At 39.5% G+C, this 144,179-nt stretch overlaps 2 protein-coding genes and 1 non-coding gene across 5 annotated transcripts; 2 read left to right on the forward strand and 1 right to left on the reverse strand.

Annotated features, from left to right (window-relative positions):
* Window positions 1–10,305: 10,305 nt before the first annotated feature.
* Window positions 10,306–29,421, reverse strand: DCLRE1A (DNA cross-link repair 1A). Of its 3 annotated transcripts, none has more exons than XM_049854668.1 (10): window positions 29,353–29,421; window positions 27,729–28,825; window positions 23,625–25,304; window positions 22,052–22,185; window positions 20,875–20,993; window positions 18,510–18,650; window positions 16,865–17,010; window positions 15,725–15,879; window positions 11,607–11,748; window positions 10,306–10,799 (listed from the first exon to the last, which is right to left on the reverse strand). In XM_049854668.1, the coding sequence occupies exons 2-10, from the start codon at window positions 28,195–28,197 to the stop codon at window positions 10,639–10,641; spliced, it is 3,147 nt and encodes a 1,048-aa protein (XP_049710625.1). In that variant the 5' UTR covers window positions 28,198–28,825; window positions 29,353–29,421; the 3' UTR covers window positions 10,306–10,638. The 3 variants fall into 3 exon arrangements, with proteins under 3 accessions (XP_049710625.1, XP_049710627.1, XP_049710626.1); XM_049854670.1 differs by having other exon boundaries at window positions 27,729–28,282; window positions 29,358–29,396; XM_049854669.1 differs by having other exon boundaries at window positions 27,729–28,282; window positions 29,353–29,395.
* Window positions 29,422–29,640: 219 nt separating this feature from the next.
* Window positions 29,641–72,554, forward strand: NHLRC2 (NHL repeat containing 2). The gene is made up of 12 exons (XM_049854671.1): window positions 29,641–29,711; window positions 29,834–30,057; window positions 32,088–32,240; window positions 44,508–44,963; window positions 50,588–50,709; window positions 53,064–53,193; window positions 58,772–58,871; window positions 61,863–62,094; window positions 62,671–62,793; window positions 63,706–63,915; window positions 64,926–65,145; window positions 71,292–72,554. Exons 2-12 carry the CDS (start codon window positions 29,880–29,882, stop codon window positions 71,546–71,548), a joined length of 2,181 nt encoding a protein of 726 aa, XP_049710628.1. The 5' UTR covers window positions 29,641–29,711; window positions 29,834–29,879; the 3' UTR covers window positions 71,549–72,554.
* Window positions 72,555–109,715: 37,161 nt separating this feature from the next.
* TRNAE-CUC (transfer RNA glutamic acid (anticodon CUC)) lies at window positions 109,716–109,786 on the forward strand. Its single transcript has one exon. It is a non-coding gene; the product is annotated as a tRNA-Glu (tRNA).
* The last annotated feature ends 34,393 nt before the right edge of the window (window positions 109,787–144,179 follow it).

Here is a 144,179-nt window from a genome sequence, read left to right on the forward strand (position 1 = left end):
CTTTATTTGTTTATCTTTTAATTTATTTTTTCCAAAGTGATATATGCACGAGTTAAAAAATTAAATAGTACCAAAAGGTTTATAAACCAAAAAAAAAAAAAAAAACCAAACCCAGTGCCGTCGAGTCGATTCCAACTTATAGCGACCTTATAGGACAGAGTAGAACTGCCCCATAGAGTTTCCAAGGAGTGCCTGGCAGATTCAAACTGCTAACCCTTTGGTTTGCAGCCATAGCACTTAAGCACTACGCCATCAGGGTTTCCAAAAAGGTTTATAATAATAATAAAATAGTAACCGCTCACATCGGCCTTGCTCCCCAGGAACAGCCTTTTGGAAATATATTAGCTGTTGCTTCTCCTAATTTATCTCTATATTTCCAAATAATATGCATATACCATTATTTATTTATTTATCTATTTAGGACATCTATTAACTTCCCAGTACAATGTAGTCAATCATTCAACAAATAGATATTGCTCACCTGCTATGTGCCAGGCACTGTTCAAGGCATTAGGGATGCAGCAATGAGAAAGAGGGCAGGATCACTGCATTCAACTCATATCCTGGGGGAAAGACACTTAAAAGCAAATAACTAAACAAGACAATTTGATATACTGCTACATGTTATAAAGAAAATAAAGCAGGGTAATAGAGATCTAAAAGACTGACTTCAGGTAGGGTGGTCAGAAAACATTTCTCTGAGGTGACACCTAAGTTGAGCCCTGGATGATGAGAAGAAGCCTGCAATGTGAAGATTTAGGGGAAGAGCTGTATTAATTAGGATATGGATTGGGTGTATGGAACAGAGACTCCATAACAACAGCATAAACAAGTTAAATCTATTTCTTGACTTATATAACAGCCTGAAGGCTCCTTTTATCTTCTTGCTCCTCTAATCCATCTGTAAGGTTTGAATGACTTTCACCACATTCATATTCCAAACAGCAAGATGGCGAAAGGGGAAGAATGGGACACTTCTTCTCTTATAAGGGTACAACTCAGAAATTTCCGATCTTCTCTCCTCATATCCTTTTGGCCAGAACTTAGTTACATAGACACATCTAGCTGCAAGGGAAGCTCAAAATACAGTTTCAATTCTCAGCAGTTATGTGCTGAACTAAAATTCTGCTACTGTGGGAGAAGACGAGAATAGATATCAGGGAGCAACTAGTATCCTCTGCCAAAAGAACATTTCAGGCAGGAGGCAGATGAAGGCAGAAGCCCTGGGGAGGGAAAGACCTTGACTTATTTAAAGAAGATAAAGGCGGCGAATGTCACCGAACTGTAGTTTAAGGGGACAGAGGGAGGAGATGAGCTCAGGGAGCAGAGAGGGACCAGAAAATGTGGGCTTTGAAAGCCATGCTAAGGGACTATACTTTTATTCTAATTGCAACTGGAGGCCATGGGAAAGCTTTCAGCTGCGAACTGGTTTGATCTTCTCTCTCTCACCTTCCCCTTTCCTCATTCCTTAGTAGCATTATGTCATTAATTATCACAATTTACAGCATCATGAGTATGTGAATATCGTTCATTGCAGAACCAAATAGTGTACTAAGGTTACATTTCCTTTCTTGCACAGTCTTTAATTTGCCTCAAGTTAATAATATCCTTTGTTTTTCACTTCAGCAGTTGTGCACACAAACACACGGCTTCAATTCCTTCCAGATTTTCTGTCGTATCGTCTACTAGATCATCTAGTCTATCAAGTATACTTTTTCTGTCTTCTAAAAACTTGCTGAAATATCTCATCCATGAATGCCCCCTCTACTATTTTTTTTATCTTGTCAATCTATTCTTTTTTAATATCTTTACTACCATTCTGATAATTCTTGGGGGTAAAAGGGAGAAAAAGAGGTATGATCTATCCACCAATTTAATTGCAATTCTGTTAACGGAATTGAAAATGAGATTTCCCTTTTGATATTTTTGTGACTGCAGGAAAGATTCAAATGGCTTTCAATATGTCTTTGTCAGATCATTGTTCCTTAGAATATGACTGAATGCCAGGAGGGAATGAAGAGGTAGCTTGACTTATCTAGGGATACAGCTTTCTGCATCTTTCAATACCCAGCTTAGACATCACCTCTGCCTACACCATTCTATTTCCCATATAATGTATTATGATTTCCTGTTGACTTCTTTGCACATTCCATTGATCTGTTAGTTCTGTAAAGGCAGGTATCTGCCCGATTTATTGCCTGAACCACTTTTGTGAAAATTATATACTTCTTGGATGTATGAATGCTTTTATTCATAAGCATCTTTGATTTTTTTTTTAGATATAATTGCCACTCTTAGCTTTTACCTTCTCTGTGAATATCCCAATTGTACTCATGTTTAAAATTCCACCTGAAATGCTACCTCATCCTCAAAGACTTCCCTAAGGAATCCAGCCCCTCTCCTCTGTTCAGCAGTGTATTACCATAATTGTTGTTGTTAGTTGCCATCAAGTTGGCGTGACTCTTGGTGACTCCATGTACAACAGAACAATACATTGCCCGGTCCTGTGCCATCTTCACGATCATTGATATACTTGAGTCCATTATTGCAGCCACTGTGTATCCTGAGTGCCTTCCAAACTAGGGGGCTCACCTTCCAGCACTATATCAGGCAATACTGTATTGTGATTGATAGGGTTTTCACTACTTTTCAGAATTAGATTCCCAGGCCTTCCTTCCTAGTCCGTCTTAGTCTGGAAGCTCTGCTTAAAGCCTGTCCACCATGGGTGGCCCTGCTGGTATTTGAAATACTGGTGGTATAGCATCCAGCATCACAGCCACAAGCAAGTCACCAGAGAAGGACAAACCAACAGATGGTGGGTGGTGGTACCATAATTCATATTCAGTAGGTGTTTCCTGAATGAATAAATAAACAACTATCACTCAATGAGGATTCAAATAAACTTTTTTTAATACTATGTATAAAAATGTTTTCAAACTTCTATCATTAAATCTTGAACAGCTGAAAAGGCTAGCACTGTTAACTTCAAGCACCGTTCCTAACTGTCATCTGGTCCGAGAAGCAGATACGTAGCAAAGGACCTTGAAGGTTTTCCTCCACTGTTTATCTGGCACAGCAAGGGTAATGTAACCAAATCCATCTGTTTCCTCTCATCCAGGGATTTCAAATAGTGACCAACAAAGCTTTGCGCTGAACTTTTAATGACTCCTGAATTATCTCACCTGTTCTTTGTCAGAAACTTGTTAAAATTTTTAATACATATGAATAAATTACCAAGACACCACCTGGAATGAATATAGACTTATACAAAAGTCAACAGCTTTGAAACAAAGATAAGTTTCTTGGCTGATTATCCCTCTCATGAGATGTGAATAGCTGAGTTGTTTAAAACACTATGCTCTTACTACGTCCTTTAAGGAAAAAAAATTTGATATTAACCAGGAGTTATGTGATTATGGGATTTAGGGATAAAAAGGATCAAATAATCTATTTTATCTATTTTATCATCTAGCTTTCAGAGATCTCTAATAACACATGGCAATTAAAAAAATTTTTAAGTGGATATACATTTTATATATTGATACTAACTTTGTGGGCCACTTTTATAAATGACATTGCTACTCAAGGTCATGTCTTAAGTTCTTAATTCCAATTTATAATTATGAAGTTTATCTTGCTTCCCTTCTGCTGAGACAGAAATCTGTCTTACTTGCACTCCATACAAACACTTCACGATACCTGAAATGCCGCTATCCATTTTAAATTCATCCTGTTATTAATTAATTCAAATCATGTTCATTGGACCAAAATTATAGACTTGTCATTATTAAACTTCATTCACTTCTAGCAAATTTTATGTCAAATCGAGGTCAAAGTCTATAAAACTGACCATTTTACTGAGATTAAAATAATATATTTTAGAACATCCATTTAATCGAGCTTTCTGTGTATTGTTCTTTCAAAAGAGTACGTGAAAAGATGCACAACATTGTTAGCCATTCCAAACCCAAAACCAAAGCCGTTGCCGTCGAGTCAATTCCGACTCATAACAACCCTATAGGACAGAGTAGAACTGCCCCATAGGGTTTCCAAGGAGCGCCTGGTGGATTCAAACCACTGACCTTTTGGTTAGTCACTGAGCTCTTAACCACTGCACCACCAGGGCTCCATCTGTCATTTGGGAAATGCAAATAAAAACCACAACAAGCTACTACTTCACACCAACTAGGATGGCTGTAATAAAAAAAAGACAAACAATAACAAGTTTTGGTGAGAACATAGAGAAAAATTCCCATCCATCGCTGGTGCGAATGTTAAATGGTGCAGCTTCTGTGAAAAACAGCTTGGCAGTTCCTCAGAGAGTTAAACATAGAGTTACCATACGTCTTGGCATCTAGAGCTGCTATAACAGAAGAGCCACAAGTGGATACAGAAAGAAGTTTATTCCCTCACAGTCGAGTAGGCTACAAGTCCACATTCAGGGACCGTCAGCTCTGTCAGCTCTGGAGAAAGGTCCTTGTAACGCATCAGTCTTTCCTTGGTCTGGGAGCATCTTAACACAGGAACCTCAGGTCCAAAGGATAAGCTCTGCTCCAGGCCGGGCCGCTGCTTCCTGGGTGGTATGAGACCTCCAACTCTCTGCTTGCTTCCCTTTCCACACCCCAGGGAAACTCCCTGTACATTGGATCAGGGATGCGACCTGGTAAGGGTGTTACAATCCCACCGTAACCCTCCTAACATAAAATTACAATCACAAAAGGGAGGACCACCACAGAATACTGGCAATCATAGCCTAACTAAGTTGATACACACATTTTTGGGAGGACATAATTCAATCCATGACACCATATATGACTTAGCAATTCCCTCCTAGGTATACATCTAAGGGAACTAAAAGCATGTCTACAAAAAATTTTCCACAAATGTTCATAGCAGCATTATTCATAACCAAAAAGTGTAAACAACCCAAATGTCCACCAATGAATGAATAAACACACAAATGTGATATGTTCAGACAACGGAATATTATCCAGCCATAAGAAGGAATTAAGTACCGATTGCATGCTACCACGCGGATGAACTTTGAAAACATTCTGCTAAGTGAAAAAAGCCACTCACAAAGACCACGTATTGTATGACTCCATTTATATAAAATGTCCAGAATAGGCAAATCTATAGAGAACAAAAGTAGATTCATGGTTGCCAGGGATGAGGGAGGATGGGTCATGACAGCCAACGAACATGGGGTTTCTTTTTGGCATGAAAAAAGGTTTTAAAATTGCTTGCAGTGATAGTCTCACTCTGTGAATATACTAAAAATCATTGACTTGTATACTTTAACTGGGTGACTTGTATGGTGTGTGAATTATATCTCAATAAAACTGTAAGAAAAAACCAAAACAAAACAGAGTTCAGTACTCTTTCCATGGATAAAAGACACCAATAAAAGAAAATTTGGCTGATTTAGCAAAACAAGGTTATTTGGCCTTTATTTCCCTTCCAGACACTGTTGCTTTTAGTTCATTTACAATTTATCTGCTTATCCCATGTGATATGTAATCAGAGCTCAGGGCCTCAACGGGAAGTCCATAACAGTTCTTTCAAACAAACTTAAAAAACAGCTTAATAATATTATCTAATACTGTATTAAAGCACTGCTTTGATGCCATTTTATGATCTTAAGCTCCTGCTTACCATTTTGAAATCACAGAAGGGCTTATCCAGATAATGTAATTTTACTTTAGTAAACTAATTTTTTCATTAAAAAAAGTCCCTTGTGTTTGGGGCAAAGCAAACAGCATTCTTACATGTTTTAAAACTGCTATGTAATCTCCTATAGTTCTACAGGGACTTACGCCCAGAAAATGCAGTCCTAAACATAACAGCTGCACTTCTATAAAGCCAAGTTTGATTTAAATTAAATGAGCTTTTAAAAGACCAGCTTAATTGGTCACTCATGAATTGTTTATATACTGTTTTGCTTCTAAATTAGCTTCATGTGTTCTATTTCACCAACTAGCTCACACAACTCCAGCCCACCCCAATCTCTCCTTTTGCAAGATATAAAACCACACAAGTTTCTCTCTGAAGTATTTTACATATATTTTTACCCAGACGCATCAGGAAACTGTAAGTTCCTCAAAGGCAAGAATCTTGCCTTAAACTTCACCACCTCACAGGTGTCCTTATTATTTTATAACGTGTTTCACGAGGCTTGGCCCAGTTCTTCTGTCAATCAAGCTTCTCCTTATATATATTTCCAACACGTAAATACATATATATACACACACACCATATTTTTACACAAACGATGTGTGCCTTGTTTGCCAACCACTCCCTGCCCCGCTCCATGAGGTATTTTCATAAGCGCCACTATGCTAATTTTTTTACATGTTGCTGTAAAAAAAATTAGCACAGCGCATTTACAAAACTATCTCGAGAGGGGAGGGAGTGGTAGGCAAACAAACATAGAAAAAAGGGTACACGTTATTTGTGTAAAACACTGTGTGTGTGTCTATATATGTATTTTTGTGTTGGAAATGAAGTATAAGTGATCCTATGTATGTATGAAAAACCAAACTAGTCACTCCACAGGAGAAAGATGTGGCAGTCGGTTTCATAAAGATTTCAGACTTGGAAACCCTATGGGGCAGTTCTACTCTGTCCAATAGGGTCGCTAATGGCCCCATGGCAACAGATATGTACATATGTGAGCGTGTGTTATATGTTCCTCAGGTGTGAATAGTTTTATTCCAGGAAAACCACTACAAATTAAAATATATTAAAACTACTCAGCTGCTTGTTTTGGCACATTAAAATGTCTGTTACCTAAGTTATATAACACACATTCACATACACATATAGGATCACTTAACCTTCATTGCCATCACATCAATATATGTTGACTGTACCCAAAACTTCAGGAAATCCAATTTTCTTCAGAATAACCTCCAAACTCTTTAGTATGGATACTGAAGCTTGTTGCCATCTTCCCCCACCTCTCATTTCCAGCCTGAGCTTCACATGCCAACGCACCAACCTGCTCAGTTCCTCCTCTGCACATTATGCCTTATGTCATACCTCCATGCTCTTGGATTGCTCTCCAGTCTATGAAAAGTTTGTTCATCTTTAAGTCCACGTCAAAAGTCAACTCCTCTATGGACACTTCCTTAACCTGTCTGAGCAGAATTTCTCTCTCCCTTTTCAGTGCCTCCATGGCACTTTGCTTAGTTTATGCCACTTCTCATGGCTTGAATGATGCAGTTGCTAGGGACTTGTGTTTCTCTCCCAATATTAAGTCTCTGCTATCTCACACTATTTTATTTATGCATGAATACCCTAACAAAGCACATCCTTGCATCTCCTTCACCCTGAACAGAATAATCACTCAATAAAGGCTTGCTAAATTGAATTATTCTCATCTTAATTGTTGTACAACATAAAGAATAGTATGGGGACATAGCAGTTAATCAATCAATAACGCTGATTCATAGAGTATAACTTCTGGGAAGGAGTATTTAAATGCTTATGGCCCGCTTTTAATGACAATTAAACTAAAGTGATGTATCTTGACCAAAAACCAAATGCGGTTTAGTCTCTACATTATTCCTACACTGAATTGGACTTAAGTAACACTTTAATGTACCGAAACAAGCAGCTGCGTATTTAGTTTTAATATATTTTAATTTGTAATTGTTCTCCTGGAATAAAACTATTTACACCTGAGGGACATATGTAAAAAAAAATTTTGGATGTCAATTCTTAGAATATAGATGGATTTTTCCCTGTTTATTTAAGATCCACTGAAGTATTTACCATTTAATACCGTCTCTGGACCAGACACTAAAAAAGGCACTGGATCGTAAAGATAAGGGCCCTGCCCTCAATGTGTTCACAGTACACTGGGGAAGCTAGATCTCAAAGGAATCTGGGTTTTGGTGCTTCACATAAACAGGTACTAATTACATCTATACTAATGAATCCAGAAGTTCTTTAAAATGCACTCAAATTCAGATATTTATGTTTCAATGTATATAAAAACCAAAGTTACACAATTTTTTTTTCCCCCAAAAATCACTTTGGATTTGCCAAAACACCAAAAAAACATAATTAGATGCTATGCATCAGGGTCAGGACTAGGGTGAGGCAAGATATGTGCCTAAGGTGCAAAATTTAGGAGGCACTCACTCTCATGGTCATCAAAGTACTGGGTCAGTCTTAAAAACTGGTACCTCTTCCGGTGTTTCACCATAGGCACCTCTCCTGCCTCACCCTAGTACGGGCCCTCCTATGAACGTTTAAGGAGACAATCACTTTGTGTTATACTTGATGTTGCAAAAACAACTCTACCTCATTGGCATGGATTGAATTGTGTCCCCCCAAAATATGTGTCAACTTGGTTAAGCCATGATTCCCAGTACTGTGTGGTTGTCCTCCATTTTGTGATTTTCCTATGTGTTATAAATCATAATCTCTGTCTGTGGTTAAAGAGGATTAGGGTGGGATGTAATACCCTTGCTCAGGTCTCCACCTTGATCCAGTGTAAAGAGAGTTTCTTGGGGGTTTGGGCCTGCACCACCTTTTATCTTACGAGATAAATGAACTAAATGAATAGTATCAAAACAAACAGTTAAGTTACAAGCCAATAACAATGCTCTTTCCAAACAGATCATTTTGGGAACTAGCACCTGAAAATGACTTTCTTTTTAATTCTTTAGTCTATTACTGATGACTATTCAGGGTTAAATAAGGGAATTCTGAATGCATTTGGCCCACAGGGATGTTAACTCAATAACTGAACTAAGTTTCCATCTAAATTAGTTGCTCTGAAAACCAGTTCCATATTTAGTACATTATTAAATATATATAATAGATAACTTAGATTTAAAAGGACCTGACATTAAGTGAAAAAGGCTTTCCTGTTATATAAAAATCATGAGAACCTGAAATCCGCCTGTTGCATATCACTGCACCTGGTAACACAACGGTTGATGTCAGGTAAGATTGTAAAGAACCTTCTGAAGAGTTCTGAATAAAGTGTAACATTTTCCCCTATGTTGGCTTAAGTCTACTTTCCCTTCTCCATACAGTTTTTCAGATGTTAAAGAGCTATCATTCATCTGTTTTAGCCTGGTGGTAGATTTTGCTTTAAAACAGAAAATTTATACCTACCGAAGTGTTAGGTATTGGAACTAAAAATTTACCATACAGCTCTCCACAGAGGCTCGAACAGTTTGGTTGGAAATGCAGCTTATTTATAAAACTATTTGGTGTAGCCCTTAAACGAGGTTCTGCGTGTTCTGCAGCAACAGAAAAACAGAATCATTCCGAGCTGCCATAAATGGTGATTTTCATGTAGAAAGATGCTTTGCAATGGATAATAAAAAGGCTGAGGCTGCTCTTAAAATAACATGCCTGGATTTTCAAAGTAAAACATTCAAAATCATAAAAAATCTTCTTACTAGTGAAAAATGACAACACTAGGAAAAAACTGATTCCAATAATAAATAAAATGACCTTAAATTACTTGACATCTCCCCCATATTAAAAATACCTAGCTCTGTAATAACTTACAAATAATTTAAAACATCAAAGCAAGTTAAAATATTTTAAACTTGCAATTGAAGTCAACTGAAAATATAGCTAATCTGCATTTACTACCAAGGTGCCTTCCAAAAGCTTTTCTTCCGCTAAATGTGATCCCTGCAACCCATATCTCCATAACAAAGTTAAACCCAAGCTTATGAAAATAAGGTTCCTGGGGAATATTACCCTTCTGGAGATGAAAATAGTAGCTGAAAATAATTTTCCATGAAAATATTTATTAAGAAATCCCCCAATTAATTTCCTTGGGAGAGCTCATGCTAGAATACACACAAACACAAATATATACCGTAATACTGGGCCTTTCCTTATTTAGACCTCCAAAAAACATATTTAACATTCATTGTTCACTTTGGACCAACTACTTAATCTGTGTTGGAGAGACCAACATCCATAATAAATTATAACCATACTTTTAAAAAAAAGCACTGGAATCTAAACTTTTAGTTATCTGACATCTTGAGTAAACTGTTCAGATAAATATCATTTATGTATTCTTTACTGGGTAATTATCTTGCAGGCTCTTTGAGTCATCTTTTTCAGGGTCAAAGGTTGAATAATCTTCTTTTGAGATTTTATAAAAATGCACGAACGTCACAAATTACAAATCCAAAAACCCAAAAGACACTATTGCAAATTGAGGATTAATTTTTTATTTATGTATACATTTCATATAAAAGTTCTAGCTCATTAAATATGCCTCATATTAAATAATTTCAAAGACACATAATAACTTATTGCTTTCAATCTAGTTCATCCAGTATCATGAATCCTTTGGTCCCTGGACCTGCCTTCATTTCCTTCTCTAAAGCCTGACGCAGACTATAAGGTCCTCCCATAGGGAAGGGTGAGACATTAAGGATACTAGGGAGACCAAGTCTCAGTAACACTGACGATGCTGAGAGACATCCTGCACTATGAGCATGTTATTCAAACATCAAGGAAAAAACAAGCTGTGTGCCTTTCATGAGGTTTTCACCTGAAGTAAACAAATCTTTCATATAACTAAAGATTTAACTACTAACACATTACAGCTAAAGTTACTTAACTATTTCTCAGTCCTGTGAGGTATCATCAATACCCAGCTTCCAATCTCCAGTCTCTAAAATACTTCTCCATGGTACTCCTACTCTTCAAGGTGCCAACATTTACAGTAGGTATGATTTTCTGGGGCTTCAGCCACTGGACAAAACGTTTCATTTCTAGGTAGCTGCTGTGTTCACTATAAGGAATTCCTGCAACACACATACACACACAAAGGATAATTAATAATATGTACTCCCAGAGATTTCTACTTAGTAAAATTTTTCTTCTTTTTAGACAGTTCTTTCCTTTAGGTGCTTTGCTCAGGTATGGCTTTTCAGAAAATACTGGGAGAAATATGAGCAAGATTTGAAGGCTGATGAGCAGGACATTCTTGATTCCCAGTGTCAGTAAGCAGATTCCACATAAAATACACATTGCGCACACAAAAATAACAAAAAGGAAAAAAATGCTAAACATCTCTTCTCCACCTTCATTGGGAATCAAGTCCCACTGTGAAAGGGAGGGAGGGCCCTTAAAGGCTAAAAATAAGTCACTGGTTTAGTGACATAGCAAAAACACTTCAGTCCGTCACCACTGTAAAAAGCCTACTGGTAAGCTATCATCTACAGGCAACGGTTAACCTCCCCCAAGAGATGAAAAAACTAAAGTTTGTATCTCTTGCTGTTATCACATCAAATCCTGCTCTCAATCTCACGATCGTCTGGACTTTCAGTGTATAACCACAGTGCCCCTCTTTTCAAGCAGCTCTACCATTTCCTTTAAATATCACTGATCGCACAAAGGAAATGATCTGCATTATCCAATGTTGACTACAGTCAAGGTCCTTTATATCAAGTTATATCTCAAAGACACAGGTATAGAGTTTGTAGAGAGATTTAAACTCTCAAACTGCTAAAGATTCTTCACTGCTAGGTTTTCTTGAATCTTAATTTTACAGCTTTTTTTAAAAAAATTAAATTGAAAACATTAAAAGTCAGAGAATTTAATAATTATACCATATATTGAAATGTTTCCTCTGGTCTGGGGAATAATATCTGCTATACTGGTTAATGTGTTAGAATGTGTCCATCCTGTCGGTTGGAAGGCCAAGACCTGATCATATTTCCCACCGTACTTCTTCAAATGTTTCTGTAAACCCTGTTAAATAAAAACAGCATCTTGATTTCATGGTCTGTAAAGACGGACTATGCTGAATAGAACAGAATGATTAAAGACGTTACATTGGCAAAGCCATGGGGAGTTTTTACCGGTTAAGCAGTGAAACATCCTAGTGCTATGCTTCTAAAAAATATGAAATCACTGAAAAAAAATTTTTTTCCCTTCTATTATTTGAAGTTAAACAAGCTTAAGAACAACCTGAAAAAAGGTGGGAGGAGCAACTTTAAACATAATTATGTGTGAACAAACAGCAACTTCTACAGCTACAAATAAAGCAAATACGTACTCTCTCTCCCTAAATCCCACTACACAGAAGTACCAACATTACATTGGTAAACACCAGTCCAGACATTCTTCATGCATATATACCAACAGAGGATTGACTGACAGATCCAGACAGACATGGTTTTATAAGAACGGCAGTACACTCTTCTCAGGTGTTTACCTCTTTTGATCTTCTGAACACAAACTAGATACAGTAAGTTAAAAACTTTTCAGCTGCTAACCAAAAGGTCAGCAGTTCGAATCTACCAGCTGCTCCTTGGAAACCCTATGGGGCAGTTCTACTCAGTCCTCTAGGATTGCTACAAGTCAGAATTGACTAGACAGCAACAGGTTTGGTTTGGGGTTTTGGTATAAATCCTGAGTACCAATGAACTTTCCCAACTAAAGTCATTATAAATGATGACATTTGATAAAACTCTAGAAAACCATTGACCTAAGTTTAATCTTTGAAAGGTAAGAGAAATTTAGTTAAAGGTAAAAATGGCACAAGGGATACAGAAAATCATACCTTTGGTCTTAAGACTAAAAACCAGAGTTTAGTGCAAATTTATAATAAAATTCTAGTTTTATTTAAAAATAATAAAAAATCTAAACCGTATGCAGTTATCTTCTGGAATTTCCCCAAGTGTCTTTTTATTCCTTAATCTTACATACTTTGAAATATTAAAGTGTTCTAAAAGATGCTGGTATGTAATTCTGAAAAAAATCACAAAGATGCATCCATTCATCCATCTACCTCTTCATTCATTCAATAAATATTTGTTCCAGTATTATGCCAGGTGCTAGCGTCAGAGTGGTGAAGAAGACAGACAGCTTTCCCCCTCCTGAAGCTTATAGCCCAGTAAGGAGACAGTCAAGAGACCCCATCTTCTGTATCTTTTCCGATGGAAACTAATTTGCCCTTTTTTAGCTTTTTCTAACTCTCCTCATCCCTAACACCATCAGCATCTAGAGCCTTACAGTATGACCTTTTTACAAAGTATTAGGCTTTTAGTAGAAAGTCCTAGAAGTGGAGCTGCTGAATTAAAAGGCTTACCCCTAATTTATACTACTTTCAAAGTATACGACATGCCAAATTATCTGAATTCCCATCACAGGGATAGTGCATTTTTAAAAAGCCTGTCACTTTGGAAGAAGACAAATATAGCATCACTGTTTTGTTTGTGATTGATTACTGGTATGAGGCTAAATGTTTTTCCTGTTTATTAGACACTTGTATTTCATTGGTAACAATCCCTTGATTTCTCTTTTGTATCAAACAACGTTTTATTAATTTGAAATCAATATAGGAATTCGTACCTTTAACAGTCACATTTCTTGCCAACTAGTATGTCCATAAAAAAAAAGTTTACATTATGATATATATAACTAAGTCTACATTATAATCTCCCTGAGTCTGCAAATTTTCAAGTCTTGATCTTGGTTAGTTTAGGACCTGTCTAATATAATGTTATTTGCCTAATTACCAATCCTGCTCCTTTTGTCCCCTCATAAAAGGAAATAAGAAACTGAAGTTTAGAGCAATTATACATGTAACACCACATAGGTCATTCCTATCCATTCTAATTAGAGTTAACACAAAAATATCATTAACCTGTGGCCCAAACAAAAACATATAACATTATCATGTAAGCCAAACCTAGAGAAATGATTGCAAATAGCCACTAAACAAAAAAAAAAAAAAAGAAGAACCAAATCCAGTGCCATCGAGTTGATTCCGACTCATGGCGAACCTATAGGACAGAGTAGAACTGCCCCATAGAGTTTCCAAGGAGCACCTGGTGGATTTGAACTGCCAACCCTTTGGTTAGCAGCAGTAGCACTTCACCACTACTCCACCAGGGTTTCCAAATAGCCACTAGTGGTCCTTTAACCACAATTTGAGAACTATTCTCATGAGAAATTTTATTAAGACTAATTTAATCAACATAAAATCCCTGATCAATGACTTGTCTCTGTTACTGATAACCAGGTTGTGAGAAAAATACTTTCAACATGTGCCACTATGATTATTTTTTCAGTACATGAATAATCATCTATAGTATCACTGTTATAATGTTTTACCACATTCCATCCATCAGATTTAAATCAGAGGTGGCAGTCAACTATATTAGAGTATACATATGAACCCAAATGTTGAGCTAGATGGCATGAATGGTATTATTTACAAAATTTCAAAGGCTTTCAAGCATGTCTTGGAAAATCTGAAACTTGTATTAGGTTTACATTTTCACAAAAAGTCATTAACTTTGATGCAACAAAACTATTTTTGGTTGGTAAAAACATGGCTATAATTACCAACTAAAATATAGCCTTACGGTACCCACCAGTTTCTGCTCCATCTGTGTTCTGAAGATAAGAAATCTCCAAATATGTCATTAATACCTGGTCACTTTAATGGAGGAAAGGGAAGGGCAACTGAAGGCAATATCAACAACAGATGACAAACCCAGAAACAACACAGACTTAATGACTCCAGATCATTCCTTTCTCAAGGACACTAGTCTTAAAACTAAACAAAAGGTTCAGAAGGAACGTATCTTGGTGTCATTAAAACCCATTCGAATTCCTGTATTTTTTAAAAAAAAATTGTACTTAAGTTTGTAGTTGTTTGATGATTTAATTCTTATACAAGTCTGGACTTGTAAATACATGATCTTTAAAAGAAGACAATGTATAATACAAAAAAATAAAGTCTGCAACAGGGTTGTAGGTTGGGAGGGTATTGTTAGAGAGGAAGAGATAGCCCTCTTCCTGCTTAATGAATCCCTCTGTGTTCCAGATGCCTTCTCAGAAACCATACTTCACTAATTATTCCTTTTTCCTACACATCTTCTATTTTTCCCTATCCCTTGGCTGCTTTCCCTCACAATATGAAAATTCTCATCACTAAAACAAACAAAACCCCTCCTGTGCGCCTCCCTCTGGCCATCAACACATCTGGCTCCCCTTCATGGCCATGCTCTATGCTTCTCCACTGCCTCACCTCTCAATCTTTCTTTTGGTCTTCAAAAGCTGGTCTCTTTTTTTTTTTAATCTGTACAATTCAGTGGTTTTTAGCATATTCACAAAGTTGGGCAAACATTACCACTAATTCCAGAACATTTTCATCACCCCAAAAAGACATGCTTTGTGCCCATTAGTGGTCCCTCCCCATTCTCTCCTTCTCCAACCACTGGCAGCCACTAATTTATTTCCTGTCTCTATGGATTTACCTATTCTGGACCTTTCATATAAGTGGGATCATACAATAGGTGGCCTTTGTGTCTAGCTTCACTCACTTAGCATGATGTTTTCGAGATTCATCCCTGGTGTAGCTCTATCAGGACTTCATTTCTTTTTAAGGCCAAATAATATTCCACTGTACGGACATCCCACATTTGTTTATCCACCCATGCATTGGTGGGTATTTGGGCTGTTTCTACTTTTTGGGTAACAATGCTGCTATGAACATGTGTGGGTAAGTTTTTATTTTTATTTTTCCTGGGTATGTACCTAGGAGTGGAATGGCTTTAACTTTTTGAGGAACTGCAAAGCTATTTTCCCAAGCAGCTGCACCATTTCACAATCCCATCAGCAAAGAATGAGGGTTCCAATTTCTCCATATCCTCACCAATTCTTGATATTATTGGCCATCTTTTTTATTACAGCCATCCTCTTGGACACTTACCTTAAAATTAATTTGCATCATTGGTAGAAGATGAACCAATGCACTGCACATGTCTGTAGTAATGAGGGAATTGATTTCTGGTATATTGAGACACTGTAATGTTGTATACTTTTCTCGGGACATGCCAACTTTTGAACCCAAAACATCAGCAATGGCTATAGAGAAAGAAAAAGGTTAAAAAACAGTAAAGTTACAGATTATGAAAAAATAAGTTAAAACATGTATTAATACTAGAATTTATCAAATAAGAAGAAATTAAAACATTCACACTTTTTGCCATAACATCTCAGAAAGGCTAAATAATTCTGTTGACAAATTGTATGGAATAAACTGTGAGAAAGCTAGGGTTTATTTTTTAAGGCCCATTGTTTAAAAACTACAAAAAATATATAGAAAGGGAAGGAAGCACATTTGGAGGAGTTAAAACCCTGGCTTTATCACTTCATATCTTAATGTTTGACATATATACCCATACTTAAGAAGGTTTTGTTGTTGCTGTTGTGTGCCATCAAGTCATATGATTCTGACTCATAGCGACCCTATAGGACAGAGTACAACTGCCCCATGGGGCTTCTGAGGCTATAATCTTTACAGGAGCAGATTGCCAGGTCTTTTCTCCTACAGAGTCACTGGTGAGTCCAAACCTCCAACCTTTCAGTTACAACAGAGCACTTAACCATTGCACCACCAGGGTTTCTTAAGAAGGTTTTAGGAGCAAAAGTAAAAAAGAAATGAAAGTACTTTGCAAAACGGTACAACACTACCTATACGAACCACATAGTTACACATCTAGAAATCCATTAGGAACAATTATAAGTGTTCTCTAAAATAACTGATGGCTAACCTCAAAGAACACAGCAATACAACCATGCATTAGTCATCTTTCAGAGCTTATTAAAGTACTACTGTGTGAATGTGTGCTCTGTGGACATCTTGTAGCTATAAAGTCTACCATAAACACCCTGATCAAATGTTTAAATGTATCAAACTCTACCACATTTTCCTTCAACTTTGAAGGTAATATTGAGCCATTTCAGGAAATAAATATCACCTGCAAGGTTAGAGACTGAAAGGGCTCTATGCAAAGAGAACCTGATCTTTATAATATATTAATGTAAATTAGATACGGCTTCCACCCACCTAGGAAGACTTTCTCTTTTCCAATAGAGTAAGTGCCACAGACAACAAGAGCACGTGGGTTTAGGGTTACAGCCTCAAAGGCAGTGTTGATGGCAAACTGGATAACCTCTTGCTGGGATGGAAAGCAGTATTCTGGGCTGCAATATCTGTAATAAGGAAATATAGCACTTATTAAAAGAATAATAATAAAGCCATAGCATTAAGTTGGATGTTGTTTTAGAAAACGTACTTTTAGCAAAATTACACACTACAGCCTTACAGTATATTAATAGCACTGCACTTTACTCGCTGCTTGTGGTTAAAATATTTGTTACCAGCTGTTGATAATTTATGATGGAATTGTAAGTATTCAACATACCTTTCTCATTAAGCCTCTTCTAACACCCTTAAATAATGAAATTGCCTTTTTGAAAACATTTTCTCAAATATTTCTAGCCAGTCAGCCATTTTAATAATGAACTAATTCACTGTCACTATTTTTTTTTAAAAACCCTTATCACTATCAAAGAAAATACTATTGATACGATTACACGTGAACTGAAGAACTGTTCTATTAAAACAATGAAACTAAATGCGAATTTAACGAAGCAGTTTAAAATCAAACAGCTGATACTCGCAAGGTTGATACCCTCTTTCCTTAGGAGATACAAAAAACTTCCTTACATAGTAATGCAGGAATACAACAGACCCAGTTGGATCTATCTCAAGATAATAACACTCAGTGAAAAAATAACCCCATGATTATCTATCTACACATATGTATACATATATAGTGAAAATTATGCATCTTTTCACTAAAAAATCATGAAGTATACTAAGAAAACATACTTTTCTCAATTTAAAATGCTTTTATTGGTTAAAACAATCATAAAAGAAAAAAAAAAGTGGTCCTTTCTCTATAAAAACCCACTGAGAAATTCAGAATTGTATGTAGAGTAAAACTGCTCAGAACAGGTTTCTGCTTATTTTCTTAATTTACCTGGTACTTAGCATACATATAAAAGAACGGAAAAGTGAACTGCAGTGTCAGAAAACTGGAAGTGGGAAGATTATCTTTTATCAAAATATGCTGTACGAATGTCTCCTTGAAACAGGTTGAAATAGTTAATGCACTTTCTAAAAAATTGATGACATGTTTTAAAAAATAATAAAAAGATAATGGCGTATTCCATTGTATCGATAGCACTTAGAAACTCCAAGTTGTCACTTATAAATTACCTTTTTGAGAAAAGGACAAACATAACTTTGATTCTCAGAAACGGAATCACATCTCATCTCTGTTTTCTTTTCATGATTATACTTTAGTTACATGGATATTTTGAAAAGATAACCTAAAAGGGGCTTTTCCTGGAGTTTGTCCCAAATTTTTCTTCTTTGCCTCAGTAACAGGATTCTCACATAAACCATATTTTCAAAAAGAAATTACAAAAAAAATTAGGCTGTAATCAGTTACGACATATAATCCCAAATTGCCCTTAAGTATATTTTTAAATAGCATCCCTCTGATAGCCTTAAAATGATATTGATAATAAATCATCATTTTGATTACCTACGCAAATAATCAAGGAGTGCTCAAATTACTCATGAAGTACAGAGCAAATGCTGTTAGTGGGAAAAGGAAGCACACAAACAAAGCCTCTCTTACGTTGTATCTAAGTAAAGAGTGTGGACTCTCCAGTTCACAAGCAGAGAACGTTCCATGGTGGGGTCTGCTCTGAAGTCTCCAGTGTGTAATATGACAGTCCCATTAGGAAGACAAAAAAGGACCATGACAGCACCTGGGCAGCTGAACATAAACATGTTAAGAAATATTCTTAACACAGGCAAAGCACCTATAGGAAGAAGAGCTATTTCAATATCAACAAATTAACGCAACTTATTAGCTGACCACAAATGTGTAGCACTACACTATAGAGGAAAGACACACTTTAACTGAAGGAAATTTACATCATTAAAAAAATGGGTGTGCAGGGAAAGTCCCAGCAGGCCTGTGTTGCTCAAAGCCTGTGCAGGCCCTAGAAAGGCCTGTCTTCAGGACTGGCTCTTGGGAGATGAGCTCTGAGCCCTTGGAATACTCAGTCTGTTAAAACTGTTTTTATAGGCCTGATGTCTTGGGCCACGTGGTACTAGTTCGGTCTGATAGTTTATGCTACCAATGTGATATATGGTGAACCTTTGTTTTTATTCTGGGGGTCTGGAGTCTGAGAAGCCGAGGTCAGTCACACAGGTGCTCCATGCCTACGGGACTGACCCCCAATAAAAATTCTAGATACTAAGGCTCAGTGAGTGTTCTTGGTTGGCAACACTTTGCACGTGTTGTCACACATCATTGCTGGGAAAAGTAAGCATGTGAATGCCACTCAGAGCCCTGGTGGTGCAGTGGTTAAGAGCTCAGCTGCTAACCAAAAGGTCGACAGTTCAATCTACCAGCTGTTCCTTGGAAACCCTATGGGGCAGTTCTACTCTATCCTATAGGGTTGCTGAGACAGAATCGACTCGACAGCAATAGGTTTGGTTTTAGTATGCCATTCTTAAGGAGCCCTAGTGGTACAACCATTAAGTGCACAGCTGCTAACTGAAAGGTTGTCAGCTCGAACACACCAGCAGCTCTGCAGGAAAGAGACCTGGCAATCTGCTCCCCTAAAGATTGTTGTTGTTGTTAGGTGCCACCAAGTTGGTTCTGATTCATAGTGACGGTATAAGACGGAACGGAACTGCTCCATAGGGTTTCCAAGGAGCAGCTAGTGGATCTGAACTGCCGACCTTTTGGTTAGCAGTCACACTCCTAACCCACTATGCCACCAGGGCTCCCCCGTAAAGATTACAGCCTAGGAAACCCTATGGGGCAGTTTTACTCTGTTACATGGGGTCACTATGAGTCAAAATAAACTCAAAATACCTAACAACATATGACTCTGCTTAGAAAGAACACCTGGAAGCCTGGGCCTGTTTCTCCTGCGCTTCACCCCATGCACCTTTTCCCTTTGCTAACTTTGGTCTGTATCCTTTCACTGTAATAAGCTGTGAGTTTAACAGCTTTTCTGACTTCTTTGAGGCCTTCTAATATAGCATTGCATATGATGGTGGTCTGGGGACCCCAACACAACGGGGTTTGCAAATTACTGCCAAAACATATGGAACTTTTACTTTGAATTTTAAGAAAATATAGGAAATAATTAAATTCGTAATTAAAATGCTTCCATTTAGTCTCTTTTTTACCCCCAAAATTAAAGCCCCGGTGATTCTACTGGGGAATTCTATCAAGCACTTTGAGGAGAAGTAATACCAACGTTTCACAACATCATTCAGAAAATAGAAAAGAGGGAATAGAATACTTTGTGAGGCCAGCCTTACCCTGATACCAAAATCAGACAAAAGCATAACAAAAAAACTACAGATCAATATCCATCATGAAAACAGACACAAAAATCCTTAATATTAGTATACAAAAACTGTCAATATATTTTAAAAGGGTAATACAGTCTAGTTTTCACAGAAGCATATCTGATAGTCACACTTTGGCAATAGAAATGCCAACAGTACTTTACACTAAAAAAAAAAAAAAAGAGCAAAAAATGGAAAGTATTTCCAAGAAAAATCTTTCATGGTTTTGGTATCAAAAGCCTCAGGATTTCTTAGCTTAAACGGAAAAAAAACCCCTTTAATCTCTGTATGAATTACATGCTGTTCATTTATGTAAGTAAAACATAGCGGCAACATGTTACGTATTTTTTTTTTTCTTTTAAATACGATGGAGTCTCATGACAAGCACAGCAGTCTAAACTGGATAGAAAAGATGGCATGAGATAACATTTAGAGGCTCCCTCTGTTTAATTTGACTTGTAACTGGTTACGTTTTTTTTTTTTTTTTCCAAAATGAGAAATGTTTTTACTCAAGTTATCAACAAGATCCAGCACCTTAGTTGTAATAAGCTTTTAAATAAAGATGTGATATTTTTTCTTTTGAATATTTAAAAATAGTCTATGATTATGGTGACTTTAACACTTACTGATTGGCATCAAGCAAAACAACTTTGACCCCGTTCACTATACACTCAGTATCCATTGGCAATGGATGGATATACTGTTCTTGCACATGCAGCTTGTTCTTCAACAAATTGCCAGTTATCTGCAAAACAGGATGTGCTGATACAGCAAAACACTAAAGTATTTTAGGGCATATCTAGTCTGGAGTCAAAGCATCTTCACAGTCTCCTTGTTCTTTCAATGAGATTGAAGTAAACCCTCCACAACGGCAAGAAGGTAATCTTTCTGAAATGACCGCGTCACTACCGTGCTGAAAAACGATCACTGATTCTCCCTCACCTGTGACATGTCCATCAGCCCCAGCATGACAGACAAAACCGTTTGTGATCTGGCCCCTGCCTACCTCTGTTCTAGCCTTTCTGAATTCTCTGAAGTACCTGGAATGGGTATACTCCTCAGGTGCCCCTCCCTCTGCACACTCTCCACCCTCTATCTTGAACACTCTCTGCTCCTTCCTCAGCCAGGCTCTGGAATCAGAACATACGTTCAAATTCTGGCTCTGTCATGACCAGTTCTGTCATCTGGGGCATGTCACTTAACCTCTTCAAGCCTCAGCTGCCTCGTTAATAAAAAGACGATAATTCTAGAACGCTGTGAGGATTAAATCAAATTGTAGCCAAAGCCCTTAGTAAGAGGCATTCAAATGTTCACTTTTTGAAAATTGGTTCAAGGTATCTCCATGAAACTTTCTCTAACCTTAGTCCTGGACAGAAAAGCCCTCCCTTCTCCCTTCCCTGGACACTGTATTTGTTTTTCTCTCACAATTTGATTGCGGTATTCTTTGTGGATCTGTTTCCCTTGGAAGCTGTATGGTCCTTGAAGTTAGGTATTCTTTTTAGTCACTGTATGTCTTTTTAGTCACTCAGTAAAAGTTTGCTGAATGAAACCTAGGTGTTTTAGTACATCACGCAACAGTTAACCTATTGTTTCCATATTTTAAAGCATTATTAAAAAAAAAAATCAACCATCATTGGTGACATTAACTCATTTAATTGTAGGGCCTCAATTTGGAATCTGTTTTCTTGTACCTTTTCTAGTTGAATGACAAATTTTGCAATTTTAATTATTCTCTTTTTTAACCAAGTGGCTTAGAAATCCTCTGCATTCTACAAATTTGGAGTTAAGAATATTAAAACTTACCTCGCTACAATAAACTGGAGAAGTGAAGCTTTTAGACAAGCCAGCATAATGGTCAGAATGAAAATGTGTAAGGAAATAGGCAGTGCAGCCTTCAATCAATCCATACTGAAAGGCGTCAACTGTAAAGCCAGTTCCTGCAACAAAAATCAAACACAGCAGGCTGACCAAAAGCTTCATGAGTAAAAGACGTCTGATTTAATTTTAAATCCTGACCCTTCCATCCCCTCTACGTCTCATTTCCAATTTAACTTTATAATTTATTGAAAAACTGACACTACACAAATTCAGCAAAAGGTGATACTAGAGATGAGAGTAAGTCTTACATAAGTTTCTACTAAATATCTCAGAACAGTTTTCTTTATGAACACCTGCACCAAATTAAAATACTAAATTAAAAACTAATATTTGCTTATTTGTTTTATCTAATACTTCCATTTTTCCATGATACCGAGCCCCTAGAATCCTTACTTCTGCAATGACCAGCAAAAGAAGGCTAACTTTCTTCTCAAACACGAATTCTCAATGCGGTGATATTGATAGGCTTTCAAGGGGGCAAAATGGTTGAGGGTCAAAAAATTTTGGATCTTACAATAATGGTTTGTGGTCCTCCAAAGGGCCACAATATAATAAGAGATAAACAGTGTATCTGTAGTGTTTTAATTTCATTGGGGGGAAGGGGAAGAAAGGAATAAAGTGCTTAAAAAGGCTCATTAGAGAAACAAGAGTAATGAAGAAAAGATCGCGTAGCGCTGCTCTACATGTATTTACAAGTAAATATGCATATTTTCATAATTCTGTCGAGATTTGACAACACGTAGTATGCTAGTTTTAGGCTCAATTAAAGTACAGAGAGTTAATCAAAATAATTACTAAAAACAAAACTGGTTCTTTGATGTATATAAACTATTCTCTAGATAAATATTTTGAACAAATGATAGATCTAGAATATCAATAAAGCACTTTTAAAAATCTTCTGAAACTAAAGATATTTTGCCTAATTCATTTTCCATTTTTTTCAAAAGTTGTTGGTTTCTTCAGAAGTAAAATTCATTTCACCAAGTATCTTTTCTACGAAGCCACTTGTGAAGGCAGGAGAAATTACAAGAATATGAAAAAGCAGAGAAGCCAAGTTCTAATATGGTTTTAAAACGTTTAGCATTTGTGATGGCACGTACAACCTGTGATACTTCCCTCTTTGAAGCTTCTTCGTACTTGCTTTGTATTTCTCACAAGCACTTAGAGTGCCTTTTATTATAGTTACCTGCAGAACTGCATTGCCTCCTTCCATATGAAGCTGGATTCTTACCACTCTCTTGCTAAACCTTGTAGGATCTGTAGCTTCTACCTAACTAGTGCAGTACCCCATATGGAGAATATGTTTAATAAAAGTTTGCTGAACTAAAAATAGCAAAAAGATCAAATGGGCAAAAAATGTTAGAGGCCCATGAAGTACCATGAAAAGCAAACACATGCAAAAAAATGTTTCATCCACACAACATGGGCAATAAGCATCAAAGTAAAAAAAGCTGTGTGTGTTTCTGTAAACATGTTAAGCACTGATATTTCAACTTACCAGGTATTTTCTTATAGAATGGACAACTCCTTTTTCTTAATCCTCCTGCATTAGATAACTGTGGGATTTTTGTCCACCCCCTCTGCAGCCTGCCACCAGCTGATTTTAGGAAGACTTTGTCTTTACTTAAGCTGACTGCTCCAAATTCTGTACTGTTAATGTGATCTGACTTCTGAGATGCTCCTTCCTGTAGTGAATCTGACTTTTTACGTCTCTTTCTTTGACGTTGTGACCTCTCACTAGAAAGTTTCACAGGGATCTTTGCATCGAATTCTAAATCACTTAGTGAGTTTTCTGCTTTCCTCTTGCACCTCTGGGACCTCTTTACATTAGGACTTACAATTGGGTTTAAGTTCGCCCCTTTTGATGCACTTTCCTCCAGCAATTTCTCTTCTTTCTTTTTGGGTGGGAGTCCAAAATACACACCTATATCCATTTGTTTCATTACCTTGTTAGGAGAGTATCTTGCATCACACTTAGGACCAGATGGCAGTATTTTCACAGACTTAGCAGCAATAGATGTACTAGGAAACTTCTCTGGTTTTAAAATGGAAATCTTACTGTCTAGCACACCATCTAATGCCTCTCTGCAGAAATGTACTGAATTAGTATTATACTTAGCATTAAAGTTCTCACTTGATAATTCTATAACTTTACTTTGGTTCAGATGGGAAGAAAGATACTCTTCTCCCTGGCTTTCAAAACGGTTTGGCATTTTACTTTTAAGTAATGGAAGAGAAACTTGACTGTAAACAGCTGATTCTTCAACTGCCTGTTTCTGCTTACTTGTTTGAGATGAGTGAAATTCTGGCTTATCAGATTTTGCTTCAGTGGCTAGGTAATTAGAAGCATCAAGTCCCCCTGCTGATGCAGGTGGCAACAACATAAAATCATCACCTGGATCATCACATGCACTGACACTCTCACTGTTTTGGGAAATAAGTTGAGACAAATCAGTTAGAGTATGGTATTTATACAATTCTTCATTGTACTTATCTTGAGTTAAGAAGTTATTCATCTCCGGGCAGCTATCTTCCTGGCCCTTCAGTAAGGGATTGCGGAGTTTTTTAAACAAAGTAGAGCTGATGTCATCTTCTTCTAGATTTCCATCTTTTGAGTTTTCAGTGAAAAATAGTTCCTGTTGTGAATCATCCAGCTTTTCATCTGTATCGTATACTTCTTCATCACTTTGAAGTGGAGAATAGGAGATTTCACAGTCTCTAGAGTCATTTTCTGGCACTGGCAAATTTGTGTATTCTGAGCTATCTAATTCTTCATCAACAAGAGGCAAACCAAATTCTACCAGCTGGTCATTATTAACAAACTGAGTAAATTTGAGAGCTTGCTGGGACTTTCGGATATTTGTAGAAAAGGAAATCTTTTTGTTGGTTTCAGCTGGAGACTGAGATCTTCTTAGACACTGTGTCATCAAAAAGGGATCACTGGCAACATTTTTTAAGTTCTCAATTTGTTTCTGATTCAGAGGCCATCTTTTCTCAAGGCTACAGAGAAAGCCTGAATTAATCTCACTGGAACAATTCAAACGACCACCTGTTGTATGTGATGGGCTGCTGGAAGAATTAGAACTTGCCCTACTTTGAGCCAACAGGAGGTGAGTGTATCTCTTGTAATGAGAAGGAATTGTTGAGGTACACAGAAGACCATCAGGACATTCTGAAACTTTTAATAAAGAAAAAAGTATTAGAGGATCAAAGCATAGACTCTGCTTTGACAGCATCAGCACTGGAAGTTGACACATAGTAGAAATCGTCAGTCCTACTTTGAGGCCTTAATAGCTCTTGTTAACTGCAGCAATCAAAACATAAACATAAAATGTCAACACTTCATCCAGTATGGTTTTGCGAGGAGCTATTTATCATTTTTAAGATACTCTTTTAAGTTTCTTTTCAAATAATCTTTTCTCAAAAAATACATTTTAAGACTAACACTTTTTTTCCCCCTTTCCTATGTAACTCCACAAACCTGAATGCCTTAAAAAATAAATAAATAACTCCATGGCATGCCTGTATGGAGTATTTTCTGAACAGGTGCTACAGATTGATGACATCAATTTCACTAGTTCAATATTATTCAGGCAATCAAAGTAAGGAGGACACAAAACGAAAGTCCTATTTTTAAGGCTACCGATCTTTATCTTATTAAGCAACCAGATTTATGATAACTGTAGTATTGAATTAGAGTCCATTATTTTAACATATACATTGTATACAAGTGAATGGTAAAATAACAACAATCTTAACAAGATTAATAATAACAATCTTAGTAGCTGCTCATATACTGAACATTTTAGATTCTAAGATTTGAAATTCAATTTAATATACTGGCTAAAAAAACCCACTGCCATCAAGTTGATTCTGACTCACGGTGACCATATGTGTTACAGAGTAGAACTGCTCCATAGGGTTCTCTTGGCTGTAATCTTTAGGGAAGCAGGTCGTTAGGCCTTTCTTCCGGAGTACAGCTGGGTGGGTTCAAACTGCCAACCTTCCAGTTAGTAGTCAAGTGTAAACCATTTGTGTCACCCAGGGGCCTGTGCTGGGTAACAGTAAAGTTTTAATAATTTGGAAACTATGCCCCATCATATTATGATTGTGACCCGTCACACCCATTGTCTTCAAGTTGATCCTGATTCACAGTGAAACATTCTGTAAATCATCTGGGCATATCCCTGCCTATGTTAACAACCAGGTTTATAAAAAATGACCCTCCATCCCAAGAAAAGAAAAGGTGTCATGTTAAATTATTAGACTTCATTGCTTAAAACTGAACTTAAAATTGTCTCATAAAGTATTTGTGGAATACCAAGAAGGGCCCGTTTTAGATTCTATTCAAAGGAGTTTAGTCAGTGAAAAATCAGTAGAACATCTTTTTGAGGTGGCTTCGTGTATAAAGGAAGTGGTTGAGAGCTTGGCTGCCAGCCAAAAGGCGGGCAGTTTGAATCCACCACCCGCTCCTCGGAAGCCCTGTGGGGCCAGTTCTACTCTGTCCTATAGGGTTGCTGTAAGTCGGAATTGACTCGAAGGCAACAGGTTTTCATTTATAGTACATGTCACTCTGAGGTGTTCACCATGGGAGTCCAACTTCCATTTCTGATATTTAAGCAACTTAAATGAAAAATTACTTGCGTGACAGGGTTATCGCTTGCTATACTTTTATAGAAAAGGCTAATTAATGCCAGATGTTAGAAAATATAAAGAGTTCTTTTGCATCTTCATGGAGTACTTTAAAGTGATAACTAGGGGTTAACAATAAAATATTTTCAGAATCATCATTAACATGAAACCACACTGAGAATTATTTTTATTTTACTGAATTCTAATTCTTTAAAATCTAAAAGTCTATGTATGCTATACATAACTTCAAGACAGAAAATTATCACAATAACCCCTTCTCCATATATTCCAGGTAGGATTGTCTACATGTTAAATAGGACACATACATTATATTGTCACAATATCTATTTTAGAAGATAATAAAAGATAGTACTTTAGTTATCATTTGGCACAATTTTATTATTAGCATCTTAATAACCTATTTCTTCCCATTTCCTCTTGCCTGCACATTAGCATGATGAATACATGACCATATTTAGAGTATCAAACTGTATTCCTATTTTTCTATATAGTTTCACAAAAGATGACAAAATGGGTAAATTACTTAACTTCTAAGAACCCTCATCGAAAAAATGTCAATACCACCTAGCTTACATGTAACCAGACTGAAAGTACCTAGCATGGTAGGTGCTCAATTAACATCTATGAAAAATAAGATATTTAGGGACTTTTAGGAAATACGGGAATGCACTTAAACTGTTTTCAAGTTTGCAATCTCTTTACAATTATACCACCGACTATTAGCTTTTTACCCTCCTTAAGAAGGGTAAAATGTGTTACCTCGTTGGCTTGCAGAGTAAGTCATTTATACCTAAGATGTTTCATCTCTTGGTTTTTGCTTGCCTTCTTTGTTCAATGGAGCTGATATGTCTGACTGATATGCCAGCCTTTCAGACTATCTAGAGAACAAACATGGTCGCCATGAATCAGAGTCAACTCACCAGCAACTGGTCCCTTTTTATGATCTTACCTGTTTCAGACACCTGTGGAGAATCCAAACATTCAAAAACATGCCATCGAGGTGTCTGACCTAGCAATGAGGAAAAAGGCATCTGGCAGTTAGGACAGTATCCATCATAAACTGCACGTATCTTGGGGGACTCTTTATTTTTGTGAGTTCTGCAGTGCTTTGCTGGAGTGGTCTCCTTATCCTGGGAATGCTGAATACTATCTCCGCCTGAATCCTGACCAGAAGCTACTGAAGTCTGACTATGTTTTCCTCCAAGGCACATCTCATTGTCCTCTGCCTTCTCTTTAGCTTCCACAGTTCTTTTCAGTTCTTTTTTATTTCTGCTTTGTTTTGATTGGGATTTCCCATCTGTTGCCTTTGCAACAGATTTTGCAGTATTTTCAGAGCCATTTTTTGGACGTACTCGTTTTGGTTTTCTTCTGGATTTGTATTCCCAGATGTCTTCTTCCAAAAAATTGTCTTCTAACATGGCAAAATGGTTGTGTCATTACAGAGGCACTAAACTTAATTGGGAGTCCATTTCTTGTTATGAAAATGTTAAATGGTTTACTTTTCTGCAAAAAGAACAAAAATAATGAAAAACCCACTAACTCAGCAAAAACCTACAGCTATGGTTATGAATAAACTATAAATTTTATACCTGAGAATGCTGCTGTTCTATTTATACCACAATGAAATTATGCCAACCTACCACGGGGGTACCATCTGAGAAGCTTTTCATTGTGTGACTTTACCAGGGTTTGATTCATAAAAATCAGAATGAGTGAAACTTTGAAAATTAAGACTAATGGAAAATATAGGTTCAACAGCTTAGTCTGAGAACAAGTTTTGTGAAATTGTTACAAAGCTACTGTCAATTTTCTTTCAACTGAAGAATGGTCCGAATCCAAAAACAGTCCCTGGGCACATGGCTCAGCAAGTGTCCCACACACTAAATAGCTACTTCAGCTTACTAGTAATACTTGTCACACCAAGAAGGGTAAAAACCATAAAAGTGTGTGGTCAGCAAAAATCGAAATTGCCCTTATGAGCGACTCTTCAACAGTTCGGTTTCCCGAGGCAGTCCAGCACCTTCCTCCATCAGCAATGAACAAACACTGCACAAAGAACAAAGTTCAAATATGTAAAGTCGTGCTTGCACTATGGCCACACTCTTAACTCCAGACCATAGAGGCGGAACACCTTGGTGGTAGGCCAACTCTTTCCGCAAGCCTCAAAGTTGAGGCTAACCTGCCTCATGCTTTCCACCGGTTCTACCTTCTCTTTGGATGGTGGAGGCTTCAAGGCCAGTGAGCAGGGTCTTAACCACCTCCTTAACCATGCTAGACCAGCCCGCTTCAAAAAAGGTGCCAGGGCCCTCCCCCTCTGAAGATTCAGAGACGCAGCCCTCTGGAACCCTCGCCGCAACCCACCCACCACCTGCGCCCCAAGGGAGCGGATCCAGACTCCAGCTGTGCCCTCTCCCCTCGGGGCCCCCCCACCCGCTCCGCTGACAATCTATTCGCGCCCGCACTTTCAGTATTACCAGGGCGACAAAATACTGTATTTGTGTATAAGCCAAAGCAATTGGCAGTCACTCCCAACTTTAAAAGCCTTCTTCCTTGAGTATATCCTTACCCCTTACCTTACGTGTCTTAGCGGGAACAGCTTCCCGCGGCCAGTGCTGTGTCGAATCGGCTGATCGTTGCCTAAGAGCGGGAATTTAAAATCAATTTTTAAAAAATGTCTATGCCCTCTTAATTTCTACGGGTTTACTTTATTTCATTTATGTTCTAAAGTCCGCTAATTTCCAAAGTGGAAGGTAGTGAAATCGTTTCTTTAAAGCTTCTAGAACGCTGTCCCAGAAGCCTTTTCATGGTGAATCTGGCGCTCCGAATGTCCAGGCTCAGCGGTGGCGCGAGGACCGGGAAGGGGCGGGGTGGTTTGGGACCACAGTTTAATTACATGCTCGGGATTGCGACGGTTTGAACTTTCGGCATTCGGGTACAGCTTGTTTGTCTGTTTGTTTTCAGGTGTCGTCAGCGTGGACTGCGGCTGGCGGAGACTGAGGTGAATGTGTCGTTTTGAAACCAAAAGACAGTAAACGCTTCCTCTCGCCAAACTAGGCTGTACCGCGGGCCCGCGGCCGTCTCTGGAGAGACGGGAGAGAACATGGCGGCCCCCGGATCCCGGAGCTGCAGCCTCTCGGGCCTGCTCCCGGCTCAGACCTCGCTGGAGTACGCCCTGCTCGACGCAGTCACCCCGCAAGAGAAGGACAGCCTGGTCTACCAGTATCTGCAGAAGGTAGACGGCTGGGAGCAGGACTTGTCAGTGCCCGAGTTTCCGGAAGGTGAGAGGCTGGCTTCTGGGTGGGGAACCCTCCCGGGACCTCCCCTTCGTCAGGGACGGCGCCCTCCCCTGAAGCGATGGGCGAGGCGGGCTTGTGTCGCCGGCGCCCCGGCCTGGTGGGGCGCCCCACCCTAGCGGCGGATTGCGCGCCCTTCTATTCCCAGGTGTCTCGAAGGGGCGGCAGACGCTGGGTTTCTGGAGGGCGGAGACGTGCGTGCTCGTCTCTGTATCCGGAGTCCAGCCTGGAGCCTGATGTTAAGTAGACCCTCCGTGAATGTTTAATGGCTTAGACGGCGTTGATTAAAATGCCGGTGCCACCCTATCCTTTCAGTCTGGTTCCCCACCATCGTCATCATCGTCATCTCTCTGCATCATCGTAGCTAACCTTTACTGATCATTTTCTGTGTGCCGTACACAGTTCTGAACACTTCAGGTGGATTATATTTTATTTAATCTTTTTTACAGACCAATGAGGTACTTTCATTAGTTCTGTTTTACAGTTGAGGAAACTGAGGCAGGGAGTTTAAGTATCTTGCGCAGGGCCTCGCAACTAAAGAAAGCCAGAATTGGATCATACAGACTTCGGATTTGCCGGCTTCTTATACGTGCTGCATTTGTTTAAAAGTTGTGAGACTTTTTATTTTTAAAATCTCAATCAGTCAGCCTATCTCCAGACAAATTGAATCCTGGCTCTGTGAGCCTGTGGAACATGAGGGAACAGATATTCCCAGCAGTGCTGTTTGTGAAGCACAGCTTGCTATGATAAATGAAACTGTATTTTCTTTAGCTGGGACTGGTATTGTTTTGCCTGTTGCTGTTGGCATGTCTCCTGGCCTGACACTGAAACCCCATGTATAGTTAATTGGATGCAGTGGGGATCCGTTATCTCATGGGAGGTGTATTGAAACCTTACCTTTGACAGCAGAGTATTTTGTGTTTCCAAGCTCTTTGCATCCCCTTGAGAAGTGCTTATTTTTTCAGTTGTTAATCCTGTACTGGCTTTGAAATATTACGGAATTCTTAGCAAAAAAATTGGGTGCATGAATACTTATCCCATCAAAGAAGCTTTGAATGGTTAGGTGCTCAACTGCTAGCTGAAAGGTTGGCAGTTTAAACCCACCTAGTCCGAATGGACTTGAAGGCAGTGGGTTTTGAGTTTTAGAGGTGCCTAGGAAGACAGACCTGGCAATCTGCTTCCAAAAGGTCACAGCCTAGAAAAACCATATGGAGCAGTTCTACTCTGCACCCACTGGGTTGCCATGAGTTGAAATCAACTCAGTAGCAACGAACAATAACAACGGTTCTCAAGCTTCACCTTCATTCTCAGTAACTCATTTGTACCTAATTGCAACCCTGGTGGCGTAGTGGTTAAGTGCTACGACTGCTAACCAAAAGGCCAGCAGTTTGAATCCACCAGGCGCTCCTTGGAAACTCTGTGGGGCAGTTCTACTCTGTCCTATAGGGTCGCTATGAGTCGGAATTGACTCGACAGCAGTGGGTTTTTGGTTTAAGTATGCAATTAGGTCCTCTTAATGTTTGACATTTTCTCTTGTCTTTGCCTACATGTGTTGATTTTTCCTTTTCACACATAGACTATTACACTATTTCTGAAAGAACTCTAGTTGTTTTACTAGCTTTTTCTTACTGTATATTTATGGCCTGCCTCATAATAGCAGCTTTCCCATCTTCCCTCCTTCACACCACCCCTTCCTTTTCTTCTGTCTTTGATCTTTACAGACTTGTATTTATGGTCATTTTCTTTTTCTTTACGAATACTAGTTTTGCCACAGTCACAAAGATACATCCCTCCTTTTATTTTCACTGGTGATTGATAGAAAGGGGTAGCTCTTAATAATAAAATAGTAAATAAATCCAATTGCCACAGCCTTTAAATAGTGCTAGCATCTCAAAGTTTTTGACTTACACTAGCCTTAGAAAAAACAATGGTTCACATTTTAATAGTAAGTTTTGGATAAATTATCTCTTTCTCTTTTCCTTTAATCATTGTAATCTATTTTGTATAAATTTCAGGATTGCAATGGCTGAACACAGAAGGACCTATTTCTGTCTACAAGGATCTATGTGGAAAAGTGGTTGTCCTTGATTTCTTCACCTACTGCTGCATAAACTGTATTCACCTATTGCCTGATCTCCACACCTTAGAACACACATACTCTGATAAAGGTATCTGCCCTTTACTTATTTCTAAAACATTGTCCTTGCCTGGGAACTGGAAGATTAGCTGATTTATTTACTCACAGGAGAATGAACATCAAGATTTCATTGATTCTATAAGTAATTTCTAATTTATGAATTAAGGACTCCATGTGCCTTTTCGAGAAGGGTTAAGCTTAGTGGTAATGGCTTTGCCTTCCTAAAACTCAGGCTTTAATATGTTCTTCTCTGAGAATAAGGACATAATTTCCTTTTTTATAAGAAAGTTTCTGAAAAGATGTTTTTTGTATGTCTAGAATGACCAGAATTGTGTTCTGTGAAAAAATAAAATGTATAACCCTAATTTTATATTCCTCTCACTGTGGTATAAAAGTTTAAAGTTCTTATAAGGAAATGTGATTAGGCCTCTGTTCATTTCAAATGACATGAGCTACAGTGAAATGCAAAATATTATAACAGATACTTTTTTCTGTCCCTGCTTCGTTAAAAATTATTCGTAAATGTTAATGTTTTCAAAGCACATTGGGAAATTCTCTTTTATAGTATTACAAATTCTGAAGATGTAAGAGCTTATACTTACTTTGTTCTAGAAGTTCAAAAAAAAAACTTTTTTTTTCCCCCTAATTTACTGCTCTAAAGACAATGCATGGGGAAAATGATGCTAATTATAATTTACACTTATTTAGGTTTAAATTCATCGAAGGTTTACCCTTGAAGCAGATGAAAAGGAGAGAGTCACTGATCTTATGAAAGTAAAAATGAGAATAGAGTATGTATGTATAAAAATGAAGAGTACTTTGAAACTCAATTTAGAAAAGGAGTTATAGATAACTCTTCAGTACAGGTGAAATTTCCCATCAATAAAGATTTGTCACAAACTCAGATATTCCGTTGGCTAAACCATATTTTCAAAAATTCATCTGGTGACTTATAGGAAGATGGTGACATGAGCAGGTCTAATATCCCGACCCTCCCACATAAGCACCAAGAAAAAAAAACAAACCCATTGCCGTTGAGTGTTTTCCAACTATAGTGACCCTATAGGACAAAGTAGAACTGCCCCATAGAGTCTCCAAGTAGAGGCTGATAGATTCGCATTGCCATCCTTTTTGATTAACAGCATAGCACACTGTAGCTCCTAACCACAGTGCCACCAGGGTTCCATGAAAATGAAGAATACCTTGAAACTTAGTTAAGAAAAGGAGTTATAGATAAAACCAACTAAAAATTTATAACCTCAACTTTGTAAGAACTCTGAAAAGTAGGTGTAAGATTGTAGCAACTAACCACATGCATCTATTATAAGAGACAAGGACATCATGTAATTACAACGTTATCATTATCAAGAAGTATAAAAATCCAAACCCACTGCCATCAAGTTGATTCTGACTCATAGCGATCCTGTAGGGCAGAGTAGAACTGCCCCAGAGGGTTTACAAGGAACGGCTGGTGGATTCAAACTGCCGACCTTTTGGTTAACAGGCGTAGCATTTAACCACTGTGCCACCAGAGCTCCATCAGGAAGTATAACAATTACAAATCTATATGCCCCTAACATCAGAGCCCCAAAATATGTGAAGCAAATACTCACCAAAAAAGGGAAAAATAGACAATTCCACAATAACAATTCTACAGTAATAGTTGGAGACTTCAGTATGCCACTGTCAATAATGGGCAGAACATCTAGAAAGAAGATCAGTAAGGAAATAAAGGATTTGAACTATAAACCAGTTAGTCCTAACTGACACGTATGGAATACCCCGCCCAACAACAGCATAATACACATTCTTCTCCAGTGCACATGGATAGACCATGTGCTAGGTTACAAGTCTCAATAAATTTAAAAAGTTTAAAACCATCGAAAGTATCATCTCTGACCACAGTGGAATGAAACTAGAAATTATAACAGAAGGAAAACTAGAAAATATATAAATATGTGGAAATTAAACAACACACTTTAACCACTGGGTCAAGAGAGAAATCAGAAAACACTTAGAGGCAAATGAAAATGAAAGCACAACATACCAAAGCCTATGGGATGCAGTGAAGGCAGCATTCAGAGGGAAATTCACAGCAGTAAAAGCTGGTATTTAAAAAAAAAAAACTCAAATCAATAACCTAAGTTTACAGCTTGAGAAACTAGAAGAAGAGGAGCAGACTAAGCCCAGGGCTACTCCAAGGAAAGAAATAACAAAAATCAGCGTGGGAATAAATGAAATACAAAATAGAAAAGCAATAGAATCAATGAAACCAGAGCTTTGTTCTTTGAAAAGATGAATAAAATCAACAAACCTTTAGCAAGACTGACGAAGAAAAAAAGAAGATGCAAGTAACTAAAATCAGGAATGAATGCGGGGACATTAAAACTGAAACTACAGAAATAAAAAGGATCAAAAGAGAATACTATGAGCAGTTTTACACCAACAGTTAGATAACTTAAATGAAGTGGACAGATTCCTAGAAGCACAAACACATAAACTATCTCAATTGACTAAAGTGGAAAGAGAAAAACCTCAACAGACCCAAATAAGTGAAGAGATTGAAACAGCCATCAAAATCCTCCCAACAAAAAAAATTCCTGGGCCAGGTGGCTTCACTGGGGAATTCTACCAAGCATTTAAAAAATTAGTACTAACCATTCTTAAGCTCTTCCAGAATTAGAAGGGAACACTTCCTAACTCATTCTTTGAGGCCAGCATTACCCTGCAACCAAAGCCAGATAAGATACCACAAGAAAAAACAAAATACAGACCAATATCCCTTATGAATATAGATGCAAAAACCCTCAACGAAATAGCATACTGAATTCAACATCATATTAAAAGGATTATACATCATGACCAGTTGGGATTTATTTCAGAAATGCAAGGGTGGTTCACTATTAGAAAATCAATTAATGTTATACACCACATTAATAGAACAAAGGAAAAGAACTACATGGTTATCTCAGTGGACAGAAAAAAGGCACTAGACAAAATCCAACACCGGTTCATGGTAAAACCACTCAACAACCTAGTAATAGAAGGAAAATTCTTCAGTATGGTAAAAGGATCTATGGAAAAACCTACAGCTAATGTAATACTGGAGAAAGACTGAAAGCATGCCCCCTATGATGAGGAACAAAACAAGGATGCCCGCTCTCACCACTGCTCTTCGATATTGTACTGGGAGTCCTAACCAGAACAGTTAGTCAAGAAAAGGAAGTAACAGGTATCCAAATTGGGAAGGAAGAAGTAAAAATATCCCTGTTTGCAGATGACATGATCCTATATATAGAAAATCCCAAAGAATCCATAGGAGAACTACTAGAGCTAATAAACAAGTTCAGTAAAGTGGCAGAATACAAGGTCAGAAACCGGTTGGGTGTCTATATGCCAGCAACGAGCAATCTGAAAAGGATATTAAGAAAGTAGTTTCATTTACAATAGCATCTAAAATATAAAATACCTTGGAATAAATTTAACCAGGGAAGTGAACGATTTGCTGAAATTATAAAACATTAAATGGAAAGAAATTAAAGGAGACCTAAATAAATGGAAAAACATTTCATGATCATGGAATTGTGAAGGTGGTAATACTACCGAAAACGATCTGTAGATTCAGTGCAATCTCTATCAAAATTCCAGCAGTCTTCTTTGTAGAAATGGAAAAGCCAGTCCTTGAGTTTATATAGAATTGCAAGGGGCCTCGAATAGCCAAAGCAATCTTAAAAAACAACAAAGTAAGAAGATTTATGTTTCCCAATTTAAAAACATGCTATAAAATTACAGTAATCAGCAGTCTGGTACTGTTATGAGGATAACCATATAGGCCAATGGAATAGAATTGAGATTCCAGAAATAAACTGATTTGTGCCAAGGGTGCCAAGTCTATTGGGCAAGAATAGTCTCTTCAGTAGATGGTGCCATGGCAGCTGGATCTCCACATGCAAAAGAATGAAATTGGACCCATACCTCACTTCATGTACGAAAATTAACTAAAAATGGATCCACGACCTAAATGTAAGAACTAAGACCATAAAATTCTTAGAACAAAGCAGGAAAATGCTTCAGGACCTACTTTTCAACAATGGATTCTTAGATATGATACCAAAAACATGAGCAATGTAAGACAAAATACATAAATTGAACTTCATCAAAATTAAAACTTTTGTACATCAAAGGACTTCATCAAGAAAGTGAAGAGACAACCTACAGAATGGGAGGAAATATTTGGGAACTATAAATCTGATAAGAGTTTAATATCCAGAATATATAAAGAACTCCTACAGTTCAACAAGTAAAAGACAACCCACATAGTCAAAAAATGGTCTAAGAACTTGGATAGACATTTCTCCAGAGAAGATGTAAAAATGGTCAATAAGCACATGAAAATGATCGGTGTCATTCATCATTATTGGAAATGCAAATCAAATCCACAGTGAGATACCACTTCACACCCAGTAAACCAAAACCAAACCAAACCCACTGCTGTTGAGTCCATTCCGACTTAATGCAACTCTATAGGACATAGTAGAACTGCCCTGTAGGGTTTCCAAGGAGTGGCGGTGGATTCAAACTGCCAACAACTGCACCATCAGGGCTCCAACTAGGAAGGCTATTATAGAAAATAACAAATGTTGATGAGGACCTGGAGAAATTGGAGCCCTCATCCATTGATAGTGGGGTTGTCAAATGGAGCAGCTGCTGTGGAAAGCAGTTTCTCAAAAAGTTAAACACAGAATTACCCTATGACCCAGCAATTGCATTCCTAGGTATATGCCTAAAAGACTTGAAAACAGGACTCAAACGGTTACTTGTATGACAGTGTTCGTTGCAGCATTATTCACAGCCTAAGGTGAACACAAGCCAAGTGTCCATCAACAAATGAATGGATAAGCAAAATGTGCTGTATCTATACAACAGAATATTATTAAGCTATGAGTCAGAATCGACTCGACTGCAACACGGGTTTTTTTGGTCTTATAAAGAGATGAAGTTTTGATGCATGGATGCACTTCAGAAGTGTTATGCTCAGTGAAATAAGTCAGATACAAAAGGCCAAATATTATATGATCCCACTTACATGAAATATCTAGAATAGGCATAGAGATGAAAATTTTTTAGTGGTTATTGGGGGCAGGTGGGAAGGAGAATGGGGAGTTAATGCTTAAGGGATACTGAGTTTCTGTTAAAGGTAATGAAAAATTTGGAAGCAGGTTGTTGTGATGGTTCCACAACATGGTAGATATAATTTAATGTCACTAAATTGTACACGTAAAAGTGTTTGAAATAGCAAATGTTATATTTTACCACAATAATAAAAAAAAAATCATCTTACGGATTTAACTCAGTTCTGAGTTAGCAGGGTGTCTGGGAGCCATAGTCTTAGAGGTTACTCCAGTCTCTGTCAGAGCAGTAAGTCTGGTCTTTTTTTGTGAATTTGAATTTTGTTCTACGTTTTTCTCCCCCTCTGTTCGGGAACTATTTATATTCTTGAAGCAACATTTGCCAGCCTACTTTAAATTCCTCAGGATATTCAATTTATCAGTAAGCCAAAAATCCTCAGCTGAGTGAGGAAGTGCTTATTAATTCAAAAACACCTTGGAAGAGGCCCAGTTTAATACCCAGTGTCCTTCCTCTGTAAAACAGCTTTTAACTATTTGTAACTCAGGTTCGTAATAGAGACCAGTATCACTTTCACAATAGAATAAAAGAAATTACAAATGCCAGAGTTTTAAAGCAAAAAGTAAAATTTACTTAATAGTATTTAGTGGTTCAGATGTTAAAATTTTCTAGAGAATATAACCGTGCCTCAAGATTGTTATTAATTCATAATAAATTAGCATCTATTTATATTGAACTGACAGGTGCCAAGGTTGTTTTTTTTTTTTTTTCCCACTTGAGAATTTCTAAATTTTTTTTTTTTACTTCTTTATGTTGTTTACATTAATGGTATGTTATTATATAATGGAGCCCTCGTGCTTTAGTGGTTAAGTGCTTGGCTGCTAACCTAAAGGTCATCGGTTCAAACTCACCAGCCACTCCATGGGAGAAAGATGTGGCAGTCTGCTTCTGTAAAGATTACAGCCTTGGAAACCTGCTGGGGCAGTTCTGCTCTGTCCTGTAGGCTCACAATGAGTTCAAACTGACTCAACAGCAAGGGTTTGGTTTGGTTTGGGTATTATATAATGCCCAGACGTAGCACAATGACCATTATCCAAGGAAAAGCACTTTTGTTTTGTAGGGAAACATCTATTAGGAAGCTTGGCGTATTTTAAAATGTGATTGCAAGTATTTGTTAATATATAACTAAATCAGACTTTTGAAACTGTAGATGTCATAATACTACCAAGTAAATGCTGATATTCTCTTCAGTAATATATGCTGGTTTTATTTTAAGTTTTATTAAAAATTATAAAAATGAATCTCCAATTTTATAGTGAAATTAAGCCTAAGTGAGTCAGTGTATAATTTTACTTTGTGTTAAGAATCACTAAAACCACCCCCAGGTTCAAATTCATTCAGAGAACTCACAGAACTAAGCATATAGTCATACTCACAGCTATGATTTATTATAGCAAAAGAATACATAATAAAATCAGCAGAGAGAAAAGATGCATGGGATTATCTGGGGGAGACCAGGTGTAAGCTTCCAGAGTCTTCTCCCAGTGGAGTCACACAGGATGAGTTTAATTCCCCCAGTAGGGAGGTGTGACAACATGTTTGAAATGTCAACCAGGGAAGCTTGTTAGAAACTCAGAGCCAAGGGTTTTTATTGGGGTCTGGTCACATAGGCAGTCTCTGCCTGGTATGTACTAGAATCCCAGAAGGAAGCAGGTGTTCAACATAAACAATATTATTTGTACGAACAGATTACGCATATGAGCCACTTTTACCAGTTCTAGGAATGGTGGGAACCCTCCCCAAATTCAGCCTCCCAGATGCCAGCCAAGGGGCAAGCCTTTCAAAGGGTAGCAGTCAGGCCTGCTATGTTAACTCATTTCTACACACACTTTATATATTTTATCAACCGTCCCTCTATTATTCTGTGTTCTTAAAGGGGTAAAATACTATGAAAATATGGTCAATTTATGGCCCACTTTCAGAGTATTTAATGGGGACACAGTCTGATGTCAGTTTTTGACTAGCTATCAAATTTGCCTTTGATCAGTGCTCCAATTTAGCGTTCAGTAATTTTGATCCTTTCATTTTATGTTTATCTTGCTCTTGGAATAAAAACTAAAATTGTACCTCTCCGGCATCTTCTTCACACTCTTTTCTCCTCCTGCCTCAGGGTATTCTAACCACCCTGGACTTCCTCGAGTTTCTCAAGAATACCATTACTTTTCTTGCTTTAATGTCTTGACTAGCATGCCCTTAGGGAGAGGGAGAAGAGTTAGGAGAAGGAAGATGCTGGAGAGATGGGGCTTGGTTTTTATAGTAAGAAAAATGAAAAGGCAAAGGATTTTCTGCAGGAAGGTGACATGATCAGATTCCTGTTTTTTGAAAACTCAGGCTCACTGTTGGGTGGATACTAATTGGGTAGACAAGAATGGATGTAGGAGATATTGTCACGCTCCTGGTAAAACATGATAATAGCTTGAAATTAGTTATAAGCGGTAAAGTCAACAGCACTTGGTAGTGGATTAGGTATGGGTGATGAAGGAGGGCTAGTTGGTTATTACAGATATGTTCAAGGTAGGTTTCTGACTTGTATAATTGGATGGATGGTGGTGCCATTCACTGACCGGAAACATTAGAGAACGGACACGTTTGGAGTGGGATGTCATGGGTTTAGTTTAAGGTATCTTGAGGCTGTTGAGCTTAAGGTATCTTTGAGGCTAAGACTTCATTTTCCGTTTGACTTTTCATTGCTCTCAGGCTAAAGATCCAAATCCTTGACTTACAAGGCTGACTCCTGTCTGCATGTTCATTCTCATTTTGTCCTGTACTCCCCTCTGTGCACCCTCTTCACCTAGTTAACGCTTTCTCATTGTTCAGATCTCACCGCAGTCATCAGTTCTTCAAGGAAGTGTTCAGGCATATTGATCAGAAGGAAAATTATTGAAGTATTGGAAGGAGAACATGCCGTGGGTTGGTCAGTAAAAATAGAGTATGTTAAGTCAGTGAATTCGGATTCTGGGAAAACGTAGACAAGTTGAGGAGGAGGAGACTGCTGGGTATTTATAATTTTGAGACCTGAAAAGTGAGGTTTTTATAAGGAAGTATTTTGTGTTGTAAACCTTCACCCAAAGCACAATAAAATAAAATAAAAAATCATTTAGAAATAAAATTTACAGATCTTGGTGACCAATTAAAAAAGTGAGCTTTTTGCAATAACAGAATTCAAGCAACTGGAACAGAGTGCCCGGTTAGGGTGGAGCTAACCACGTTGCACTCTTGGCTGCTCTGGTTATGGGGCTTTTTCCTCATGTTAATTATTATAATGGAAGAATCCACATGCAAATGAAGTGGACAATTAGAAGTAGAACTTCATGTGATCTAGCTAGCTGTACCTTGGAGAGAGGTGAAAGAGGAGTTGGGGGAAGAGGATTATACAGGGCATAAAGGAGGAAATCCCAAGGGGATGGACTTTGATTGTAAATAGGAGGGATTGGACTAAGCTTGTGAATTAAAGAAAGAGAGCTCCTTGGCTCTATACACCTGTCGTCACTCATGCTGATGTAGTTGCAGCCAGTGTAAGCAGATTGACATGTTGTAACGAGTCACAATGTGGAAGGAACCCTAGGCTGGAAGCAGTAGAGCACTTTGTTCTGTTGGCTCTGTGAGTTGACTTGGATTGCCAACAATTGTGAACTGGCTGATGTGATTGCTTACCTTATGCCTTGACACCCCCCGCCCTCCCGCCCCACACCGTGCCAGGTTTAGTGTATTCACAGAAGGTAAGAAACATGGCGGGAAAAGTCAGTAGAAACCATCCTGACTAACCTCTCAGAGGGTTAGTGTATCAGATCACCCTCTCATACCTCTCCTTTGTGGCATGTTGTCCTCCGACTTACAGCGACCCCATCGACAAGAGAATGAAGTGTTGCCTGGTCTTGTACCGTTTTCACAATTGTTGGTATGCTTGAGTCTCTATCACTGTTTTACATTTATTAGTGTGATATTTGATTCACATCTGCCTTGACTGGTAAAGACACATCTGCCTTGACTGGTAAAGACACAGACATTTAATACCTATCGTATAATACCTTATATTGTTAGCTTTTGTATCCTTATTTTATCACTTATTCTAACTAAAGCACAAAATCCTTTAAGAGTTTATACTGTATACTGTCCATGATGTATAGTGTAGTGCATTAAATAATGCTGGGGGAATTCAGAGCTAGAGTGATTTAAGGCTTTCGCTTGATCTTAACTTCTGTAGAAAAGATAGCTGTTAGATAATTGAGGCATTCCAAAAAGAAGGGGATGATCTGGGCAAATGTATAGAAAGAGGTAAGGTGAGCCCATTTATAGTAGTAATAAGATTAACAGCAACAGTTAACATTTATTGAGTACTTACTATGTATACCTAATTAGCTGTCATGAATTATGGAAAAATGTGATTGAATTAAATTTTTAATTTTTCTGAATTTATTTCTAGGAAAATTTTCATTTTCCCCATAGGAAATAGTTATACATATGAACAAACTTCCCAGGTTATTTTATTTTTTTAAGGAAAGCTTAAATGAATAGTAAAAAAAAAAAAAAAAGAAGACATAGGTGAAGACGGGAGAGAAGATAGGAGATTTCTAAATATAATAAAAACTAACAACTCACAACAATCTTAGAAGGTAGATTTTATTATTATTCTCATTTTATAGGTAAGAACACTGAGATACAGAGAGAATAAGCAACTTGCCAAAGGTTACCTAGCAGTGAGTGGTGGAGCTAAGATTTCAACCCCCTGGCATTTGACTCTGTATTCCAAGTTTTTCACTACTATGAAACATAGCCCTGTATTGCAGGAGATTTCATAAAGAAAATTTTACTAACTTTGTAGAGTCAATGGTTATGTCAAATATCTATCTGCATGCGTAAAATATATGAACTCATTACTTACTTGATCCTTTTATTTTAGCCAAATGCGCTTTCTTTTCAGAGATAAAGTAAATTTAAGTAACAGTGCAAACAATTGTGTATTATAAAATTTTAATGGGTTAGATAAATGATTTTTTTCTAGGTATTTTTGTAGCATTTATGGTTAAATAAACGAGCATCTGAAAGATACATGCTAGGAAGAACTCGTTTTTATGTGTATTCGGATTTTTCCCCCAACATGAAGCAAGCCATTTATCTTAGTTAGATTTAAAGTAGTATTTAAAACAAAAAGCCATGAAAGTTACTAAATTTAAAAAGATTATTATTAAGGGTAAAACATGCAAGGACATGACATATTCATTTTCAGAACAAACAACAGACAAAAATGAAAATGCAACAAATAATTTGAATGTCAAATTATAGTGTCAGTTATAATTAAATTTCTTTTAGTATTAAGAGTTTTTGATGAGGTTTTGAAAACAAAATTTCTCTTTTAAATTTTTTTTGTTAAGAGAGATGTCATTTTATTTATGTGAAATATAACATTTACTTAGAGAGGGATATCCCAAGTTCCATTAAGTAAGGCTGCAAAAAGGACGTTAATATATTTATCTAATCAATAAAATATCAAAGGACAAGATTTACTTTCAAGTAAATTATATCTCAGTAAATATGGTATTAAAAAAAAAGAAAAAGTATCTATCATTGCTGCTTCCGGGTTTGGAAGAGAATGGTGGCCACCTGATTTCAAATATCTTCACTCATCCTCTTCCCCCACCCCACACACACACTCATAAGATCAACAAGAAGAGCAGATAAAACCATATATGACTCCACATTTAGCAATACTAAAACCAAAACCAAACCAAACCCATTGCCATGGCATCAGTTCCGACTCAGAGTGACTGGGAGACAAAATAATCACGGTCTTCAAATTACCTGTAAATTGAGTAATAAACTAAATTCCGGTAAAGGTCCTGCTGTGTCAAGCCCAGTAGTAGTAGTTCAGATCTGAGTTTTCTAAGCATTTGTACACTGGTTTGGGTTAGGGTCACATTGTGGTTCAGGGGTTAGGCCGAAACTCGTGAGAGTTTGCAAACAGAAAGAATCCTTTTCTCCAATTTTATTCCTTTCGGGATTCCGCTCACATACTCCAGTTTCCCTGGTTCCTTGGGCCAGAAAGGTAGTGAAGTTTCCTCTATTGTAATTTTAACCTCCTGCATTGTGTCAAAACTGGGGGCCCACCCCTAAGGCAAGGCTGTAAAAGAACTCCAATTTATGTGATTTTATTTATTTTAATGCTAATTTGTATTGTTTTTGATGGATGTGTTGGGAGATTTGAATTTACGTAGTTATTATTACCTCTTCTCCTTTGGTAGTCAATATTGAGTTTTTTTCTGAATCCAGCCTGATACTTCTTTTTTTTCTGGGCGCTTGTTCTGAGAACTATAATAAAACCAAAAGCCAAACCCATTGCTGTCAAGTCGATTCTGACTCATAGTGCCCCATAGGGTTTCCAAGGAGTGGCTAGTGGATTTGAACTGCAAACCTTTTGGTTAGCAGCCATAACTCTTAACCATGGCACCACCAGGGCTCCAAGAACTATAATAGGAATTTTAAATAAATCTACAACCTTATATTAGAAAAACATTTATCTGTTCCATTAGTTTGTAATATAAGGTTATATTAGAAAAAGAATGATACAACAATAAATACCCAAAAAAAGCAGTCATAGTCACTGGGAATTTCTGGCGCAGTGATTAATAGCTACGGCTGCTACCCGGAAGATCAGCAGTTCAGATCCATCAGCTGCTCCTTGGAAACCCTATGGGGCAGTTCTACTCTGTCCTATAGGGTCCCTATGAGTTGGAATCAGCTTGATGGCAATGGGTTTTTTTTTTTTTTTTTGGTTTATTCTAAAAATTTCAAAATCTTCACAAGAAAATAGTTTTTTTTTTTTTTTGTATAGCTTTATCTAGATAAAGAGCATAAAGAATTTTAATCCTGAAATAGCCCCGTGAATTTAATCCTATGTGTTTTTATGTCATTATCACAATTGTCATGAGGTATATATTTGTTAATTTTTTTATACAGGTATAAATGCAGTTGAAGACACGTACTTCTTTCTACTTTTTTTCTTTCTGATCTGTGGACTATTTACATTTATTAATGACCCCAAAACTGATGTATAGGCGATGATATTCAGACTTTAATACTTTATAATGTTCAGCTTCTGATTTTTCCCTTTCAGATGGTCTTCTGGTTGTTGGTGTTCATTCAGCTAAGTTTCCGAATGAAAAAGTTCTGGATAGCATCAAGAGTGCTGTTCTTCGGTACAACATCACCCACCCTGTGGTTAACGATGCAGATGCCAGCCTTTGGCAAGATCTAGAAGTCTCCTGCTGGCCAACTCTGGTCATACTTGGACCCCGTGGAAACATGTTGTTTTCCTTGATGGGCGAGGGACACAAAGACAAATTATTTTTATATACTTCAATAGCTTTAAAGTATTACAAAGATAGGGGACAGATCAGAGAGAAAACAATTGGAATAAAACTTTATAAAGATTCTTTGCCACCTTCACCATTGCTGTTTCCTGGCAAAGTTATAGTAGACCATGTTACCAACAGATTAGTAATAGCAGACACCGGACATCATAGAATTTTGGTCGTCTGGAAGAACGGACAGATTCAGTACAGCATCGGAGGTAAAGTGTGCTTCTAATTATGGTATATAATGTGTTTTATAGTTTAAAAAAGAGCTCAAGTAAAAATAGCAAAATTTATAAATAACGATTTATAGACTTTTAACTTTATCACAAGATTATTTTGTTAATTGATGTGTAGTATCAGAAGTAACCTCTTCTTACTCCCTCAAAAATGAAACAAAAATCCCCAAAAAGCTGCATTTGGGTCAAAAGGGGAAAATCTTTAAGTGAGAGCTTTAAAGTATATTCGCATATTCTATCTTGTTTTTTCAAAAACTCTTCGCAATGGATTGTATCTTATGAAAGTACTACCCTACATACTTTCTGGATTTCAGACATTTTAAATGGAAGTATTATATTTTATGTTTCATCAAAATATAGCCATATCTTTTCAAAACCTTATTGTACCCCAGGAACTTGAGATTTAGATTATAAAATAAGTAAGCTAGGATTTACACATAACTTTACTTTCCTTTTCTTCCATAAGAACTTCAGCATCCTCTGGATCCATCCCTTCAGGTAGCAAAATAGGTATCATGCAAGCATGGATCATTTTGTTTGTATCTCCCTGGTCTCAGAACTAAAAAGGGTTCTTATTTGCAAGTACATAATTAATAAAATCTATTAAGTACACTCTATTTTTTTTTAATTAATCCTGCGTGCCGAGGCTGAACTGGCATCTAGCATATCAGTCAAAGAGAAGAACAATTCACCTTTTGCAGCCATCCTTTCATAATACATGCTGTGTTAGTACCTATAGTAGGGTTATAAGAATTCCTAATGGAAATAAGTTAATCATATTCATAAGCCCTCATGCTGTTCTTAGCATGCCAGGATACTATTCCCTTAGCTCTTGAATTTTTTATGTCTCTGGTTCTAACAAAGGTTAGCTTTGTTGTTGCAGTTACAGTATGCGTATTTGTTTTGTGTTGCTTGTTTTATTTAGGCTACTTGTTATTTTGATTTATGACAGGCAGTTAAGAGAATTGTTACTCAAAACGTGTCTGTTGTAGAAGCTTGAATTATAATGGTTTAAAAGGGTTTTTAATAGATTCTATAATTTTCAAAGTAGTGTAGGAGAATATTCTTTGTTAAACAGATAAACCAGCAGCAAGCTACATTTCCCAAACCGTGTTTCTAGGAGTACTGTTATCTTGTGATATATTAACAGCTATTTTTCAGTTTTTTTTTTAAATGAATTCCTTGATCAAATACATTTGGAAAACACTGATTTGATGTGATTTAACAGATTCTGTTGTTGTTAGGGTGTCAAAGGACTTCTCAAGTCTTTTACTCTTCTAATATGCCTCATGAATGTCCGGGGGCGGGTATAATACACACTATTTTCCAATTCGAAGTGACCGTAGGGAATTCCGCCCCCCCCCAGGAATTCCCATCAATAACATCAACAGTAATAATAATCATAGCAAGTATTTGCGTAGTGCCTGCCGTATGCTTGGTACTATTCTAAGTACTTTTCATGTATTAACACATGCAGTTTTCACAGTATTCTGAGGTAGGTGCTATTATTGGTCCCATTTTACAGAAGAGGAAACTGATACAAATAATCTAAGAAGAAGAGAGCTAGAATTTAAACTAAGTCTGCTGGGCTCTAGAATTCATATTTATAGCAAACAGTGCTTGGCTGCTAACCGAAAGATTGGCTGTTTGAACACACCCAGCAGCTCCGCAGGAGAAAGACCTAGCATAAAGATTACAGCCAAGAAAATCCTCCGGGGCAGTTCTGCTCTTTCACGTGAGGTTGCTATGAGTTGAAATTGACTCAACAGCACCAGATTACAATAAAAAAAAAAAAAATTTTTTTTTTTTTTTTTAGCCACTGCATTATTCTACCACTCTTAACTAACACCTGGGACAATAGGATCGTGCAGAGCATAGTTTGGGAATGCTGGCTTAGAGGCTTTAAATGGCTTGTCCTCTGGTCACAGCAATAACAGTTGCTTATGTTTTGTAATATACTCTTCACCCCTGAAACTCCACATGTATTACAAAAGCAGAGAAGCAGGCCATTAGACCAGAATCATATTCTGTCTAGACCATCCTTTCTTAAAGTATGTGTGAGATGTTATAGAGCTTTGTGGCAAAGCGAAATAGTAGATATGAGGGATTCTTAATCTGGGGTCCTTGGACTTTTTAAGAAATGCATGAATGGCCTTCAGAGGATCCAGGAGCCCCTTGAAATTGTTTGCAGCATTTTATGGGCATGTGTATTTTTCTGGGGAGAGGGTTCATAACTTTAACTGTATTATCAAATAAGTATATCTTGCAAAATAGTTAAAAAATCATTCATCTAGATGCTGAGAGATTAAAATTATTTTTACCTCTTTCTGGTCTAGATAATAGGTAATTAAGATGCTTTAAAATTTATTTTCTTATGATATACTGTACTGAAGTGCACTAAGAGACTAGGAAGAAGGACGTGGCAGTCTACTTCTGAAAAGAAAATGACCAGTGAAAACCTTACGAATAACAGCAAAATATTGTCTGATACAGTGCCAAAAGATGAGCCCCTCAGGTTGGAAACCACTCGAAAGACTACGGGGAAGAGCTACCTCCTCAAAATAGAGTCAAACTTTCAGGATCTTCATTTGCTGATGTGGCATGACTCAATTAGAAGAAACAGCTGCAAACATCCATTAATAATTGAAACATGGAAAGTACAAAGTATGAATCTAGGAAAAATGCAAGTCATCAGAAAATGGAACACGTAAAAATCAATATCCTAGAAAAATTTTTTTTTTTTTTTTTTTTTTAGACATTAGGGAGCTAAAATGGACTGGTATTGGCCATTTTGTACTGGACAGTCATATGGTCTACTGTGCCAGGAATGACAAATTGAAGAGGGTTGGCATTGCATTCATTGTCAAAAAGAACATTTCAAAAACCACTGTTATTGATAGGATATCCATACACCTGCGAGGAAGATCAGTTAATATGAGTATTATTCAAATTTACTTAGCAACCACTAATGCCAAAGATGAGGAAATTGAAGTTTTTACCAATTTCTGCAATCTGAAATTGATCAAACATGCAATCAAGATGCATTGATGATTACTGGTGATTGGAATGCAAAAGTTGGAAACAAAGAACAATCAGTAGTTTGAAAACGTGGCCTTGGTGTTAAAAAGTTTGGAGATTGCATGATAGAATTTTGCAAGACCAACGACTTGTTCATTGCAAATACCTTCTTCAACAACATGAATGGCGACTATACACGTGGCCTTCACCAGATAGATAATACAAGAATCAATCGACCACATCTGTGGAAAGAGACAATGGAAAAGTTTAATATCATCAGAACAAGGCCAGGGGCCGACTGTGGAACAAACCATCAATTGCTCATATGCAAGTTCAAGTTGAAGCTGAACAAAATTAGAACAAGTCCACGAGAACCAAGGTACAACCTTCAGTATATTCCACCTGAGTTTGGAAACCATCGCAAGAATAGATTTGACACATTGAACATTAATTACTGAAGACCAGACAAGTTATGGAAGGACATCATACATGAAGAAAGCAAAAGATCATTAAAAAGACAGAAAAGATGAAACTGGATGTCAGAAGAGACTCTGAAACTTGCTGTTGAACATAGAGTAGCTAAAACAAAAGGAAGAAATGAAGTAAAAGGTCTGATCAGAAGATTTCAAAAGGCAGCTCAAGAAGACAGAGTATTATAATGAAATATGCAAAGACCTAGAGTCAGAAAACCAAAACGGAAGAACACACCTGGCAGTTCTCATGCTGAAAGAGCTGAATCAAAAATTCAAGCCTCGAGTTGCAGTATTGAAGGATATTACGGGCAAAATACTGAACAACGCAGGAAGCCTCAAAAGCAGATGGAAGGATTACACAGACACTGTACCAAAAAGAATCGGTCAAGAGTCAGCCATTTCAGGAGGTAGCATATGATCAAGAACCAATGGTACTGAAGGAAGTAGTTCAAGCTGCACGGAAGGCATTAGTGAAAAAGACTCCAGGAACTGATAGAATACCAATTGAGATGTTTCAGCAAACTGATGTAGCGCTGGAGGTGCTCACTTGTTTATGCCAAGAAATCTCGAAGACAGCTACCTAGCCAACCAACTGCACTCTTCCATATTTGTGCCCATTCCAAACAAAGGTGATCCAACAGAATGCAGAAATTATGGAACAGTATCATTAATACCACATGCAGGTAACATTTTACTGAAGATCATTCAAAAGCAGTTGCAGCAGTATATCGACAGGGAACTGCCAGAAATTCAAGCTGGGTTCAGAAGAGGATGTGAAACCAGGGATATCGTTGCTGATGTCAGATGGGTCCTGGCTGAAAGCAGAGAGTACCAGAAAGATGTTTGCCTGTGTCTTATGGACTATGCAAAGGCATTTGACTTTGTGGATCTTAACAAATTATGGATAACATTGTGAAGAATGGGAATTCTGGAACACTTAATTGTGCTTATGGGGAAGCTGTACATAGACCAAGAGGCAATCATTCAAAGAGAACAAGGGAATACTGCGTGTTTTAAAATCAAGAAAAGTGTGCCTCACCATATGTATTCAATACGTATGCCAAGCAAATAATCTGAGAAACTGGACTATATGAAGAATGTGGCATCAGGATTGGTAGAAGACTCATAAACAATCTGTAATATGCAGATGACACAGCCGTCCTTGCTGAAAGTCAAGACTTGAAGCACTTACTGGTCAAAATAAAGAACGCTGCCTTCAGTGTGGATTGCATCTCATCATAAAAACAAAAATCTTCACAACTGGAGCAATATGCAACATCATGATAAATGGAGAAAAGATTGACGTTAAGGATTTCGTTTTACCTGGATCCACAGTCAGCACCCATGGAAGCAGCAGTCAGGAAATCAAATGACATATTGCATTGGGCAAATCTGCTGCAAAGACCTCTTTAAATTGTTAAAAAGCAAAGATGTCACTTTGAAGACTAAGATGCTCCTGACCCAAGCTACGATAACTTTCAATCACCTCATATGCATGTGAAAGCTGGACTATGAATAAGGAAGACTGAAGAAGCATTGATGCCTTTGAATTATGGTGTTCGTGAAGAATATTGAATATACCATGGACTGCCAGAAGAACAAATAATTCTGTCTTGGAAGAAGTACAGTCAGAGTGCCCCTTGAAAGCGAGGATGGCGAGACTTTGTCTCATGTACTTTGGACATGTTATCAGGAGGGACTAGTTCCTGGAGAGGGACATGATGCTTGGTAAAGTAGAGGGTCAGCAAAAAAGAGGAAGACTCTCAATGAGATATCGGCAAAGTGGCTGCAACAATTGGCTCAGACATAACAATGATTGTGAGGATGGAGCAGGACCAGGCAGTTTTTACTTCTGTTGTACATAGGATCCTTATGAGTCAGAACCAACTTGACGGCACCTAACAACAACACTTAAGCGCACCAGTAACCATAATACAGTAAGCCCTATCATTACAGTAAAAGTCACATTTGAGAAAAATAGGTCTCTTGGGAAACAGTTTTTAGATAGAAGTATCATGTTATTTATATTAAAACCCCAGCATTAAGTACAAATCTTTGATTTTTTTTGTGTGATTACTCTTTGAGTGTGAAATTTTTTGTATTGCCTTTTAGGACCTAACCCTGGAAGAAAAGATGGAACATTTTCAGAGTCAACTTTTAATTCGCCACAGGGTGTAGCCATAATGAATAATGTGATATACGTGGCAGATACTGAAAACCACCTTATAAGAAAGGTAATTTTCCATTTGAAATTAGAAGTTATAGTACTTCTAATCAGAAAAAGTGATATTTGCTACATTAAATATTTGAAGTTAGAGTAATGATAGCTATCACAAAACATCTTCATTCAGCTTTTTCCAGAGTCATTAGCTTTAGTGTAACTCATAAATATCTTGTTTTTCGGTGTCAAGCCTGTAGTTGTAAATTTTTTAAATCCTTTGATTCACACGCGTTTGCCCAGTCATCCAGTGCTCCTCAACAGGAACCCTCATGCCCAATTACAGTTAGCCCCCATTCCTGCCTACTCCCAGACCTAGGCAACCCTTACTTTCTTTCTCTGTAATTTATTTCTTTTCCTTTTTTTTGAAAAATTTGAGAAGGGTTGGTGTTAATTCTGTAAGTGTTTGGTAGAATTCACGAGTGAAGCCACCTGGATTTGGGCTTTGCTTTGTTAGAAGGTGTTTGATTAGTGATTTAATCTCCACTAGTTATTGATCTGTTCGGATTTTCTGTGTGAGTCAGTTTTGGTAGTTTGTGTGTTTCTAGAAATGTGTCCATTTCATCTTGATTATCTAATTTGTCAACATGTGATTGTTCACAGTATTCTCTTAAATCCTTTTTATATCTGTAAGTTATGTTGCCTCTTTTATGTCGCATTTTAGTAATTTTAGTCTTCTCTCTTTTTTCCTAGTCTGTCTAGCTAAAAGGTTTATCAATTTCAGTGATCTTTTCAAAGAGCCAACTTTTGGTTTCATTGATTCTCTTTATCATTTTTCTAGTCTCTCTTTCCTTTAATCTTTATTATTTCCTTCTTCCTACTTTGGGTTTAGTTTGCTCTTCATTTTCTAGTTCTGAAAGGTAAAAGATTGGGCTGTTGGTTTGAGATCTTTCTTATTTTTTAATATAGGCATTTATAGCTATAAATTTCCTTCTAAGCACTGCATTCCCTGGATCCCATGATTTTTCATGAGCTGCATTTTCATTTTCATTCATTCCAATTATTTTCTATTTTTCCTGTGATTTCTTTGACTCATTGGTTGTTTAAAAGTGAGTAATTCCCAGTTTTCCTTGTTATTGATTTCTAGTTTCATTCCATTGTGGTTGGAGACAATACTTTGTATGATTTTATGCTTTTTAAATTCATTGAGATTTCTTTTATGCCCTAACATGTGGTCTGTCCTGGAGAATGTTGCATGTGCACTTGAGTATGTATTCTCTGTTTTAGTGTGGTATGTGCTCTGTGTCTGTTAGGTCTAGTCGGTATATAAAACAAGTAAATAAATAACCAAACCCATTGCTGTCGACTCTGACTCATGGTATATAGTGTTGTTCGGGTCTTCTGTTGTTGTTTATCTTTTGTCTAGGTGTTCCATCCATTATTGAAAGTGGGATGTTGAAACCTAACTATTATTGTGTACCTATTTGTTTCAAGTTTATCAATTTTTGCTTCATTTATTTTGGGACTCTGTTGTTAAGTGTGTGTGTGTGTGTGTGTGTGTGTGTGTGTGTATATAATAACTTCTTGATGGATTGACCCTTTTATCATTATATGATGTCCTTCTTGTCTCTTATTATAATTTTTGTCTTAAAGTGTATTTTGTCTGGTATTTGTTTAGCCATTCCAGCTATGTTTTGGTTACCGTTTGCATGGAATATATTTTTCCATTATTATAGCTATGTCTTTGGCTCTAAAGTAAAGCTCTTGTAGACAGCATATGAAAGGATCATGTTTGCATGGTTTCTTTTAGTTCTTTGTACATGATTTCCTTTATGTCTTTGAGCATATTTTAAATAGTTGATTTAAAGTCTTTGTCTAGGTAAGTTCAATGTTTGGGCTCCCTCAAGATACAATTTCTGTTACTTTTTCTCCCCGAGTGAGTGGGCTGTACTTTCGTTCTTTGAATGCCTTGTAATTTTTTTTTCTTTTTTTCAAAACCAGGATTTTGAATATTATAGCAACTTTGGAAATCAGATTACCCTCCCCCCAAGTTTTTTGTTGCTGCCTACTATAGTTGTTGTTTTGTTATGCCAAACGTAATTGAAATATATATACTTTTATGAAACATGCATTTTGCTAGGTGGTATTGTAAAATTTCAGATTTCCACTTCCTTCTAAAATATTTTATAGTTAACATGAGATGAACACCAGTGGTGGTAGAGGCAAGTGGGAAAGTGGACAGGCAAGGTTATGAGAGAGACCTGGTTGTGTGAATTTAAATAACAAGAAATCTACCCTACAGTTGAGGAGCCTTTTTCTAAAAACACTGTGTTGCAAATATATGTATTCTTATTGGAAATATTCACATACATACCAAAGGAAAAAAGCAAAAGTAGCACGCATTGCATAAAACATTAATTAAATCTATAGATTGACCTAGAAGCCGAGATCGTGAGCACTGTAGCTGGCATTGGAATTCAAGGGACAGATAAAGAAGGTGGAGCCAAAGGAGAACAACAACCCATTAGTTCCCCTTGGGATGTAGTTTTGGGAACATCAGGTATGTAAACTTTTAGTACGAAATATAAGTAAACTTCTTAATCAAAGTAAGATTTTAAAAATTTTCTTGAGACATTCATTTGGATTATTTTTATTTTTAGTTATTTCATACTCTTATACTTGTAGGTTGGGATTTGTTAATTTTGTTAAAACAAATTAAAGACAACAGTAATATATACAACAGAGAATGTATATTATATATGACATTACATGTTATATTTTATATAAAAAAATTTTATATACAAGATAGTAATTCAAAGAATTTCATCTTAGTTCAGCTTCTATTTAATGTCATTCTAAATATCCCTTACTTTGAAAGAATTATAGTTTCAGAACTACAGAAGTTGTTCATGAACTGCCATATAACGATGTCCTTAGTTATTCTGATTTGTAGAATTTGTATTGAAATGACAGCTGCATTTCAGCAATTAAAAAAAAAAAAAAAACTAACCTACCGAATTATGTAGATATTGGTAATGATTGAGACTTATCTTTGTGATCTTTACTACCTTTATTAATTGAGTAAAAGACAGTCCGGGAGGATTTGTGCTCTTATTTTTCACGGGCCCTCAGCAATACTGCGGTAGCTATCTACAGATCTATAGCCAGGTTAATGAATCAAGAAAGTTAGTATAATACATTGAAAATGGAATTTGGGACTAAATGGTTTATATTGTCTTAATGTATTTGAACAGTGAATAAGCACCAGCTTAGTTGAATGGCTTTACCTTTGAGATAATTCTTCTATTATGATACCAATTTTGTTATAATTCAAAGACCTTAATTTTTTTCATTCTGATTAATTTTCATCAGGCTTTTAATATCCATAAAATAATGAATTTCTAGTACTACCTGAACTTTATATAGTTAATTCAGGTATTTTGTGTAAGTTAAGTTTTGAGAATTCCATCTTTGGAATTCTGTGTTCTGAATAATGCTGGGTTTTTTCAGTTGCTCACCAAAGGGGCATGGAGGGTGGCAGTGGGAGCAGTGCATCCCAGGTAGGAAATAAACAGATACAGTCTGTGTAGAGAATTAAAAACAGTAATAAGATCAATTAAAACTCAATCTGATTTCTATTACCATGTACTAGCAATTCTAAAAACTTCAGAGTTGAAAGTACTTGTCCCCACCAGGACCTGCCACTCCTATCACCCTACCTGTGGTATACCACTGAACTATTTAAGCATAAATCTTACAGATGAAAAAACAGTCTGGAACATATAAGTGAAATAGTTGACCGAAACCGAACCAAACCCGCTGCCATTGAGTTGATTCTGACTCATAGTGACCCTATAGCACAGAATAGAACTGCCCCATAGAATTTCCAAGGAGTGGCTGGTGGGTTCGAACACACCAGCCTTTTGTTTTGCAGCCAAGCTCTTAACGATTGTGCCACCAGGGCTCCAAAATAGTCAGAGTGGGTGAGAATTGTTACTTTGGTATTCTGTTGCCTCCTCTCAAGGAAAAAAGAAAATTCTGCCCTAATATCCCCTAGTGACTTATAGCTAATAGTCTTTATAGCAATTTAGTTATGGATATTTACATTTTGCAACTTACAGCCTGTATTTACTGTACCTGTCAGCAGTTACCACAATAATGCCGCATAAGAAATCATCCCAAAACTAATACACACCAAGACCTTTCCTTCTCACTCACCTACTGGGTTGGGGTTCAGCTGGTCATGGCTGAGGTAGCCTGGGCATAACTCCAGGCAGGTTGTTGGATTCAGATCTGCTCCATGTGTTTCTCATCCTCCTTGGACCAGTAGCTGTTTAAGGCATGTTCCCTTGGCAAAAGGCAGGAGCACAAGAGAGTAAGCCTGGTTACACACATTTGAAGCCTTTGCTCATGTCATGTGGGCCTGTGTACTATTATTAAAGCAAATCAATAACCAAGTTTAAATGATGAGGCCATGGCAAGGATGTGGATGTATGATACAACATGCCGATGCTGCCTCATTTTTCCAGGTGTCAAAAGTTTTCTACCTCTGACAGGGTACACTCTTGCCACTTTTCCATCTCTCCTTTTGATAAAAAATATTTTGAGTTTTCCTTCTCTGACAAATTTCTGCTTTACATAGTTTCCAGCTTTCACAAGTTTTACTGTATTACTACAGAGTAATGAAGAATTAAGACCAATTCAATCTAATATACATCAGAATTTACATTGCTTAAGAACCAGATGTACTTTACTGAATTCTTTAGTAAATTGGATTTATTTAATGGCCAAAGGGTGATTTAAAATTTTTCTAGGTTACTATTTTTTCAGTCATATTTTATGGCATGGAATTTCTGATTGTTTAACTCTGTATTCAGAGTGCACTCAGAATTCTTTCCAGGGAACATCTGGGCTCTATTGATAAGTACTCCCTGAGCTTCCATGTGGAGTACCATGCTATTCGAGACTTGTATCTTTATTAAGCTCCTCGGCTTTCAATGAAGGAAATAAGTCCTACCTCACTCAACTCAACAGATTAAAAGCATATGGCTCCACATTTAACTTGCAACTTAAAATATCTTCATTCCAGGTATTTGGCAGGAAGAGTAATCTTGAATGTACTTAAGCTCAGTGCCTTTCAGAATACTGGCTAAAAGAAAAAAAAAGTATCTGAAAAAAGTAAGATAGTGAAGAAATTTATAATATGATTTATTTTATAGAAAGTGCAATGGCAGGCATGATGACTAAATACAAGTTGAGTGATCCATTCAGACATGGTAAAATTAAAAAGTAAAATAGTGAAAAACACAAATTTTGAACAGGCGACTCTTTCTGTGAAGAAGAGAGGGATATGATCATAGGGGGATGCATAGGGGTTTCAAATAATGTCTTAAACTGGGTGGTATGCACATGGGTGTTCAGTTACTATTGTTTAAACTTATACATGTGTCCTTTGGTTTGCATATTTAATTAAAAAGCTATAAGCATTAATCTATAAACAACAAGTATTAGAAATAAAAAAAATAGATTAGGTAACAAAAAAAAAAGATTGGGTAAAGGGAATAAAAAATTACAAGGACAATTACAAGTTGAATATATATGTATCTCCTACCAAGGGACCCAGTTTAATAAACATCAAGAAGGGATTGGGAAAGGGAACTTGGAAATACTTCTGATTGTTAAAAATACACCTGTAATAGATAAATGTATGTGGGTATATATTTTAAATTGCACCTGAATATTTATCCTAATTGTGCCATTTCAGGATAAAAACGTAAAAATAATGAATCTAAAGTGATTGTTACAAAAGTGATTCATTCTTCTTTTTGATTATTGCTCTCAATGTTGTCAGAACTTCATAATGCACTGAAAATAATTACGAACTGCTATAAATTCATTTTTTAGCAGAAACTTTGTCATATTGCCAAAATGTGTATTAGGTCAGCCTGTGCTAATTCTTCTCATATGCCTAAGAATCACCTGAGAGCTTTTTTTTTTTTGGTTGTTTTTTATCATAAAGGTCAAAATCCTGCCAGTCTCCCAGTACTTTAGATTTTACCTGATTTAGATTCATTTATAGAAAGGATAATATGTCCCAATCCCATTAACCTTCCTTGACCCATTAATCATCATTTTCCCTAGATAGAAGTTTAACTATTCTCACACAACCTTTAAGGTTGAAATCCAGCTGTTTAGCATGCTAACATGATAATCTACAGTGCTTAGATACTAGGTTTCTCTCACTTCCATTAATATGCTATGAAATACCATTGAAATAGTTATCCTTTTTAAAGTAATCGTATGTTGTAGACATTTTTGGAGAAATATATTTTATGCGATGTCATTAGTGTATTTTTTTTAAATGAAAAGAATTATAGTATTTTTATACCTAAAATTTGAGAGGAGATTCTTATGCTGTCTTATCACATTGACACTTGGTGTTGATGAGATTTTTTTTAGTCAGATTAAAACCAGTTGCTCTTGAGTTAGCTCTTACTCATGGCGAACCCCTGTGTGTCAGAGTAGAACTGTGCTCCATAGGTTTTTCAGTGGCAGATTTTCAGAAGTAGGTCATCAGGCCTTTCTTCCAAGGCACCTCTGTGTAGACTCAAACCAGGGCTTCATACTGTTTTTTTCTGATTGGGCCACCTGCTGAGAATTTGCGTTTCTGCCTCAGATATACTGAATCAGTATTGACATTTTAACAAGATCCCTGAGTGATTCTTGTTGTTAGGTGTCTTCGAGTCCGGTGATTCTTACACATCTTGTTAAAATGTAGATTCTGATTCAGTATATCTGGGATGGAAATGCAAATTCTCAGCAGGGGCAGAACCAAAATGAACTGGTTCAAAGCCCTGACTCAGACTTCCAACCTTTCAGTTAGTAGCCGAGCACACTAACCGCTTACATCACCCAGGGACTCCTCACAAGCATAGAGTCTCCAGATTATTCAAGAGTCAGTCCTAGCTGATCTGACCACACCAATAAAAAATGGTTCATCTTTCATGAGAACAAAAGTCTGATATATATATATTTTTTAATCAACTGCCTTAAGCATGATTCTGATGAGATTACTTGCATTCTAAAAAGCTCCCATAGCTCCTACTGTCTTGGAGAATAACAGCCAAACTTTTAGGGTCGTATTTTAAGGACTTTTATAATATGGTCCACTGAAAATGAGAGAAAGCCTCAATGGGATGGATTGACACAATAGCCACGACAATAAGCTCCAGCATACCACTGATCATGAATATGGCACAGGGTTGGGCAACGTTTTGTTCTGTTACACACAAGATCGCCATGAGTCAGAGCCAACTTGACTCAACATGGGGAGGGAAGGACAGAAGAGGTGAACTGGGCTACACATTCCAGAGTGGGAAGCTATGATTACTTTGATTCGATCTTAGTTGATTTCTGATTACACATGGAAATACATTTAAGTACTTGATGCCAGAGTTAAGTCCATGCAGCAGAGGCAGAGGGAGGAAGAACAGAAGGGGCGAACGGAGAATTGGGCAGAAGAGCACGAGCTCACTTCTGTAGTTCTTTCATTCCAATCATAATACTCATAACCTGGAGTCAAATTCATAGATGAGTTCACCATCCAGATCTATCTTTTACTTACTAGTTGTGTGAATGTTAGCACATTATTTAACCTCTTTGTATTTGTTTGTAAAATGGAGATGATTATTATAAAACTTCTAAAGGTTGCTATTTAAGGAAAATGATCCATGTAAAGTGCTTAGCTTAGTGCCTTATACATAGAAAGTGTTCTGGGTGGTTATCATTATTACCATCATCATCATCACCTAGAATCCCAGACACCTGGCTCCTGTACTTTTTCTTGCTGTTCAAGGCTTAAAAGGAAATAAGCAAACACAAAAAGACCAACCAAGTGCTCAGACTTAATACTGATGCTTTTGCCTTGAAATTCTTACACATAAAATTACAAGTCTAATGAAGTTAATTTTTCACAAGGAAAATTTCAAAAACAACTTAAAGCATTGCTAATATTTTTATTTTCCCCATTAGATGATTTATAAACATATTGCTGCCTTTTCGGAATTTAAATTTCTGAAACAGTTTGAGTGTTTATATTTACCAGATATGTTTCTAATAACTACTATATTTTGATTAAGGTTCAGAGATTCAGAGAAATGATATTCTGTGGATCGCCATGGCAGGGACTCATCAGATATGGGCACTTCTGTTGGACTCTGGTAAACTACCAAAGAAAAAGTAAGTGGCAACATCCGTCTTTGAGTTAATGAAAGATCTTCACCTTGTGCTTTAACCACAGAGCACTACTTCACTATTTGGAGTTCACAGAATTCCCTTTCTGAAAGTTCCCATCCTAGCAGCACCCACTGTGCTAGTCAGGATAGGCTAGGCTATACTGCCATAACGAACAGCCCGGGTTCTCGGTGGCTTCAAACAACAAGGTTTATTCCTAGCTTACTCACATAGGTTTGCTGGAGGGCACTACTCTGCTCTCTAGGCTGATGAAGCAGCCACCATCTGGAGCTTTTTCAGTCATCCTGGCAGAGAGATAGAGAAAAGGGAGGCCCTTAAAGTGTCTGCTCAGAAGTACCTTTCATCAGCCAAAGCAAGTATCATGGCCACACCTAACTTCAAGGGGCCTAGGAAGAACAAGCTACTGAGCATCCAGAAAGAGGAGTGGAAATACACCCACTCCTCACTTACTGACATGATCAAGTTCCAAAGACCAGGTCATTATATCAAAATATGTAGGACAGACCATACTCTTCTCTGTGACCTCACTATATACCCGGTATATTGTTATGTCACTGCACTGATCAACTCTCCCTCTCTTTTTTCTCAGTCTCTCTGGCATGCTGTCTCCCTCACTCTCTTTCTTTCTCCCCTTGGTTGCACTTATTTGTTTACATAGTGTTTTTTCCTACTAGACAGCCTCTTACAGGAAAGGACCTTCCCTTAATCCGTTTTTGTGTCCCCTGTTTCTAGCACAGTGTCTGGTACATAGTAGAACTCAGTAAGGGTTTGTTGAATAAATGACTGAAAGCCATGACCATAGAGACTGTCAAAAAACCATAGAAAAGAAATGCTGGTCATTTCAGTTACCTTCATCGGTAGAAAGGAGCAGTTGTATAGATAATCTATATATCAGATAATGCAGATAGCTTGGGTGTGTTGCTTTGGAACATTTATATGATGTTTTGTAACATTCATTCATCTGACGAGTCTTTATTAAACGTACTGTATGCTAGGTGCTGTGGTAGGCAATAGGGATGATACCATATGTTCAGTATGTTAAGATTAAAAGGAAAAGATGTGGTTGCTGTTCTCAAGAAGAATCAGATCATCAAACAGTTTTAAAAAATAGGTGGGAAGTACAGGTGTTAATGTGTTAAAGAAATCGCTGTAATAGTCCTCTCAGTTGAAATTGCCCCTTATATAAATAAGAGGAACACCTAGTATCAGTAAGATTTGAGGTTTAAGGAAGGCTTCCTGGAAGAGGCTACTAAACTGAGACTTGGTAGAGGAGTGGTAGGTAGAAAGGGAGAGGTGGAGATTCTCCAGGCAAGAGGTGACACCAGTGATGTCAGTAGAAGTCAGGTCACACAGGGTCTTGTGAGTCCTTTTAAGAAGTTTAAACATATTTTCTACAAGTCTTTATAGAAAGGTTTTAAGCGAGGAAGTGATATGATTAGATTTGTGTTTTTGAAAGATCACTGGGCACTATTCAGAGTGGAATCAGGCTGGAGACAGGGCTGTCAGTCAGGAGATTGTTGCCACTATCTAAGCGAGAGACATGATAGTAGCCCAAACAGGGAGATCACCAATAACGTATGTGAGGCGTTATTATAAACAGCAAGACAGAAGTGACAGGTGCTCAGAAGATGCTGTACTCTGTGCTGGCTGTTTTGGACATAGATGGTCAAGAACTGCCTAAATTTACAAATAAGTAGAGTTGTCCCCCTCCTTCATATTAGGAATCTGGTCAGTCGGATCACATTGACCTCCGTCATAATTGTAAGGGTGCTTTATCTTTATTTATTACTGACCTGCAGGTGGTAATGACTCCTAATATTTAGAAGTTACTGTGGCTGCAACAGTGGGCTCAAGCATTGTGAGCTTGGTGCAGGGTGGAGCAGTATTTAGTATTTAGTTCTGTGGTACCCAGGTTTGCTATGAGTCAGATCCTTCCCATTCTCTCTACCTCTTAGTTAATGAGGGGAAACCTTTTTTTTTTTTAAGTGTTAAGATTCCTCGTAGTAATTACCTTTTATTTGTTTTGTGGATTAGTTATTACACGTATTTCTCTGTCTAAATTATTTTGTAAGTTCCTTGAGTAATTGGGGATATTTTATACATTCTGTATCCCTTTGCCCCCATCCTCCACCCTTTACCTAATTTAGCATTGAGAATATATCACCAGTAAGCGATTGGTGGTCATTTGCACGCTGTGCCCTATTTGGAAATGGTATACATGTAGGCTCTCATTATATGACATCTGAGTCAGCGTCTTCCCTTCCCTCAACACAAGACACTACCATGTCTTCCTTGCAACCCATAGAGTGTAAACAATTTTTTAAAAGAAACCAAGGTATAAAACTTTGTCTGCATTACCAAAAGAATTATTGCAACAGTCCTTTAAATAGAAATTTCCCTAGTATATATAAGAAATTGATTTATACATTCGTTTAGTTAGAGCAGCATAGTCCTGTATCATTTTCTTAAAATGGGTAATGCCTGAAAATGTTAATGAAGACTTAAACTTTGAACTGTCAAGAACTAGGTAAGCTTTTAATTCTCTTTCAGAACCTAATATTGCATGAAGCTAAGAAAATTTAAAGAAATTAAGGTGGGATCAGCTGTACTTATGTCTGACCATTTGGAGGGAAAAAAACTAACCCAGCGGTGATCTGACCATTATTCTTATCTTATAATTCTGACCATGTCGGAGATTTTCTGTCTGGCCTTTGAGAATCGTTTCAGTTTTGTGTACATAAAAGAAAAGTAGGAAGGGCCTCCTCAGTGGATAAATATGTTAATAATTAAGGAGAAAAAAAACAACAACCTACAGTTAAAGTTGACTTGCACAATTTAACTAGACCAAGAATGCTACAGTTTTTTTTTTACAATATTTATCACCATTGATTTGATCATTTACATGCATTTGTTTGATAACTAAATTGGATACAATATACCAGTGTTGACTCTGCCTGTGAACGTGTCTTTTTGTAGTGAGTTAAAAAAAGGCACCTGCCTTCGATTTGCTGGAAGTGGGAATGAAGAGAATCGAAACAATGCATATCCTCACAAGGCAGGTTTCGCCCAACCTTCAGGTCTTTCTCTGGCTTCTGAAGAACCCTGGAGCTGCCTATTTGTAGCAGATAGTGAGAGCAGTACAGTGAGAACCGTCTCGCTGAAAGATGGAGCAGTGAAGCACCTCATAGGAGGAGAAAGAGACCCCATGGTAATGAAAATCACTTTTACAGGGTTTGCCCTGACACTCACCAAGCTCAGTCTCCTGAAATGGGGAGATATAATAAAAATGTAGGAGAGATAGCTCTTGGTCTCATAAATTAAAATGGAAGTCAGACCAAAGGAAATGTGAATATAAAGAAACACAGTAATAAAACCATCTAAGAAAAGTAAACTGATTCTACTTGGCTGTATTTAAGTGTTACCGCTTTAGAGAGAAAGGAAGGATAAAATGTTAATTCCTGGAGAGAAAAGAAAAAATGTAGCTCAGGTATGTGTCAGTGGAGTGGAAACAGCACTGGACTAGCAGACTTGACGTGTTCCTGACCAGATGTGTGACTATTGTGAATAAAGCTAGTAAGCACCACAGCTTAATACGAGTTCAAAATTCTGTCATTTTTTTCTAGTCTTTTGAATCAAGTCCCCAGCCCTAATGGTAGGAAAATCAGAACTTTACTCTTTAACTTAAATAGCATGTACAACAATCTAAAATTTCCCTTTATACCTTAACGAAGCACTGTAAAGATTCTAATAAATGCTATTTCTTTCTTTTAAAAAAAAATAAAAGAATTTATTTGCCTTTGGTGATGTTGATGGAGTAGGAATCAGTGCAAAGCTTCAGCACCCACTTGGAGTTACTTGGGACAAGAAAAGGAGTTTGCTTTATGTGGCAGACTCCTATAACCACAAGGTGAGTCTTGACAGAATTATATAACACCCTGTTTTTCATATGTGGTATTTAAAATGCCAAAAGATCTGGGAGAGCCGCCTACAGCTGCCACTCAAGAATTGAGAGGATTAACAGTCTTTGACAACTCTGTACAAGCTTATTCTCTTCTTTTCTGGGTCCTTTCATGGTCAGAAGGTTATGGTGCTACTCTGAACTGGGGAAGGCACTCAATGGCTGTAGGCAAACGTTGGGAATTTCAGCCCTTCAGAGCTGCTTAGTAGCATATTCAGTAAGTGAGGAGAAGGCAAGTTAACAGGGAAGTGAAATGTTAACTAACAAATGAGCATGTTCGAGCTGTTGCATAGTTGGGCTGCCTGTTAGCAGATGATTCCATTGTCAGCAGCATTTCCACTTTCGTCTCTACTGCATTGTCTGTTGGTTGTTTCAGTTTTTATTGCATTTTTCTTTTTTATAAAAATCGGTGGAAAATAAATGTTAATTACTTTGCGATGGGAGACCATAAGTTTGCTATAATTGAGATGCAACAGGAAATCATTAAGTTTAGCAAATCCTCAGCCCGTGTTAGATGCTCATAAGTAGAAAGTCAGTTCAATTATGAAAGTGTGTCCCATTGTGAAGAACTAAAATTTTAAAATAAGTACAAAATCCCAGGGATAATTCCATCAAAGATAGCTTCTAGATCACAAGCTGTAACTAGTGATTTTACATAGCTTTTAGCTCTTGTGATGTAAAATCTCTCCTTAGACTATAATTTGAATGTTTGACTTTTTCAAGAAATGATGGAAATGCCTATTCTAAGCTTTATTAGGAATAGTAATGGCAATCCAGATTCTCTCTCCTGGTTTATAGCATGCTCTTCCATGCTACAGACATGAGATTGACCAGATATATATTTTTTTCTTTCTTCTTTAGATTAAAGTTGTGGATCCAAAAACAAAAAACTGTTTAACATTAGCAGGGACAGGAGATGCAAGTAATGTTATCAGTTCCAGCTTTACAGAGTCAACTTTTAATGAGCCAGGAGGCTTGTGTATTGGAGAGAATGGTCGGTTATTATATGTAGCAGACACAAATAATCATCAAATTAAAGTGATGGATTTAGAAACAAAAACAATTTCTGTGGTAAGTAATTGTAGAGTGTAAGTTAAAGGGTATCATTTTAAGAATGAATTAAGATTTTCGCAGCACTGACAGAAGCGTTTTTGGTTAGGCCATCGCCAGTGGTGAAATTGATACATGCAGGTAGAGTACTAAGTGAAGTATTTTAATAATTTGACCAAAAGGACTTCTTTCAGGATGTCTTGTTATACTTAAAAATTTCATCTGAGCTGAGAGTTTGAGAAAGATACTAGAGGTTGGAGAAACTCAAAAAAAGGCGGGTAGGCATGGACTCAGATCTGTTTTTAAATGTATTGACACACACTACTCACGCATACTATGTGGGTCGGGATGTTATTTTTTTTAATATTCCATAAGTCAGTGTGTAGTCTTTGTTTTATGTGGTGAATCCATTAACAGATAATCTTCTAAAGGAAACTCTAGAAGCCACATTCTGAAGACATAGAAAATTAGAGTGGAAGAAACTTAAATAAGTTCTAACCAATTTTTAAAGGTATGGACATGGTCTGTAGTAGAATTTTAAAGGAGAAATGTCCATCACAAGGTATCTCTGCAAGAATTTTTTTTTCTAAAATTCGAGGAATTCCTAAGGTATATATTTTAAAATTAAAAAGCACAGATTACTATTGCAGCTGTCATTTCTCTTGACAGAGATCTCTGATACAATATGCGTGACATCTTAAACTTGGCAATGAAACTGATGAGAGTGTATATTATATTCACTGCATTTAAATTGTTAAAATTTACTTTATCATCTCTAAACATATAGGATAATTAATTTAATTCTCCCTCATTTGTGTGGATAATCTTTTTGCCCGGTGAGATTTTTTCTGTAGGTACAAAATAATCTTTGAGGACATCTAGCGAAACACATTCTAGTCTAAACTAGAATGGCAGTTAAGTTTCATTGACATAGAAGTTTTAGCTTCTACTGAAGCCTAAAAATAAGCTGTCTCACTCTACAGTTACTATAAAGTGTTTGTGCTTTAATAACAGAATTTCTTATTTTGTAGCTCCCTGTAATCAGATCTGAAAATTCTGTGGTAGATGGCCCAGTCCTACCAGACAAACAGAAGACATTACCCAAACTGCCTAAATCGGCTCCAAGCATCAGCCTTTCCCCAGTGACTGCATCTCCCGGCCAGACGCTTCAGTTCAAGCTAAGATTAGACCTCCCATCAGGAACAAAGCTAAGTGAAGGAGTACCCAGTTGCTGGTTTCTAACAGCTGAAGGTATGATTATAATCTTGCAGGTGTAAATATCCCGTAAGCTCTTGTTTAATTTTTCTCATTTGTTGTGTGATGTTTTTACTTTGTAGTTGGGTAGGATTTGAGATTATATGAGAAACGAATCCAAATGTAACCCAACCTTGGCAGTTTTCTTTAGACTTTGAGATTCTTTCCTCACTTTTATTAAAGAACAGTGTAACTTACCCAAAGTTGCGTGTCAGTTGTAAGCGGTGTTTCTTGGAATATGGACTTACCTATACCTCTTGCTTTATTCTAATCCTATTCTTCACTATCTTGTTCCCAAAAGTCTAAAGTGGAAAAATAAAGTAGAGCCTCCTTATTTAATACCTTTTACCTTTACGCATTCCTCTCTTTCCCTTTAAATCTCTTTCAGGCCCTTCATTCACTAAGTGTTTTCACAGTCTAGCTCATAGAAGTCAACATTTTAAACTAAAAGGATTAAGTACTAAGGGAAAATTTCAGCATCAGCCCACTGATTTGGGAGAATATTAAAGAGGCATCAAGGCTGTCAGATACACCTGAAATAATATTTTGGGAATACTGTTGGTGTGATAAGAGCTATTTGTATGAGACCTTTTGTAAAAGCTAGAAAGAGTCATGATTTGCAAAACAGAAACAATTTTTTTTTCCAAGTGTCAGATGTTTTGTTTAAGACACTGTTGCATTTTCCCTCACAGGGTTGAGGGTACAAGGAAAACTCTTACATGTCGTTTAACTCCAGCCAGGCCCATTCAGTCCTAATTTCCCCGTTTGCTGCTGGCCAAGTCCAGCACATGAGGCAGACTGCTGCAGTTTCAGACTGATCTTGAATATTAGCACCGAAAGACATGAAGGCATCATCTATTCTAACTCCCTTACTTTACAAGTAAGGAAACTAATGGCTCAAATTACTTCATCTCACATACTATGGACATGTTATCAGGAGGGACCAGTCCCTGGAGAAACAACATCATCATGCTTGGTAAAGTAGAGGGTCAGTGAAAAAGAGGAAGACCCTCAAGGAGATGGATTGACACAGTGGCTTCAACAATTGGCTCAAACATAGCAAGGATGGTGAGGATGGTGCAGGACCAGGCAGTGTTTTATTCTGTTGTGTAACTCGGAACCAACTTGACTGCACCTAACAACAACAGTGGCTCAAAGAGATGAAGTGACTTGCCTAAGGGCATGAATTGAATTAGGTCAAAAGCTGGAATTTGAACCAGTTCTGCTAGTTCTTACTTTAGTGCTGTTTCCATTATATGCTATTCTATCTCAAACTGGCTCTGGGGGCATAAGCCCTAGTAATGAAATTATTTTTTTTAAAACATGCAAAATTCAAAGCCACCAATTACACATTTGGATGTCATGAAAAAATCAAATTGCTATGAAAGTTTCTAAGTGCATACTCTTCATTTCTCGGCTTCAGTCATCATGGTCTGTGGATTCATACCAGTCCATGGACTAAACTTTAAGTAGCCGTGTTCTAGTGTGCTCCAACATAAAGAGACCAGGAAGAGAGGGAGGAAACAGCCAGGAAGACTAAAAAGTGGCCAAGCAAGCAGGAGGAAAACCAAGAGAGTGTAGTTTCTTGGGAGCCAGGTGTTTCAAGGGGGAGCAAGAGAACAACTGTGTTAAATGCTACTGATAGCTGAGGTAAGATTAGGACCAAGAATTAATCATTGATTTGGCAGCATAGAGATAATTGGTGTCCTCCACCAGAGCTATTTCAGAATGGTGGTGGAAATGCCTGATTAGAGCAGGTTAAAAAAAAAAGAGGAACTGGGGAACTCAAGTATAGACAACTCTTTTAGGAGTTTAGCTAAAAAGATTAAAGAGAAAATAAGGCAGTTCCTAGAAAAGGAAAATGGAGTTGAGAGAACAGCATGTTTGTTATATTGATGGCAAAGAGCTAATAGAGGAAAGAATTGATGTGGTGTATTGAAAAGTGGTATCCTCGGGGGAATGAAAGGCAATGGGATCTTGTGCACAAGTGGAGAGCTGGCCTTTGCCAGGAGTGTGGAAAACATTTCCATAGTAAGGAGAGAAGACCCATTGTCTGGTCCAGAGGCCTAGATGGGTAGCAGTGGAATAGATGCTTCTGTTGTCTTAGTAAATGGGAAGCAAGGCCATCAGCTGAGAGTGAATGAGAGAGGAGAGAGAAGGTTTTAGGGTTTGAAGAGAGAAGAGGGAGGGAGAGTGACTAGACTAGGAAAATACGGTATCATTGCTGAACAGCCTTAAGTTAGCTGTCATGAATTAGAGTCTTTTTCTCCAGCCAAGTTAACCCCAAGGGTGCAGGCAGTGTAGGCAGAGTATTAAGTAACTCTGAGTAGTCTTAATAGCAGGTCTATTACAGAGCCAGATGATCAGTCAGCTGAGATCTCCAGAGCCCTGAGCCGGCATCTGTAGTGCTTACCACTACAGCTTCTAGTCAGTGATGCTGAGATAGAAATTTCACAGACTTTATTCCAAAGAATTACACTGATTTTCCATTTGGGGGGAAAAAAATGCACTCTTTTAATTCAAATAACAGGCTTTTTTCAACTCAGCTCTTTGATTCTTTTATTTGTAATTATTTTTTACTTTTTTAAATCACACCTACCAAATGTTTTAGCACTTTCAATTGCTGTTCATTTTATTCTGATAGTGTCGTTAATACTTGACTTACCAGTTACTAAGCCTGAAGCTGTCTTTAGAAATGCCAGAGAATTTGAGCCCTATTACTTGCTTACTATAAGAAAATGGATGCCAATACCGTACTTTAAAAGTATGCTATACGGGTAGGGAAACCCTGGTGGCACAGTGGTTAAGTGCTACGGCTGCTAACCAAAGGGTCGGCAGTTTGAATCCACCAGGCGCTCCTTGGAAACTCTATGGGGCAGTTCTACTCTGTCCTGTAGGGTTGCTATGAGTCAGAATCAGCTCAACAGCACTGGGTTTGTTGGTTTTGGTTATATAAGTAGAGGAATAAAACGTTGGAGAATATGTAATTGAATACAAGTGAGCTGCTGTGATCAGAATGCTGGCAGAGCCTTTGTCCTCATTGACTAACTTGTGTCTTTGTAGTCTAAGAATACTTGCCATTTGAGTGTATTTTCAGAGTATTCGGTTACTGTAAATTATGTAAAGACTTGAATTTGTGTATGAATCAATCTCCTTATTTAAATATTGAATATGTGCTCATTATTAATCATCATCAGGAATCAGTATACTGCTTGTCTTAGAGTAGAGCTTTCCAATTTTAGAGTAAAATATTAACGGTCCAGAACTTCTCAGTTTTGATGTCTTTTCTCCAATGATGTTCCTCTGCCCTAGTCTCCCACGCTCTTTCACGTGTTCTAACTCCGTCTTCCATTTTCCCCCCAACCCTTCCTTCCTCATACCCTCTCACACACTTTTCTTTTGTATGGTACCCAAATCCAGGCTTTATGTCTTCTACCTTGGTACATTCTCAGTTATAAGCAGCCCTTGTCCTACAACTACCAACCAGGTAGCCAAACCAAGAAGACAGGAATCTTGGTAGACTAGCCAGGAAGAACTGCTGGATTAGAGTTTAGGAGGGGCTCTGGGGTGATTAACTGAGACTGTAGGCACCTGCCCCCCAGCCCTAACCTGCCACAGGTGGCCCGCATGCGTACGCGCACGCACGCACACACACACACACACACACGAGAGGGCTGAGCCGTGTAGCACTCAAACCCTGGCTATTCCACACCCTCTGTAGGTTCAGAGTAAGTTCCGTCAACTCCGAAAATGTTGCATCAATTAGAGATGGCTATTAATTTCATTTCTCTCTGTAATTAAAGAACATATAGATTTTTAAAATAGGATATTGACAAGTTAACATGCTTGTTTTAACCCTGCTTTGTTAAACACACAAATTAATTAATTAATTGAGTCATTTGAGATATACAACAGGAATAATATTAAAGGAAAATGAAGTAGTCTGTAGAGAAAATATGTAGTTATTTTATTATTTTCCAAGATATTGGCTCCATTTTTATTATTTAGGAATAAATAAGCTTTTGGGGGAAAAATCCTAATAATTTAAGATTTTTTTTAAACTTTTACTTTATAAAGTATATTTATATATTTATGATTGAAGGACATTTTCTAGTTATTTAGAGACAGAAACATTGATTTTTAATTAATTTTGGCCTCTATAATCTTTGAGTGGTCAGCATATGTGAAGGTTTTAAGCCAAAAAAAAAAAAAAAACTCCCCTGGCATGTTATAACTCTTAACTTCACAAATCCCATATACAATGTATATGAAAACCATCTCAAGAAATACTTTGTGTTTTATTTCTATAACTGGACATTAAAATAGCAGTTTATTGTCTTCTTGTTTTGATTTAAAATATAAAACGTTCTCTACTAATCTGATTTCTAGCAAAATCACACATGAAATAAAACATACTCCCCAGACCAACAGTAACGAAAGGACACTAAAAAAAAAATTGTTAAAAAGTCCTGAATCAAAGCTCTGCACTTAAATCTTTAGATTCTCGCCTTTCACCTTTCCTTAGTCTTACTTAACACATTTTTCTTAAATTTGCATTTCATCCAACAGAATATTTGAAACAATGACCTAAAGGAGCCCTGGAAAGGGCCAATAGAGGCAGGTACTCTTGTCAAAAATGTTGACTCAGCCTGAATCAAAGGAAAGATAGAAAAGCTAAAAAGTAGACATAGAATTTCAACACTACTCAATAGATGTTCTGTTTTTTGGACAGATGGCCCCATGTCATCTGTAAGTTGTTTGTGTTCAGTGTACTGTTTAAGTGGTCAAGAACCACATCAGACATTTCCCAAACACTGGCTCTTGATACCTGCTGCTCTCAAGCCAGAGGTCCGTGTAAGTACATGCTTCCTCAATATGACACGTATGTTCCTTCAGAGAGATGAATAAAGACTTTTTTTTAGAAATTTAATCCCCAGAGGCTTAAAATTTTTTAATGGTTTATTATACTATTGTTATGTAGAAAATCTACGTATTTAAGTCTCCAAAGAGTTTTATGTGTTAAAACAAGGTGGACACAAAATCTCTTAGTTTTTACATTGTTGTTGTTAGGTGCCATTGAGTCAGTTCTGACTTACAGAGACCCTGCAGGGCAGAGTTGAACTGCCCCACAGGATTTCTAAGGAGCACCTGGTGGATTTGAACTGTTCACCTTTTAAGTTAGCAGCCAAGCTCTTAACCACTACACCACCAGGGCTCCCGTTTTACATCGAGCCTATGGAAATAATAATGCAATATTAACCTATTTCTAAAGATATTGGTCTTTTTTTTTTTTTAATTACTCTCAGATGTTCAATAATTCATCATCATTTAAACTACAAAGTCATTACAGAGTGTACATTGGAGCCCTGGTGACGTAGTGGTAAAGAGCTAGATGCTAACGAAAAGGTCGACAGTTGAAATCATCAGCTACTCTTTGGAAAGCCTATGGGGCAGTTCTGCTCTGTCCTGCGGGGTTGCTATGAGTCAGAATTGACTCAACTGCACAGGCTTTGTTTTTGGTTTAGATAAAGTTTATTTTGTAGTTTTCTTTTTATATCCCCTAAGGCTTTTTTTTAAATCTGCTTTGTAAAAACGATCTATTTTTTCAAGTGTCCCACTATGTTCATTTCTAAAACTTAATAAGTTTTATTTTAATCTTAGGGATTAAAGATCTGTGGCCATATTTGCAATATTCAACTTGATTTCAGTAGAAAGAAATTTATAATTTATTTTACAGTGTTCAGACAGGAAAAATTTTAATAATTTGAATAAAGATTGTTGGACTGGAAGCTTCTTATTAGATGGTCATTATATCTTATTTATACTTATGTCCTTTGCACAGAGCACAGTGCCTGTCACTTAACCAGAAAACCAAACCCACTGCCATCGAGTTGATCCTGACTCATAGCGACCCTATAGGACAGAGTACAGCTGCCCCCTAGAGTTTCCAAGCAGTGCCTGATGGATTCGAACTGCCAACCTTTCGGTTAGCAGCCGTGGCACTTAACCACCAGGGTCCCCCCTGTCACTTAGAGACTAACTAAATATCTGTTGATTGAATGAATCTAGTCTTCAAAAGGTATTTCTAATTTTCTGCTTGTCCTCTTAACATAGTCTTGATAACTAACTTTTTTATTTTCTAGGCAATGAATGGCTTTTTGAAGGACAGATATCATCTGGAGAAATAGAGAGCATTTTCAATCAACCAACAATATCAGTGCAGATTCCTGGCGATTGCTTATCACTTGAAGCCACTGTATCTATCAGCGTGTTTCTTTATTATTGTAGCGCCGACAGCAGTGCCTGTATGATGAAGGGAATTTTGTTCAGTCAGCCTTTACAAATAACTGATACACAACAAAGTTGCATAGCTCCAGTTGAGCTCAAATATGTATTTTAGCAAGCTAGCTAGCCACCCACCTTCACAGCCATCTGTCCCCAATCCTCACCATGACTGTAACTTATGAAAAGCTTTATTTCTGCCTCTGCAATACCAAGAAACCCGTTGCTCAGTTCCAGCAACAGATATTAAAATAAAACCCTGTTCCTTTTCTACTTATTTATTAGAAGCAAATTCCTTCATTCTGGCTGTGGACCACCTGAGTACTGATCATCACTTGAACCACAATTTTGTAATCTCTGCTACTTTTTGGCACAAAACTAAAGTCCACATTATAGTAGAGAATATAATTATGATAAGATATTTTGCAGTGAATACTGATACCAAATATTTTAACTGACTTTTTCTACCTTTATTAATAGTGATCAACACATTTGAATGCCTAAATGTCACACAGTTTAAACAGGACCTAAGAGCCAGTCCACATGTTGTTTAAGGACACCTGCCATTCTAGGCATGAGATCTGTTTTAAGCCAAGGTGTGTGTGTATGTTGGGGTTGGGGGGACTTTTCATCACAGTAGAAGTTTAAAGAGTACCTGAGTGGTAAATCATGTTCGTTCTTCTTGGCTGTGATTTTCTCAGTTGAAAATACAGTTAAAAAAGAGTTTTGATCTGTTTTTATTATAAATTGTTTGCTGTTTTAACATACATTACTACTGCTTTCTAACTTTGTAGAGAAGAAGTCAGAGGTAAAATCTTAAGGGCATATAAACTCACTCCTTAAACTTTCCTGAATGAAAACACATAAAAAATGACTCCCCGAGAATAGTATGACTTTCAAAGAGAAAAGAATTTAGAGACACGTTACTGTCTATGATACTATTTAACTATAAGGAATTTACTGTGGCAGCAGAATCCAGTGATAAGGGGTGTGTGTGTTATCTTAGAAATTGGCATTTCTCTTTTAACTATTACGTGCAGATTTGTTGAGTTTGTTTTGGTTTGGTTTGGTTTGTTTCCCTGTTCATAATTTAAATTACAGGCATTTTTTGTGATTTTTTTTTTAAACCACTTTTTAAGCAAAACATTGAATGTGAAGTACTTTCATGCTATCAGTAGGTATCACCTATTGCCATCTAGTCAATTCAGATTCGTAGGGAGCCTATAGGACAGAGCAGAACTAACTGCCCCATAGGGTTTCCAAGGCCATAGATCTTTACAAAAGCAGGCTGCCACGTCTTTCTCCCACAGAGCGGCTGGTGTGTTCGAACCACCAACCTTTTGGTTAGCTGATGAGTGCTTAACCACTGCGCCATCAATAGGTATACTATATCCTAATATATTACTCCTTAAAATATTAAGACTAACACAGTAATTTGATAACATTTTGTTGTTGGTTTTAACCCCAAAGAAACAGCTGCTGAAGACATATTGAAAACTTTTTAAATTATTATAATTTACCTTTACAGCTATTTAAAAGCCTGTCCTTGTTTGTCCTAAAACTGATTCAACATGTTCATGATTTAATCAGCATGCAAGATTTTTTAAAAAACATCAGGCAAATTATCTTTGTTTATGCAATAAATATTTATAGACAATATGGCTCAATATGCCTTTTTCCCTTTCAAAAACAGTACTAAATTTCAAGTGTAATCATTTAAGCACCTTTTCTTTATATTTTAAAATAGTTTTGAAACATAGTATTGCCTTTTATTCAGGTTAGATAAATCTGAGGTTTGAAAATGCGCAGATAATGACTTTAATTTGTACACCTGCTGATGCTAACTTTTAAGAGGACATTAAAAGGAATCCTGTTTATAATTATATGTCATTACTTCATAAACCTTTTCTCTCAAAAAAAAAATGTTCTGTAACAAAAGGATGTATAACATTAATATATTCTTTTATTGAGAATAGGTCTTAATCATTTTTAATCTCATCTGATTATACTTTTCCATTGGACAGGATAAAAGTATTTTGTCTCAATCACTTCCTGTTTAAGAACATAAGCAGTTTCACACTCTCAAAGAAGGACATACACTTATAATTTACTAATTTAGAAATACTTGATAATTTTTCAGTATAATACATACACATAGTTTTATATGTATATATTTTCATGTAAGGTAAAAATTCAAAAACATTTTACAGAATTCCCTAATTTTCCCTTAGTTTGCTTAGACAGTTTTAGGTTAGCCTTAAGCATATACTTTTCTTGACTTTTAAAGTACAGTTTAATTGAACATTCTTATGCTTACCTAGACACCTGTCTGCTTTGGTTTTTTTACATTAAAAATATAATTTGTAGTAGATTAGCATGGTTTTGAGTAAACCATACTAAAGCAACATAAATAGGTTCCTAGAACTTATGACTAACATAATAAACCTCTTACATAAGAGGAAGCACTAGAAAGTTTATTTTTAAAACTTTTTTATCCTGGTCTACCTTCTATTTTCTGTAAGGATTTCTGTACAGTTTTTTAACTTCTCCTTTTGCTGTTGAATAAATTATTATGTCTGGTGTTAGTTTAAGAAGAGTAAGATTTTAACGTAGGTCACCTTAATGTGAGTGCCAGTGATGTGGCACTGCACACTTTAACCTAATACGTGGAATCTGTGCCCTAAATTTTTCCACTGTTTTGTCACTATTTTTTCCTCCCCTCTTTGTGATATCATTTCACAAATGGTAGGATTTTTTTTTTTTTCTGAATTTATACTCCCTCAGCATTGATGTGATCCCTGTAAAGAATTTTGCTTATGTTGAATATGCTGTCTCAGACCCTGTGGAGCAGTTCTACTCTGTCCTGTAGGGCCGCTATGAGTCGGAATTGACTCGACGGCAGTGGGTTTGGTTTTTTAGTTCTCATGCATATATTTACCCTATTCTCTAGGGAAAACTTTGCAGTTAATCACCCATAGATATAACTTTGGCAAAGTCCAGTGACTAAAAAAACAATTTTATCCTTAGCTCTTCTAATAATATATTTAGTTGTAGTATTATCAGACCTGCAGAAAGGTATAAATCTTAACACAGCCAAAAAAGTTTTAATATATGTGGGTGTCAGTGTATGTGTGTGTATATTTATGTGTGCGTGTGTGTACATAAACAGATACAAAGGTCAATTCAAGGCTTTCTCAGTTATATTTCTTTTATGATCAATATAATTTTGGGCTAATACCACTGAGGTAAGTTAGTCTTAGTTGTTTTTTAATAATTGGAAATCTGGGGAGGCTATTGAAAACACATCTCTGTAATACTATTCTACCTGTACAAAGTTCACTATTAGTTCATATCTGCAAATTAAAAAGACTTCAGTTCTATCTATATATTTGACATTGTGTTTAAGAACAATCATCAAAAATTAAATCCTGTAGTTGACAATTACATAAAAAATTTATGCAAAATGTGTATGTCAATAGCAGTTACCCAGAATGATGGAATTGTGGATTTTTTATTTTAATTGTACTTTTCTGTGTTTTTTTCACAGTGAACAATGCATTATTTTCAAAGTCAGAAAATAAAATGGTAATATTTTTTAAAGATTTAAAATTAACTGAATAGTAAGCACTTATTATGCAGTAACTTTTCTAAAGTCACTTTTATTACCAAAGATCAGAAGTCAGTTTGGGGTCCTTTGGTCTACAGATCTCTTAAGTATATGATTTAGTGAAGATAGAAATAATTGTGCCTTTTTTCTTTCTGTGTTTTTATCGTGTAATGCAGTGTAATGGTTAAGATCATGAACTTTGCAGTCGGTTGGATTCTAATTCTGTAAAATGGGGCTAATACACCTACGTCATGGGGTTGCTGTCAGGATTCAATGAAATAGTGTTTGTAAAGCATTTAGTGATTAATGAAACTGCTAGTTATTGTCTTAGTTAATAATTTATGACCATGGACACATGGTTTGACATTTTCTTTGTGACTGCAGTTTTTAAAGGAAAGTATTTCTCTGTCAACTAACTGTTATCTTAATACTCTTCATAGAGTTGGGGTCCAAGAAGAGGAATAGAGTTTTATAATGAAGCATATTACTATTTTATACAGCATATTATAGTTATAAAGAAGCATACCTACAGTTTTCTTTAGAAAAAAAAAAAGATCTTCCAGAACTCTGAATAATAAGCTTCCTTCAGGAAGGTCCAGTCATACCCTGAACCACATTCCTGTAACATGTGCCCTACAACTTGCACCAGAATGCGTATATTTTTACCAGAAAGTTTCACTGATGATGCTTTAAAACCTTTACAGTGCTTTCACGTATATTGCCTCATTTGAGCTTCAAAATAATCTTATAAATCAGACGGGTAGATATTCTGTCCATTTTACAGATGAGGACACTGTTGGTGACAGATCTCAAGGTCAGACAGCTCCCAATACAGTACACAGTGGCTAAAGAGTGAATAGTGGTGGATCTTTTATTCCAGCTCAGGTCTCCTAATTCCTAGCTCTACTCATGTAGAGTGAAAACCGTGAAATTCAGAGCATTTATTTTATGAATGCTTTCTTAAGCCTTTGCGGTATTTAAAGTAATAAAAATAATAGCTAACATTTATTGAGTGCTTACTATGTGCCAGGCACTTTTCTAAGAACTTACATGTATTAATTAATTTAATTCACGCAACAACCTTCTGAGGCAAGTACTATCTTAATTTACAGATGAGGAAACAGGTGCAGCTTAAGCAGTTTTACAAACCTAATCAAGATCAAGGTTTAGGTAGCAGCAGAGCCTGGGTTGGAGGCTGCATAACCATTATGATATATTGCCTCTCAAAGCAATTTTTTTGAAACAAATGTTCCATAGTTTTACATAGTAACTAATAAGTCCATAGAACCCAAAAAGGCCTAGCAGTGTTGTTTCTGAAATTTAAGATAAATGTGTGATACTCACTTTTCGAACTTTGTTATACACTCATCATTCAGCATTTTGAACAGTCTGCATAATTGTTTGCCAAGAGATTTTATGTACCATTCTTTCTTAAATTTAGGTATTATCCAGAGTTTTTACTCACTGATGGATGTATTTAAAAGTTAATTAGCTTTTCCAACTGTACTGTTTTATTGTTTAAACGGTAATTAGGACCTTGCCATAGAGTAACTGAACTCTTAGCACAGAGCTGTCTCTAACTGTAAAAGCTTATTCATAATCAAGAAAATTTTGTTTTAGTAGCCAAAGTGAGCTCTAGAAACATTATATCTGGCCAATCTGTTAAGACACGTAAAGTCTTCTGCTTACTTCTTAAATAAAACCCGAGCCACAATGACTCAGATACATGCAGTTCTATTCTGGTGAGGAGCCCTGGTGGCCCAGTGATTAAGAGCTCAGTTGCTAAGAAGGCTGGCAGTTCAAATTTACCAGCCACTCCTTGGAAACTCCATGGGGCAGTTCTCTGTCCTATAGGGTCACTATGAGTTGAAATCAACTCTACAGCAATGGGCTTGGTTTTGGTTTGGTGATTCTAGTAAAGTGTTCAGTAGACTCAAACTATGTTTCAGCGTTGAAAAAATAAATTTTTATTTCAGCGTTAGGTACTATTAAAAGGAATGAAGCAAAATGCCGCGTACCTGGGTGTTTCATTGATAAATTAGTAATATGCTGTGGCAAGGAATTTGTTCATTTTGTTATAAAATGTCATTCTTGAAACCCATAAGGAAATGCAGGTCATCTTAAAGAGGTGATGGTAGATAGCATCATACTTCAAAAGTAGAATTCAGTGTTAGTCACCAAGATTGCCTTTTCCTCCCCCTGGGGCACACACATAGGTTTTTTAAAAGGGAAGAATTCACAGTGACCATAGGTCACTATTTTGTCCTGAGTAATCAAAACTGTGCTTTTTTCCCATTTCTTTGCAATGGGGTAATAGGAAGAATGGTGTTCAAGGTTAGAGGGACTTGAGTAAATCTGCCTCTGTGTGTTCCATGACCAACAAACCTTGGCCCTTTCACATGTCAGACCTGCAGGTGGCCAGCTCTCAGGTGGCCAGGCTGACCACACAGCCAGGGCAAAAGGGAGCAGGAGGCAGCCAGCCCCCGACAGCTTTTCAGATGGCACCTCTTCCTTTTCACAGTGTGCTAATTTGGCTTAATTATTTTCAAAGAGTTGGAAAGTTAAAACCCTAGATACTTGTTATGGAATGTTTGCCTCGTTATAGTTACTCATTGTTTGGCGTGTCCCTCTTCTTTGGCATGTCACTCTCAAGTGTACCAAAAGACACTTTGCTCTGTTGAAAACACCAAGACTAAAAGGAAAGAATTGCAAATATTTCCAAATATACTTCCCTACGTATATGAGCAACCATATACTACACAGCATCTTGTAACTGTAAGGGCATGTTATGAATTCCTTCCCCTTTAAGCAGCAACTTACAGACTTTTGTTTTTCAGTAATATTTTTAAGCAAAATTGTCAAAATGTTTTTAATGTTGGAAAATGAAACTATGAATTATAGAAACATGATTTATTACCCTTTGCTTTTAGTATACTTGGTTACATATTTACATTTAAAATAAGCGAACTGACTGAGACCTCATAATGCTGAGAAGTAGAGAAAAAAATCATCCCTGAGATTTAAATATGCCAGGCACTCCGCTCCCATGAAGATTACCGAATGGAACAGTTGTACTCTGTTGTATAGGGTCACTATGAGTTGGAATTGACAGCACACAACAACAGTTTAAACAGTGTATTTATGACTTTTATAAAGTACACTATGCTCTTGAGAAATATATGTCAAGGGCAAAACATTAAATTGTAATTATGTTAAAAGTATAAAACAAAAATTTAATTAAGGATAAAATTAGATGTTCATTTCTGAAAGATTAGAAGAATTCTACCATGCAACTGTTTTCTGTTTTTAGGATTTGTGGTCATTATCCTTAGCCCCACCACAAACAGATTCATTCCATGAGCATCTACAATGTGGGTTTCTTGTTGTGTTCTTTACACTGTTCAAAATGCAAGTGTTTGTGTAGAGTCGAACTGTGTTCATGCATCCCTCTGATACTCATCCTCCAGCTTTACCTGTGAAAAGTATACTAGCACTTCCTCGTCACACCTTGGGCTTCCTTCTCCAAAAAACAGCAGTGGTTTCTGTAGAAGCTTCAGTGTGGGACTGCAGTGATACAAATAACACACACAGCTGGATGATTTCGCTGTAATGGATCTTTTCAGAGTTTCTAATAACTCAGTTTTTAAAGGAGGGGAACAATACCCTATATTCAAATTAATTTCTAAGATACACCTTTTTAATTATACTTTACATAGGTAATTTTTTGAAAAGTTTGAATTCTCTGTATTAGGGTGCTTCAAGAACTGGTTTAAAAAATTTTAATTGCTGTTATTTCTATGTGGATTATGGGCAATTCAAATTTTACATATAAAATATCACTATTTGAAATTGTACCATTGTATAAATGCATCAAATTTTAGAGACTCACACTTCCCCATCTTTCATGTGAATAAAGGTTGTGGTTTTCTTTGTAAAAAGAGAGTTGGTCTTCTGTGCTGACTTCATGTCTTATTCCAAATGTTTGCTTATGTTTATTTTTTTTCTCCAAAGAAAGAAAAAATGCAATGAAAATCCAGTTTATAGGTTGATACATTGATATTTCTAGACCTGATCTCATTCTAAAAGAGTTTACTTGGTGTACATTTTTGTTTCATGTAGACAGATTAATATATTTTTATCCAATGCTATATTTCTACAACTATTTCAAGACTATTCAGTGATTTTCTACAAGGGTGTGTGTTAACAGCAGACCATTTGTAATGAGGGCAGAGCGGCCTTCTTTACCAACTCAGAAGTGTAATACGTGTGATTGTAGACAGTAAGAATGTGTTTGTATTTACATTGAAATTGAATGCTTCTTTTCTAAAGCTTTGTTCATTTTTTTATGAAATAGATTAAATATTTTCTCTCTAAAACCATCTTTCTGTTTTTAATGTGCATACTGTTTTAAGTATGTTGTGGAATAATTTTACTACTTAGAAACCAGTAAGTCTTGAGTTATTACTGAAACCTTTGGAGAACTGAAGAATATACTACTTGTTTTTTTTTTTTTTTTAACAAAAGCTTTGCAAGAAAATAATTCAAAATAAAATCATGCAGTCATGGTTAAAATAAAGATTTTTTTCAATACATTGGAAAAAGGTGGTTTATTCAGTAAATGGCGTTGGGAACATTTGAAGAAGAGAAAATCAGATCTCTACCTGACATTATACTCAAAATTTCAAAGTAATTAATGATAACACAAAAAATACCAAAAAAGAAGAAAAGACGACAAAGGAGAATATAACGCTGAGGGTGGGGATGGCATTCTTGAGAATGACCTAAAACCTAAAAGCAATAATGGGGAAGACTGACATGTATAACTACATAAGCATTTTAAGCTTCTGTATAGCAAAAAAGCAGAATGTTAAAAGGAACTGACAGACTGAAAGAAAATATTTGCAAAACAGAATTGATGTAGGATTAATATGTATAAAGTATGATGAGCTCTTACATGCTGTTAACAAAGATAACTCAGTTGGAAAACAGGTAAAGAATATGAGCATGCAGTTCACAGAAGAGATACAGTAATGAAAAAGATGTTAATCCCATTAATTCAAGAAATGCAAATTCACTCAGCTATTTAGTGGGCACTTGCTATATGCCCTATTCTAGGTCCAGTGATAGACAAATTACACAAGACCCTTGCCCTAGAGTTTGAGTTGTAGTTGGGAGGAGAGATGAGAATGGGTAAGTAAAGGTAATTGCTTTAAGGTAGTATTGTTTCTTTATTTTGAAAAACTATTGTGTGTATGGATATATACCTCCGTATGTATATACACACATAAACATACATGGCAGTCCTCACTTTGCACAGTAATGGAAGGCCATAAAAGTGACCATGCAAGCTGAAACTGCAAGGTGATCTTAATAATCAGTGGAGAAAAATATGATTGTTCTGTGACTTTTAAAAATGTTTGTTAAAATATTGAAAACTAATTGTCGATTACAAATTTATGAGGAAATGGAAAAAATAGTAAAGCTAACATTTAATACATGGTAATTAAATTTTTTATTTTATTTAAAAATTACAAATACTGAGAAAGGTTTTCTTTGTAAAAGCAAGAGTAGTTTGAACAGTACTTTTTGTCACGATTTACAATGTAGAGCAAGCATTTTTCTATGCCTTGACAAATTGCCATACTCCTCTCGATGGTTAAGATTGTGTGTCAACCTGGCTGGGCCATGATTCTCAGTGTTTTTATGTGATCATTCCCATGATGGAATTTGCTGTGAGTAGCCAATCAGCTGAGGGGGAGTTTCCTTGGGGATGTGGCCTGCATCTGAATATAAGCAGACGTTCTGGCTTTTTGCTCACTCTGGATCCTGCCTCTGCCTCCTGTTCATCTGACCTGCTTCTTGGGCCTTGAGCTATCAGCTTACCTACCGATCTTGGAATTCATGGATCTTCACAGCCTGTGAGTGGGATCCCTGCCCTCGGACCTGCCGATCGTGGGTTTGCCAGCCCCTGTGTCTACGTAAATCGTAAATTAAGAGAAGCTTCCGTCCTGATCCACAGACTTGGGACATTCCAGCCTCTACAATTGCGTGAGCCACTTGATATAAATCTCTCTCTCTCTATATATATTTTTTTTTATATTTAAACACTTTACTGGTTTTGCTTCTCCAGAGAGCCCAGCCTAAGACAACTCCTCTCAAGTTTGGATCAACTACCAACATTTTGTCCTTTGCACTTTTAATTTATGAAATATCTCCAGTAGTTTCATTCACGTGAACTTTTTTTGTTGACATCACTTCCTTTGGAACACATTACAACCACTTTCCTCATTTTTGTCACAGCCACTTTCCTCACTTGTATCGATGAGTTCACCTTTACTAAGTTTCCCTGGTTGCACGTCTGAAGTCTATCCAGCCCCCAGAGGCAGTGTCAGCATTTCCACGGCCAGCTATTTGCTCTGCGACTTCATTTACATTTTATTGAAATTTCACTTGCAGTGTTAGGAGTTTTCATTTCTTTGCTGCACTTTTCATCTTTGTTTGCCAGTTCCCTCTTTAGCATATCCATTTTTGTAAACTGTCATGTGGTTCTATCACTAGGAAACAAGGAGTTAGCACAACTCCATGGTTTGCTGTGTGTGAACTGAATAACAGATGTGCAGTGACCAATCATTGACAGACCTTGAAAAGAATGGCATTGGGTACTAATCATGGGGTGCGCCTGTTATCACATAGTGATTTGTGGACTGAAGCACCAGCAGTGAAGTTTGTACTGTATTAATAATGATTCACAGCTAATATAATATGGTAACTGAAGTTTGAACCATTTTACTGGAGGAATCCTGCTTTTTAATTAAACCATGGTTAACTGTGCATATCAGAATAATGCAAAGCAAGGACTGCTTGTATATATAAGAAATATGTGTATGTGTATTTTATATATATACAAGGATAGAAAAATGGAAGGACACAACGAACTCCTAATAACTATACAGAATTGAATTTGGGGAAGGAGATAGAAAGGAACTAGCATTTATTTGCTCTATATATTTTTATATTGTTAGGATTTTTACAAGTTAAATTGTAATTTTTTTTTTTTTTTTTTTTTTAGCAAAATAAAGTGGGGAAAAGATTACTTCTGCTTCCCACAATCACATTGCCTGCTTTGTGGGCATCCTGGGGAAGGTAACTAGAAGGGTAATGAAGAATAATGCAACAAACAGTGTTCAATAAATAAATGTTTGTTAAAAAAAAACAAAAAGCCTATGATAGTTATCTTAAAATATTTGAAGGGAAATCATGCAAAACAAGAGTAAACTTGTCACACAGCATAGTGTCATGTTTAAAACATCAACTTTGGTGCCAGCTGACCAGACACTGTCCCGAACAGAATGGCCTTGAGCAAATTGCTTAATCTCCATCAAGATTAAGTTTCCTCATCTATGAAACTGAAAATGAATACCTTCCAGAATTGCTTTCTGACAATGTAAGACAGTCACTTAGAGCGGTGACTGACAACTAGTAAATGTTCAAAACATTGAATCATTCATGCTGTGAAGAGCAGTGAGTTCTTTACCAGTGAATGTATTCAAATAGAGGCTGTAAAGTAGATGATCTGAATATTTATACATTGGGTGGGAAAAGAAACCAGATGACCTCAAGTTCTGATCCATTTCAAGATTCTATGACAGAATATATATGGGGAAATCTGTTTAGTTTTGTTTCAAACCAATTCTGTATTATTGATGCTTTGTTGTTGTTAGTTTCCAACTCATAGTGACCCTATGTGCAATAGAACGAAACACTGCCCAGTCCTGCACCATCCTCACAATTGTTACTGTGTTTGAGCCCATTGTTGCAGCCACTGTGTCAATCCATCTCAAGGGTCTTCCTCTTTTTTGATGACCTTTTTTTTTTTTAGTTCTACCTTACCAAGCATGATATCCTTCTCCAGGATCTTGTCCCTTCTGATATGCCTTAGGACTTTATAATATAATGGTTTTTAGAATGAGATATACTACAAATCAACTTAAATATTGGTACATTTAAAGACAGGAATTTTTAACAAGTCTCAGAAAATTATTGAAAATGCTTTTAACCAACCAAGATGCAACCTCTTAGTGGACATAATTTTGTATTACTCCAACCTCTAGCTAATTCAATTTATATTTTTGAACTCCCTACCTAACTGAGTAAGAAACTTTAGACTTAAGGGTCTTGAGAAAAGAAAAAAAAAAATTGGATATTCATCCCCCTCCCTTTTTTTCTTTATGAATATACCATAAAAAATACTGGAAATATCCTTTATGTATGTATAAATCTTACATAGGATATTTTGAAATGCCATCAAAATGAGGTTTATAAAAAATTATGGGCTATCAACATACACTAATCTTGTTATTTTATATTTAGATTTTCAACTTCAATCTTAGCACTTTTCCAAAGAATATATTGCTCTTGATTATGTGATTATTTTCATGTGACACAGAAGAAAACATCTAACATTTATGATAGTTTGTGCTTATTTTTTATGTTATCAGCTGTTAAGGAGAAGAAATAATCAGAGAACTTGGGTAAATGTAATGACAATCAAATGTATTTCTGGAATTTTCTTTTCAGTATGTGAAGCAAGCCCTTATCAGCATTTAGTGAAGTCCCCAAGAGGGGGATAAGCACCTCAAAGTAAATGATGGGATGGCTTCCGATCAGGTTTTAAATCATCAGCTCTTAAACTAAAATGGGAATTTCTTTCTCATTAATGAGGGTAGTACTTCATTTTGCTGTTCATCAAAGCCCCTTAATTTGGCTTTCTTTTACTTGAGACAGGGTTTAGCTTTTTCCTTTGAAGACATCGTGATAATCTTTAAACCATGCTTGTATCTATATTGTGATATTTACATTTATAAATTATCATGTACATATATAATTTAGTAATAAACTGTGATGTTTCCATTTATATATATAAATAACTGTGGAGTACATACATAATTTAGTAGTAAGCTTTGTGTGTGTGTATTTGACCAGTTGCAGTTCCCAGTTTCCTCCTTTTCATAAAAAAAGTCAGATCTAGACAATCTACGTACAACTTTAATAGTTGCTCCATAAATCAAATTTTGCACACTATGAATTAAATATATACCAAGCATATTTTCATTACACTTGCTAAGAGAAGTTAACAGATAATACCACTGTATGATGTGTCTTGTTTCTTCTCCCCACTGAACTGCTGCCAGTAGAGGAGTGGGAGAATCTAAGAAAGGCTGAGTTCTGTAATTCTGCCAGCACACGAGAAGCTTTCCTTTCCCCTCATGTTTTTAGGATTTTAATTTGAAAAGAATTATCTCTTACTTTTAAGAGATAATTAAGCTTGTTCTATATTTGATATTTCATTTGAAGTGACACCACATTCAAGCCCATTATTAGAGTGAGCAGGATAAGGAGGATAAATATTTGAAGTATAGTTTATCTCCCCATCCTGGGAAGGGGAAAACAATAGCTTACCCGTGTTCAGGAAGCAGCATGACCTAAGAATCCAAGCATTGCAGGGAACCTAATGAAGCTGTTTACCCTGCTCCTCTGTCTTTAAGCAGTAAGACATAAAGTCAGCCTTGCAGAGAGTCAAGCAGAAAAGGCAGCTGCTTTTATTTGTTTTACTCTCTGGAAGAAGAACAAGATAATCATCCACATGGCCCAGAACCTTATTTAATTTACTTGCACCTTGCTATTAGAAGTCTTAAGATACTCTTGAGCATATTTGCTGTGGTTCAGTGTTGTAGGTGAAAGGTACAACTCTCAAGTCGTTTTAGTGATTTCTGTTGATAAAACACATAGACTTAGCAGCCTCTACCAAATTCCACCATCATAAATATGGTGGTAGAGAAGCTGCATTTTGCCACTTGTAGATCAACCATCCTAAAGATAAGAATCCAGCCTATTTTAAAATATTATTTTGCAATCTCCATGGCCAAGAGTCCGGCTGCTAACCAAAAGGTCAGCAGTTCGAATCCACCAGCTGCTCTTTGGAAACCCTATGGGACAGTTCTACTCTGTCCATAGGGTCACTATGAGTCAGAATCAACTCAACAGCAATGGGTTTTTTGGGAGGGTGGTGGGGGAGGTGGTGAAGAGATCATTCCTTATATCTAGTCTGTGTACTTTCCTCTGCATTTTAAGTGCTCCACTTGTTTATTGTTCAGTGAACATGTATAGTAGCTCTTCATAACTTTAACCTTTTTTCAAAGTTAATTATTTAATATTTTAATGTTCCCTTCAATTTAATAGTAATTTCTCACATATATTCCTTCTTTCTTGAGTGGCACAAGCAGTTTTTGATCAACTGCCAACCTAAAGGTTTGCAGTTTGAACGCACCCAGTAGCTTCACGAAAGAAAGGACTGTCAAACTGTTCCCACAAGGATGACAGTCCTGAAAACCCTATTGTCAATTCCAGTCTAACACATGGGGTCTCCATGAGTTGGAATTGACTTGACGGCCACAGGTTTGGTTTTTTGATTTTATTACTCCCAGGTCCTCTTTCCCCAGTCTTCTATTTTCTGTTCAGTCCTCCCTGAACTGTTCACAGCTACCTAAAGTTTAAAGCCAAGAATTAAACAATGTGGAAAGGTTAACTAATGCTAGAGATTAAGACATACTTCTGGAATGACATGTGAGCAGCCCTGAGGGCCCTCTTCCCAGCCAATGGCCATAACTGATGAGATTTTTTTTTTTTTAATTGTACCTCAGATGAGGGTTTACAGAACAAACTAGCTTCTCATTGAACAGTTAGTACACATATTGTTTTAGGGCATTGGTTAACAACCCCGACAACATGTCAACACTCTCCCTTCTCTATCTTGGGCTCCCTTTTACCAGCTTTCCTGTCCCCTCCTGCCTTCTAGTCCTTGCCCCTGTGCTCGTGTGCCCTTTTAGTCTCGTTTTGTTTTATAGGCCTGTCTAATCTTTGGCTGAAGGGCGAACCTTCGTTACTGGGTTAAAAGGGTGTCCACGGGCCATGCTCTCAGGGTTTCTCCAGTTTCTGTCTGGCCAGTAAGTCTGGTGTCTTTTTGTGAGTTAGAATTTCGTTCTACATTTTTCTCCAGCTCTGTCCAGGATGCTCTATAGTGATCCCTGTCAGAGCAGTCAGTGGTGGTAGCAGGGCACCATCTATTTGTACTGAACTCAGCCTGGTAGAGGCCATGGTAGTTGTGGTCCATTAGTTCTTGGACTAATCTTTCCCTTGTATCTTAATTTTCTTCATTCTGATAAGAACTATTTTTAAAATAACCTTCTACGATCTCTAAAAGTTGTTCTATTGACACACAGCAAATAAAGATGCATTTATTCAAGAACATCTACTAAATCTTGGTAAGAACTGCAAAAGTTTGGAATTGCAAGGAGCCGGCATAGCCAAAACAAGCTTCAAAAAGAAGAACAAAACTGGAGAACTCACACTTCCTGAACTCAAAATTTACTACTAAGCTACAGTAGTCAAGACAGTGTTACACTGGCATTAGGATAGACATATAGACAAATGGAATAGAATTGAGATTCTCAAATAAACCCTTACATTTATGGTCAACTAATTTTTTTTAATTTTCAACACAGGTGTCAAGGCATTTCAATGCGGAAATAAGTATCTTCTCTAACAAATGCTACTGGGACAACTGGATATCTACATGAAAAAGAATGAAGTTGGACCCCCCCCCCGCAAAAATGAATTCAAAATGGATCATAGACTTAAATGTAAGAGCTAAAACTATAAAACTCTTATAAGAAAATACAGGAGTAAATCTCTGTGACCTTACTTTGGGCAAAGCTTCTTTAGATATGACACCAAAACACAAGCATCAGAAGAAAAAATAGTTAAACTGGACTTTATCAAAATTAAGAAATTTTGTATATCAAAGGACCTTATCAAGAAAGCGAAAAGACCTACAGAATGGGAGAAAATATTTGGAAACCGTGTATCTGAAAAGGATTTAATATCCAAAATATATAAAAAATAACTCAACAACAAAATGATAACCCAATTTAAAAATGGCCAAATGACTTGAATTGACATTTCTCCAAAGAAGATATTCAAATGGCCAATAAGCAGACTCAACATCACTAGTCATTAAGAAAATTCAAATGAAAACCACAATGAGATACTACTTCACATCTACTAGGATAGGTATAATTTAAAAAGGACAGAAAATAGTAAGTGTTGACTAGGATATGAAGAAATTGAAACTCTTGTACATTGCTTGTGGGAATGTAAAATGGTGCAGCCAGTGTAGAAAATAGTTTGGTGGTTCCTCAAGAAGTTCAACATAGAATTAATTACCACATGACTCAACAATTCCACTCCTAAAAAAAAAAAAAAAAAAAAGATATATTAAAAAAAAAAATTACTCAAGAGAAATTAAAACAAATGTCTACATAGAAACTTGTACACACATGTTTATAGCAAAAGGTAGAAACAATACAAATGTCTATCAGTTGATGAATGGATGAATACAACATTATAGACATACAAAGGAATACTAAAAAACCAAAACGAAACCCATTGCTGTCAAGTCAATTCTGACTGATAGCAACCCTATAGGACAGAGTGGAACTGCCCTATAGAGTTTTCCAGAAGTGCCTGGTGGATTCAAACTGTTGACCTTTTGGTTAGCAGCTGTAGCACTTAACTACTATGACATCAGGGTTTCCTATTCAGCCATAAAAAGGAATGAAGTTCTGATACATGTTATAACATAAATGAACCTTGAAAGTATTATGCTAAAAAAATGAGCCAGACACAAAAATGAGTCCATTGGTATGAAATGTCCAGAATAGACAAATCCATGAAGACAGAAGGTAGACTGGTATTTGCCTAGAGTTTAGGAAAATTAGGAGGTAGGGGGAAATAGAGAGTGACTGTTAATAGGTAGAGGGTTTCCTTCCTTTGGGGTGATGAAAATATTCTAAAATTGATTGTGGTAAGGGTTGCACAACTCTAAATATACTAAAATCCATTTAATTCTGCACTTTAAATGGATGACTTGTTTGATATGTTAATTATATCTCAATAAAGCTGTTATGAACAAAATAGAATAATTCATGCTGAATTACATGAGAAAGTTGTTGCCTACCAAAACCCATTGTCATCGAGTTGATTCTAACTCATAGCAACCCTATAGGACAGAGTAGAACATGCCCATAGGGTTTCCAAGGCTGTAATCTGTACAGAAGCAGGCTCCCACATCTTTCTCCCATGGAGGGGCTGGCAGGTTCCAACCGCTGACATTTTGGTTAGGAGCCAAGTTCTTAACCACTGCATCACCAAAGCTTCTATTAATTCTATTGCCAGTTACGTTGTTAGGTGCCATCAAGTCAGTTCCGACTCATAGCGACCCTATGTACAACAGAACAAAACACTACCTGATCATGCACCATCCTCACAATCACTGTTATGCTTGAGCCCATTGTTGGAGCCACCGTGTCAATCCATCTCCTTAAGGACCTTCCTCTTTTTCACTCACCTTCTACTTTACCAAACATGACGTCCTTCTCCAGGGACTAGTCCTTCCCAATAACATGTCGAAACTATGTAAGATGAAGTCTCATCACCCTTGCTTCTAAGAAGCATTTTGGTTGTACTTCTTCCAAAACAGATTTGTTTGTTCTTCTGGCAGTCCAACAATATTCTTTGCCAGCACCATAATTCAAAGGCATCAGTTCTTCTTTGGTCATCCTTATTCATTGTCCAGCTTTTGCATGCATCTGAGGCGACTGAAAACACCATGGCTCAGGTCAGGTGTACCTTAGTCCTCAAAGTGACATCTTTGCTTTTTAACACTTTAAAGAGGCCTTTTGCAGCAGATTTGTCCAGTGCAAATACATCGTTTGATTTCTTAACTACTGCTTCCATGGGCATTGACTGTGGATCCAAGTGCAATGAAATCCTTGACAGCTTCAATCTTTTTTCCGCTTATCATGATATTGCTTATTGGTACAGTGTGAGGGTTTTGTTTTCTTTATATTGAGGTGTAATCTGTACTGAAGGTTGTGTTCTCTGATCTTCATCAGTAAGTTTTATTGCCAGTTGTATGTCACTTTACTGCATGTGACTCCAGTTTTATAAAGAGACACGCCCAGCCAGTGAAATGGTAACTATATCAACCCTGTGCAAATATTTACTATTGTTTTTTTTAAAAAAGCAATATAATTAATTTGAACTGGAAACTTTCTTACTGATGTTAGAGTTTAAATATCACCTCAAAAACACAGTTGATTTAGAGATATCCCAATCCCATGGCCACTGTCCTATTACCAATGGCTCTTTAATTGTGTTTTTTATTTTATTTTTTAAAAGAGTTGTATTTGTTTCTTGTGCATTGAATGCTCATGGATTTGGAATGAAATCTATATTCTCTTTTCAGTTGAGATTAATTTTTTTTCAACCTTCATTAAGCATTTTTTCAGATGTTTCTGCAGTTGATAAATTTGTTTGTTTTTTTCCATTTTCTGGCATATTACCAGTGCTAATGAAGCTTGTCCTGAAAATAAGGCCTTTCAGTTAACTAATCTTTCAGGAGCAACATATGGTAACCAGATTAAAACAATGACATAAAATTGGTCTTTGCCACAGGACCATTAGCTTGCTTTATCTGAGCCTCAAACTTTATCCAAATGAACAACAGGCTGCTGGTCCTCAAAGGTGGGAAGAAGGTCTAGAAGACATTTCATGAGCATTTGCTTTGAAGGTTGTGATTGTGTGTGTGTGTGTGTGTGTGTGTGTGGCCTTTTATTTATTTTTCACTACAGAAAAGTGGAAAGACTGATACAATGAATACCCTTAAACTCTTCACCTGCATTCATCAATTTTTCCACATTTACTTTATCTGTTTCTATAGATAAACTTTTTAAAAATATATTTGAAAGTAAATTGCAGACTTCATCCCTAAATCCTTTAACATGTATCTCTCAAGAAGGATATTCTCCTACATAACCCCAATATCATTATCACTCTCAAGAAATATAAGATTTTTATACAGTTCATATTCCTTTTTTCCCAATTGTCCATATAATAATACCCTTTATCACTTTTTCACTTTTTAAAAAATTCAAGGATTGCTCAATGCATTTGGTTGTCATGTCTCTTAAGTTTCTTCTAATTTATAACAGTCCCCTACCTCCCTCACCTTGTTTCTTTTCTGTCATGATGTTGACATTTTTGAAGAGTGCAGGTCAGTCATTCAGGAGAACATCTCACCATATGGATTTCTCTGATTTTTTCCTCAGGACTAGATTTAGGTTAAACTCTGTTCCATTTTAAGAAGTATAGTGTTCCTTCCAACCTCTTTCTTTTTTATTGTTCTTTAGGTGAAAGTTTATACCTCAAATTAACTTCTCATACAGAAATTTATACACACATTATTTTGTGACATTAGTTGCAAACCCCACGATGTGACAGCATGTGGTGTGGTCTTTTAAAGATAGCTTTAATCCCTCAAAGGAGAAGTTTTTTTTTTTTTTTTTTTTTTAATGTGGATTATTCCAAAGGCATAGGAGCATCTTTGTTACTCTTCTTGTTGTTTTTGATAATGGTGGTGGCTGCAATTTGGTTTCTTGGAGAGAAACTCAAAATTGTCTCTGCTTAAGGAATCATCCTGATTTTATTTACTGCAGGGGAAGGAATAAGTGCAGACAATGGTAAATATGGGTACAGCCAAAGTAAATTGAGTAGCTTGGTGAAAAGTCTCTCTGCTCACTTTAAAAGCACTCTGCATTTTTCATGCCTCCTACTATAGGCACAGCCCCCCAACCCTTACCCCTAAACTTTGGCCTGCAAGACTTAGGCTCTTGATTGCCTGTGAATAAGGGCTAAATTCAAATTGGAATATTTTCCTTTTGTCTCCTGGGAACCTTGGATTTGTAAAATATGATAGGTTATTGTTTTACATTTATATGCACTCGTCTCTGCAATGGAGCCCTGCTGGCGCAGTGGTTAAGAGCTCAGCTGCTAACCAAAAGGTCAGCAGTCTGACTCTACTAGCTGCTCCTTGGAAATCCTATGGGGCAGTTCAACGCTGTCCTATAGAGTCACTTTGAGTCAAAATCGACTTGACAGCAATGGGTTGGGTTTGGTTTGGTTTTGGTCTCTGTAATATCAGCCAAGTTAAAGTTTTGGTAAAATGCAGAATGAGTGTGTGTTTTTGTCTTTACAAGAAAGAACCCAGTATAATAGATTTGATTCAAACTTAGTTCAGAAGCTCTGGATTCCCAGCTATTCATGAAGCTGAATAAACCCACCAGCCACTCCTTGGAAACCCTATGGGGCATTTCTACTCTGTCCTGTAGGGTCGCTATGAGTCAGAATCAACTTGATGGCAACAGGTTGGGTTTTGATTTTAAGCGTTGCTCAGATGTACCACTCCTCTCCTGCCCCCACCCCACCCCCAAACAGCACTCAGAGAACCTGGCTGTGTGCCAGGCAGAATAATAGCCCCCAAAGATGTCCACGTCCTACTCCCTGGAACCTGCGACTATGTCACCTTACATGGTAAAAGGGACTTTGTAGATGTGATTAAATTAAGGAGACGGGGAGATTATCCAGAGTTATCCATATGAGTCCAATGTGATCATGTTGTTGTTGGATGCTATCGAGTCAATTTCAACTCATAGCACCCTATGTGACAGAGTAGAGCTGCCCTACAGGGTTTCCTTTTCTCCCGAGGAGCCGCTGGTGGGCTCGACCTGCATAAGGATCCTTAAAAAAGTGAGGGGAAAGAGGCGTGACCACGGAAGCAGAGTCTGGAGTGATGAGATTGCTGAAAGGGGGCCACAAGCCAAGGAACGCAGGCAACTCTAGAAAGTGGAAAAGGCAAGGGAAGACTCTCCTCTAGAGCCTTCATCAGGAACACAGACCTTATGACATCTTGATTTCAACCCACTGAGACATTTTGGACTTCTGACCTCCAGTCCGGGGGCGAATTAACCAGTAAGCATGGTATGCACAGGCTTAGTTGTGCTTACTTACTAAATCTATAGCACACAATTTCACCTGGGTTTCATGATGGAGTTGTGCACTAAGATTAGTAAGTAACTTCCATTAAGCCCACACATACCTTGCTTGTTGAGTAATCTGTCCCTGTTCAGTACTGTGATATAATAAATTTGTGTTGTCTTAGGTCACTCAGTTTGTGGTAATCACTTATATAGCAGCACAGAAAAATAAAACAGGTCGGGAAGTTCTGGTTAAGTAAAAAAGTAAGGGAAGGAGGAAGGGAAGGAGGGAGGGAAGGAAAGAAAGAAAGGAAGCTTCACAGCCTCTTTTGCCTCAACCCAGCATTGGTGTGTAGTATCTTGAATTAGCCTAGTTGGTAAAGTTGCTCTCCTTGAGAAGCCTGGTGAGGTGAGTCCAAAGTTCAGATCAAGTGCCCCACATACTAGGCCTGGGCAGCAGGCATGCATTTCTTGATGGTTTGTCACGGACATAGTTTCTCAAGTTCAGTGTTTCCTTCTTCACCTTAATCTTCCCTCTCCTGGTATATATGCGTGTCACTTACAACCGCACATTCAACTCTAAATCTCAAAGCCAGCCTTAGCTTTTAAAGAATGATGGATTAAATAGGGCCGTCTTTCTTTAAATTGGAATCTTTTCTGTAGAGAGTAAATAGAAGAACAATTAAGAGAACAACAAGAGCATTACTCATTTTGGAGAAGGCTATGCCCTTGTGGCAATAAAGCCTAGGACTTCTGGTGGTGCCATTACTACAGATGCCTCAGATGCTAGTGAGCCAATAGAAGGAAAGCAGCTTGCTGGGGAAGCAAACTATGGGCAAAATACATTCTGCATATTAATTCTCGTAGTTTGCTACCAAGCTTTTATTCTACTTGTGCAGCACTTTAAAAAAGAGATCTTGACCTTAGCAAATGATTAGCAATTAAACCAGAAACACTACTTAACTGGTGGCCCATTTTTGAGCGAAAGGCAGCTCCCTCACCTAAAAGCAACAGAGATCAACATTTGCTACTTAAGAGCTTGGAGTCAGGAAGGTGGACTCTGTTTTCAGGGGGAGCAGGCTCAGCAGTGTCAGGTAAGTGCCCCCCCCAACCCAGGAAGAAATGGCAGAAGGGCATCCCCACTGAGCAACAGCTGGCCTGCTTGCAAAATGAAGTCAAGGACATGCAGTCTGGAACTAAATATGGAAAATTCTAAAACTCTCTGCAAAGACCTTCCACCACTTTGATCTGGCATTGAGTGAGTTTGTCGGCGGTGAGGATAATTGCCACAGGCTTTGTTTAAAGTTGTTTCTTCACCAAACAGGACCCCCCCTTTTTTTTTTTTTTTACACATTACCCTAATATTGGGCAGTAGCACTGAACCAAACCATCTTCAAATGAATACCTGTGAAAGGGGGTGGATGGCCTCTCTGTGTTACCCCTGAGGACAGGTGAGTGGGGTCTTTCGCCTGGACAGAAATATCTATGAGGAAAATCATCTTGCTTCAGGCCTTTTTGTAACATAGGTTTTATTAGATGGGCTCATGCCAGCTAACGCCTGTATTAACCCCCAAAGTGGGAAATTATAGTCTGGTGAGCACTGGCTTATGGGCTCAGGAGGCTCAAAGAATCGTTGGGACCATCTAGTGGAGCCATCATTCTTTCAGGGGGCATCAGACCCTAAGAGGCTGTGACTTATCCATATCCCACTGTTTATGGCAGTACTAGGCTTACAACCCTAGTGCCCGGAAGCCCAGCCCAGGGCTCTTATGTCACAGAGAAGACCGACAGCATCTTATTTATAGTATCACAGCTGCCTCTAAAGCTGCTCAGAAAATCACGCTGCAATTTTCTCACTCTACACGTCAGAAAAATCGGAAAAAATGACGTCTTTTCATCTACTGTTTACTTTGTCTGAAGACTGATAAAATGTTTCCGTACCCATAACAAAATGCACTTACTTCCCATGAGATTAAATCTGTTATTTACTTAGGGTTTAAACCTGGGCCCAGCAGGAGGTGTCCTTGTTGTCTGGCTTCCTCCTAGGAAGGGTGGTATAGAGTAAAGAGACCTTTCAGGTTCGGGCATTTGTCCAATGAATCACAGATACTCTCAGTGCCATTCTTCTCAGAAATCCCTGAAGAACAGCTAATGTTCTTTACATTGTGTGCCCAGCCCTGTCATAAATGGCTATGTACGTTACTCCCTCTTATCATCACACCAGCAGCAGGAGCTGAGGACTGTTCTTATCCCATTTACCCCAGGTCACCCAGCTAGTGCTACAGAGTCGGGATTCAAACCCAGGGCTGTCTGACCACAGAGCTCAACAATACTGCTTCTGCAGTGGACGTTCAACCCTTATTATTAAAATGTTATCAGTTGTTTTTCCATCCAGCATATAAAGAGTGAGAAAGTCATCACTCCCATCCTTAAAACAAGAAAAAAGCCTGAAAAACTGAAAATCAACAATTCTTCTTAGATACATCAAAGAATTGAAATCACAGAGCAAATCACCACTCTGAAAACTAGGGAAACAGACAGGCAGATTCAGAGAATCACCACTTACCAGGAACAGAAACTGCTGCAGCTGGATCTAGCATCAGGGAGGAATATTTGAAGAACAATTGGCTAATTGCTGGAGACTGAATGTGGAAAAGATTGAGAGATCAAAAACTGGAGAGCCAGCTTTAGGGAGGCCCCCTTCTTTTGTGAGTTTTACCTCCAGGAAACCCACCATGTTCTCGCTGTGAAGCTCGGAGAAAAATCCCCTCATACTTCCCGCAGGGGAAAAGTAACCATTTTGAAATAGTGCTCTGTTCTCTTTAACAGCAGTCTGCCCTCAAGGAAAACTACTTTACAAGAGTCTAACCAAAGCGGATTTTATCAGGGCCTAAAGTGGCAAAAATGGGTAAGCATTTGGCTGCTAACTGAAAGGTCAGTGGTTCAAACCCACCAGCTGCTGCACAGGAGAAAAGACCTGGCCCTTGGGAGCCCTAGTAGTGTAATGGTTAAGAGCTTGACTGCTAACCAAAAGGTGGCAGTTCAAATCTACCAGCTGGTCCTTGGAAACTCTGTGGGGGAAGTTCTACCCTGTCCTATAGGGTCACTATGAATTAGAATTGACTGGATGGCACACACACAACAACAACAAAGCACAGAGGAAGGGAAATATCCACCTCCACTCCTTCCAGTCTTCCTGTTTCACCTAAGTAAAAACAAAATCTAAGAAGTATCTGTAAAAGACGTAACTCAGGGGCACCCGTTAAAACCCCATTGTCATCCTGTTGATTCTGACTCATAGCAACCCGATAGGACAGAGTAGAAATGCCTCCACAGGGTTTCCAAGGAGCGGCTAGTGGATTCAAACTGCAGACCTTTTAGCTCTTAATCACTGCACCCACCAAGGCTCCACCTAGGAGCACAGGTTCACTAAAAGGCTGAGACCTAATCATAGGATTATAGAATGCTTCCCCTCCCCCTACACAGTACTACCACTTCAATATCAACAGGGCTTCATAAAGAATTATAACTAAAATCAGGTCCTTTTACCTGATAGACCATGTCTAGCTTTCAACAAAAAATTACAAGGCATGCTAAAACGCAAAAAACACAGGGCAAGCATCAGAACCAGGCTCAGATATGACAGAGATTTTGGAATTAACAGATCAGGAATTTAAAATGTTATCAGTTTAGAATCTGACCTCTTTCCAATAGAGATTACTCAATGTATAAAAAGATCATGGGAGGCAGTGTTAAAACTACATCTGAGAATAAATTCAAAACACTTCAAAGTCCATGAGAAGACAAATGACATATTAATCACAAATATTTCTTATTTTTCTATCTGAATTCCAAAAGAGCCTCTCTTTCCCATGCAATTCTCTATTGCTCTTTTGCATACATTCAGCTAGACTTCTTACCAAAAAGATTATTTTCCTTTGTAAAACTTCAAAGAGGTTTTAAAGAATAACGAACTAGACAATCAACATACCCTTTCTGCCCTGGAAATAAGAAACCTTCAGAATAGACTCAGAGCAGTTAGGAGAGGACGTAACAAAGCCACACCCAGCTCTCATTAAAGTCACTAATTGTCCCCGCCTGAGAAATAAACATCAGACTCTAAAAAAGCCAGATGTCTTCAATGTCTGTGGCCAGCATTTATTTCTGTTTGCCATCCAAACCAATTCTTCCTTTGATGTCCCTTCCTTGTGTATGTGCAGGTACAATATAACTTAATTTAAGGCATCATTGGCCTGGTTTTTAAAATCTACTCCAATAATACTGCTATAGTCTCCAATTAGAATTAGGTACTTGAAAGGATTCTTACATTTCATTTTAAAAATTGGTATCTGCAGTGTTTGTTCATAATCCTCACTACAATTACCAGGAATTTAAAAGGATGGGATAGCTTTCTCATTTGGAGGAAAGGGTAAGCTGATTTTCAAGGGCTTTCTTTCTGGGCAGTGCGTTTTAGCTGTATCTGAGTGCAATGCTCTCATTTAGCCTGGATGTGTGAAGGTCAAGAAAGAGGAAGGAGAAGTTAACTGGAGAACTGAAAGAAATGTGCCTTTTGGGTAGTTTAAGGGCTTGGGAATCTGTCTGACCATATGTATTCAGGGTAAGGTGGGGTGAGAGAAGTGGGCTGGTGAGAAAATGGAAAGTGCTTTGTAAGCCAGGAAAGGTTCTGAGATCACATATATCCTGAGCAATTGCAGAAGACTTAGAAATCACTGGAGTGCTTGGGAGATTCAGCTTCAGAAGACAAGAGGGCATTGATGCAATACACCCCATATAGCTGCTGAAAGCCACAGTGGAACCACAGCGACCAGGTTTATTTATACCGTGCCCTTCATTACATTGCTCCTCAAAGTGCTGTGTAATGTGGGCATGTGTCTATGCCGGCCCTTGAAGCAACCAGATGCTTAGGCCAGGTAGGAATCCATGCAGGACCTGGAGATGGATGCAGATGTCCGTGGAATATCGAAGAGCTTGACACTAGAGAGGAAGAAAACTGGAACACCCTCCACTGATCCCATCGACTGAATCTGGGATTTGAGTTTTTCTTCTTCATGTTAAAATACAAATTCAAATGCCTTTAAAGATGTTTTTCATTAAAAAAATAAAAACAAACAAACTCCTGAGTCTGTAAAACCTCTAGAGTCATGGAGTAACTAAATAACTGGAATCATTTAGGCAGAGTATCACTTAAAGAAACCTGACTATTAAAGAGGCCACCTTTTAAGTAGTTCCCATCACAATTTTTATCACAATGGTAGGTCCCTGGGTGGGACAAACAGTTTGCACTTGGCAACTAACTGAAAGGTTGGAAGTTTGAATCCCCCCAGAGGTGCCATGGAAGAAAAGCCTGACAATCAACTTCTGAAAGATTACCCAAAAACCAAACGCATTGCTGCTGAGTTGATTTCAACGCATAGTAACCCTATAGGACAGAGTAGAACTGCCCCATAGGATTTCCAAGGAATGGGCTGGTGGATTCAAACTGCTGACCTTTTGGTTAGCGGCCAAGCTCTTAACCACTATGCCACCAGGGCTTCCAAAAGATTACAGCCATTGAAAACCCTATGAAGCGCAGTTCTACTCTGACACACATGGGGTTGGCATGAGTAGGAATTAACTCAATAGCAAGGGGCTTGGGTTTTTTTTGTTTTAGGGGGGAGGGGGCTATTACAATGGTAGGTCTGAATCTGGATGACTGAGAATTAACCCTTTCAGTTCTTTCACCTCATCTGCCTCCTCAGTAGGTTGGGAGGATAAAAACTTCATAGAATGAAAATGTCAAGACCAATTATGTGCACAGCTTAGAACTTTTTTTTTTTTTCGTAAGTCTTCTGTGTTTTTATTAATCAAGGCAAAGTTTGCAACATTCTAGCTCTGCAAAACTTTCATAAAATCATTTGGTCCTTGATTTTTTTTCCCTCTTTGTTCCTTTTCAGTTAACTTTTAAAAAAATTGTGCAAACATCTCCCACTTCAGAAAAAAACTGACAACCCCTCATAAGCCCGCATATTTTGTGACAGATCTATGATTATATTTAAGCAGCCTTGTCAAGAGAAGCACACTCAAGCTTTTTTCATCCCCCTGATTTTAAAGAGTGCAGTGAACTTGGTGATGTTCTAATGAGAGCCTTCTGCACCTCAAGAAAGGGGAAAAGATGGGTTGGACTTATACACATTAATGACTATCATTAATGAATAAAAGCAAAATAAATAAACACACCGAGCTAAGCCACACTAAGAAGAGTCAGCCTGGACCTAACCCTCCAGGGGTAACAAAAGCAGGAAAAGCTTTCATGATCCCACGGAGAAAAAGGTGCCAGAGAAGAACAACCCTCCAGGACACAGAAAACTGGGGTTTTGTTGTGGTAGCTCCAAAAGGCAGCTGTCAATGGATACAGCAGGAAAGCAGATTTCCTCTGATTATAAAGAAGAGCTTTACAACAATTAGGCACGTCTGTAAATGGAATGGACAGAAAAATCATGCACACTCCATTTCCGGAAGTGTTGAAGCAGAGGCTGGGTGATCATCTGGCAAAGAATGTATGGGAAGTATTTCTCTTTGGGGTAGGAGGTGAAGCTAGCTAATACAAGGCCTGAGGTGCCTTCCAAATCTAGGAATCTATGATTCCATTGCTTTGAACAATCAATAGCCCACTTGGTGCTTCAGTTTTCTTATCTGAAAAATGAGAGCCTTAGCACAAAAGAGACAATCTAAGGTTCTTCCCAGCCAAAAGATGGTATGAATCTTTCTATTGCCTGGTGTTTTAGTTACTTAGTGTTGCTATAACACAAATGCCACAAGCAGGTGGTTTTAAAGAACAGAAATTTATTTTCTCATAGTTCTGGAAGTTAAAATTTCAAATTAGGGTCTCAGCTGTGTTGACCCCTTCCTTGTCAGTAGTCCTGGGCACTTCTTGGTTCCTTGGGGTTCCTTGGTTTTCCTTGGCTTAGAGAAAATCCACACGTGGCATTTGTCTTCCCTCATGTATGTTATTTGTGTCTATTCTGGTCTTTTTATAACTCAGAAGTGATTAGGTTTAGGATCCACCTTACATTAATATAGCCTCATTAACATAAAAAAGATGACCCCTGTTTTCAAACAGGATCAGTATATAGGTACAAGAGCCAGAAATTCAACACATATTTGGGGGAACATAATTCAATTCATAGTAAACTTGCTATGGAATGAATTGTGTCCCCCCAAAATGTGTGTCAACTTGGGTAGGCCATGATTTCCAGTATTGTGTGATTGCCCACCATTTCGTCATCTGATGTGATTTTCCTATGTGTTGTAAATCCTAACCTCTCTGATGTTAATGATGCAGGATTAGAGGCAGTTAGGTTAATGAGGCAAGACTCAATCCACAACATTAGGTTGTGTCTTAAGTCAACCTCTTTTGAGATATAAAAGAGAGAACCGAGCAGAGAGACTGAGGGATCTCATTATCACCAAGCAAGAAGAGCCAGGAGCGTGCCTCCTTTGGACCTGGGGTCCCTGTGCTGAGAAGCTCCTAGACCAGGGAAAGATTGGTGACAAGAACCTTACGCCAGAGCCAACAGAGAGTGAAATTCTTCCCCTGGAGCTGGCACCCTGAATTCAGACTTCTGGCCTCCTAGACTGTGAGAGAATAAATTTCTGTTTGCTAAAGGCATCCACTTGTGGTATTTCTGTTATAGCAGCACTAGCTAACTAAGATACTTGTATATGTTGGAGGAGATTCTCAGCCTCCTAACTTATTGTCCAGCCTGGTGAAGGTCATTGGACTTCTGTGGGTGTTATACTAAAATCTTTCCTATAATCCATAGACAAGGTTGAGGATAGGAGAATATGGATACAACACGTGAGCTTGAAGTATGACAGCAAAAGGCAAATAATAGGTTAAATGCCTTTGGTCAACACATTTTTAAACCTAAAGGTTTTCTGACCCTTATTTTGGGCAGTATCAAGAAAAGCACTGGACTAGTGCTGTAGAGTTCCTTGTCATAGAATTTATGGGAACTCACCATGAAGCTTATATTGATGGCTTGGCTCATAGAGTGGGTTTCTAGTCCAAAAGGCTTGTTTCTAAAGAGGAGACACTCTCACAGGGAGGAGGAACCACTGCTGCTGCATTCCCAGAAGAATGTTCCAGTGGACCTGCCCCCACACCTCATCCCTGTAACTCTTGGCCTTTCAGCCTCCTTAGTGTTTGGTATATAGTTGGAGCTCAAAATGTGCTTCAATGAACAAAATAAGCTTTAATAAAGGATAATGTCTCTTTATCACAAATCTATTTTAAACTTTCATATCTACTTCCATCTACTTCCAATATTCATATTATATAATATATATTTTAAATTACCTTAACTATTTGAGCTGTGGCCAGAAAGGCAAAGTCTTTTGGGGCATATGGGCATCTGTGACAATAGATAGTGGGACTGAGAGTAGGGATGTGTATCAGAGCTGCCAGGCTCTATGAAGCCCTGGATCCCTTGAGGCTGTTGCCTGACATTCTCATTAGTTTCTGGTTACATTTTCCTCTGGTTAAGTGGACATTTGTCTCTCAGGGAACCCTCTTTCCCCCTACGTAGAGAAAAAGCCTTTGCATCAATCTAAAGAGAAAGGCTGAGGAAAGACAGAATAGGGCTCTCTTTACCTATAAAATTGAAATGCAAAGACTTCTAAAGACTACTCCCACTTATAATGGTTTGAGTGTCCAGGCCCACCACCACTGAACTCCTGTCTAGCAGATCTGTCACTGGGTAAAGTGATGAAACGGCTGAAAGAATCTCTGTGATCCCCTCCCACCTCGTCAGAATCTTCTTCCAACCTCTTCCCGCTCCCCCTCAAAATTTGCTCTGAGTCCCAGTGATACAAAAAAAAAAAAAAAAATTGCCATCAGGTTAGGTAGTGACCCTGCAGGACAGAGTAGAACTGCACCATAGGGTTTGCAAGGAGCAGTTGGTGGATTCGAACCACTGATCTTTTGATTACCAGCCCAATGCTTAACCACTGTGCCACCAGGGCTCCATGAGTCCCAGTGATAACACCCCCTGAACATTTTATCGGTGCCTATTTTATAATAGTTCATCATATTCTGTCTTCCATTTAGCTCAGTAGACCTAAGCTCTTTGACATCTTTGTATCAGCTGTACAGTACCCCATCTAAAGCAGGGCTTCAAGTAATTGATGAGTTGAAGACGTTGCTGATCCATGGCTTAAGGTATTACCCTTCCAAAGATATATACTACATTGTAATAGGAGATTCTTTAAGATCTAAGTCCAAAGAATGAATCTGTTGGAGGAAGAGAAGGAAGATGGGAGAGAAGACTGTTTAGGCATAGAATACCCTGGCTACATGGAGTGGAGCTTTTCCTGACCAAGTCAGGACACAGGAACTGAAAAGAAAGTGGCATATTTTAAATCAGAGCTATTTTTAAAAACTCAGGATGGATGGTTGTCAAATACATGTTTTCTAGACTTCCAAATTACACAGGTCAATAGATGCTTCCTCCTTGTAAGACTGCCCATGTCCTCTAGTAGCATGTCTTCCAATTCTTCTAGTGCTTTCCTAATTGGGGTGCCAGTCTGTACACCATTGAAAGGACTGCTACCTGTTTCTACCTATACTTTGAGGTCTAGTTACTTGCCTAAAAGTTTTATCTCTCTGATTAGAATGTGATCTCACTGATAGCAAAGACCTTGCCCTAAGAATCTCTACATTCAAAGTGCGTGGTGGCTGACCCATAGCAGGTGCTCAATAAATATGAGATGGGTAGATGGATAGTTACACCCCACCGGAGCCCACAACTTAAACCACTGCTGGTGCTCTAGGGGCAGAGCTTGTGTAGGCAGACATGGGTTTAAGGAAGGAGTGGGTTTGGATCATCCCTAAGGTCCCTTCTGGCTTGAAAGCTTATTGGACGATAAACTATGCATTACAAGTCTCTGGGCCCAGCTGAATACAGCTCCTCTCACCAGGAGATTAGCCATACAGTGGTGGGCACTTTCGAGCACTATTTTGAGGATAACCCTTAAACCTGAACATAATTCACATGATGAGCTATGTGTCCTCCTACAAGAGGAAATTCTTGCATTTCAACAACTCTGCACACACAAACATGAGCCCCTTGCCGTGGCATTGAATCTGAAGAACATCTTTCTAGCGTCCCTCTCCTTTCATACAATTTTGCTGATTCCTCTGGGTGAAACTGCCAACTTGAATGCACAGAACCACACATCCCACAGCCATCCCACCACACCTGCTCCTCTTCCCACAGACTCTTTACCTCTGCTTCTTATTATAAGCCAGTACAATTACGAAGCACAGAGACTACCAACACTCCACACACTTGTACCCACTCACACATATGCAGAGTGGCTGTGAACAAATTGCTCCAAGCGCATTCACGTTCCAGGGTGGACAGGGGTGGGCAGACGGCCTGTCACATGGAAGAAGAAAGAGAATCTTGCATTCCCATGCATGTGTCGTGCAATGTTTATCATCCAAGATTAGAGGCCAGGATGCTACCAACTGTGTCCCTTCTCCTCCCAAGCCCTAGGTTAGGGCTCCTGGCTTGGACCTGGAGAAGACAGGCTGTGTGCTGGCCAGCAGGGAAGAAGGGAAGACTGGTTCTGGAAGGACGCTCCAGGAGCTGGTAGATAGGACCTAAGCTGGGGAGCTGTGCCACTTGACGCACGATTGGGAGGCCCTCAACACTTTGTAGACAGTGGGGGGAGTATGCGGCTGAATTCTTTTCCAGAAAGATAATATGGCAACAGGCAAAAGGCCCTAGCCATGCATGGGGGTGGGGGGTGGGGAAGAGACAAGAGAACAGCAGCAGGCGTTGGTGAGGAGCAGGAGCGGGAGCAGGGAAGGTGGTGAGAGCATCAGCTTCTGAGAGAACAGCCTCTACCTCTACCTCCTCCACTGGCTCCCCGCAGCACCAGGGACTCTTGGTGACATACCTTTACCCAGGGCAGGGACTGGGTATCGTTCATCTCTGTATCCTCCTTTCCAAGCCCAGTTTCTGGCACGCAGTAAGCACTTAAGGAGTGTGTAATATTTCAATGAACAAACGAATCTTTAAAAGGAAGGGAACAGACTTACCTTCTCATTCTAAAAAATATGGAATTCTATATAGGAGCTCTAGGAACAATACAAGAAAATCACATGCTTGTCGGATATATATTATTTTTGGACTCTCTGTAGTTTTGAATTAGTCAGGTCACTATTCATCAGCATCATCGTGCAGAAGTAAAAGGCACATTCAATGAGGCGTCTAAGTGTTTTGATGAGCCCACTTTCAACCACAGAACATTCTGTAAACTGTATACTCTCTTTGTTGTTGCTGTCATTTTTAGGTGCCTTTGAGTCAGTTCCCACTCATATCAACCCTATGTACAACAGAATGAAACAATGCCGGTCCTGTGCCATCCCATAATTGTTGTTATGCTTGAGCTCATTGTTGCAGCCACTGTGTCAATCCATCTTGTTGAGGGTCTTCCTCTTTTTCGTTGACCCACTACTTTACTAAGCATGATGTCCTTCAGGGACTGGTCCCTCCTGATAACGTCCAAAGTAAGTGAGAAAAAGTCTCACCATCCTCACCTCTAAGAAGCATTCTAGCTGTACTTCTCCTGAGACAGATTTGTTTGTTCTTCTGGCAGTCCATGGTATAGTCAGTATTTTTTGCTGACATAATTCAAAGGCATCAATTCTTTTTTGGTTGTCCTTATTCATTGTCCAGCTTTTGCATGCATAAGGGGCAATTGAAAATACCATGGCTTGGGTAGATGCACCTCAGTCCTCAAAGTGATTTACCTAATACAATACGTCGTTTGATTTCTTGACTACTGCTTCCACGGGTTTTGATTGTGGATCCAAGTAAAATGAAATTCTTGACAATTTCAATCTTTTCTCTGGTATACCCTCTTCAGGACTGGAGAAAAAGTCTTGTCCCATGTCATAAACTTATGTGTACACAGTAGATACAGCAAAGGGACCCGCTTCACTGGGATGGCTGGAGAGAACCAGTCACCCCTTATCACCACCCAAGGCTGGCCTAGCGCCTGGACCAGCATCGGCCGATGCCAAACCACCCTCTGGACATGACAAACTCAAACAATTGCCCTCACCACACCCAGACAGATGGGCTTCCTTTCTGCCTGTGAGCAGCACGCTGGGAAACTCCATCCTATTCAAATAAATTTACAGTAAATCCTTTTAAAAAATGAAAAACCCCCTTTACCTTTCCTGTTTTTGTTAATTAAAAATTTTGCAAGGAGTGCTTTCTTAAATCAGTCTCCCCTGTACCCACACTGGACAGTTTATCCAAAGTTCATGCAGAAGGAAGGCTGGCCATTGTCATGGCTGCCCTGCTATTTCCCTACAAGAAATTCTTTTTTCCCTTTACCCCTTTTTAAAAAAGAAGACATGGTCCCCAAACCTTCTGTTGGCCCAGGACAGGAACCATCCCCGAAGACAACTCATCAGACACAGAAGGGACTGGACACTGGGTAGGAGGGAGATGCTGATGAGGAGTGAGCTACTTGCATCAGGTGGACACTTGAGACTGTGTTGGCATCTCCTGTCTGGAGAGGGGATGGGAGGGTAGAGAGGGTTGGAAGCTGGCAAAATTGTCACGAAAGGAGAGACTGGAAGGGCTGACTCATGAGGGGGAGAGTAAGTGGGAGTGTGGAGTAAGGTGTATATAAGCTCATATGTGACAGACTGACTTGATTTGTAAACGTTCACTTAAAGCTCAATAAAAATTATTAAAAAAAAAAAAAGAGAGGACAGCAGATGTTTGTGATGGGGTCAGATGTTACCGCTGTTGGGGTTAGCCACTGTTGAGTCGGCCCCCAGCTCACAGAGACTCCACGTGTTACGGCGCGGAGCTGCCCCACAGGGCTTTCTAGGCGGTAATCTCCACGGGAGCAGATCACCAGGCCTTTCTCCCATGGAGCCTCTGCACGAGTTTCAATCTGTGTCCTTTTGGTCAGCAGCTGAGTGCTTAACCATTGTACCACCAGGCTACTAAAGACCAGTTTTTCTGCAAGAGAGTTTCCATGTAAACTTGTTTTATCGCTCCCTAATGTCTCCTCTAAGCAAGGTCTCTGCATCCATTCTGGCAGCTTGGACTTGGGCTTCTGCCAGTGCGGTCTGAGGTCTGGAGCATCCCTTGAAGGAGTTTGAATGTTCTAACTCCTCCGAGGACTGTCTATTAAAATATTTGTTTCCACATTTGGAGTTTCCAGTTCTGTGTTTGAACTGAGCCCCATCCAAGTGAAGAGAAAAAGAAAATACTTGATGCGTTCTTTACCGCAGGGCCCAGCCAGATATGGACCAAACTTTATTGTCAGCGGCTCCAAACTCAGCACCGCCTGCCCAGCATGGAGATGCCGAATGGTTCCTGAGGCCACAAGCCTCATATAAGCTTGGGGTTTGGACTAGATACGTTGGGATCTTCTAAGTGTATGTACCTCAGGTCACCTCCTAGTCTGAAAACCTTTATCAAAATGACCTTAAGTCCACATTAACATGAGATGATTTTAGTCACAGCACCCCCATGTATGTCATAAAATCATGACTTCTTAGATCTGGAAAGGATCTTGGAGATCTTCTAGCCCAAACCGCTCATTCTACAAATGAGGCAACTGGGAGCAGCCAGTAGAAGGAGGTCTTCAAAGGACATGCCGCTGGTTGGTAACAGAGACTGAGCCAGAGCTTGGCCAGTCTCCTGACTCCTGCTGTTGTGTTCTTTCTACAACACACGCCAGAGTTTCCGGATAACCCAAACATCAATAAGACCCTGCCAGCAAGCCCCCAACTTCAGTCAATATTTGCTACAGCCAAATTCCAGTAGAACCTAGCAATTTTGACATTTGCGTTCATGTGATGTGATGTGTTCAACTGGGAAAAGATGCCTTTTTACTTTTTTCTCAGTAATGGAGGTTATCTGTTTATTTAGCTGGTCCACGTTGAGTATTTTGTGTTCCTTCACCAGATTCATACTTGGTAAATGTTCCGTAAACATCCAGCCCATTTCTCCTGCCTCTCCACACACTAAGGGACCCAAGTGACATACACTTCTGGTCCTTTGAGGTAGGCTGACCAGGGGGTAGCAAAGCTACTAGTAACCAAACCCCGCCCCCACCAAAAAAAAACAAAAACCAAACCCGTTGCTGTCAAGTCGATTCTGACTAGTAACCAATTGCCGTCAATTTCATTCCACGTCATGACGACTCTGTGTGTCAGAGTAGAACTGTGCTTCACAGGGTGTTCATGGATGTGACCCTTTGGAAACAAATCACCAGGACTTTCATCCAAGGCACCTCTGGGTGGGTTCAAACCGCCAACCTTTTGGTTAGTAGCCCAGACCTTAACTGTTTATGCTACCCAGGGACTAGGACTTGATTTTTCTGGCATTTGACCCTGGGGGTTTCATTTAATGGAGTCACTGAACCAATAGTCAGAAGATGTGGGTTTGAGTTCAGGTTCAGTCAATCCCTGCCTAGCTCTCTGGAAACGCTCTGTTCTGGCTGGTCTACAGAAGTTGAGGGGATTTAAGGAGCTCCCACCTCAGCTTTCAGCTTCAAGGCACCGACTACTCATTTCCTAGATCGGTATCCATGTTTTGAGCTTCAGAACCTGAGGGGTGACCTGCCGTGTTCTCTGCCTTGTTCTCCTCTGTTTCTTCAGCCGCCAAACTCACTAATTCTCCCTATGGCCCTGCCCAGAAATGGGAATCTGTTCTCAGCCACAGTTGGGGTCCTGGTCCTGCCAGCGGACTTCCCTGTGATGGGCCCTGAGTCCTTGCCCCTGCTGTGCTCACCTCTTTGGACACGCGACTCTCTTGGGCTAAGCCTCTCCAGTGTTGAAGGCTGGCCTGGACTGGGCTCAGATGAAGCTCCTGGTGGTTGGGATTCTGTATGGCTATGTACCTCCCCTAAGCTGAGGTTCAGCCAGGGTTGGGGACCACTGGACTACACGGCTTGGTAAGACAGAGGGTCAGCAAAAACGAGAGAAGCCCTCCATGACATGGATTGACACACAGTGCAACAATGGGCTACAAACACACCAACAATTGTGACGGTGACGTAGGACTAGGCAATGTTCCATTCTGTTGTGCATAAAGTTGCCATGACTCGGAGCTGACTCTACAGCAAAATGAAGAGCAACGAGACGACATAGCACTCCGGCCTCCCTCTCAGTCTCAGCGAGGTCGCGCCTCTCCCCACCTCCCCATTCCTCCTGCAGCCCCTTGGCTGAGTCCAGTTCCAGATTAAGGCAACTCTGTCTTATGGAGGAGCCCTGGTGGCATAGTGGTTAAGAGCTATGGCTGCTAACCAAAAGGTCAGCAGTTTGAATCCACCAGCCGTTCCTTGGAAACCCTATGGGGCAGTTCCACTGTGCCTTATAGGGTCGCTGTGAGTCAGAATCGACTCCAAGTCAACAGGTTCTGATTTGCCTTATTGAAGGAGTCCTTGGGTGGTGCAAATAGTTAACAAGCTCCGATGCTAAGCAAAAGATAAAGTGAAAAAAGAATTTCTGGTAGGGAAATAGTAGGGCAGCCATGACAATGGCCAGCCTTCCTTTTGCGTGAACTTTAGGTAAACTGTCCAGTGTGACCGCGGGGAAGACTCCTCAGAAGAAAGGCCGGGTGATCAACCTCTGAAAAATCAGCCAGTGAAAACCCTGTGGAGCACAGGTCTACTCCGGTGCACGTGGGGTTGCCATGAGCCAGAATCAACTCGATGGCAATTTTTTTTTTTTTTTAATCTTCTGAAGTCAAGTGGGCCAGTCTGGGCACATATGAGTTATGGAAGTGCTATGCATGCAGACATATGCAAACACAGGTATCATCTCTCTGGTGGTTGGCGTGAGTGGCTTATAGGACACGGTGTGAAGAATTCAGCTGTTAGAAAAGCAAGGCTGCTGGGTCATCTAAGGGAAGGTCAATTATTTGTTAATGTCCTTAAAGTGATCAGGTGTTGAAAGGAGTTGGAATGTACCCACTAAATGAAGAAGAGAAAACTCTGAGAATCTGAACATGAGGATGGGTCTATCCTGTCCCCAGGCTCACGCAGGTGTCGCTGAAATGTGGAAACTCATCAACCATAATAGAGACATTGAGACAAGACACTCAAGAACCTACTTTTTAAAGCATGGTCCTTGTTAAAAGTACTAAATCCGGGGATATAATGAATGGCCTCCACTTCTATGTAAGTTTTGTTGATCAAAAATCCAGGTTCATGGTTTGTCCCCTGACAATTGCCAAAAACATGTACCTTCCTCTTAAAAATGAATCCAGCCTGGGCTTCAGTCCTACACTCAGGACCTTGGCTTTCTCCTGGAGTCCTGAGAAAGGTCACTTGGGGAGTGAAGTGGGAATAAGCCAGTGACCCCTGGGTGAAAACAACGCAGGCTGCTCTGAAGAGTAGCAGTGGAGCCCCCAGAGGCCCAGGAAGATGAAAGCTCCCCTTGGCTGTGGTGACCGCCAACAGCACAAAGCTGGGAGTGTGGTGGTCACGAAGGCTGACTGTGCTGAGTGAGTTATGGAACAACTAGCTCCAGGTCTCCCTTGACCTCTTGTTCTGTCCTGAGTCCCATATTCAGGGATGTAAGAGTTGTACAGTCAGTTCTCTAGTTATTCCAACTGGTTAATTCCATACAAGTATACGTTTCACTCTAAGGAGCCCTGGCAGCACAATGGTTAAGTGCTCAGCTGCCAATGCAAGGTCAGTGGTTCAAACCTACCTAGTGAAAGAAAGACCTGGTGATCTGCTCCTGTAAAGATTACAAGATAGGAAATGCTATGGGGCAGTTCTACTCTGTCCCCTGCAGGGGTGGATTACTTAGTAAGGTAAGGACAGACTTACTTTTGCCTACTTACTAATGTGTAGTGAACAATTTCTCACGAGTTTCGCCACATCTTTGACGTGGTGAAAAACATGTGAAACTGTTCACTGTGGATTAGTGAGTAAGCACCAGGTTTACTTTGTTTACTGTGTACTCCATCCCTGTCAGGGATTGTAAATTTTAAAAGAGGCTTCGATTCTATAGGAAGATGCTGTGGGGTTGGGAGAGAGAGAGATACCTAGAAACAGAATCTTTGATGTGCTGAAAAAAATGTGAAATTGTTCACTACAGATAAGTAAGTAAGCACAAGTAAACCCTCGCTTACCTTGCTCATTGGGTAATCTGACACTGGTCACTTGGGGTCACTCTGAGTTGAAATCAGCTTGACAGCATCTAACAACAACAACAACATATGCTTCACTTCTAACTTTCAAAGTGCTTCAGTAAACCCTCTTAGGTTGGGCTCCCCAGAAGCAAACTTTAGCAAAGATCCAAGGAAAAATGATGTGCAATGGACGTGCAGCCCTGAGGGGCCGGTAAAGGGGTCAGGGCAGCAGAACGTGAAAGGGGAAGTGGCCAATTAAGAGGCTGATTTCAGGTGAAGGACCTGCCTCAGGGGAGCTCTGGAGTGTGCATTATACCTCGTTTATCCAGCTGGTGACAATGGGACTGTCCTTAGCCACAGACCACTGGCAGGAGTGTGGGGAGGGGAGGCTAGAGGGGGAGCCGTGAACTGGAGCTCTGTGGGTGTGGGAGAAGCAGCCTCACTGGCTTCATGCTGATCCTCCAATAGGTCTCAGGCAGAAGCCTTTCAAAGCAAAGCACTCAGAAGCCGGGGATGGGCACACACAACCACGAAGAGGGATACAAGGAGGTCTGGATGAGGGCGTTGGTGGCTCAGTGGTAGAGTTCTCACCTCTCATGTGGGAGACCTGGGTTCAATTCCTGGCCAATGTACCTCTTGCACAGTTTCACCTGTCTGTCAGAGGAGGCTTGTGTGTTGCTATGATGCTGAACAGATTTCAGCAGAGCTTCCAGACTAAGCTGGATCAGAAAGAAAGGCCTGGCATTCTACTTCCAAAAATCAGCCAGTGAAAACCATATGGATCACAACAGTGCGATCCACAACAGATCACAGGGATGGCACAGAACTAGGAAGCATGGGATTGCCAAGTTGGAGGTCAACTTGATAGCAGCCAATAACAGCAACAACAACTTAGTTTTCCCTTTCCTGGCCTATCGCATAAGCAAAACCATTGCTGTTGAGTTGATTCCGACTCATAGCAACCCTATAGGACAGAGTAGAACTACCCCATAGAGTTTCCAAGAAGTGCCTAGTGGATTCAAAGTGCCAGCCTTTCGGTTAGCAGCTGTAGCACTTAACCATTAGGCAACCAGGGCTAGTCAGCAAGGACGGCTCTAAATCAACAAGGATGGCGCTAAATGCAGCCCTGGCCTGGGGTTGCAGAACTGAACAGAACAGGCCTCCCTGGAAGCCCTAGCCATCTCCCTGGCCCAGCTGAATGGGAGGGGCTGGGATGGTTGCTGAATCCTTTGAAGCTGGGAGGGCTGGCTGGGTGGGGCATATGTCTTTAGGGGCCGCTCTCTCTGGTGTTGGCAAGAATTTCCGTTTCTAATGGCATTCATCTTTCCCAGGAACTCCTTTCAGCTAAAAGAGAAAAGAAAAAGCAAACAAACGCAACTCCCCCTGAACTGACTGTGTGTCCCTGATAAGAAAAGTCCTCTGCCAATTGTGGCATCCTGTTCTAGACCTGCCCTGTTCATCTGCTTGGCAAGGCCCTCCGGGCTCCTCTGGAGCAGTGGTTGATGGCCATGGGGGGCTGGGGAGCTTTTAAGTGGTTGCCACAAGGTCAGGAGTAGACGAATTTCTGGACTCAAGGACATGAATTCAAGCTGTCCACCAAGTATGCAAAGTTCTCCAGGTCAGCTAATTTTCCTTCCCTTCCCTCCTCTCCGCTCTACTCTCCTTCCTCTCCCTCTCTCTCTCTCCCGAGTAATCAGTACCGCTTGCCACTGAGTGGATTCCAACTCATGTCAGCCCCAGGTGTATCTGAGTAGAACTGTGCTTCACAGGGTTTTCAACGCCGGATCTTTCAGAAGTAGATCGCCTACCCTTTCCTCCGAGGTACCTCTGGCTAGGTTCGAAGCACCAATCTTCTGGTTAGTAGTTGAGCGCTTAACCATTTGCACCACCTGGGGAATCCTCTCTCCCTGGTAAAAACCAGAAAAAACAAAACATTTCCATCCAGTCGATTCTGACTCTCCCTGGTACACATTTAAAAGAGATAAAAAATCACCATATCACCTTTCTATTCTAAGACACCTCTTCCACTTTGGTGAGAAAACCCTCGGGCATGGATCTATTTGACATGAAATTCTGCTGTGTAGGACTGCTGTTCAATACAGAAGCCACTTGCCACATGTGGCTATTGAGCACTTGAAATGTGACTCGTCCAAATTTAGATGAGCTGTAGGTGAAAACACATAGACCAGATTTTGAAGACTTAGTATGACCACCCTCAAAAAGTAAAAATACCCTTGAGGGAGCGGGAGAGCAGTGGGATGCAGGCCCCAAATTCTCGTAAAAAGACCAGACTTAATGGTCTGACTGAGACTAGAAGGACCCCAGAGGCCATGGTCCCCAGACCTTCTGTTAGCCCAAGACAGGAACCATTCCTGAAGCCAACTCTTCAGATGGGGATTGGACTGGACTATGGGATAGAAAGTGATACTGGTGAAGAGTGAGCTTCTTGGATCAATTAGACACAAGAGACTATGTTGGCATCTCCTGTCTGGAAGGGAGATGAGAGGGCAAAGTTTACAAATCAAGTCAGTCTCTCACACAAAAACTTACATACACATTGCTACATACTCCCAATTGCTCTCCCCCTAATGAGACAGCCCGCTCCCTCCCTCCACTCTCTCTTTCCGTGTCCATTGCACCACCTTCTAACCCCCTCTACCCTCTCATCTCGCCTCCAGGCAGGAGATGCCAACATAGCCTCTAGTGCCCACCTGATCCAAGAAGCTCACTCCTCACCAGCATCCCTCTCCAACTCCTTGTTCAGTCCAATCCCTGTCTGAAGAGTTGGCTTTGGGAATGGTTCCTGTCCTGGGCCAACAGAAGGTCTGGGGGCCATGACCACCTGGGTCCTTCCAGTCTCAGTCAGACCATTAAGTCTGGTCTTTTTATGAGAATTTGGGGCCTGCATCCCACTGCGCTTCTGCTCCCTCAGGGATTCTCTGCTGTGTTCCGTCAGGGCAGTCATCAGTTGTAGCCGGGCACCATCTAGTTCTCCTGGTCTCAGGCTGATGTAGTCTCTGGTTTATGTGGCCCTTTCTGTCTCTTGGGCTCGTAATTACCTTGTGTCCTTGGTGTTCTTCATTCTCCTTTGATCCAGGTGGGTTGAGACCAACTGATTCATCTTAGATGGCTGCTTGCTAGCGTTTAAGACCCCAGACGCCACTCCCCAAAGTGGGATGCAGAATGTTTTCTTAATAGATTTTATTATGCCAATTGACTTAGATGTCCCCTGAAACCATGGTCTCCAAACTTCCACCCCTGCTACGCTGGCCTTCGAAGCATTCAGTTTATTCAGAAAACTTCTTTGCTTTTGGTTTAGTCCAGTTGTGCTGACCTTTCCTGTATTGTGTGTTGTCTTTCCCTTAACCTAAAGTGGTTCTTATCTACTATTGAATTAGTGAATACCCCTCTCCCCCCTCCCTCCCTCCCCCTCTTGTAACCATCAAAGAATATTTTCTTCTCTGTTTAAACTGTTTCTCAAATTCTTATAATAGTGGTCTTATACAATATTTGTCCTTTTGCAACTAATTTCATTCAGATTCCTCCATGTTATGAAATGTTTCACAGATTCATCACTCTTCTTTATCAATGCATAAAACCTTTTTTAAAAAAAGTAAAAATAGCTTAATAATAATTTTATATTGAGTACATGTTGAAATAATAATATTTGGACTATATTATTTTTGTTAGGTGCTGTCGAGTTGGTTCCGGCTTCTAGCAACTGTGTGTACAAAGGAACAAAAAGCTGCCTGGTCCTTCACCATCCTCACAATCACTGTTATGCTTGAGCCCATTGTTGCAGACACTGTGTCAATCCCTCTCATTGAGGGTCTTCCTCTTTTTTGATGACCCTTTATTTTACCAAGCATGATGTCCTTCTCCAGGTACTGGTCCTTCCTGATAACATGTCCAAATAGTGTGAGACGAAGTCTCACTTGCCATCCTTGCTTCTAAGGAGCTTTATGGCTGTATTTTTTCCAAGACAGATTTGTTCATTCTTTTGGCAGTCCATGGTATAGTCAATACTCTTTGCCAACACCACAACTCAAAGGTGTCAATTCTTCTTCAGTCTTCCTTTTCATTGTCCAGCTTTCACTTGCATAAGAGGCAATTGAACACACCATGGCTTAGGTCAGGCACACCTTAGTCCTTAAAGTGACACCCTTGCTTTTTAATACTTGAAAGAGGTCTTTTGCAGCAAATTGCCTAATGCAATTCGTCCTTTGATTTCTTGACTGCTGAGTCCACGGGTGTTGACTGCAGATCCAAGTAAAATGAAATCCTTGACAACCTCAATCTTTCCTCCGTTTATCATGATGTTACTTATTGGTCCAGTTGTGAGGATTTCTGTTTTCTTTATGTTGAGGTGTAATCCATACTGGAGGCTGTTGTCTTTACTCTTCATCAGTAAGTGCTTCAAGTCCTCTTCACTTCCAGCAAGCAAAGTCGTTTCATCTGTATAAGGTAGGTTGTTAATGGTTCTTTCTCCAATCCTGATGCCCTCTTCTTCTTCATATGGTCCAGATTCTCAGATTATTTGCTAAGTATACAGATTGAATAAATATGTGAAAGGATACAGCCCTGACACACACCTTTCCTGACTTTAAACCACGCAGTATCCCCTTGTTTTGTTTGAATGACTGCCTCTTGATCTATGTACAGATTCCTCATGTACACATTTAGGTATTCTGGAATTCCCGTTCAATGTTATCCATAATTTGTTATGATCCACACAGTCAAAGGCCTTTGCATAGTCAATAAAACCAGATACACATCTTTCTGGTACTCTTTGCTTTCAGCTATGATCCATTTGATGTCAGCAATGATATCCCTGGTTCCATGTCCTCTTCTGAATCCAGCTTGAATTCCTGGCAGTTCCCTGTCAATGTACTGATGCAGCCACTTTTGAATGATCTTTAGCAAAATTTTACTTGTGTGTGATATTAATGATATTGTTCAATAATTTCTGCATTCAGTGGGATCACCTTTCTTCGGAGTAGGCATAAATATGGATCTCTTCCAGTTGGTTGGCCAGGAAGCCATCTTCCAAATTTCTTAGCATAAAGAAGTGAGCACTTCCAGTGCTGCATCCGCTTGTTGAAACATCTCAGTTGATATTGTGTCAATTCCTGGAACCTTGTTCTTCACTAATGCCCTCAGTGCAGCTTAGGCCTCTTCCTTCAGTACCATCGGTTTCTGATCGTATGATACCTCCTGAAATGTTTGAACGTCAACCTATTCTTTTTGGTATAGTGACTGTGTATTGCTTCCATCTTCTTTTCATGGTTCCTACATTGCTTAATATTTTTACCCATAGAATCTTTCAATATTGCAACTCTAGGCTTGAATTTTTTCTCCAGTTCTTTCAGCTTGAGAAATGCCAAGTGTGTCCTTCCTCTTTGGTTTTCTAACTCCAGGTCTTTGCGCATGTCATTATAATGCTTTACTTTGTTTTCTCAAACCACTCTTTCAAATCTCCTGTTTCACTGTTTTACTTCATCATTTCTTCCTTTACTTTAGCTACTTGGTGTTCAAGCGCAACTTTCAGAGTCTCTTCTGACATCCGTTTTGGTCTTTTCTTTCTTTCCTGTCTTTTTAACGACCTCTTGCTTTCTCCATGTATGATATCCTTGATGTCATTCCACAACTCATCTGGTCTTAGGTCACTAGTGTTCAATACGTCAAATCTTTTCTTGAGATGGTCTTTAAATTCAGGTGGGATATACTCAAGGTTGTATTTTGGCTCTTACGGACTTGTTCTAATTTTCTTCAGCTTCAACTTGAACTTGCATAAGAGCAATTGATGGTCTGTTCCTCAGTTGGCCCCTGGCCTTGTTCTGACTGATGATATTGAGCTTTTCCATAGTTTCTTTCTGCAGATATAGTCAATCTGATTCTTGAGTACTCCATCAGGTGAGGTCCACGTGTATAGTATTTGCAATGAAGAACTCTTTGGTCTTGCAAAATTCTATCATGTGATCTCCAGCATTGTTTCTATCATCAAGGCCATATTTTCCATCTACAAGTCCTTCTTTGTTTCCAACTTTTGCATTCCAATCACCAGTAATTATCAATGCATCTTGATTGCATGTTTGATCAACTTCAGACTGCAGAAAAACCTGCAATTTATTTTTGGCCTTAGTGTTTGGTGCATTAATTTCAATAGTAGTCATATTAATTGGTCTTCCTTGTAGGCGTATGGATATTATCCTATCACTGACAATGTTGTACTTCAAGATAGATCTTGAACTGTTCTTTTTGACAGTGAATGCAATGCCATTCCTCTTCAATTTGTCTTTCAAGCATAGTACACCATATGATTGTCTGATTCAAAATGGTCAAAACCAGTCCATTTCATCTCACTGATGCCTAGGATATCAATCTTCATGAATTGCATTTCATTTTTGATGACTTCCAATTTTCCTAGATTCATACTTCATACATTCCATGTTCCTATTACTAATGGATGTAGCAGCTATTTCTTCTCATTTTGAATCATGCCACATCAGTGAATGAAGGTCTCAAAGTTTGACTCCACCCAAGTCATTAAGATTAACTCTACTTTGAGGAGGCCCCTCTTCCCCAGTCCTCTTTTGAGTGCCTTCCTGCTTGAGGGGTTCATTTTGCAGTACATCAGTCATTAGAGAAATGCAAATCAAAACCACAAGGAGATACTACTTCACACCCACGAAGATGGCTATTATTTAAAAAAGGAAAATACAAGCATTAGCAACAATGTGGAGAAATCAGAACCATCATCTGTTGCTGATAGGAATGTAAAGTGATGCAGTCACTGTAAAAAACAGTTCGGCAGTTTCTCAAAAAAGTTAAACAGAATTACCATATAATCTAGCATTCCATTTCTAGGTATAGACCCAAAAGACTTGAAAGCAGGGACTCAAACAGACGATTGTACGTCAGTGTTTATTGCAGCATTATTCACAACAGCTAAATGATGGATGCATGGATAAACAACAGATGAATGGATAAACAAAATGTGGTATATACATACAATGGGATATTGCTTAACCACAAAGAGAAATGAAGCTCTGCTACATGTTACGGCATGGGTGAACCTTGATAACGTTATGCTGAGTGAAATCAGATGCAAAAGGACAAATATGATCTCTCTTATATGAAATATCTAGAATAGACAAATGCAAGATGACAGAAAGTAGCTTAGTGATTAACATGGACCAAGAGGAGTGGGGGGTTATTGCTTAATGGGTGCAGAGTTTCTATTAGGGGTGATGGAAAATTTTCGGAAACAAATAGTAGTGATGGTTGCATATTTTGAATGTGATTAATGCCATTAGGTTGCACGCTTGATGTTGTATACATTTTCCCCCAGCAAAAAACAAGACCAACAGTTGCCTAGTCCAACTTCCTTGGATATGCAGCCCAGATTTTTCCAGGTTGCATTATAATCAAGATCAGTGCTTTACTTCTCACTCGTTAGTCATTCCAAAAGTCCTGGGGATGGAGGTAAGCACAGGATTTTTATCGGTCAGCCAAAAGCTTCCAAAGAAATTAAATTCTCACTTTTTCTCCCCAGGTAAGCCATGGTAGAGTTTCAGCAGTGAATAGCCCTCATTTCCAAATGTACCCTTACTTGGAAATACTCATTATTTCAGTATCTTCATTTTAAGCCACTGTTGTCCTAATAACCCATTAATAGAAGGTGCTTGGAAAGCCATTCTTCAGCAGCAGGGTTAGGATATCCCTGGTACAAAATGTTTAGGAATAAATCATATTCTTATTTCTATGTGCTGACCTAACCTAAATCTTGTAAGAGATTCCTATGATTAGTACTGAGGAGACAGGAATGACCATACCAGGTCTTTGACCTTGAGAAATTCATCCCCCTGAGCTGCAGTTTTGTCATCTGTAAAGTTGGCAGGTAGATTTTAAGATTCCTTTTACCTTTCGGACAAGATTTAAAATTCCAGACTTAAAAAAAAAAACTCAATTTTTTCAGTTTTACGTCTTGATTATGACAAGTTTAGTGATTAAGGTTAATGATTTGTGCTATAGTCAAGATGCAATAACAGAAAAAGTTTTGAGTTTTTTGTGGTTGACGCTCTAACATAATACAGGAGCTTACTGACTATTCTATCAAGCCTTTTCTTCTTTTACCTGCAGGTGATCAAATCTAAGAAGTAGGAGGAACATTAGAAGATACCTGACTTTATAGTAAAACCGTATCTGGTTTGTGCAACTGGCCAGGGTAGCCAGTTCGGCAATGCCTATCAGGAGCTACAAAGTTTATCTCCCAGGATTCTGTAGTTTCCTTCTTAGACCTATCATAAAGAAATGATCAGTAATTTGAACAAAGGTTTATATGGAGAGTTGTTGAGCCAGGTTATTTAAAGAGAAAAAAAAAGGAAAGGCCCAGATGCCCTGGGAGAGGTGAATGATAACATAGATGATAGAGATAGATAGAGAGATAGAGAGATGATAGATATAGATAGATGGATGGATGGACGGACGGACGGACGGACAGACAGACAGACAGATAGATAGATAGGTAGGTAGGTAGATAAAAGTAAATCTATACAATAGAGTATATTATTGAGGCATTAAAAATGTTTTAAAAGGCTGCTTTTTGAAAGGGTTCTGGACATATGTTCTTTAAATCCAGTTGGAAGAAAATTCTTCAAAACATTAACAGTAACTCTCCCCAGGTAGTGATGTTTATAAATGATTTTTATTTTCAGAGTTATACTTTTCTATATATTTTCCAAATTCTCTAAAATAAGTATATATTACTTTAATAATCAGAAAAGTAATGGTGTTTAAAAAGAAACACAACATGTTTTTCTAAGCCCTACAATGCTCAAAAGGAGCCCAGCGTGGCAATGGTTAAGCACTCGGTTGCTAACCAGAAGGTCGCGAGTTTGAACCCACTGGCAGTTTCGAGGGACAAAAGACCTGGCAATCTGCTCCAGTAAACGTTAAAACCAAAAAAACCAAACCCCTTGTCACTGAGTTGATTCCAACTCATAGTGACCCTATAGGATGGAGTAGAACTGCCCCACAGAGTTTCCAAGGATTTGAACTGCTGACCTTTTGGTTAGCACCGAGCTCTTAACCTCTGTGCCACCAGAGCCCCCCAGTAAACATTACAGTGTAGGAAAACCTATGGAGAAGTTCTATTCTGTCACATAAGGTTGCTATGAGTTGGAATCAACTCAATGGCACACAACAACAACAAACACAGTGTTCAAGGACTTTTCAGGCTCTGTGATGGATTCAAAGCTTACCTATCTAATTACTTCACAACAGGGCCTAGTGTATATAGCAGAGCTCAATAAAAACCTGATTAACCATTGAAGGAAGAAATGGAGAGAAAAAATATAAAGGCATGAAAAGCCAAATAAAATCATGTTAAAACATCAGGGTTAATTTTCAAATGAATGGTACAGAAAATAATTGAGAGAAGTTGAAAGCGAGAGAGACTGCTATAAACTTTGGCTGAAAAGGAGTCTTTATGGACAACCTTCATACCAAGTGATTCCACCTGAGAGGCGAGGGGCCTGAGCAGGTACTTATTGGTCAATTACCATCAATCAGTGGTTGAGGGCTGCTAGTGGTGGGGGAATGCATTAATGCACTGGCACTTCCAGCCAAAGCCCCTAGACTTCTCACTTTAGGGGATGCTGGCGGGGGGCGGGAGGCACCTGGATCTGAGCCAGCTCAGAGATCCTTAGCTAGAGTGAAGGGTCTCTGTCTTAGTCATCTAGTGCTGCTATAACAGAAATACCACAAGTAGATGGCTTTAACAAAGATAAATTTATTTTCTCACAGTCTAGTAGGCTAGAAGTCCAAATTCAGGCATTAGCTCCAGGGGAAGGCTTTTTCTCTCTGTCTGCTCTGGAGGAAGGTCTTTCTCATGAATCTTCCCCTAGACTAGGAGCTTGTCTGCACAGTAACCCCTGGTCCAAAGGACTCACTCTGCTCACAGTGCTTCTTCTTTGGTGGTATGAGTTCTCCATACTCTCCTTGCTTCCCTTTCCCTTTATCTCTTGTAAGATAAAAGGTGGTGCAGACCACACTCCTGGGAAATTCCCTTTACATTGGATCAGGGATATGACCTTAGTAAGGGTGTTACAATCCCACCCTAACCCTCTTTAACATAAAATTACAATCACGAAATGGAGGACAACCACACAATACTGGGAAATTATGGCCTAAACAAGTTGACACATATTTTGGGGGGACACAATTCAATCCATGACAGTCTTGGTAGGGGCATTTTTGGAGGAAAAACGAGGCACCAGGTTAAGAGTCAGTATGCAGCAAACCCTCTCATCCTTGGCTAAGAACCTGAACTGAATAATGGGAAATCATTAGAACATATTAATATACTTGTGTAACTTCCCTCCCAACGCCACTGTTTTTTGTTTTGTTTTGTTCTTTAACTCTGGAAACTAAAATTGACTCTACAATGTGAAACTACAGAGGTGTTGCTCACTAATAAAAAAAAAATTTTTTTTTTAATAAGGAGCATTAAATAAAGAAAATATAATCTTGACAAACAAGTTGAAAGAAAAGATAGCCTTTATTCTACCAAATAAAAATATCACTCGATTTTGACTGCGCCTCCACAGACGAAGCAAAAAGTCAAGTTGATTTTCCAAATAATTCTCTTTGCTTTATGGAGACTTTAGCTCTAGCGGAGGATGCTTCCTAGTCTTGGTCCCTTCTAGAAAATAATGAAATCCTGAGTAAAATAGATGTTTCTTCCAGAATTTTCTTTTTCAAAATGTGGAGTTCAGGCTGTCTGATTCTTTCTTAACCTTTGACTTCCTCTGCTACCCCTACTAGTTGCCAAGTTCCCCACCAGAAAAACCCGAGAGGAAGGCAGTTACAAGAAAACTGTCAACTGGTCAGTGATGGAGCCAGCTTCTCTTATTGAAATGGAGATTTAAGGTCAGGGTACCAAACAAAAAAACTCATCAAAATGCAGCCCTCTAAACTGAAACTAAGACTACTTAACTCTTCATTTAAAGGAGAGATGGAACAAAATGCCACTGGCTTCCTAAAAAACATGGCCCTTTTCTCTACTTAAGCAAAATAGATTGAATTTGCCTTCTATTTTAAGGGTTGGCCCCATATTCTGTTCCTACCCTTGTCATCTCCTTACCTCATCTCTCCTAGCAAGAACGTCTAACTTTTGATCTTTGCAACCCACCTTAAATCCTTTTTGGAAGAAGACACACATACAGATACACTCACCCCAACAAATATCTCAAGGCCTTCAATGATTGTGCTGCTCATGCTTTTTCTTCCCCCCGACTTGGTGTCACGAAAGGCTGGAGTGGGGGAAAGGAAGCAGCGCAGTCTTAACTATCTGTACGCTTAACTGAGTGTTGGTGAAGATGAAGTACAGAGAGCATCCCACAGAGTCTATTATCCACAACCTGGGATAGTTACAGCAACTACACTGGCCCAGCCTTGAAGGTAAAACCCCCAGCAACTCTTCCCTTTGAGCCACCTGGCAAATCACCTTGTGAGTGGACCACAAACACCACCGATGGGTTTCAGTTCAAGTCCTAACACCTGGTACTGGTGAATGTGACCTTGTTCAGAATAGAGTCTTTGCAGATAAAATTAGTTAACATAAGGTCATAATGGAGTTGTTAGTTGCCTTCAAGTTGGTTCCCACTCATGGTGATCTTATGTACAACAGAACAAAATGCTGCCCAATCCTGTGCCATCTTTATGATCATTGGTACATTTGAGACCATTCTTTTGGCTATTCTGTCAATCCATCTGGTTGAGGGTTTCCCTCACTTTCATTGGCCCTCTACCAAACCTGATGTCCTTTTCTAGGGATTGGTCTTTCCTGATGACATGTCCAAAGTAAGCAAGTCTGCGTCTCACCGTCCTCATTCTGGTTATATTTCTTCTAAGACTGATTTGTCCGTTATTCTGGTAGTCCATGGTCTATTTAATATTCTTTGCCAATACCACAGTTTGGATGTATCAATTCTTCTTCTATCTTCCTTTTTCATTATCCTGAATTTAATAAGACTGAGGTCCTTGTAGAAAGAGGAAACGAGACACAGAGAGTCCATCAGACATGCAGGAAAGACAGCCATGTGAAGATGGAAGCAGATATTGAAGTGATGCTGCCACAAGCCAATGAACACCTGGGGCCACCAAAAGCTGGAAAAGACAAGGAAGGATTCTGCCTAGAGCCTTCAGAGAGAGGGCCTGGCCCTGCAGACTTCCAGCCTCCAGAGTCTTGAGAGAATACAGTCCTGGTAAGCTACTCAGTTTATGGTACTTTGTTACAGCAGCTCTAGGAAACTAATACAGTTCCATTAACTCTTGGCCAGGTGCCTTGGACTTGTGCAGCTCTTTTCAACCCTGAGGACTCCAGAGCCTTCACCAAGTCGTTCTGAAGCCTCCGACGAGATTCCCCCCACTCCACCACGGTCCCCCCTCACAGCCTGCCAAGCCACAGCTTCTAACTGCAGTTTGGCCCGACCACGCCGTGGCCCTAAGCATAGTTAGAATTTGGTGCCAGAATTCCACGCATGCATGAACCAAGGTTTTGGATCATGCACAGGACCTGAAGAGCTGTGTCCTCAATATGTCCTTGGACCTGGACATCACAGATATGATTCAACATCTGGACCCCCAAATATAGACATGGGAGGGCTAAGGCGGAGAGTTCTGGGCACCAAACCCAACCCCCAGATGCTACTGGAAATAAAAAGTTCCCTGACCCCCTCAGACAGCAGGCATGTGGCCTTATGGCCGCTGGACCCGGCCTTGCTCCTTGTCTGCACAGACAATAAATTTCCACTTTCTGTTTCCCTTGCAACTGGTGTTGTGGCGTCCATCTTATTTTGATCTGCTAACAGGACAGGACGAGAACCCTCGTTTGTTTAGAGATTCTTTCTACCTCAGAAAAACTATAAGCATTGGTTGTTACACATCTGAAGCTCACATCAAGGGTTCCTTACAGGATTTGGGAGAGCTTCATAGGGTCGCTATGAGTCAGAATCGGCTCCTTGGCAGTGGATTTGGTTTGGTTGATTTTCACAGGAAGTAAGATTCTCCACCTGTGTGTTCTCTCTGGGAGCTTGGTCTTTTCTCCTACAGCTAATATTACAGTTTCCATAAAGTTTCACCACATGCCATTGCTCTAAATTTATGGCTAATTTACTTTTTTTCTAACCCATTCAATGAAAACCGGTCACACAGTAAATTACACATTGCATTTTTTTTAGCCCAGGCAGACAGTTCAAGTTGAAGTCGATACGTTAATTGTAGAAGCTTGCACTGTTCATCTAAATGAAGACTGATGAGGCTTAATTGACTGAACTGGGACAGGGATGAGGAGTGTGATTCTCAAACCTCTGCCATTGCCAAGGTCTTTGCGACCTTCTAAGCAAGCCAATCATATTTCCTTGAGGCAGTTTACACAGTGTACCATGGAAGGGAATTTGCACAATTATTCTGAAAGTAAGCTATATGAAAACCTACACTAACTAGTGGGATATGTGAATTGTGATCAAAATCCAACTTTAATTTATCCTCTCTTCTCTTTAATTTTCTCCAGTGAGGGTAACCTTGCCTGCAGCGAGGTGAATACTGCAGCAGTGGTCTGGACCTTTTGATGTCCCATAGTTACTTGCAGAGCTCCTGGGGTGGTGTAAATGGGTAACTCACTAGGTTGTTAACCAAAAGGCTGGAGGTTTGAGGCCCCCCAGAGGCACCTCGGGAGAAAGGTCTGGTGATCTACTTCTAAAAACCAACCACTGAAAACCTTATGGAGCACAGTTTTGCTCTGACACCCATGGAGTTGCCATGAGTCATAACGGACTCAATGGCAACTCGTAGCGAATCCTTTTGTTATCATCCCCCTATTTTCCCACCTCCAGCTCCAGACCTTAGAAACCACTACTCTACACTCTGTAGGTTTCCCTGTACGAACAGGGTCTTATGGGCCCTACACTTTGGACTTGTCTTTCCTCCCTTCCCCCACCCAAAGCACTTGGACCAACTGTCACATTGGACTTTCTGGAACAAACTAATTTGCACAAAGCTGCTAACAGCTGACAATATAATAAGTCACATTGTGTTCCAACATAAATGACAAAATTTCTAAAAGTAGAATCCTGATGACAGCCGTAGTCTGGTGGGGGAGACCCCGTTCAAAGCAACCCTTTAGACATCCGTGCAAAGGTCTGGGTTTATCCCTGCCCATCACTTTAAGCTCGTGGCTCTCAGATGTGAAACACTTCCTCACCTTGTGGATGCATCCTGGGCAGAATTCATCCACTGAAGCCGAGAGAGGTTGGCTGAGCACTTTCCAGTAATGGGATCTGCAGAGTCACTGTTGTGTGCCAGGGTGGAGACACTGGCAATCAACCTCTGCCACCCAGGCAAAGTTCTGAGAGAAACTTGAGAAACTGGGTGGGTTTGGGGAGCCGGCTATCGCATCAGGTGCCATAAAGGATGTCTAAAGAGCCTCAGAAAGACAGGCCCTTCAGGGCCATTGGTGTCAGGACCTATTGTCTTAGGTCAGGCTCCAGAGGCAGAACCTGAGACTGGGATTCAGGGGCATGTGACTTATAAGGAGTGAGAGAAGGAGGACAGGGAAGAAGAAGGGCTGGAACAAGGATGTTGTTAGTTGCTACAAAGTCTATCCCAACTCATGGTGACCACGTGTGTTGCAGAGTTAAAACTTCTCCATAGAGTTTTCAAGGCTGTGGTAGTTCAGAAGTAGACCGCTAGGCCCGTCTTCCAAGGTGCCTCTGGGTGGGTTCAAACCACCAAACTTTTGGCTAGTAGTCCACCTCTTAACCATTTGGCACACCCAGAAATCCTGGAGCATGCATGGCTCTAGGTAAAGCTGAGCCACGGCCTGAGGCGCAAGGGCCTCTACACATTTCCATATGGCAGCACTGCTGTCCTTTGGGGCAAGGGGGCTGGCCTTTGTCAGGCCATCCCTGGCTACAATGGTGGGGCAAAACTCTTAGGTCACAGCAGCTTGGGGATGGGGCCCTAACCTGGTAAAAGGGATCTGGTGTGGGCTCCCCTGGCTGATTCTTTTTGAGGAGGATCACATCTGTATGACTCATGTATGCAAGCCACCCACATGCTAGAAATCTGAAGTGGTTGCTGCTAGAAACAGAAATAAACCATGGTCCAATTAGGAAGAGATTTCTCTGGCTCAGAGACAATTCTAGTGAAGAACTTTCTAGGGTGAGAGCTGAGGCTGAGCTTTAAGGTAATTAATGATTTACATAAAGGGAACTTGGATATTACTGGCTATATAGTAAAATATGAACACCAGGCTTTTAAGAGAGAGGAAAAAGTTACTCAGTGTACATGTTTACTGCCTATAAAACCAATACCATAAAATTCCCTCTGATAAGAATTGGCACCAGGCAGACATATAAATATTTAGCATCTTCTGAGATGTAATTATCACTCTGCTTTGTACATCTGTGTTTGCTTACCCTCTGAATGGAACAGGATGCCAATTTTACTGATTTGGCAAATTTATCCACCTGGCTTTTGAGCAGTTGGTCGTTTTTTAGTGTGGTAGCCACTGCCTTCCCCCACCTTCTTCCCCACACCTGTGGGTTTCCTCGTTAGCTCCCAAATCCAAGGGAAAACTCAAAAAGAACAGAGGGTGCTGGTCATCTGCCTAAGAAGCTGAGGGATAATGCCTGCGTGTTGACAAAGTGGGTGGTCCACAGTGAGGTGTGGAAGGACAGAACTGGGCTGGACCAGCATGGAGCCCACAAAAGGGAAGCCAGCTGAGTGGAAGGTAAGGCCAGTGCCAACCTGTGGAGCTTGAACCTGACCTTCTAACCTGACCCACGGTGAGTCATCCCTGTGGGTTTCCTCTTGGTTTCTTGCAGGGTTTGTAATCATCAAAGTAGCACTCATTTTCAAATAAGTAACTTCTTTGTTCCTTTATGGTCAAATGCTGTGTGAACTACTGGTTTGCCCAGCCCAAAAATTCCAGGGTGACACTGTGCCTCACAGGGTGGGGTGCACCCTCCAACCTTCCCGAACCCATGTGAGGATGTGTCTTAGTCCCAAGGAATCAGCCTGTATGGGTGAGTTTCCAGTGCTCAGGGCCAGCCAAGGACCTTCTGGACCTCCCTAATTGAACAATAAAGGCAGCCTCGTCCTCTGCCAAGTTCACTGCCAACTTTGTTCCAGGATCCCAGTAGCCCTGCCCTACCTTCTCCACCCTCTGGAAGAGAACCATGAATCATAAAGTGTTGAGACTGGCAGGAACGTGGAGATAATTCAGCTCAAGGGTCTTCACATTTGCTTTTAGCAGTCTTCAAACAAAAGTAAAATGTAAGCCCATGGCGGTTCAGGTCAGTGCAGAGGGGAGACCCGAATGTCTGCTTACTCTCCCACCCACCCACCCCATCCCACAGGCCCCAGAGGACCGCCATAGAAGCCCTGTTCCCAGGAGCAGTGTGGAAACCACTGATCCAATGTGGCTTCTTCTGCTACAGATGAAGAAAAACCAAACCATTGCCCTGGAGTTAGCTCCGAAACACAGGGACCCCATGTGTGACGGAGTAGAACTGCGCTCCATAGTGTTTTCAATGGATGTGATCTTTTGGAAGTAGATCACCAGGCCTTTTTTTCAAGGCACCTCTGGGTGGACTCGGACCTCCAACTTTTCGGTTACTAGCCAAATATGTTAACTGTTTGCACCACCCAGGGACTCAAAGACCTAAAAGGGAAAGTCATGTGGGTCTGTAGGGGAACTGGGCCTGAAGCCTAAAGTCCTTCCTATGTCATCCCAACCAATGGCTTATCCCATGGACTTGAGAAGGGCTAGACACAGGCTGCTGGAGCCATGTCCCTTCCCCAGGTCGACTCCTCTCCTTGGTCCTATTCAGCACTGAGTGCCAGCCTGGGCTTTATTGTTCTCAGACTTCAGCACACACCCCGCAGGCTCCTACAAGCCCCTCTGGCCCCCAGCCCTGCCCATGTGTGTTCTGGGAGGGAGGCACTGAAGCTGGGGCAGCAACTGTTTGCCTTGTTAAGGCAGAGGACAAGCGTGAGTTCCTTTGTTTGACGTTGCTAAGTTATTAGAAAAAAAATGAAACCACAAGATCCACAGTAAGCTTTTAGATAGGACTGGACTGCACCATCTCCCCAGAGCTGTGGGGGGTTGGAGCTGAGGGTGAGGCTGCGAGATGAGACCCACCAGGGCTGGAAGACAGCAACAATGCAATGAGAAGGAAAAACAGCAGGAGAATGACATTACTCATTGGGAGCTTCCGAGCCTGCCTGCCTCCCCAAGAGGGCATTTCTTAAACTTGGCATGACACGGGCTGAGCACCTGAGTCCCCCCTTTTCCCATGTCTTCTGCTCTCTCATGGTTTTCTGCTCTTGTCCTTGACCTTTGCCTTCTGTCCTTGCCCCTTTCACTCATCCATTCCCTCTGGAGCTGCCCCTACATTCATCCATTTCTCTGTCTTTTTGTGTGGGCTCTCTTTTTCTGCCTTCTGTGCTTTCGTCTCTCCCTCTCTCTGCTTCTCCTTCAGCAGAATGCATGAGCACACATGCACACACGTCCAACCACATACATCCAATCACGCACAATCCCACAGCCATATATTCATAATTCCACACAAGTCCGTACTCAGGGTTACTCTCACACACACTCGCATACACTCACACACACAGGAACATGCATACACACTTCAACACACACAGGTACCTGATCAGGCACAGTCACAGTCACTCACACACTATCCCACACAAGCTCACACTCACGGAGTCGCACTCTCACACACATTCACCCACAATCACAAACAGACACAAGCACACACGTCCACACACACGTAGTATACACACAGAAACACCCAATCATGTGCCATAACTCACAGTCAGAGCCTAGAAAGGATGTGGAGTAAATGGGGTGTCTTTTTCTTTTATTTATAACCTGGAGGGAATTTCATGAAATGCCTCGACTTTCTTCCCCCTTGAGATCATGGTGAACTTACCATCTGTCTCCCAGGGGCAAGGAGGCACGGTAAGGCACAGGTTTTATGAGTCTAGAGTTGGCAAACATGACTAATGCCCAATTGTCCGGAGAGTTATAAAGTGCCTGCTGTATTCAGTGTGCTTGTTCACCATGCTGGAGCAGTTTTTTTTTTTTAACATGAAGTTGTGGTGGGCTTTTTATTTTTGCCTTTGACACATTTGATCAATGTAATGATGTAAAAGAAAAGGCATGTGAGTAGAGTCTGAGGAGCAGAAGGTGAGTCGGGGGAGAGGTACAGAGGAGGTGGAAATATCAACGTCCCCACCTTACAAACAGGGACTCAAGAGACATTATGGATGGTTGATGGCATAGAAAGGGAGGTCTATGCATTGGAGCCCTGGTAACACAGTGGTTAAGAGCTATGGCTGCTAACCAAAAGGTCAGCAGTTCAAATCCACCAGCTGCTCCTTGGCAAACCCTACGGGGCAGCTCTACTCTATCCTGTTGGGTTACTAAGAGTTGAAATTGACTCCATGGCAATGGGTTTGGTTTGTTTGTTTTTTGGTTTCAGGTATGCATTGGAGTCCCTGCGTGGTACCAACAGTTAAGCACTCAATTACTTACCAGAAGGTTGGTGGTTTGAACTTACCCACAGGCGCCTTGGAAGAAGGGACTGGCAGTCTGCTTCCAAAAGGTCACAGCCTTGAAATCCCTATGCAGTACAGTTCTACTCTGCAATACATGGGGTTGCCAAGAGTTGGAATTCACTCGACAGCACATGGTTTGGTTTTGGCATTTAGGTATGCATTTGAAGTTGCCGAGATAACTGGTAGAGGGAGTGAGACCAGCGTGTTTGGCAGGGAAGAAGGGGAAGGGAGGAAAATGATGGGGAGGAGAGGGCAGTGAAAGGTAGGTGGGGTTAGTGTATGGGAGCAAAACACACATCTCTGAGGGCAGGAAGTCAACAAGCAATGTCTCAAGTCGGTCACATGAGAAATGGTGGTATAAGCATTTTGGTCAAAGATATGGAAATAACCACCAGAAACAAAACAGAAGTGGCTAAATGTAGTTAGCACACCAGAGCAGGACTGGGCTAGAGGGGTTGAGCAGAAGTTGGTTGCTATTCACCATAATAACTCATCCACACCAATTGATTTCTTTAAAATCAATATGTAGGCATTATCTGAGGAAAAAGTGCTAAGTAACTTCATATACTGAAGGGCACCCCTTTTATTTTCACAATATTCTGCTCTATCAGAGAGGTTTAATTCTTTTTAAGAAAAACGTGTTATAATTATGAATATTAGCTACATACGTGTAAGTATCATAGGGAGAGGACATGTATATAAACCTTTATTATCACGTTGGTTTTTTTTATCCTTTTGCAAGATTTTATTATGAAAATTTGCAAGCATACAAAAAAGTTGGAAAAAGTTTACGGCAAACACCATATACCCACCACCTAAATTCCACAGTTAACATTTTATTATATTTGCTTTATCACCTAGCCATCTATCCGCCCCTCCATCCATCAATTCATCTCAGTTTTTTGATGCATGTATTACATTGAGATTTTAAAGGTAACTGAGAAAATAAGATACCCAGGAGAAACTGCAATGTCTGATGACTATTGTGTTGTTGTTAGGTGCCACCGAGTCAATTTCTGACTCAGAGCAACGCCGTGTGACAGAGTAGAACAGCCCCATAGGGTTGTCTAGACTGTAGTCTTTACAAGAGCAGATCACCAGGTCTTTTCTTCATCGGAGCCACAGGGTGGGTTCAAACAGCCAATCTTCTGGATAACAGCTGAGAGCTTAACTGTTGTGCCACCACAGCTCCATTTTTAATAACTAAACCCATTGCCGTTGAGTTAATTCTGACTCATTGTGACCCTATAGGACAGAGTAGAACTATCCCATAGGGTTTCCAAAGCTGTAATCTTTACTGAAGCAGATTGCCACATCTTTCTCCCTCGAAGCGGCTGGTGGGTTTAGACCGCCAACCCTTCAGTTAGCAGCCAATGGCTTAACCCTGTGCCATGTGGTCTCTGTTTCTGATGACTAGAAGAACCACTCTCAGAGCGTCTCTAAGAAGAGAATGGTCAGTCCGGGAGCTGTCAGACAATATCCAGGGATGGAATTTCCCTTCACACTATATTTCCTTTGTTAAGTCAATACCAACTCATAAAGCATAGGTCAGTTTAACAGACCACACGTTTGTCACCACTGCAGGTACTAAGAAAACTGCAAATTCTTCCTATGTATTAATAGTTAGGCACCTCATGAACCTAACTGAACCAGAATTCAGCTGCTTAATATCCTGATTTTTCCAGCTGATTGTGAACCACAGGGCTCTTTGCAGTGTCTACACAGTCACCAGATTAAGGCCTTGTTCTCTGGTTGAAAACATCTTTCAAATTAAAAGCATCTTGCCTTTTTCTACTTGGAGCCCAAGTTGCCTTTTCAGGGTTCTGGAAGGTAGTACAAAACCTATGACTCCATTTTCCTTATAAGGAAATATGTGTCTTTCTGGGAGACAGACAGACATTCTCTCTTGGGTTCAGCATGTGTGCATGTGTGCGCGCGTGCTCTTGGGTTCAGCTTGTGTGTGTGTGTGCGCGTGCGCGCACGCGCGCTCACCTGTGGCAGCCTGGTAATCACCTTTTTGATTAACTCCTGAAGAACTTGGGGACAGGTGTGCACTCTGGCCCCGGGATACCTGGAATTGCATTACAATAGACTGACCCACGACTAAACATGGCCTCGGGGTGTTTGTGAAGCTGGCCAGGACTTTAGCAAACAGAAACTTTTAGAGCAATAAACCCATTTCTGCATACCAGCACGGCAGCTAACTCTGCAGAGACAAATCTGAAAATGGGTTTCTTGGGGATTTCTAGCATCGTATGTGCATTTGTGGCAGACCGACAGGCTGAGGCTGGGTACGTGTGTGGGAAAGCAGGTGATTATTGCTCCCTGAATACTGTGTGGGGCCTCAGTCACCCCTGACAAATCAGCAGCCGAGTAATCCCTCCATAATTGGCTAACCCTTGGCTAATCCTGTTTCCAGATCGTGTTTTCTTGGCAGGTCATTTCAGTCATCTAATTAGCATTCTCCAGGGTTATTCCTCTCCCTTAGGAACCCTGGTGGTGATGCATTTAAGCGCTCAGCTGCTAACTGAAAAGCCAGCTGTTTGAACCCACCAGCCATTCTGCAAGAAAAAGATGTGGCAGTCTGCTTCCATAAAGATTACAGCCTCACATCTACAGTACAAAAAAAAAAAAAAGATTACAGCCTTGGAAACACTATGGAACAGTTCTACTCTCTCCTATGTGGTTGTTATGAGTTGGAATCAACTCGATGGCAATGAGTTTTGGTTTTATTCGACCCCCTGAATGAACCTCTTTGGGATACCATATGCACTGTGATGCTTGTTCAGGAAGACAGGTGTACGCTTACGGTTCCCCTCTTCTCTTTGATAATTAAAGAAGCTAATAATATTAGTTGGAAACCCTGGTGGCACAGTGGTTAAGTGCTACGGCTGCTAACCAAAGGGTCGGCAGTTCCAATGCACCAGGTGCTCCTTGGAAACTCTGTGGGGCAGTTCTACTCTGTCCCATAGGGTCGCTATGAGTCGGAATCAACTCAACGGCACTGGGTTTGGTTTTTTTTTTTTTTTTTTAATAGTATTAGCCACAGATCATGTATCAGGTTGTCCAGCTCTATGTTGACCATTTTAATAGGCAAGGTAATATTTAATTTTCACGGATGGCAGCTAACAACAACAATGAGAGAGGTACTGTTAGTAATCCCATTTAATAGATAGGGAAAGTGAGGCTTAGAAAGGATAAGAGACTTGCCCAAGGAGAGCTAGGATTTGAACCAGGTCTGTTTAGTCTGGAGAACACCTTTTAATCTCTACCTGAATTACCTTTCTTTGTGCTCCTGAGTTCTTAGGGCTACTCCCACTCCAGTGGGCTAGGTCATTACTGTTTCCCGTGTTAGTGGGAGCTCCCTAGCCAGACAGTAAACTCTCCAGGGGAGGGACCATTTCTCCTCTTCCTCATCTGGCCCAGACAAAATAGCCCTGGGCACAGAGGAACTACTCAGTGAGTGGATGGCGATTGAGGAATGGACCACCACACAATCCCTGTGCTTAAACTGTGCTATGCAGTTTACACCTGGTGGTGTAGTGGTTAAGTGCTACAGCTGCCAACCAAGAGGTTGGCAATTCAAATCCACCAGGAGCTCCTTGGAAACTCTATGGGGCAGTTCTGCTCTGTCCTGTAGGGTCGCTGTAAGTCGGAATCAACTCGATGGCAGTGGGTTAGTGGGTTGGGTGCTGTTTAAGTCAGCTCAGTCATCTCAGCTGTACATAGACAACTGGACACAGTGGGTAACCAGGGTTCCAACTACGTCTCTGCCACCAAGTAACAGAATAGCCTTGGGCAAGTTGAGCAGCCACCCTGGGCCTCTTTATATTGTCCTGCAATTCAAGAATGTTAGGCCATGTGATCACCCTGGAGGTTTCCTGTAATTAAATACTGCATTTATAAATATAAGTTGCAACAGGGTGTTGACACTACCTATACCCCCAAACTGCCAAGGAAGGCCAGCAGCTGAAAACAGAGTTGCTATGTACTCTACCCTTCAAATATAGTGCAAGACACCTCCCTCCAGCATTTACTATCCTCCCTCCTTCCACATATGGACCACAAAGGGCATAAGGACAATGCCATTGTGCTCTTTGATCTTTGGGGACATGCACTATTTGAGAAAGGCGATTCTCTTCCTTCTTTACAGGGGAAGAGAGAGAAGTGCTTCTCTCTGTTGTGGTCTCATCTAGGCCAGTTTGATGGTTCGCAATTATTGAGCTTTTTTTTTTTCTTTTCATTTATTGGTAGCTTCTAACAATTCAAGGTAGGGGAGTGCTAAAGGTCTCTCTCACCCATAATCCAGAAGTCCCAGCCAAATTCTGACACATGTACTAATATTTACAAGCAAGCAGGTACCAGAAAAAAAAAAAAAAAGTTATCCAACCTACCTGTAAGCTTGATAAAGTCTCTGCAATCTGTCTTGGACTGCACAAGTAACTGGCATGAAATATTTCCTCAAGGCAAATGCAAGAGTATTCCAGCAGTGAGCTTCAGCCATCCTTCTAGTTAAAATCAAGATTCCTATGTTAAGGGGCTAAACGGTTAAGTGGAGCACAGGGCCAAAACAGCAATCTGAAAGGATTGGTTGTTGAACTTCCTAGATTCTTATACCCTATTTATACAGTACACAGGTATCTGTACAATTTTTCTAGTCAATTCGTGTATCATGAACACTATTCATTTCACCAGTATAGAAATCATTTCTAAAGATCCCTTCTACTAATGAATTATATTACAACCACATTCACAGAGTCCCTGAAAGGGAATGAAGAGAGAAATCTTCTGAATGAGGCAGCTGTGAGCAGTGCACCAGTTCATCTACTTTGTGTAGGAGAAATAGCCTGAGGTAAGAATATACATAGATTCCTGGGCAGTTATAAATCAACTAGTAATTAGTCAGGGGCCTGGGGAAAAAAAGGACTGGCAGATTGGAGGAAAGGAAATTTTGGGTAGAGGTATGTGGATGGAAACACGGGAGTAGACATAAAGTGTATGATTTTAACATGCTCCAGAAAACGTTCTCCATCAAAGAGGCACTGAGCAACCACATGGACGAAATGACTTGGCCAGCTGACATTAGGTAGCCTATGCCATCAGCCACCCTAGAACTGGCATGATGGGCACATGAACAGAGTAGCCATGGTGGCGGAGACAGAGGCTACAAATGGGCCTGATAGCAGAGACTCCCACTTAGCAAGGCTGATCAGGCTACTGCTGCTTCTGAATGTCTGACCTGTCAGCCACAGAGACCAACAATGAGCCCCCAGTATGGCACTAGCCCTCAAGGAGACCAACTGGCCACTTAGTGGCAAGTTGACTACATCAGAGCCCTTCCATACTGAAAGGGCCAGCAGTTCATCTTCATAGGGAAAGACAGCTGTTCTGGGTACGGGTTTGCCTTTCCTACTCACAAGCCTCAGTCAGCACCACTCTCCTGGGGCTTCCAGAATGCCTGATCCACAGGCATGGAATCCCACATAGCATAGCACCCAATCAGGGAACCCACTTCACAGGGAAAGAAATGTGCAAGTGCGCCCATAGCAGAGGACCCACTGGCTGTGTTATATACCACACCATCCAGAGGCAGCTTGCTGCATAGAGAGCTGAAAGTCTTTTAAAGATGAAGCTGAACTGGCAGCTCAGAGGAAAGATTTCTAAAGGATGGAGTGTATCCTTCAGGTTACAGTACATTTATTAAATCAGAGACTCCAATATAGTGCTATGTTTCCAATAGGAAGGATATGTGTGTTTGGAAACCAAAATGTAGAAACTGGAGTGGCTCTACTTAGCATCACTCCCAATGACTCAGTGGGGGATTTTGTGTTTTCTGTCCCTGCAACTCTGGACTCTGTGGGGTTGAAAGTCTTTGGTTCTGAAAGGGACGCATTCTTGCCAGGGAACATAGCAAGGACCCATTGAACTATAATTTATGGCTGCCGCCAGAGCACTTCAAACTCTGTATACCCAATGTCCAGCAGGCAAGGAGAGAAATCATCATACTGGCAGGGGTCATTGACCCTGTCAATTAGAAGGAGGGAGGGCTGCTTTTACATGATGAGGGCAGGGAGGAATACGCATGGAGCTCAGGTTATCCACTTGAGCACCTTCTGGTACTCCCTTATCTCCCTATGAACAGACATGTACAGTAACCCCGGCCTGAGAAGAGTTTGTTACCAGGGATTCAAAGACCCACCAAATAAGCCACCAAGACTTGCTGAGATGATAGCTGAGAGTATGAGGAATTTAGAATGGATTATGGAGGAGGGAGAGGATGAGTACCGGTTGTGATCCTAAAATGAACTCATCCAGGGGGACTATAGTTCATCCCACTAATCTCCTTCTTCTGAGTTTTTCGTCAGGAAAAAAGGCCCTCAAGAACCATGGAAGAACTGCTTCTTGAACCTGGTGGCAAAGGAGAACTATGCAGTTGCAAGTGGTAGACTGTGGCAACCTTGAGAATGCACCAGTAGACTTCCATCTACAGGAGGTATAATCCACTAAGTGCTGTAGCTGCTGCCCTGAAATCCATTGCTGGGCTTGTGCAGAGTCAGCACAGCCTTTGGGCTGCCCCGGCAATGAATGAGCATGGCAGAAATTCTAAAGTAGTTCCTTTCCTCTTTCAAAGCTACTTTCTTGACCACCTTTGGCTGGAGGACTCTCCAACAGCCTCAGATAGCATAGCAGTCTAAGACATTTCTGCCCAACCTTCTTTGCCTCTCTCCTTCACTGCATCGTGGACTTTCCCAGCTGCCTTTCCATTTTCCTTCCCATTTTCCCCACATCCAGGCATTTTCTTAATGAAATCCTTGTATATTGAATTCCACCTCGAAGTCTGCTTTTTGGAGGACTGGACTAACATAGTAACCACAAAACCTTGAGGGAAACACTTCCCCTCTCCAGGCCTCACTTTCCCTATTGTAAACTAAAGAGGGTGGTCGGATGTTCTCTAAAGTTCTACTCCTAGCTTAGCTGAGCTAGACACTGGCCCAGATTGACTTTCCAGTTGGGGCTGAGCCCTGCCCTCTGGGCTATAGACTCTCTCAGGTCTCATTCCGAAGATTCCAGAGCCTGACCTGGAACAGAGTAGTGCTTAAAGCCCCTCTTGTCTTATCCTAGGATCTATGTAGAGGCAATGTCATGGCCATTTTTTTTATTGTCTCCTTCGCTTTTACACTTGACCCATAGTGCTACTGGATCACAAGTTAACTCCTGGCCTTCAAAGGTTGTTGTGCGTTTCTAGAAAACACTAAGCAAAGCCCAGCAATGCCATCCCTGGAGGCACCTTCCCCTGTAAAAATGTACCCCCCTACTCAAGGTCTAATGTCCTCCCTGACCCAAGATAAGGAACCAAAATAAGTCTTGGGAAAATTGTCATTTGTGCTCAGTTGGAGCCTTAGTTTTGTTTTGTTTTGTTTTGTTTTCTTTCACTCTGGGAAATGTGGACAATCCCTTTCTCCTTTCAGAACAAATTGTGACTGGCTTTTTGGACGAGAAAAGACTTAGGTTCAGCTCTATGTCAAAACGTCCCCTAATCTTGAGATTCTATCTAGGACAGTCTATATTTTCAAACTTTAGTTCAAGTTCATGTCCTTTGATTGACTTAAACTCAGTTTTTGCCCTGCTTGCTGACGCAGGGGGAAACATGTGCTTTGCTCTCAAAAACAAAAAGAAAAAATAAATTAAAAAAAAAACAAAAAACCTTATCTCAGGGGTTGAATTTGTTCTGAGTTAGGTACTGAATACAGAAATACTTTTCTTTAATTACAAAAATAATTTGGATTTTCTCTCTCTCACCCTCTGTCACCTCCTACTAGCTCAGTCAATTGACTCTACCTGTACTTAATCAGCTCTGCTTCCGTGGCTTTCTGCCTTGGTTGAGTTTGGTCTCCTGGCAATGGAATTAGTAGAAAGCAGGCATTTTTGCTGAATCAAGGTGTAACTGTTGAGTTGGCTTGAGCACTTCCAGCCCCAAAAAAGCTATCAAGGTGGTTGACAGGTGGTGAAATAATTAACAGAGGCAGGGAAATGTGGAAGAGCTGCCTAGCCCAGCAAGTACCTCAATATGGATATGACAAGTAAAAACAGGTGCAGGAGCTGGGATGGGCTTTTCCAAATTCTACCTCCTTCTGCTTCAACTTGAGCAAAACATTGACAACTGAGACCCTGTATGTGAAAATATGCCATCAGCTGGGGAGATGTCCTGGGTGGAACTTGGATTCATCTTATTTTATCCCTTGTCTGTGTTTTTGCCTGAATTCTCCATTACAACCTAGTGCTAATGAGCTCTCAGTAAATAAGAGAGAGAATTATAAACCAGTGAGCTTCCTACCTAGTGATCATGCTGCACCCTGTGTATCCAAACAGGTAAGAACTTCTTCAAAGTAGTCACCTTGGGAAGCCATTTATTTTATCTTTTGAACAATGCTATGATTGCAAACCAGTTAGTCTCTTTTTTCTATTCCTTACATTGGTCAGCTTGGTAAGTAGTAAATAAATTTTGGGTTTTGGGTGATTTGATGCACTGCAAGTTGAAGGCACTCAAAAGTACACTCCTTGGACCAAAGTTTATTGGTGGTTACCAGGGGCAGGTGGAAGAGCTGGAATGGGGAGGTATTGCTTAAGGGGCACTGAGTTTCTATTAAGGGTGATAAGAAAATGTTGGAAACAGGTAGTGGTGATGGTTATACGACATGAGGAAAATCATTAATGTTATGGAATTGTACACATAAAATGGTTTAAATGGCAAATGTCTTGTTACATGTATTTCACCACAATAATTTTTTTTTTTTTTTTTAATGTCCACTCCTCGGAATCCTGGGAACAGGTGATTCACTGAGATGGAGAGGGATGAATTTGCAATCGCATGAAGTTGCTGCATCAACTTCGGCCCTGAAGCAAGATTCTAACACTGCAGGGTCCTTTCTATTCAATACTCTTGGGCTTATTACAAATCCAAAACTATTTTGTGGACCTTGGCCTTGGCCTTCCTAGAATATGCACTGGGAAGACCAGGGTTTTCACAGGGATGCCTGCCATGTGCCCAACAGGGGCAAAGATGAGCTGAAACCAAAGAAGAGTTCCAGAACAGGAGATGGTCCAGCGAGGACAGGTAAGCAGTAGGCATGGGGGGAAGGGAGGCAAGTTGTGCTAATGCTACTGTACCCCTGTTGTTTCTGCTCACCTTTCTCCTCCCTTCTCCTGGAAGCAACACTTATTCTTCTGGGACTTGCCTCTTCCTAGTTACACGACCTGTGTATTTCAAGCCCCCTCCCCTTGTTTCTTTGTGTGCTTATAAACTAGTTTAAATTTGGTTTCTGTCGCTTGCTACCAAAAGAGTCAAGAAGGTTCTGCCTGGTTCTGACTCTGCCTTCAGGAACCACCTGCTTATACGAAGGGAGCCTACGAACGCTGTAAGTGGAGGGTCCCAGTGTGCTTAATACAGGCTGACTTCCTTCTGGAGAGATTCCTACCTAGGCGCTCATGCTTTTGGTGTAAATATGGGGCCCATGTAGGCGCTCCTGGCTGCATGTTGATATAAAAGATTAAGTTGCACTGGGATACTTTACGGGTTGGGTTTTGGGGATACTTTACCTAAGAGCTACTTTGATTGAAAGAACAAACTTAAAATAATAATAATTATTATTATAGCTCATTTCCTTCACTGAGTTATATACTTTTATGAAGGCGACTTAAAAAAAAGAATCTCCCCTTTGTGTGCAAATGGAAATGAGATCCCACACTATGGGTCACAGCTAATGGCATTTCCCTGTTCGTTGCCTTTATTGCTCGCCAAGGAACAGAGTGCTTACATTTTTCTTTGTGTATGTCACAATTCCTTTATCGGTGGTTTCCCTTCAAAAAAAAAAAGCCATCTGGTTTACTTTATTTATTTATTTTTAAAGAGATCAGTCAATTTCAAAACCAGCTTACAACTCTGCTGACTGCTAAACTCCTACTTTGGCCAGCCTGGCCCAACCTCCCATTGGCTTCCAGGCTGACCTGGGCGTTTTCACGTGGACAGAGTGTGAAGGGCTAGGCCCTCAGAAAGCCACAGTCTGACACATGCCTTGTAAAATGTCTCAGTGACCCATGTAGAGTGGTAAGTCTAACCTTCATTCCAGCCTGCTTGAAACAGCCTAGTGGTCAGGGCTGGTAACACACCGTGCCCTGGAAGCCCGGCCTGTGACTGGTAAAGGCCCCTTCTGTGAGAAGAGTGGAAGTCACTGAGGGGAAATGCCCTTTTGGCCTCTTGAGTAACATGCAGCCTGTGTCCCTGGCCTGCTGCTGAGCTGGAAGTCCAAAAGAGAGCCTTTCCCAGCTTTGGCTGCAAAGACATTCCAGTGCCCCATGAAAGAGCACAGAGCAGCCATTGTCATGTAAAATTAGCCTGGGCAAAGCCCCAGAGAACATGCTGTTGGACACTGTCCTGCTCTCCCTGCACAAGGGCATGTGAGAGATAAAGACTATTCAGTTCCTGCTTTGAGTCATCAGCATTGTCCCCCATTGCATACCATTGACTTCCCACTTTTAACCTCCCTCCTGCCCAGTGACATCACCAGGGGGGTACAGGCTGTACTGGGTGACATTGTCAGAGGAAGTGACACCAAAATGACTGTCTATAAAAATTTTTTGCAGTATTTCACTGGAAATCTATTATTTTTTATAAAAAATATCCCTGTAGTGAGTTACTACAACAAAAACATTTTTTGTAAGGCCAGCTTACATGTATCAACATATCTACAGGGCTAAAACTATGCTAATTGACTTTTTCAATCTTCTAATGTGTTCCAGTCAGAGCTGTCATTATTACCCAATTACAGTGATGCTTCCAGTCATGTGGTTCTGTCTGCATGCTCTACATGCATGCGCTGCAAACAGGCGCTGCCATTTTCATTGGTGCCAGTGTTTTTCTAGCCACTGATTTTGTCTGATTTCCTGGTGTTTTAGCTACAATATTGTGGTGATTTTAGTATTTGTGAACCTTTGAGAATGAAGTAGTAATTAAACAAAAAGAGGGAGAAAAATAAAGGAAGGCTTCTGCTCAGCAACTTAAAATGTTGTAACCAATAATGTCATATTTCAATGTAGAAAGATTTTACAAAACAACTTTGTTGTTAGTATTCATATAATCTAAGAAAAATTGCATTTAAGCAATTTACAACTATATCACATATTATTCTATGATTAAAATTGATATAGAACTTTACTAAGGACTCCGTACAGTCTGGTACGGGAGGAGGTCCATGGTGGGGTGACACCATGAGTTACCGTACTGAGTGACACCAACCCTACTGACACCACTGCTATGGCCCTGGGTACACTGATGGCCACGTTTCTTCCCAAACGCTGCCCAGGAGAGGAAAGGCCCCTTTGTGGCTATGGAGGGCAGGGAAAATCCAAAGGATGAATTGGACGGCCTGATATTTGTCAGTGCTCCGTGGAAACCATATCCATGCTCCAGTTTTAGGAAACCACCTTGGCTCTCCTTCCCGACTTGCCTCTCTGGCAAATGTCTACTTTGCCTAAGCTCACCCTTCCACCTGATAACACGGATTAAGGGCACTGTCTGGTTGGCCTCCCTGAGGCCTTTCATTCAAAGCCAAGACTGCTGATATTCTGCACAATACCTTCCCCAAAGAAGGCTTCAGCTTTCCCTCCATGCCTATGGAAAACTCGAGGCTTGCCAATAGCGAATTGTTCTGACCAGCCAGAGTCAGCTAGAGCCAGGACAGCTTTTCTTTAGGCTGCTCATCATTTACTTTTTATTTTCCAGGCTAGACACTCTCTCAGGAGCAAGGCTGGAAACCGAACTGTGCTCAGAGAATATTCTGACAGTGGAGACACCAGAATGCTAAATGAAAAATCTATTCTCTTCCCACCAACTTCTCCAAGAGGTGGGCCTCCCAGGCCACTGCAAGGATTCATTTGAATGCTGTCATTTCTTGGCACCGAGGACTGAGTTTTTCAGGGCACAAAGACTTTAAGGTGTTCCATCATCTTAATCATCTTTATGGCCTGTGGGGAAGGAGAAGGGAACAAATAATTGGAAGCACCAAACAATGGAACAAATGAAACTATAAAATGCTGATGGTCAAGTCCTGGGCCAAAGGGACTGGCCTTTGGATATGCAAGAAATGTGGCCTTCCTCAAAATAAGAAATGAGGGCTGTACTTCCAGCAATGGCTCTAAAAGTGAGCTTTTCACAGGCTTGAAGAAACACACAGTGTTTCACACTAACTATTCAAGAAAAGGATCATTTAGGAAATTGCCTTTGGGGTTACAAGCTGGGGGAAAAATATTAGAAGGAAATAATTCAAAATAGGCATACCGGCTTGTTACAATAATGATAGAATTATTGAGCATTTTTTTCTTTTCAATATTTTCATAACTTCTTGTATGCTATAATAATTGTTATGATATACAGTTTCCAATTTTTTTAAAGCACTTGTTTTTAGCGTGTCATTCACCCAAATGCCCAGTTCAAAAATTTAGCATTCATTCTTGACTCCTTTATTTTCTTCCCATTAATATTCCATAGGTCCCTGGGTGGTGCAAACAGCTTACACTCAACTACTAACCTAAAGGTTGGTGGTTCGAACCCACTCAGCAGTACCATGGAAAAAGGCCTGGTGATCTGCTTCTGTAAAGATTAAAAATCAAAAAAACCAAATCCGCTGCTGCCGAGTCAGTTCTGACCCCCAGCAACTTTATAGGAGAGAGTAGTACTGCCTCATAGGGTTTCCAAGAAGCAGCTGGTGGATTTGAACTGGCGACATTTTGGTTAGCAGCTGAGTTTTAACCGCCGTGTTACCAGGGCTCCTCTTTATATTGTCTCCTGGGGGCAATGAAGAGCTGTTGAAGAGGATATAAGCAGGAATGTGACATGACCAGGTTTCTATTTTAGAAAGTTCTTTGGCTGCTGGTGGAGGATAGACTGCACTAATAGGAGACCAGCCACTGAAAAGCCATTTAAAGAGAGGATGTCAATGATCAGGGTGATCTTTTTGACATGATCTTAGACAATAATCTTCCGCTCTGCAAAGATTACAGCCAAGAAAATCCTCTGGAGTGTTTCTACTCTGTACCACATGGGTTTGTCGTGAGTCGAATCAACTCGAGGGCAACAGATTTGGTTTTAATATTTCATTCATCCGTCCCAATCTTCTCCGTCTCCACCTTCTTCTCAGCCCTAGTTCAGGCACTTCATGGTATTTCAGTCTTCTCCCTGATCACTGACGTCCCTTCCTTAAATGGCTTCCCAGTTGCTGGTCTCCTATTAGTCCAGTCTATCCTCCACCAGCGAGAGAACTTTCTAAAATAGAAACCTAGTCACGTCACATTCCTGCTTATAACCTCTTCAATAGCTCTAGCTCTTCATTGCTCCCAGGAGACAATATAAATTCCTTTCCATAACATTCATGGCTCTTCAAAAACCAAACCAACCAAGATCTCCAACCTTGTCTCTGCCTCGCCAACAACTTTCCCTGCCAGTACCACTGCTTCCCCTCTGGTTCGCGTCTTTCCAGCAACTCTCAGATATTTGAAGTCCTGTAAGTAGATTATTCCAGCTACAGTCCTTTATATGTGCCACCCCCTTTGCCCGAAACTCTCCACCCTCTCCTCCTGGCCTCTGTTGAGCTGCTGTGTGGCCTCCCAGTCCTCGAAGAAGCTCAAATGCCCCATACTTCCTTACCCAAGGAAAAGCTGACGGCAGCACACTTTGTTCTGTCCTGAAATGGGTCACGTCATAGCACTAAACACACTGCTTTGGAACTGTGCACGTATTTGCCTCTCTCACTAGACTGTGGACTCCTTGAGGGCAAGGGTCTGATTTGATTCATTTCTGTATTCTTAGCACCTGGCTTCTGTAGTACCTGAAGAAGCTCAGTAAATATTTGTTGATTTAACGAAAAGACAAGTAAATCAAGGAATTAAAATGTGGCTTTCTACCACACTTGCAAAATATAAATCTACATTGTCTAATAGGAATCCCTGGGTGGTGTAAACTGTTAACGCGCTCAGCTGCTAACAGAAAGGTTGGAAGTTCAAGTTTACCAAGAGGCACAACAGAAGAAAGGCCTGGTGATTCACTTCCAAAAAAACGATCCATTGAAAAAATCCCCTGAAGCATGGTCTGCTATGAGATGGAATCATCTCGATGGCAGCTGATTACCAGCTACATTGTCTAAAGTATTCAAGAAAAGCCAAATCGCATCAACTTCTGTTTCCCACTTGTAGATTTTTTATGTCTCCCATGCTCCCTCCTATCCTCCAAAGAGTGTTTGTAAGAAGAGTGCAAAGAGGTACCTAGAGGAATTTTGTTTTTGAGTCTTAGTGTAGCTGTATTTGGGACTTCAGTGACAAAGGATTACAAGTGACTTCAGCTTGAAGAAAAAGACGTCAACATTGTGGGTTCGTGTTTTGAAAATTTTTCTCTTTCTAGAAGTATCCATCGCAATGCAGAAGTCCCTCCTCCCCACCTCTCTTCGTATAATTACAGATCCTTGACTACTTGACAGAGGATAAGGTGAACAGATACAGAAACCTAAAGCCACAGTGGTGAAGCCAATGTCAAACAAAGGTTAGCTAGCAATGAAGATAAAACATCTCTGAAAAGCATAATGTTAAGTCCATGAGAAAAAAGAGTTTGTTTACACACGGCTAAAAGTCTGGAGTCTGGGTTCTAGCCCAGCCCAACCATTAGCTGTGTGACCTTGGACAAAGTCACCTAACCTTTTAGAACCTCAGTTTCCCCAGTGTAAAATGAATAGGGGTCGATGTAGGTTATGAGATTCTGGGAAATTGTTTGGTGCATGAAAAGCATATGAAGGTAAGATCATGGAACTGGGTTCAAGTCCTCACACTGCTATTTATGATATGTACTCCTTGGGCTATTTCTTAAGCTCTTTGAGCTACAGATTCTTCATCTGAAAAATGGAGCTCATAACATGAATCTTCCAGGGCTGTTGGGAGGAATAGAAAAAAGTGCTTGTGCAGTGAAGGGTAGCTCTGGTTATTGTTGTTTTTGTTTTGATGTCCTTTATTTACCAAACAGAATACATATATATACATATTTGAAAAATGAACACACTACCAGAAAGTACAGCAAAAGTATTTGTGGCATGATAGTTAAAGAGATATATATTTTTTTATTGTGCTTTAGGTAAAAGCTTACAGCTCAAGGCCTGACAGAGGCTAGAGAAACCCTGAGAGTATGGCCCCCTAGACCCTTTTAGGTCAGTAATGAAGTCACTCCTGAGGTTCACCCTTCAGCCAAAGATTGGACAGGCCTGTAAAACAAAACAAGACTAAAGAGGCACACCAGCCTAGGAGCAAGGACTAGAAGGCAGAAGAGGACAGGGAAGCTGGTAACAGGGAACCTAAGATGAGAAGGGAAAGAGTTGACATGTCATGGGGTTGTTAACCAATGTCATAAAACAATATATGTACTAACGGTTTAGTCAGAAGTTAGCTTGCTCTGTGAACCTTCATCTAAAGTAGAATGAAAAACAATTTTTTAAAAAGTTTGCAGCTCAAGTTAATTTCTCATTAAAACTTATACACGTATTTGTTTTGTGACTTTGGTTGCAATCCCCACAATGTGACAGCATGCTCCCCTTTCCACCCTAGGTTCCCTATGTCCATTCATCCAGTTTCTGTCCCTTCCTGCCTTCTTGTGTTGCTTCTGGACAAGTGTTGCCCATTTAGTATTGTGTATTTGATTGAACTAAGAAGCACATTCCTCACATGAGTTATTGTTTTACAGGCCTGTCTGATCTTTGTCTGAAAAGCAGGTTTTGGGACAGGTTTCAGTTTTGGGTTAGCAGGGTGTCCAGGAGCCATAGTTTTGGGGGTTCTTCCAGTCTCTGTCAGACCAGGAAGTCTGATCTTTTTTTTGTGAATTTTAATTTTGTTCTACATTTTTCTCCCGCCCTGTCCAGGACTCTGTTTTGATCCCTGTCAGAGCCATTGGTGGAGGTAGCCGGGCACCATCTAGTTCTTCTGGGCTCAGGCTGTTGGAGGTTGTGGTACTTGTGGTCCTTTAGTCCTTTGGGCTAATATTTTCCTTGTGTCTTTGGTTGTCTTAATTCTCCTTTGCTCTGGATGGGATAGTATCAATACATATATCTTAGATGGCCACTTGAAAGCTTTTAAGACCCCAGATAGTACTCACCAAAGTGGGACGTAGAACATTTTCTTTATGTTATGCCAATTGCCCTAGATGTCCCCCGAGACTATGGTCCCCGGGCCCCAGCCCCAGCTACTCAGTCCCTCAAAGTGTCTGGATGTGCGTAAGCAACTTCTACACTTTTGTTTGGTCCAGTGGTGTTGACTTTCCCTGCATTGTATGTTGTCCCTCCCTTCACCAAAGTTGACACT

This window comes from Elephas maximus, chromosome 16 (assembly GCF_024166365.1).
Source record: "Elephas maximus indicus isolate mEleMax1 chromosome 16, mEleMax1 primary haplotype, whole genome shotgun sequence".
NCBI classification, from domain to species: domain Eukaryota; kingdom Metazoa; phylum Chordata; class Mammalia; order Proboscidea; family Elephantidae; genus Elephas; species Elephas maximus.

Excerpts from the sequence above, each read along its gene's own strand:
- DCLRE1A (XM_049854668.1), bottom strand. The coding sequence starts at position 28,197 with ATGTTAGAAGACAATTTTTTGGAAGAAGACATCTGGGAATACAAATCC. Across the intron at positions 25,305-27,728 it reads TCCACAGGTGTCTGAAACAG|TTTCAGAATGTCCTGATGGT; the intron begins GTAAGATCATAA and ends CTTTATTAAAAG. Across the intron at positions 15,880-16,864 it reads AAAAGAGAAAGTCTTCCTAG|CCATTGCTGATGTTTTGGGT; the intron begins GTGGGTGGAAGC and ends CTTTCTCTATAG.
- NHLRC2 (XM_049854671.1), top strand. The coding sequence starts at position 29,880 with ATGGCGGCCCCCGGATCCCGGAGCTGCAGCCTCTCGGGCCTGCTCCCG. Across the intron at positions 62,794-63,705 it reads CAGACTCCTATAACCACAAG|ATTAAAGTTGTGGATCCAAA; the intron begins GTGAGTCTTGAC and ends TTTCTTCTTTAG. Across the intron at positions 63,916-64,925 it reads AAACAAAAACAATTTCTGTG|CTCCCTGTAATCAGATCTGA; the intron begins GTAAGTAATTGT and ends CTTATTTTGTAG.